Source organism: Triticum urartu, chromosome 3 (genome assembly GCF_003073215.2).
Source record: "Triticum urartu cultivar G1812 chromosome 3, Tu2.1, whole genome shotgun sequence".
Classification (NCBI taxonomy): domain Eukaryota; kingdom Viridiplantae; phylum Streptophyta; class Magnoliopsida; order Poales; family Poaceae; genus Triticum; species Triticum urartu.
Genome location: NC_053024.1, coordinates 543,890,144 through 544,034,322, shown reverse-complemented (window position 1 = coordinate 544,034,322; position 144,179 = coordinate 543,890,144).

Sequence of the window (144,179 nt, the reverse complement as noted above, 5' to 3'; positions counted from 1 at the left end):
CAAAAAAACAGAATCACATCAGTTAATTGAAGAACAATAAAAGATGCTATCAATCATAAAATGGACGCTGTCCCTGTTGGTTAGCGCGGTTGACGTATTGTACGGAACCTGTTTGGTGGAGGGTTCGAATCTCCTCTTTGCACTATGTTTGAAACATTTTACAAAAAAGGGAAGAAAAGAGTAAGGCGGGCCGGCCCAGGTGCGAAACGTGGGTGTGCGCCCGATTGCACATACAAAAGTAACGGGCGCAGAGGGCGCCGTTTAGGAAATGCCCTCCTCGCGCACAAAGACGAGCGGGAGGAGCAGAAGCAGGGCACGACGGAGGCAGGGGACTGCAGGACGGGCTGCTCCGTCGGAAGAGGCGCAGGGACTTGCCGGTCCGGCGGCGGCTGGAACGGACGGATCGTGCCTTGGGGCACCGGATCCTGTGGGTGGTGGAGCTCCATGGGCAGCGACGCTGCGGCTTGGTGCCGGGAGGAGATGGCGCTACCTGTGAACGCCATGAGAGAGAGAGATCATGAGAGAGAGAAGGAAGGAGAGGAAGCTGCGGGGGAGACGGGAAGGAGCAAGGACGGTCTAAGGGAGGGCTGCTCCGGTGGAAGACATGCGCCATGGAATCGATCCACGACGAAGGGTTCGAACAGGGAGGCGGCTTGGAGTTTCCAGCGACGATGATGAGCGAGGCAAGGCGGGCACGGCGAGACTGTTAACCGACTCCACAGCCACGGTTCAAGGGAGGCACGGCTTTGGCGTAGAAAGAGAGAAAAGAGAGAGATTTGAGAAGGGAGGGAGCAACGAGATGAACAGGGAGAAAGGAGGGATGGAGCGGGGGCGCGGGGTCCTGCTGGAGCGGCGGCTGGATGGAGCCGATGGTGGTAGGGCGAGCGCTGGTTGGACCGGTGCTGAGAACGAGGTGGAGGTGCGGTTGCTGCGGGAGGAGATCCCGATGTGGATTTGGAAAGCGGCGGCGGGCGACGGGACACATCTCCTAGATTTTAGGGTTTGTCCAAAAAGACTAGGAGTGGAGTATAAATACATCACAGATTAGGTTAGGGGCTACCTCGTCCCTCCGATCGTAATCGGACGATCGCGAATAAAATAGCTAGGAAGCCCAAATAAGAAAACGGTGACGTTTTGTAGACGTTTGGGGATGATCCGGATCCAACGGTGACGACTGCCCGGGTCGGGTCCGGGACAATTTCGGGCGCGCACGTGAGGGGTTCGATGCACTGTGCAGAGAGGGTTTCGGACCGTGTGGTCGCATCGGGCAACTCCGGAAGCGAAGAGAGGAAGGAGGATGGACTAGGTGGGCTGTGGCGAGACTGCGAGGGGGAGAAGAGAGAGAGGGCCCGGCATCTGTTTCCTGAGACCGAAAATGTGTGACGTTAGACCGGCTATATTGCTGCTATAGTTTAACGGTTGGGCTATCAAACGAGCTCCGAATGCGATGAAACTTGGCAGGCGACCTACTAACAACATAACAACACCGCACGCCATCTTTCAACCCATTCCGAGAACATTTTCCGGCCACTTATAAAATAATAAACCGGACATGCCGCGGGCACGTGCAAGTGTGTCTGGGCTCAGAACAGACAACAGACGAAACGAGGAGACCGAGACGAATGCAAGTTTTGAAAACATGATGATGCAATGCACATGATGACATGATAAGATGCAACACGCAAGCAAATGACATGGCAATGACGGCGAATAACTGGACGACAACTGGCACATCGGTCTCGGGGCGTTACAGTAGCCCTCGAACCAGGCTTCAATGACGATCAGTCCGGCGCGCAGTATTGTCTTCGGCATTGCAGGGCGGGTTCCTCTCCAAATTCCGTGTACCTGTCGAAATAGTGTCCGACCTCTTGTGAATGTTGCACCCCTTGGCTTCCACAGCCAATAATGTCCACTTTCCACGTGCCGAGCGAATGTGAAGAGCCAGGGTGTTTTTACATTTACCCCCCTAGCTGTTTGAATGAGCTGCCTATTAAAAAGACGAGGATTCAGATCGAAATCACACCATCCTCCCTTGACGAGCCTTCATCAGAGCGCATTCGACAGAGATCCATTCCATCATGGCCGGTCGATGCAGCTCCTCCTCTCGCTCCCCTAGCCCCAAGCCTGGAGATTGGGAGAGATGTTCCATCCCGCACAACAAATTAGTGATGCTTCAGACCAAGGGATCTCTTCCCCCAGTGTACATGGTCCCGGTTCGAGCCGGGCTTGCCACCTATAATGGCAGAGAGCAAGCGGAGAGCCTTCCCAATCCCTCCAAGGGAGAGCGGGTATGCCTTGTCCCTTATTTGGTTAGAGGGCTCGGATTTCCAATTCATCCGTTTCTTCGGGGGCTCCTGGAGTTCTACGGCCTCCAGTTGCATAACCTTACGCCTGCCTCCATGCTGCATATCGCGGGATTCGTAGCCCTTTGCGAGTTGTTTTTGGGCTGTGAGGCTCATTTCACTCTATGGAAGAAACTGTTCTGCCTTGTGCCCCATTCTCAGAAGGGGTCAATATATCAAGTGGGCGGAGCCGAAGTGTGGCGTATTGCCGGGACCGGATACCTGTCCGGAACCCTAAAGAAGACGTCCAAAGATTGGCCTTCAGAATGGTTTTATATAGAAGACGTCCCCCTCCCGGATCCTATTAGAATCGGCCTTCCTGAGTTTGACAACGCCCCTTTGAAGAAGCGCCGGAGCTGGCGTCCATGGAGCTCCCTGGAGGAAGATGACAGGGACGTTCTTTACCTGATGAGCCGGATAAGTTTTTTAGCTCGATCCGGATTGACCATGATCGAGGTCATGGCCATATGTATTATGCGGGGGGGTGCAACCGCTTCAATATAGAGGCCACCCCATGTGGGATTTCAACGGGGAGGATGACGCCACCCGCCACGGCCGCAAAGGGCCGGGATCGGTTGCTGATCTAATAAAGATCTTATCCACTTTGTACAAGGGAGAAGAGGAGGAATTCCTTCGTGTCAACCCGCAGGGCGGATTTTCTATGTACAATCCTCTAAGCTGGGTAAGTGGAGACATTTTCTCGCCCATCCGTTTCATATTCCCGTAGTTAAGTATTCAGCCTAGCGATTTCATCGCAGGAGCTGCGCCAGGCTACAAAGGAGATAAACAACCCCCTCCACAACCCGAGGACCCTGGACGGTCCCTTGACCCGGCCTCCCAGGAGGATCCGGACATATCTATGGAGCTGATTGATGGGGTAATTTACCAATTGAGTAATGACAACGCTTTGGTGGCCATTACGGCCGATTATCCTGGGCTACTTCCAGCCTCACAGGTGACTGAGACCGAAGTCCCAGCACTTCGAAAGGGGATCCGTCCTTGCGTGTTTTTGATTGCCGTATAACAGCCGTGTTTTGCAGGGGAGGTCCTCGAGGCGGAAGGCAGAGCCTGCGGCAACTAGCCAACAAGGGGCCGCGAGGCCAGGCAGGCTGAAAAGACCCGCAATCCGGATTGAGACACCGGCGCAGCGGTACGGCGCGCCATCTTTATTGCAAGACATTATTCTCAGAGGCATATTAACGCCCATGCCTTCTTTTCAAGAAAAAGAGCGCTCACCGGACTATACCCATAGAGGCTACTAATCGCGCCTCTACCAGCCAGGCTCCAAGGCTGGATTCGGAGGCGGGAACGAATACGAGGCGTGCGCCGGGCGCTCCTCCGACAGAGGACGCGGATAAACTGTCCGCCACCAATTCCGAGGTGGAAAGTGCCATGAACCATAGGCGTCGCCGGACTGTTCTTCGTGACACTTGTTTCTCGTAAGAGGCATTGGATGCCTTCAACTCGGGAGATGCGTACCACCGTGCCGCTCAAAATGGTCTAGCCAGAGCCACGGAGTAGTATGTAAAAGACATACGGGTGAGAAAATTTGGTGATTATATATATCAGTAGCCCCTGAGACTTGAAGCAGTTAGAATAACTGATTTAAGGATCATTTGTTATGCAGGTTCTTACCGAAAAGAATACTCAACTATCCCAGGAGCTGGAAGAGTGCAGAGCCCAACTTCAGGCCGCACTGGCCACGGCGGGGGAGCCCAAAGAGACCCCCTCTGGTAATATATCCTTCGAATGATAGGTGTCATATAGGATGCGGCGTATATGTAGATCTAACGATAAAATTGCAGATGACGCTGGAGTAAATCCGGATAAGCAACAGCTCCTACGCCAGCTGAAGGCTGGTGAGAGCGTGCTTACGAGGGTGAGGCGGGAGAAGAATGATCTCCTAGATGCCAACACCAAGCTGGGCGTGGAACTAAAAGATGTTCGTGCCCAACTGTCGGACTCTGTTAAGGAGAATCGGCGGCTTCGACGTGGCATATTTAGTAAGTGCTTGAACGAACTTTGAAAAAGAGTTCGGCGAGGAAGCTGGCTGACAGAGTTATGTCTGTAGGTATGCTAACAGGTCGTCCTGCCGAGGAAATGCCCGGTTCAACGGGTGACCTTCTTCCCGAGCTCTCACAGCTGCACGAACGAGTTCGGCAGGTGATGCAAGGTGTCGCCCAGGCCTTGTGGCCATCCGTCTCCATACCCGAAGGCCTTGGAGAGCTTGTAGAAAAGCTGAAGGGAGCGCGGCGGCGCTTCCGATTATGGAAGATATTGGCTTGCCGTCAGGGCGCCAGGGAAGCCTGGGCAATGGTGAAGACACGGTACATGAAGGCTGACCCGAACCACATGGCCGAAGTCGGACCTGTGGGGCCCGATGGGAAGGAGATCCCTGTGAGCTTAGTGTACGGCCAAGTAGAATTGGCCGCAAAGTATTCCCAACAGGACTGTAGACTAGACAGCCTATTGGATGGTATTGAAGAGGAATTCAACCAGTCAAATTGACTATGTAATTTAAAGTGACATGTATAATGCCTTCTAGTCGGATTGTAGATCGTTTGTCATGGCGGACCTTTTCGCTTGAACCTCGGGACCCGACGGTCCCAAGTGTATCCGAATTCCCTCTCGGTTATGTAAGAACCAGGGCATGCGTGGAGACCAGGCGTAGGGGTCATTAGTGCTTTATCAGACAAGTGCCCAACTAGTTATGTTATATTACACGGGTAGTAAGAAACATCTTCCAGGGAGAATAGTTCCGTTAAGGGTTCCTTTCCCTGGGTAAGCATGCCCTAAAGTGCATGTCCGGACTGCGATAAGAAGCATAGAAAAAGAATCTGGGGGGCAGATATGGAAAATAAATAAAACTCATCTTTTGTTCACCGACTGAATATTCCCTTAAGAACGCTAGCTTTCGGCTTCACCCAGTCTGAGGTACACATCCGGCTGACCCGGCGGTAACAATCACAGAGGTGCTCCCCTTATGCCCTAGCCGAATTAACGGGAACGTAGGGCATAAATACAAGAGCCAGGCAACCCAGCTTGGCCAAAACTTAAGTCATATCAATGCATATAATGGTGAAAAAAGGTACATGCGGAAGTATAACACATGTGTTGGGCGTGAGGCCCAGGTAAATAATTTAAGCTTCTGTGAAAGAAGCCCCGAGGTATGAAGAGTGCGGCTAGCGCATCTGTAATGTACGAGTGAGGCACAAGGAGACCCTTGAAGGCCTAGAGAAATAAAAGAAAGAAAGGGAAACAAGACAGATGATGCATATGCAGAAAATGGACAAAGGGAGGGGACTAACATAGAGTCCGGTACTAGGCGTAGAATCTTCGAAGCCTGGTTGCGTTCCATGGGTTCGGCTCGAGTCGACTAGTCGATGCATCCCGCAGTTGGTACGCTCCACCAGTCAGAACTTGGTCGATAACGAAGGGACCTTCCCATTTGGGCTCGAGCTTGTTCTTTTTCTTATCCGGCAGTCGTAGAACTAGTTCGCCAACGTTATAAGTTTTGGCCCGTACTTCTCTGCTTTGGTATCTGCGAGCATGTTGCTGGTAAAATGCGGAACGAGCTTTGGCTACGTCGCGCTCTTCCTCCAAGGTGTCCAGACTGTCCTGCCGATCGAGCTTGGCTTATCTTTCTTCGTACATGCGTACTCGAGGTGAGTCATGAATTATGTCACAGGGCAAGACTGCCTCTGCGCAATACACCATAAAAAACGGTGTATATCCGGTACTACGATTCGGCGTGGTCCGCAACCCCCAGAGTACGGAGTCGAGCTCCTCTACCCAGTGTGTGTCAGACTCCGTTAAGGAACGCACTAATCTGGGTTTAATGCCGCTCATTATAAGACCGTTTGCTCGTTCGACTTGACCGTTGGTTTGTGGGTGATCGACTGAAGCATAATCAACCATGATGCCCATTCGCCTGCACCAAAGTTTTACCTCGTCGACCGTGAAGTTCGTGCCGTTATCAGTGATGATGTTGTGGGGGACGCCGTAACGGTGTACAACCCCGGATATGAAATCTATCACCGGTCCGGATTCGGCTGTTTTAACCGGTTTAGCCTCTATCCATTTGGTGAATTTATCCACCATGACCAATAAGTATTTTTTCTTGTGGGTTCCCCCTTTAAGGGGTCCAACCATGTCAAGCCCCCAGACCACGAAGGGCCATGTAATGGGGATTGTTTGGAGGGCAGTGGGTGGCATGTGGCTTTGATTTGCAAAGAGCTGGCAACCGGCGCAATGTTGGACCAAGTCTCGTGCATCTGCCCGGGTCGTTGGCCAATAGAATCCTGTATGGAAGGCCTTGCTTACAAGAGCCCGGGCTGCGGCGTGATGACCGCCGAGTCCGGCGTGAATTTCTGCCAAAAGGTTCCGCCCTTCCTCTTCGGAGATGCACCTTTGAAGGACTCCGGTAGTGCTTTTCTTGTACAATTCTCCCTCATGGACCCTGTAGGCCTTGGATCGCCGCACTATGCAGCATGCCTCATTTTGGTCTTCCGGAAGTTCCTGTCTAGTTAGGTAGGCCAGGAATGGTTCTGTCCATGGGGCAATAGTGGCCATTATTTCGTGGGCTGAATGTGTTATTTCGGTGGCGGAGCCTCCGATTGTGTCAGAGAGTTTGGAATCGGGTATTTTGGCCGGATCCGGACTATTGTTACGGGTGTCCCCTTCCCATGCTACGGATGGCTTGAAGAGCCTTTCCAGAAATATGTTGGGAGGGACCGCGTCGCGTTTTGCACCGATGCGGGCGAGGATATCCGTCGCCTGATTGTTTTCCCGAGTCACATGGTGAAATTCGAGCCCCTCGAACCGAGCTGACATTTTTAGGATGGCATTGCGATAAGCTGCCATTTTCGGATCCTTGGCATCAAAGTCTCCATTTATTTGGGATATCGCGAGGTTCGAATCCCCGCGCACCTCTAGGCGTTGAATGCGCATGGATACTGCCATCCGGAGACCATGCAGAAGGGCCTCATATTCGGCTGCGTTGTTGGAGTCCATATACATTATCTGTAGTACGTATTGAATGGTATCTCTTGTTGGGGACGTCAAAACGATGCCAGCCCCCAGACCAGCCAACATTTTGGAGCCGTCGAAGTGCATGATCCAGTTTGAATATGTGCCGTACTCCTTAGGGAGTTCGGCTTCCGTCCACTCGGCGACGAAGTCAGCCAAAACTTACGACTTAATAGCTCGCCGTGGCTTGTAAGTTATGTCGAACGGGAGGAGCTCGATGGCCCATTTGGCAATCTGACCCGTCGCGTCGCGGTTGTTTATAATATCGTTAAGTGGTACTTCCGAGGCTACCGTTATCGAGCACTCTTGAAAGTAGTGTCGCAGCTTCCGGGATGCCATAAATACCGCGTACACTATCTTTTGATAATGCGGGTACCGTGATTTGCATGGAGTAAGGACAGTGGACACATAGTAAACCGGCTTTTGAAGGGGGAATTTGTGTCCGTCCACTTCTCACTCGACGACGAGCACTGCGCTTACTACTTGATGAGTTGCCGCAATGTATAATAGCATTGGTTCGCCAATGTTTGGCGCGGCCAAGACTGGGTTTGTTGCCAATATGGATTTTATTTCGTTGAGTCCGGCCATGGCGGCGTCCGTCCACTCGAAGTGTTCGGTGCACTGGAGGAGGCGATAAAGGAGTAATGCCTTTTCTCCCAAGCGGGAGATAAAGAGGCTTAGAGCCGCCACGCATCCGGTCAATTTTTGTATATGTTTGAGGTCTGTTGGGGTAGCCAACTGTGACAACGCTCGGATTTTGGCCGGATTAGCTTCAATACCTCTACTGGAGACAATGAATCCCAGGAGCTTTCCGGCTGGTACGCTGAAAACGCATTTTTCCGGATTGAGCTTGATGTCATATGTTCGGAGGTTATCGAATGTAAGCCTCAAGTCGTCTACTAGAGATTTGACATGCTTGGTTTTGACGACCACGTCATCTACATATGCCTCCACTGTTTTGCCGATTTGGTTTGCCAGGCATGTCTGAATCATGCGCTGATATGTTGCGCCGGCGTTTTTGAGCCCGAAGGGCATTGTGTTGAAGCAGAATGGGCCGTATGGTGTGATGAATGCCGTTTTGGCTTGGTCTGGCTCTGCCATTTTAATTTGATGGTAGCCGGAGTATGCATCGAGGAAACATAATGAATCGTGTCCTGCGGTAGCGTCGATGATTTGATCGATGCGGGGGAGGGGAAGGGGTCCTTTGGGCAGGCCTTGTTAAGGTCCTTAAAATCGACGCACAAGCGCCAGGATTTGTCCTTCTTTGGTACCATCACCAGGTTTGCTAGCCAGTCCAGATGTTTTATGTTTCTGATGAATCCGGCCTCCAATAGCTTGGCTAGTTCCTCTCCCATGGCTTGTCTCTTAGGTTCAGAGAAACGTCGAAGGGCCTGCTTGACTGGCTTGAATCCTTTTAGGATATTTAGGCTGTGCTCGGCCAGCCTGCGTGGGATTCCTGGCATGTCTGAAGGGTGCCAGGCAAAAATGTCCCAGTTCTCGCGTAGGAACTCTCGCAGTGCGGCGTCGACATCAGGGCTTAATTGTGCCCCGATGGAAGCTGTTTTTGTAGGGTCCGTTGGATGAACTTGGAATTTGACTATTTCGTCCGCCGGTTTAAAGGAGGTGGACTTGGATCTTTTATCGAGTATCACGTCGTCCCTGTTCACCGTGGAGCGCAGCGCAGTTAGTTCCTCGGCCGCTAGGGCTTCGGATAGTGCCTCGAGGGCCAGTGCGGCTGTCTTATTTTCGGCGCGGAGTGCTATGTCCGGATCACTAGCAAGAGTGATGATTCCGTTGGGCCCGGGCATTTTGAGCTTCATGTACCCGTAATGGGGTATGGCTTGGAAGATTGTAAACGCCTCCCGCCCTAATAAAGCATGGTATCCGCTGCTGAACGGGGCCACTTGGAATGTAATTTCTTCGGACTTGTAATTATCCGGCGTGCCGAATACCACATCTAGTATGATTTTCCCAGCACAGCGTGCTTCCCGACTGGGGATGATTCCTCTAAAGGTTGTGCTACTTTGCTCAATGCGGCTCCAGTCTATTTCCATCTTTTGAAGAGTTTCCTCATAGATGTGGTTTAATCCGCTGTCGCCGTCCATGAGTACCTTGGTGAGTCGAAAGTCGTCCATGATTGGACTGAGGACCAGTGCGGCTGGTGCTCGGGCTGTTCGGAATTTAGGTTCGTCACTGGCATTGAAGGTAATAGCCGTGTCACTCCAAGTATTTATTTCTGCTACGTGGCAGATTTCGGCCATGCTGTGGAGTGTTCGCTTGCGTCTATTATTTGATGCAAAGGTCTCAAAGACCGTTAACACCGTATTGTTGTCCACGGGATGGTGCTCTGCGGTATTTGGGAGGAGTAGATCTTCACCACTTTTGGCCACCTGCCGGAGTATCCAACATGCTCTAAGGATGTGCGTTGGTATTGCATCCGCTATACTATGAATTTTGCAGGGTCTGTTCAGCCATCCCTCCAGTACGGTTCCTTGCCCTGTAGAGGGCTTTTGCTTTTTGGTAGTTAACCTAGGTGTATTGTGATAATGCACCCTTTTATTTCGAACTGGTTTTGTATTCACGGCCGGATTATCCCAAAATTTTATTTCGGTTTTCCCGGCGCTTTCCATCGCACAGTACTTTTGTACTATGGACACCAAGTCAGCAAAGCGTGTAATTTCACGGCGACTTATGGCGTTGAGGATTCCCTTGTCTGTGCAATTATTGCAAAAGAATGAAATTGCGTCTTCCTCGCGGCAGTCCTTTATCTTGTTCATGACCAGGAGGAATCTGGCCCAGTAATGGTGTACTATTTCTTCGGGCTCTTGCCTAATTTGGGATAGATCGCTTATGTTTGGGTGGGTGGGTGGAATTGAACCCGAATCCTCACCCAATCTGAGACTCAGGGGCCAAGGAGTTTCCGAACTTGGAGGTTTGGATTCTTGGAGGTTTTCCAATAAATCTAGCCCGCTACCTGACTCTAGGTTCAGGTCTTGAGTGACGTCCTCCCCTCCGCGGGTATCCGGCTTGGAGGGATCGGGAATCCGGACATATCTAGTCCTTAAGATAGATAAAGGGTTGCCGCATTGTTCCTCCACCACTGCAATGTGAAGGGTGACCTGGGGGGAGTTGATCTCTCTCAGATCGGGTTTAGGCCCAATCTGATCATAGTCTATAGTGACTCCCAGGGCGGCGATGCGATCCAAGAGCTCGTTCAGGGAAGAGAGCTCCATTGGATCTAACTACATTTATATGCTATTTTATATGATTTTTGGGACTAACCTATTAACCCAGAGCCTAGTGCCAGTTTCTGTTTTTTCCTTGTTTTAGAGTATCGCAGAAAAGGAAAATCAAACAGAGTCCAATTGACCTGAAACTTCACGGAACTTATTTTTGGAAGGAAAGCAACCTGATAGACTTGGAGTGCACGCCAGGAAAGAAACGAGGGAGCCACGAGGTAGGGGGCGCGCCCACCCCCCTAGGGCGCGCCCTCCACCCTCGTGGGCCCCTCGTGGCTCCCCTGACGTACCTCTTCCTCCTATATATACCCATATACCCTAAAACGATCAGAGAGCACAATAGATCGGGAGTTCCGTCGCCAAAAGCCTCCGTAGCCACCAAAAACCAATCTAGACCCGTTCCGGCACCCTGCCGGAGGGGGCAATCCCTCTCCGGTGGCCATCTTCATCATCCCGGTGCTCTCCATGACGAGGAGGGAGTAGTTCTCCCTCGGGGCTGAGGGTATGTACCAGTAGCTATGTGTTTGATCTCTCTCTCTCTCTCTCTCTCTCGTGTTCTTGAGGTGATACGATCTTGATGTATCGCGAGTTTTGCTATTGTAGTTGGATCTTATGATGTTTGTCCCCCTCTACTCTCTTGTAATGGATTGAGTTTCCCCTTTGAAGTTATATTATCGGATTGAGTCTTTAAAGATTTGAGAACACTTGATGTATGTCTTGCCATGCGTATCTGTGGTGACAATGGGATATCACGTGATTCACTTGATGTATGTTTTGGTGATCAACTAGCGGGTTCCGCCCATGAACCTATGCATAGGGGTTGGCACAGGTTTTCGTCTTGACTCTCCGGTAGAAACTTTGGGGGCACTCTTTGAAGTTCTTTGTGTTGGTTAAATAGATGAATTTGAGATTGTGTGATGCCTATCGTATAATCATACCCACGGATACTTGAGGTGACATTGGAGTATCTAGGTGACATTAGGGTTTTGGTTGATTTGTGTCTTAATGTGTTATTCTAGTACGAACTCTAGGGCTGTTTGTGACACTTATAGGAATAGCCCAACGGATTGATTGGAAAGAATAACTTTGAGGTGGTTTCGTACCCTACCATAATCTCTTCGTTCGTTCTTCGCTATTAGTGACTTTGGAGTGACTCTTTGTTGCATGTTGAGGGATAGTTATATGATCCAATTATGTTATTATTGTTGAGGGAACTTGCACTAGCGAAAGTATGAACCCTAGCCCTGTTTCAACGCATTGCAATACCATTTACGCTCACTTTTATCATTAGTTACCTTGCTATTTTTATATTTTCAGATTACAAAAATACTATCTACCATCCATATACCACTTGTATCACCATTTCTTCGCCGAACTAGTGCACCTATACAATTTACCATTGTATTGGGTGTGTTGGGGACACAAGAGACTCTTTGTTATTTGGTTGCAGGGTTGCTTGAGAGAGACCATCTTCATCCTACGCCTCCTACAGATTGATAAACCTTAGGTCATCCACTTGAGGGAAATTTGCTACTGTCCTACAAACCTCTGCACTTGGAGGCCCAACAACGTCTACAAGAAGAAGGTTGTGTAGTAGACATCATCGTGGCGGGATCTACGTGTGAAGCAGAGTACATAGCTGCTTCGGAAGCAGCAAATGAAGGAGTCTGGATGAAGGAGTTCATATTCTATCTAGGTGTAATACCTATTGCATCGGGTCCAATGAAAATCTTTTGTGACAATACTGGTGTGATTACCTTGGCAAAGGAATCCAGATTTCACAAGAGAACCAAGCACATCAAGAGACGCTTCAATTCCATCCGTGATCAAGTCAAGCAGGGAGACATAGAGATTTGCAAGATACGTACATATGTGAATGTTGTAGACCCGTTGACTAAGCCTCTCTCACGAGCAAAACATGATCAGCACCAAGACTCCATGGGTGATAGGATCAGTACTATGTAATCTAGATTATTGACTCTAGGGCAAGTGTGAGACTAAAGGAAATATGCCCTAGAGGCAATAATAAAGTTGTTATTTATATTTCCTTATATCATGATAAATGTTTATTATTCATGCTAGAATTGTATTAACCGGAAACTTAGTACATGTGTGAATACATAGACAAACAGAGTGTCCCTAGTATGCCCCTACTTGACTAGCTCATTAATCGAAGATGGTTATGTTTCCTAGCCATAGACATGTGTTGTCATTTGATGAAAGGGATCACATCATTAGAGAATGATGTGATGGACAAGACCCATCTGTTAGCTTAGCATAATGATCGTTTAGTTTTTCTACTATTGCTTTCTTCATGACTTATACATGTTCCTCAGAATATGATATTATGCAACTCCCGAATACCAGAGGAACACCTTGTGTGCTATCAAACGTCACAACGTAACTGGGTGATTATAAAGATACTCTACAGGTGTCTCCCATGGTGTTTGTTGAGTTGGCATAGATCGAGATTAGAATTTTCCACTCCGTGTATCAGAGAGGTATCTCTAGGCCCTCTCGATAATGCACATCACTATGAGCCTTGCAAGCAATGTGATTAATGAGTTAGTCACGGGATGATGCATTACGGAACGAGTAAAGAGACTTGCCGGTGATGAGATTGAACTAGGTATGACAATACCGACAATCGAATTTCGGGCAAGTAACATACCGATGACAAAGGGAACACCGTATATTGTTATGCGGTTTGACCGATAAAGATCTTCGTATAATATGTAGGAGCCAATATGAGCATCAAGGTTCCTCTATTGGTAATTGACCAGAGATGTGTCTCGGTCATGTCTACATAGTTTTCCAACCCGTAGGGTCCGCACGCTTAACGTTCGATGATGATTTGTATTATGAGTTTCGTGTTTTTGATGAACCGAAGTTTGTTTGGAGTCCCGGATGAGATCACGGACATGACGAGGAGTCTCGAAATTGTCGAGACATAATGTAACATCCCAAATTTTCCATTTGGAATGTTATATATAGGTCATCATGTGCATATCATATTTTATTTGCATTTTGGTTTTGATCCTAGAAATTCTAAGCAACATAAGGACCCACGAAGAGAGTTGGGGATTTCGTTTATTTTCATATTTGAGTTTTTCTCAAATATTGAAAGGAGGATCATTGTCGGTGTCAAAACCGGCGGATCTCGGGTAGGGGGTCCCGAACTGTGCGTCTAGGCCGGATGGTAACAGGAGGCAGGGGACACAATGTTTTACCCAGGTACGGGCCCTCTTGATGGAGGTAAAACCCAACGTCCTGCTTGATTAATATCGATGATATGGGTAGTACAAGAGTAGATCTACCATGAGATCAGAGAGGCTAAACCCTAGAAGCTAGCCTATGGTATGATTGTATGTTGTGATTGTTGTCCTACAGACTAAAACCCTTCGGTTTATATAGACACCGGAGAGGGTTAGGGTGACACAAGGTCGGTTACAAAGGAGGAGATATCCATATCCGTATTGCCTAGCTTGCCTTCCACGCCAAGTAGAGTCCCATCCGGACACGAGACGAAGTCTTCAATCTTGTATCTTCATAGTCCAACAGTCCGGCCAAAGGATATAGTCCGGCTGTCCGGAGACTCCCTAATCCAGGACTCCCTCAATCATCTTGGTTTTAATTATTTTTCCCTCCAATTAATATTTCCAATATTAAAAATAAAAGAAAGGAGATAATATGACTTCTCCAAAATAACGGAAATATTGGAGGAAAAATATTAAAATCAAATAAACAATTTTATTTGGATTTTATTGATATTTTATTCGAATTAGAAAAATATGCATTTTACAAAATTGCATTTTAGGCCAAGAGAATGTTCACTTCGTTCTAAATATTTTATTTAGACGATGAAAATTGTCTTTGGCATTTTTAGATTTTTTTATATTTAATTAGATTTTTCCTTTTCGGTGGAATTTATTTTATTTTAAAAAAAACCGCGTCGCCCGAGCGGGCCACAGCCCAGCGCACCACGCCGCCGCCGCCATGGACGCCGTGTCCGCGCCCCCCCCCCCCCGAGCCTTTATAACTCCCGCCGCGCCGCCACCGCCCCTCCCCACCCACCCCGCCTGCCGCTGCCGCAAGCAGCTGCTGCAGCGCCCACTCCATCGCCGCCCTTGCGTCGCCCGCCTGCCGCTGCGTCTCGCCCCACCCCCGCAGCCCTACGCCCGCGCCGCCTCATGCCACCCGCGCGGCTGAGCCACCGCCGCCCGCTGGTTTTTTTGGTTTTAGGTATAAAACCGCCCGGTTTTTGTTGACCCTAGATTGTTTTTTATTTTATTTAGATCAGTTCGGTTTTTCTCGATTAGTTTATTTTACGAACGTTCATTCGTTAGTTCGTTTTAACGAACGAATTCATTCGTTTGCCTCTGTTAGCGGGCGTTCGTCTGATAGATTTTTCTTTTTTCTGTTTTAATTTCGCCAGGGACCTATCCGTGATTATTTTTATCGCACATTAGCCCCTGATCTTCAAACCCTCGCAACTTTTCGACCGTTCGTCCAAATCCAGTGAAACCAACACCAAAATCTTCATCTCGAAGCCCTCTTTACGGTTAAACAGCTTAAACATGATTTTTACAATTTAAAATTTGGTTTCAAGCAGATTTGAATTTGAAGTTCTTTTGATCGTAGTTTCAGTTCCGTAGCTCCGATTCGATCGATTCTTTTTGCAAATTGAAGCTCTTCAGTTGAACTTTCAGATTGGATCTTCTTAGTTGAGTTTTACCCTTGCATCTATTCTTGAGTGCTTATGTATGCTATTGTTTGTTTGCGATAGAATTTCCGGAGTGCGAAGCGTGCTACTATGAGTCTCTAGGGTTTGCGGATTGTCAACAAGGGAAGTAACACATTGATCATACTCTTTTCATACCTAGTTTTATGCATTAGTTTCAACCCTCAAACACTACATGATTAGGATGTGATTAACTTGTGGGTATTGGGAAGTAGATGATGAGGTAGAACCTATTGCCCTTTTATAATCAAACCTTTGGGAGTTACTTCTACGTTATGCTTAGGTTGCCATGCTATGCTCGTAGACGTGGTTTGGTTTGAGTGATCCATGACATATGTGAGATTGTTAATTAACGGTTAACTTAAGGTGACTACTTAAATACACATCTCGGTGGATTGGTTGCGGGCACCTGGGGATATATACCAGTGTTGTCCTTTGGTTTGCCACCCAGGCTCGAAGGGATCATAAGATTACTCATGCTAGAAACTTCCGTGTGCAGCCACAAGCTATTATGGGCTCTAGCATAGTTAAGTATGTTGCATGACCTCTTTCAGTGGTAGACTAGCAGATGTAGGGGATGTAGGTTGGTACTGTCTACCTAGAGTAAAGAGTTAATGTTTCTGAAAGACCGTGTCTCGGTCATCTGTTTCTCAAACACCATGTAGTGCGAGAAATCCAATGGAGGAGATCGAGTCTTGTGGGGAAATGTGTGCAAACCTCTGTAGAGTGTACAAACTAATCATGGTTAGCCATGTCCCCAGTTATGGACATCTTGAGTATGTGGTTCTTGGATTATCATGTTGATCTCACCACTCTAAATTAATTTGTTGGGTTACTAATTACTTTTTAATTGGGATTGAGATGGGGGTACCATTCTCAATGTTTGTCAACTACCATGATAGTTAAATAAAAATATATTCCTTTGTTGTACGGAAAAAATTGCTTTTCGCAAAAACATTATAACCTTAGAGCCTCCACCAGCCATATATGCATGTAGTGATAACATTTACTTGTTCATTGCTCTACTATGTTATTTTGCCAGCATATTCCATGTGCTGACCCATTTCAGGCTGCAACATATCATGTTGCAGACTTTTTAGATGGAGAGTAAGGTGCGCTAGGTCGTTGTCTTGCACTCAGCTATGCCGTTGGAGTTGATGGACTCACTTTATCTTCCAAGCCTTCCGTTGTTATCTTAATTAGATGGCCTTAAGACATATTATTGTATTAAGTTCTCTCTTGAGACTATCGATGTAATAAGTGTGTGATTGCTACTCTGTTATAAATCCTTCGAAGTACTGTGTGTGTCAGCATTAGCGATCCAGGGATGACACTTATGCACATAGATTTGACCATTTGAGGTCAGATCGCTACATGATGGTATCAGAGCACACACTGAATGTTGGACACGACCACTAAGATAAGCCATAGGTCACTCTTATCTACTCATTTCTAACTCCTCTCCATTTTCCACACTATAGGATGGCAGGATCAAGGAACAAGTTTGCACAACCGGATGAAGACACACCTTTTGGGAGACACTTGAAGGAAGTCACTAGGTACCTGAACATCGGAATACCAAGCTTCACTGGTACCTACACCGCCACTTTACCAGAAGAGGAGCGTTGGATGATTCGAGTTCAAGTTCCAGGAAGGACATTCACATCAGTTACTGAGCCCCTAGAATTTTCCTTTGATGCACCAACCTAGAGTCTAGGAAAGAGCACGACAGCCCACATCGCCATGGGACGAATTGGCGAAGTTTATCACAAGGATCTTAAGGACACCATCTATCAGATATGTGGGCGCCGAGATGAGCAATGAGAGATGATCAGCAAGGGACAAGTCCATTGCAGCCTACATCCAGGAGTTAAACTAGCACATTCGCCGCCGGGAGAACCAGATGTGCGCGAGCATGATAGATCTAAAGAAGTTGATGACTAGGAACATGGAGCTTGAAGAGGAACTCAAGTCTACACGCGACGGATATGAGGAAGAAATCACAATACTAGTGGAGAAGAATGACGACCTGACAAGGAAGCTCAGAGTATTCATGGGAGACCCCGCGCCAGGAGGAGATGATGACCATCCCAAGGACTACATCATCATCGACGACACCGACTCCGACCCCGACAGTAGTGACGATGACTATGAAGACGAAGCTGGAACGGATATCATGGAGTCTTCCACCGATCAAAATTTCTAGTCGACTACCATATTATTAGTAGCACTCCCCCATGTATATAGTAATAGTCCGAGCACTGTAACGGTAGTTAGATCGATTGTATGCCCTTGTTTGAATTGATTGGTGTGATATGAATGTGTTTGTCTCATGTGCATATGGGTAGTGTTTTCTCATCAGACCTCATTCTATTCTAATCTCTCCCCTATAAACCCATCAGATGCCTCCGAGACGTGACCCCGGGTTTGCCTTCCCACCGGAGCTCACACAGTTGATCCAACAGCAGAATACCCTGATGCAGTTACTAGTCCAGAACCAAGGCAACAAGAACAACAATAACAACAACCCACCGCCACCACCTCTAGTTGACAAACTTAGCCCGTTTTCTGAGGTTGCAGCCGCCTGTGTTTTCTAGTAGCACCGAGCCAATATTTGCTGATGACTGGCTCCGTAGGATTGGAAGGGAGTTGACCACCGCAGGTTGCACCGATGCTGAGAAGATGCGTTTTTGAAAGCACAAGTGCTCCCCGGGTGATTTTGGTAATTAATGTCAACATATCTCTTGTTGGACTAATACTTTCATCTAGCATATTTCAGATAAGTCCAAAAGTGGAGTGGCATGGACTAGAGGATGTGGGATCCCTTCAAGATGATGAAGACAAATGATTGGCTCAAGCTCAAAGCTCAGGACTCTACATTTTTCATTTTAGTGATCCAAGATCACATTGAGTCCAGAGGAAAGCCAATACTATTAAGAGGGGATGAGGTGTTGCTGAATGAGGTTCTTGCTCAAAGTGCTTGGTGAGATGCTCCACAACCCTCAACCACTTTCTCATACCCAAATATATCCCAAACCAAAAGTCAAACTCGGCCCCACCGATTTGATCTATCCGGCGTCACCGAGTTCTCTTGACACAGTCACTGCCGGAAACCCTAATCAATTCGGTCTCACCGATGGGATCTCGGTCTCACCGAGATGGGCTTGCAAACTCTCTGTTGCCTATTGCATTAATTTCGGTCTCACCGAAACATGACATCGGTCCCACCGAGTTTGCTTGGCCAACTCTCTGTTTAGCTTATTACCAAAATGTCCCACTGAATTTGTGTAATGGGTCCAACCGATATGAGGCTTTACCCTAACCCTAGCACATCGGTCCCACCGAGTTGATCAAGTCGGTCCCACCGAAAAACCCTAACGGTCACATTATGAACTAAATTGGTCTGACCAAGTTGTATGATTCGGTCCCACCGAGTTTGGTGATTTGTGTGTAACGGTTAGGTTTAGTGTGGAGGCTATATAAACCCCTCCACCCACTCTTCATTCATGGAGAGAGCCACCAGAACATGCCTACACTTCCAACATACATTTTTTTGAGAGAGAACCACCTACACTTGTGTTGAGGTCAAGATACTTCATTCCAACCACATAAATCTTGATCTCTAGCCTTCCCCAAGTTGCTTTCCACTCAAATCATCTTTCCACCAAATCCTATCCTATGAGAGAGAGTTGAGTGTTGGGGAGACTATCATTTGAAGCACAAGAGCAAGGAGTTCATCATCAACACACCATTTGTTACCTCTTGGAGAGTGGTGTCTCCTAGATTGGTTAGGTGTCACTTGGGAGCCTCCGTCAATATTGTGGAGTTGAACCAAGGAGTTTGTACAGGCAACGAGATTGCCTACTTTGTGAAGATCTACCCTAGTGAGGCAAGTCCTTCGTGGGGGATGGCCATGGTGGGATAGACAAGGTTGCTTCTTCGTGGACCCTTCGTGGGTGGAGCCCTTCATGGACTCGCGCAACCATTACCCTTAGTGGGTTGAAGTCTCCATCAACATGGATGTACAATAGCACCACCTATCGGAACCACGCCAAAAATCTTCGTGTCTCCAATTGCGTTTGCACACTCCAATACCATCCCTTTACATTCTTGCAACTTGCATGACTTACTTTCCGCTGCTCATATACTCTTGTCATGCTTGCTTGAGATGTATTGTGAATGTTCAAAATTGTGCCAAAACTCCGCTTCAACTTAAAGAAATTAAAAATTACAGCTTTTCTTGCTAAGAGTCTATTCACCCCCCTCTAGACACCTCTTCTCGATCCTACAATTAGTATCAGAGCATTGGTCTCCATTGCTTTGGTTTAAACACCTTTGGAGGAAGAGTGATGAGTCTACATTGGGGAGTCTTAGATGTAGAGTGCCTATTCTTGATGGAGAGTATTTTCATGAGTGGAAAAATGAGATGTTGAGATCTTCAATGAATATCATTTGGCGAAGTACATTACTACTCCTTGTTCTCGCATTGTTGATCCTTTGCATCCTACCCTTGATGAGTCTATTGACATGATCCGTAATCTTAGAACGTCAATTTAATCATTAGAGGTTTGCCTAGAAACTTGCTTGCTAGCTCGCCTACTTTTGATTGTGCCTACACCTTATGGAGATTTCTTGAGGAATGATTCCCAAATTATTCCTTGAAAATCCTAGATGAGATTCTTCATAAGTCTATTGCCTTGAGTAAGATGAGTTCTAATGATCCCAAGTTTGGTGATTGCTTATTTGAGCTTACTAATCTTACGAGTGCAAAAAGAGATGTTGGAATTATTAGCAATATCATTTCCGAAGTCATTAGAATCCATAGAGATGAACATTGTTACGGTCATACTTCTAATGAATTACCCTCTCTAGGAGTTGATCCATCACATGACGATGTTGAACATGGATACTATAATGAGGATGATGATAGTGACTATGATCTTGATGATGCGATGAGACACTTTGGTCTTATGGCTAATCTTCGCGGTTACATGGCTGGAGGAAAGGAATGGGTCCTTGATAGTGGATGTACTGATGACCGGAGACAAAGATATGTTTCGTGAGCTTGCTGAAAACAACGGCCCTCGAACGTATGTCACTTTCGGTGATAACTCAAAGGGTAAGGTGGTTGGCCTTGGTAAGGTGGCCATCTCACAGGATAGCTCCATACAAAATGGTATGCTCATTGAATCTCTTGGCTACAATTTACTTTCCGTATCTAGACTTGCTTACTTTGGTTTCAATGTCCTATTTACTGAAGTAGATTGCCAAGTGTTTCATAGAGATAACCATAAAATGGCCTTTACCGGTATATGTAGAGATGATCTTTACATTGTTGATTTCACTAAAAAGGCTCAACCTAGAACTTGCTTAATTGCTAAATCTTCTAAAGGCTGGTTGTGGCATAGAAGGCTAGGTCATGTGGGCATGCGAAATCTTGATAAGCTTATTAAAGGTGATCATATCCTTGGAGTAAAAGATGTTATATTTGACAAGGATAGACTTTGTAGTGCTTGTCAAGCAGGAAAACCAGTTGGAGGAAGTCACCCCGCAGGAAAACCAGTTTGACGAGAATACCGCTCGAGCTACTTCATATTGATCTTTTTGGTCCCAAAGCCTATAAAAGTCTCGGTGGTAACTCATTCGGTCTTGTTATAGTTGATGATTTTTCAAGATTTACATGGGTGTTCTTTCTTGATGATAAATCGCAGGTCCAAAATATCTTCAAGAACTTTGCTAGGAGGGCCCAAAATCAATTTGAAGTGATGATCAAGAAGGTTCGCAACAACAACGGAACTGTAAGTGCATCTAGTGCCCCTTAGTGATTTTGGTGTATTGAAGACTTATAGGTTAAGGGACTAATGTGTTTTTGAGTTTACACAGGTCTATAAGTCTATGAGTAGTTTGATATTTACAGAGAAAGTCGACCCCTAAAAATGAAGTTCTTTGACTGAAGACTTTGGATTTCTAAAAAGTTTTTGAAGACTTTGAAAGTGAAGAAATCGGTGTAATCCTGAAGACTTGTTATTCATTCGAGGAACATGAAGCGTGAAGACTTTTGTTTTTGTAGTTTCATTTTCTCTTTCTTGAGTCTTAGGAAACACCGTACTGTTAAAGGGGGTCGAGGAAATACTAAGGAAAAATTTCCATGTGATGCTCAACTCAAAATCCTACACCTACCAATCCCTTCGAGTGAAGCCATTGGAAATCTCATACAGTTCAGTCATATTCTTCAGTGACACAGATGAAGTTCTTCTGGTCTCTGAGGAATTTGTTCTGACTGAGGAGTTAGGAATTCGCTAGTGCGGATTGGCTACACAGTGAGGAACATGATAGCCCTGAGGATTTTACTACTAAAAATTTCCGACCGTTGCTGTGCTATGCGCCAGCTGTCCCAAAATATCTATCCACCTAACGGTCATATCATTGAAGGGCATTTATGTCTTATCATGTCGGGCTGCTCCCTAGGCTATAAATAGCCGCCCCCTACAACCACTAGCTGGTTGGCTGCTCCGAGAGAAACTGACACTTGTCATTTGAGAGCATCCCATCCTCCGAGGACTCTGAGCAAAAATCATCAAGTGAGGAAAACCCAAACCCAAAGACCTACAAACCCCAAGTGATTGAGCATCACTGAAGAGATTGATCCTGCGTGGATCCGACGCTTGTTACCTTTGAAGACTGTGCTTCTTCCAGACGGTTAGGCGTCAAGGTCTAGAGCATCCAAGAGGAATTGTGCATAGCCGAGTGACCAAGTTTGTGAAGGTTCAGAAGTCACCTGAAGACTTACTGTAACATCCCAAAATTCTAAATTTTGGAATGTTATATTAAATAGATAGATTTGATTGGTTACTTGATTGTTGTGTGATTGATTGAGTGAAATTCGAAACTTTTGAAAGTTAAATGAGAGGGAATAGAAGGACTTTCCCAAACTTTCATTGTTGCATTTTGATCTCCATGAATTCAAATTCTTTTCAACACAAAACCCTAGAGAGAAGATGACATGACTTCTTCCATTTAAATCAAATGAAAATGGTTGTTGAAAATATTTGAATTTCATTTGAAAATATTTCCAGTTCTGAAACTTCAAGCAACTCAGTGATTTTCATGAGAGAAGATAAAATGACTTCTTCAAAATATATGAGATATGAGTTGGAAGTTTTAAAAGAATTAAATTCAAAGTTCTTTTGAATTTATTTTCAATTTGGATTTATTGGAGTTTTATTCAAATTATTTTTCTCCAAAAATAAAATACATGGAAATTAGGGTAACATGATTCCCTACATTAGAAAATTGGAGATAAATAAGTTTGAAATCATTTTTGTATTTTAAATTAATTTTTATTGGATTTTATTACACCTGTAGCACTCTTTGAATTATTAGAATTTGTGTGTATTTTATTTAACACTAGAAAAATGTTCATGTCGTAGACATTCTTTTTCTGAAAATTTTGATATATTATATGCCTATATAAAATTTTCATTTAATTTGTTTTTATTATTATTTTAATTATCTGGAAAATGTTGAAAAAAACTTCTTCCCTGACTGGACCGGCCCAGCCAACCGGGCCAGGCCACGGCCCAGCCCAACCGCGCCGTCCCCGACCTCCGGTCGGAGACCGGCTGCCGCACGCCAGCGCCGCCGTGCTCCGCACGGGCTCCCGCCACCGCCTCTGCCTGCCCCCTCGCCCACGCCTCCCCTCCCCCTATAAATCCCGCAGCCCCGTCGCCTCTCCTCTCCTCCTCTCGCATCGCGCCGCCGCCGCTGCTCCGCATCGCGCCGCCCGCGACGCCGTTGACCCCACCGCCACCTCCGACCGGCGCTGGCGCCCCCAGCGCACCCGTCGCCCGCGCCGCCTCTCCCCGTGCGCCTCGCCGTCTCCTCCGACGACCGGAGCCGCCCGTCGGAGCACCGGGCCGCCTCGCCGGAGCTCGCCGGTTCGATCCGCTCCACGAACCGTCGGTTTTCTTCGAACCACCGCGAACCGGTATAAACCGACCCCGGTCCTTTTTCTTTAGGTTCGTTTTAAAAAAACCTAGACTAGATCTATTTTTTAGGGTTTTATTAAACAGCGAACATCCACTATTTAGATCTTATAAACGAGCGTTCGTTATTTAGTCTTTTCATCTTCTGGTTATTTACGCCAGGGACCTAGTTGTAGTTGTTTTATTTTATAGTTTAGCCCCTATTCTTCAAACGCTCATAACTTTTTGCTCGTTAGTCGGAATTCGATGAAACCAACACCCACGTCTTCGTTATGATCCCCTCTATCCAGTAAAACAACTTAAACTTGTTTTTGAAAGTTTAAATTTTGAATTAGATCATATTTGAATTCAAACTTCGTTTGATCATAACTTGAGTTACATAACTCCGATTTAGTTGATTCTTTTTGCAAATTGAAGCTCTTGACCTAAATTTTCTGCTAAGTCCAAATTCACTTATTTTGGTACTGTTAGAAATTGTTTTATGTTGCAAGAGTTATTGCTTGGTTTTGACGTTTTCCGAATTGCTTTCTTTGTTCTCTCCGATTTTTGAGTGATTGCTTATGTGTGGTTACTATTGCTTGCTTACGATAGATTGACCAGAGTGTGACGAGTAGAACTATCAAGAGTTTGAGTGCGAATCATCTTCATCAACATTGCAGGCAAGTTCACACTTTGATCATATTCCTTTCATACCCAGTTTTTATGCATTAGTTTCAACCTCAAACATTGCATGAGAAGGATTGATAACATGTGGGTATTGGGAAAGTAGTTGATGAGTGAGGGAGTCCTGGATTCGGGGGTGTCCGGATGGCCGGACTATACCTTCAGCCGGACTCCTGGACTATGAAGATACAAGATTGAAGACTTCGTCTCGTGTCCGGAAGGGACTTTCCTTGGCGTGGAAGGCAAGCTTGGCGATACGGATATGTAGATCTCCTATCATTGTAACCGACTTTGTGTAACCCTAATCCTCTCCAGTGTCTATATAAGCCGGAGGGTTTTAGTCCGTAGGACAACATACAGAACAACAATCATACCATAGGCTAGCTTCTAGGGTTTAGCTTCTCCGATCTCGTGGTAGATCTACTCTTGTACTACCCATATCATCAATATTAATCAAGCAGGACATAGGGTTTTACCTCCATCGAGAGGGCCCGAACCTGGGTAAAACTTCATGTCCCTTGCCTCCTGTTACCATCCGGCCTAGACGCACAGTTCGGGACCCCCTACCTGAGATCCACCAGTTTTGACACCGACAATGGTGCTTTCATTGAGAGTTCCTCTGTGTCGTCGCCGTCAGGCTTGATGGCTCCTACTATCATCGATAGTGATGCGGTCCAGGGTGAAACTTATCTCCCCAGACAGATCTCTTTCTTCGGCGGCTTTACACTGCGGGCCAATTCACTTGGCCATCTGGAGCAGATCGAAAGCTATGCCCCTGGCCGTCAGGTCAGATTTGGAAGTTTAAACTACACGGCTGACATCCGCGGGGACTTGATCTTCGACAGATTCGAGCCACTGCCGAGCGCGCCGCACTGCCACGACGAGCATGATCTAGCTCTGCCACCGAACAGTGCCCTGGAGGCTGCACCCGCATCGGCTTCGACCCTTAATTCGGAATCGACTGCGCCGATCAAGGATTGGTGGTTGGACACCGCCTTGGGGGCTGCGATCCCAACGGCGATCGAGCCAAACACCAGCCCCAGACTCCGCGAGACTTGTGACTCCAAGGAGCCGGACTCCTCCCCGAACTCCGAACCCTCCGCGTCCCTGCCGATCGAATCCGATTGGGCGCCGATCATGGAGTTTACCGCCGCGGACGTCTTTCAGCACTCGCCTTTTGGCGATATTCTGAAGACACTAAAGTCTCTCTCTTTATCAGGAGAGCCCTGGCCGGACTACGGTCAACAAGGTTGGGATACGGATGATGAAGAAATTCAAAGCCCACCCACCACCCACTTTGTAGCCACTGTCGACGATTTAACCGACATGCTCGACTTCGACTCTGAAAACATCGACGGTATGAACAACGATGCGGGAGACGAAGAAGAACCACCGCCCAGCTCACCATATGACGTATACATGGTGGACGCACCAAAAGATGATGACGAGGAGCGGAAGGACGCACCGAAGGCTTGTTCCCTCGAGAAGCAGTCAAGGCGGCGACGCAAGCGCCGCCCCAAATCCCGCCTCGACAGAAATAACAATCACACAGACCCAGTGCTGGAGCAGGGCGAACCGCTGCTGGACAACGGCAATCCGGATAATCAAACCAAACAAACAAATTCTATCAAGGATAATAGTCCAGACGACATAACGCCGGACAGGCACCCGGAGCAGCAGAATGCCCATAAAAGGCTTGTTGCCACTGCGAGAAGTCTTAAAAAGCATAAGCAAAGGCTCAAGGCTGCGCAAGACACACTCCAAATCAGATGGAGTAAAATACTCAACACAGCAGCGAGGTACGGCGACAATCGCCCCTCCAAGAGCTACCCAAAGCGGAAGCTGCTACCTGAATTCGATGAGGAGGCCTCAGAACCTCTACAACCAAATATCAAAGCAGCCACCTGGCCGGATAGACGACCCCTCTACCAACACAGAGCGGCATACAACGCCACTCACAATACAACACGTGACCCATGCGAGGGCTCGCACCCAAAGGACGGCGCAACAAGATCCATCTATGGACCATGCAAGCGCGCCCCAGCATACAATGCAACACAACAAACATCCGAACAACACGGTACACCCAGCTACAGGGGTGCCGCACACCCCCTATGTTTCACCGATGAGGTGCTAGACCATGAATTTCCAGAGGGATTCAAACCCGTAAACATAGAGGCATACGATGGAACAACAGACCCTGGGGTCTGGATTGAGGACTACATCCTTCATATCCATATGGCTTGAGGAGATGATCTCCACACCATCAAGTACTTACCCCTCAAGCCCAAAGGGCCAGCTCGTCACTGGCTTAAAGGCCTCCCCGAAAGCTCCATTGGAAGTTGGGAAGAGCTCAAAGACGCCTTTCGGGCAAATTTTCAAGGGACTTATGTCCGACCTTCGGATGCGGACGATTTGAGTCATATAACTCAACAGCCCGGAGAGTCAGCTCGAAAGCTTTGGAACAGGTTTCTTACTAAAAAGAACCAGATTGTCGACTGTCCGGACGCCGAAGCCTTGGCAGCTTTTAAGCATAGCGTCCGTGACGAATGGCTCGCCAGACACCTCGGCCAAAATAAGCCGAGAACGATGGCTGCATTAACAAGCCTCATGACCCGCTTTTGTGTGGGAGAGGACAGCTGGCTAGCCAGATGCAACACCAGCGACCCCAGTACATCTGAAGTTAGAGATGGAAACGGGAAATCACGGCGCAACAGCAATAACAAACGCCAGAATAAAGAAGACAACACGAAGGGCATGGCAGTAAACGCCGGATTCAAAAGCTCTCGGCCAGGTCAGCAAAAGCCACCCTCTAAAGGCACCAGGGATGAATTGTCCAGCCTCAACAAAATTCTGGACCAAGTATGTCAGATCCATAGTACCCCTGGTAAACCGGCTAATCATACCGCCCAGGAGGCATCATATTACTTTCAGGCAAAAGTATAAAAATAGCCTTATAAAAATTTATAAAAGCATTTCTCTTACAATGAGATTACATATCACTCAAACATAATATTTTTTGAGCACTGGGTCTCTATCAAACGAGCACCCTCAAGAACTTCTTCAAAGTAGTGCTCAGCAGCCATTCGACCTATGGCCGAATCCCGCGCTGCAACAGTGGTAGCATCCATCTCTGCCCAGTATGCTTTAACACGGGCAAAGGCCATCCGTGAGCCCTCTATGCACGCCGACCTCTTCACCGCATTAATGCGCGGCACCACGTCAAGGAGGTGCTGCACCAAGCTGAAATAGCTGTTCGGTTTTGGCCTTTCCGGCCATAGCTGATCCACAACAGACCTCATGGCGAGTCCGGACAACCTATTCAGTTCGGCCCATTCGGCTAATTGGTCAGTCAATGAAAGCGGACGCTCGGGAGAATTGAATTGTGTCCAAAACAGCTGGTCCACTTCACGGTCCGTCTGACCCCGGAAGTACTTTGCCGCACCGGCAGCGCTTGCCGCCAAATCCATATACACATCCTCCGAACTCCACAGCCGATCCAGAGAGGCATACCATGGATCTCCGAACTTCCTCCGCAACATAAAGGATTTCCCAGCTACAATATCCCCGGCTTCCCGCAGCTCCTCCTTCTTCGCCCTCATAGCAGAGCGGATGTCTTTTCTCGTCGCAGCAGCCTTCTCAAGGTCCGATGCCTTCGCTAGGTTTTCCTTTTCAAGAACCCGGCAACGGTTGGCGGCAGCTTGTAATTCTATGGCCATCTTGGCCATCTTATCTTGGCTCTCGCCATGTGCGGCCTTCTCGGTTTTCAACTCTTCGGCCGCCTTCAAAGCAGCCGCATTACTAAACCTCGCTTGTTCCTTGGCTCGGGCAAGTTCTGCCCACAAGGCTTCAACAGTGGCAGCTCCATCTGCAGTCACAACATATTAAAGATACTGGCATCATGCAGCTCTTACTATGTGGCGTTTACCAGATAATGACACTTACCCTGTGCCTCGTCAAGCCTTTGGTTAACAAGCTCGATGTCGGCGTCTGCCACATCCAACTGCCATTTTAAATGGGCAAACTCGCTAGTCCGGCTAGCCACCGGAGCTTCCATCACCTGCACATAGAGGCAGTATGGCTATTACCTGGGAATATGATCCTCTGTTCGTCGTCGTTTCCGACAACAACCAGAGTCTCAGGGGCTACTATCTACACAGGGCACACCTAGCATGTGCAGGACTATCATACATTATTTTACGTACCTCAAAGCCTGTCAGTAGACTCATAAAAGCTTCATGCAATCCGCTTTCGGTGGACGAGATTCTCTCCATCACCGTATTCATCAGCACACGGTGTTCATCTGAGATGGCCGCTCGCTCCACCAACTCCCTCAGAACATCCGTTCGCACACCAGACGGTGTCAGACTCTTTTTTCCGCTCTCTTCGGGAGTCGGACACTGGGAGCTTTGAGGGTCAATGGGATTATCTTCTGGCCTCACCGGACCCGGAGAGGCCCTCCACGACGACACTTCGGGGTCGCCCGCTTCCGGAGCGGAGGAGTCCGGAGGGGGCGCTTCGCTCTCCATCATCTCTGGAAGAAGATCCCCCGAAGACGAGCTCATTTGAGAGGGGCTAAGACCCGAACTGCAAAGATATATGCGGTGGTTATTTTCTCAGAAGAAAAAGATGGCATACATGTACTATTAAAGTATTTCGGGTCACTTATGACTCGCTGGAGAATTGATCCCCCCGCGGACTTTGTGCGACAAAAGCACCCCCTGAGGTAGGACCCTCTGTGGGAGACTTCTTCTCCCGTTTGGAAGCTTCGGCTTCCGAATCCCCGGGCGCAATCCTTTTCCTCCTCCGGTCGTCTTCCTTCATGGAGACGCTCACTCCCTCGGTTAGAATGGGCAGCGTTGGGGGCCCGCATCCGCCCATATTATCCTCCCCAGTATCTTCCTTCAAGGGCTCTGGGCAAGGTGCGACCTAGAGCATCTTTTCCAATACCGGATTCTCCAAACCCTCAGGGAGGGGGACCGAACACCGAATCAACTTCGCCTTTGTCAGCCAGTCCTAGTTAAAAAGCAAACTATCAGAAATAACTTTGTAACAAGTGAGAGATAGTATGTTCGGCCGGAAGATTCCTTACCTGTTCGGCTGCGCGGTTACTGCTCAGGCCCACGTCCTCGGTAATTTCCGGACACTCTACTTGAGGTCCGAAGAATGACTTGTACATCTCCTCGTGCGTCAGGCCGAGGAAATTTTGAATGACACGCGGACCCTCAGGATTGAACTCCCACAAGCGAAGGGGCCGGCATTTGCAAGGCTGGATTTGACGAACCAGCATAACTTGTATTACCGCAACCAAACTAAAATCTCCATTGAAGACATCTCGAATTCTGCTTTGCAGTATAGGCACGTCCTTGGCTGGACCCCAGCTCAGACCTCTGCTGATCCATGACATTAGTTGTGGTGGAGGGCCCGAGCGGAAAACTGGGGCGGCCGCCCACTTGGCACTTCTAGGAGCCGTGATGTAGAACCACTCCTGTTGCCACAATTCAGACACCTCTGGAATGGAACCTTTGGGCCATGGAGCTCCCGTCATCTTGCATATTGAGGCACCTCCAGACGCTGCGTGTTGCCCCTTGATCATCTTCGGCTTTACTTCAAAGGTCTTGAGCCACAGGCCAAAGTGAGGGGTAACCCGGAGGAAGGCCTCACACACGACAATAAATGTCGTGATATGAAGAAAGGAGTCCGGAGCTAGATCATGGAAATCTAGCCCGTAATAAAACATCAAACCCCTGACAAAAGGATCCAGAGCAAGGCCTAGACCTCGGAGGAAGTGGGAGATGAACACAATGTTCTCGTTGGGTTCGGGAGTAGGGACGACCTGCCCTCGGGCAGGCAGCCGATGCGAAACCTCGGCGGTCAGGTATCTGGCCTCCCTCAACTTCTTGATATCCTCTTCCGTAACGGAGGAGGGCATCCACCGGCCTTGAAGGCTAGATCCGGACATGATTGAAGGTTCGGAGCACCTGACCTGAACCTTGGGTGTTTGAGCTTGAGGTGGGGGAAGGATTCGATTGAGCACGGGAGGGAAAAAAGTAAGAGCCTTGTCCCTTTATAAAGTGGGTGAATATCAAGCGTCCTCTCTGTGGCCGTTTGGACTTGCCTATAGTCTAGGAGTCCTAGAAGTGGTTGGGTTACCCACGCCCGTATTGATGAAGAATCCCGGAATAAGGGGACACGATCTCTGCTTTAACAAGATGTGCCAAGGAAACTGCCTCGCATGACGTGCTGAGGTGGGATAATAAAACGATTCGGATAAAGGCTTGGCCGTGGTGCGATGTCGCACTACGGAATACATCAGCAGATTAGATATGTGTAAATATTATTATCTCTATGGCCATATGTGGAAACTTATTTTGCATAGCCGGACACTATCTTTGTGTTCAGAATCTTCTATGAAGTACTTGGAGGAGGAACCCGCCTTGCAATGCCGAAGACAATCTGCGCGCCGGACTCGTCGTCATTGAAGCCTGGTTCAGGGGCTACTGAGGGAGTCCTGGATTAGGGGGTGTCCGGAGCCGGACTATACCTTCCGGACTCCTGGACTATGAAGATACAAGATTGAAGACTTCGTCCCGTGTCCGGAAGGGACTTTCCTTGGCATGGAAGGCAAGCTTGGCGATATGGATATGTAGATCTCCTACCATTGTAACCGATTTTGTGTAACCCTAACCCTCTCCGGTGTCTATATAAGCCGGAGGGTTTTAGTCCGTAGGATAACATACAGAACAACAATCATACCATAGGCTAGCTTCTAGGGTTTAGCCTCTCCGATCTCATGGTAGATCTACTCTTGTACTACCCATATCATCAATATTAATCAAGCAGGACGTAGGGTTTTACCTCCATCGAGAGGGCCCGAACCTGGGTAAAACTTCGTGTCCCTTGCCTCCTGTTACCATCTGGCCTAGACGCACAGTTCGGGACCCCATACCCGAGATCTGCCGGTTTTGACACCGACAATGAGGTAGGAACCTATTGTCTTGCATTCAAACCTTGGGAGTTACTATTACGTTATGCTTATACTGCTATGCTATGCTCGTAGACGTTGATTGGGTTTGAGAGTATTCATGGCAGATGTGAGATTGTTAATTAATGGTTTACTTAAGGTGGCAACTTTAACACACATTTGGGTGGATTGAGGCACCTGGGTATTCCAGCGATTGCCTGTCTAGGCACCTGGGTATTCCAGGATTTGCCTGTTTTTTTATGGACCGCCACCCAGGCTCAAAGGGATCATGAGATTATTCATACTAGAAACTTCCGTGTGCAGCCACAAGCTACTATGGGCTTTAGCAAAGTTGATTAAGTCGTGCGAACTCTTATAGTGGTAGACTAGCAGATGTAGGGGAAAGTAGGTGTAACGGTCTACCCGATCGTAAGGTGCTAGCGCTTCTGAAAGACTATGTCTCGGTCATCCGCTTCTCAAACACCATGTAGTGCGAGAATCCCAACGGAGGAGATCGAGTCTTGTGGGGAAAAGTGCGCAAACCTCTGTAGAGTGTATAAACTAATCATGATTAGCCGTGTCCCCGGTTATGGACGTCTTCAGTATCTAGTACTTGGATTATCATGTCAATCTCATCATGTTACTTTAAATTAAGTTTGTTGGGTTTAATGATGTTATTTAATTGGGATTGAGAATGCTGTCAACCATTCTCAATGTTCAACAACCACCATGATAGTTAAGTAAAAATTTATTCCTTTGCATTAGGGAAAAATTGGCTTTTCGCAAAAAACCTTATAACTATAGAGCTTTTCCACCAGCCATATATGCATGTAGTGATAGCCATTGTTCATCATTTCTCTCTATGGTGTGAATTTGCCAGTACATTCAATGTACTGACCCTTTGTGGCTGCAACGTTTCATGTTGCAGGAATATCTTACGACGAGTAAGTGATACGTTAGGGTTACAATTTCTACACTCAACTTTGCCGTTGGTGTTGATGGGAATCCACAACCTTGTTACTTCTGCTATTTGGATTGAGGTAATAGTATTTACGTTACTTTATACATGTGATTTACCTCTGTTATAAATCCTCGAGTACTGTGTGTGTCAGCATACCGATCCAGGGATGACACTTACGCACAGAGACTTGATCGTCTGAGGTCGGGTCGCTACACTTACCACGAGTGATTGGGCGAGGTCTGTGTGACCTTAGATCAAGGAGAATACGGTGAGGACTGTGTGTCCGGGATTGTGTGTCCTCAGGTTTAAATACCTAGCTGCTCCAACCAGACGTACAACTGAGACATCAGTTGGAACTGGTCTACCAAATCATTGTCTTCACCAAGCTCACTGGTTCTATTTCCTCAACTCTTTCATTTCCTCATGACTGTGTTGAGTGCTTGTTCATATCTGTGTTTGAAGACTTTGACTAAAGACTTTCTCAAATTCCTCAGTTCAATTTCTTCAGTCTGTTTGTCTTCATCCTGTGTTTACGCTTCCCGTAATCTGTGCTTGTTTTCATTTCATCATGATGACTAGGCTTGTGTTATGTTATGTTTACTTTTGAGTACTTATTCCGCTACTAGTAGTTCTTCGCTAAGGAATTTCGTCACCTGCAAATTCCTCAGTGAAGAATTCATAAAAATTGCCTATTCACCCCCCTCTAGTCGATATAACGCACTTTCAATTGGTATCAGAGCAAGGTACTCCCTTGTTCTATGTGATTTTGGTTTAACCTCCTGGAGTTTTAGTTATGTCGACCGCAGGTATGATCAAGGTCTCTGCTGGGTGTCCTACCTTCGATGGGACTGACTACCCCTACTGGAAGAATAAGATGCGAATGCATCTTGAGGCAATTGATAACGATCTCTGGTATGTTGTGGAAAATGGTGTTCCCTCAGTCACACCTTCTCTGAATGCTACTGATGTGAAGAGATTCAAGCAACTCGATTCTCAAGCGAAGAATATCATATGTGGCCATCTGAGCAAAGGACAATATGGAAGAGTGAGTGCTTTGGAAACTGCTAAGCTTATCTGGGATAGGCTGTCCAAGGTGAATGAAGGAGTCTCAACACAGCGTGACTCTCGAGTTGATGTTCTTCGCAATCTCTTCAACCGCTTCAAAAGAATCGACAATGAAAATGTTCAACAAACCTTCGATCGCCCCACTGACATCTCAAATGAGCTTCAAGCACTTGGTGCCACTGACATCACCGACCATGAGGTGGTGAAGAAATTGCTGAGATCGCTTGATTCCTCATTTGATACTCTGGCATTGATGATACAAGAACGTGCTGATTACAAGTCACTTGATCCTGCTGATATCCTCGAGAGGCTAAATACTCATGAGTTCCAGCTTGCTGAAAAGAGAGATCTCTATGGTTCGAGCTATGGCAGATCACGTGCATTGAAGGCCAAGGCAGTATCTGAGTCCGATGATGAAGACTCTGGTAGCAGCTTTAGTGATCCTGAAGAACTAAGCCATGAGCTAGCACTGCTCGTGAAGAAATTCCAGAAGTTCTCAAGATGTGGTCGCTTTGGAAGACCCTCAAGGAGCAATGATTCCTCGTCCAGTGACTACAAGAAGAGGCTTTGTCACAAATGCAAGAAACCTGGACATTACATTCAAGATTGTCCTCAGTGGGAAAAGGAATCAAAGAAGAAGAAATACAAGGATTACAGTTCTGATGATGCGAAGAAAAAGAAGAAATCCTCAAAATCTTCATCATCAAAATTCTCAAAGTCTTCATCTCACAAGAAGAGCAGATCCAAGAAGGCTCAGGCATTCATTGGCAAGGGAATGGACTTTGAGGCTGAATCTGAAGAAAATGAGGAAGAGGAGGCATCTGAGGAGTCCGAATCCGGTGTGGCGAGCCTAGCCCTCGCTACTGCATTCGTCAGTAAGTCTATCTTCAACATTGAAGAAAATGACCTCACCAACAAGGCTGATGAAGGCAATGATGACTACGCTCCCACCTATTGCTTCATGGCAAAGGGTGCCAAGGTACTCAAATATACCTCCTCTGAATCTAGTGAGAATGAATCTGATGAAAACCTCAAGCCCAACTATTCTAAACTTGCTAAGATTGCTGTAAAACAACAAAGGGCTTTTGAAAAGGTTCAAAACATGCTAGACAAAAGTGATGATACGTTGGGTGAAGAAATGGATCGCACTAAAGCCTTGACTGAAAATCTTCAGAGACTTCAGACTAGGTGTGACAACCTTCAAGGTCATCATAACACTCTCTTATCTGATCATGTGAAGCTTTCTTATGAATTTCTTCAAAGAAAGCTAGACCTTGAGAAGCTAAGAGTGAGTTATGAAGATCTTCAGAAGGAGCGTGATTCATTACTTGCTCAACAAATCAGCGCTTCTCAGGAAGAATTTGTTCCTCCATGCTTGAAGTGCATTAAACGTGAATCTGCTAATTCTTCACCTGAATGTTCAAATGCTGCTAATGTTTCAAATTCTTCATCTGCCTCTACTATCACTAATTCCTCATCTGAGGACACTGCTAGTATCACTCACGATGCAGGGCTGAAGGAATTGTACATGACAGACATGTACAAAAGCCTCAAAGGGCATCAGACTCTTTGTGATGTGCTTAAAAAGCAGATCCTCAACAGGAACCCTAGGAAAGACGGTATTGCCTTTGAGAGGAAACTCAATGCTGATGGTACATATTGGAAGCCTGAGCAGTACCCCAAAACCTCATGGGTTGCTGCAAAGGGACCTCCAGTTGATCCATCTAACTTATCTGGCTTTGCATGTGAATCTCCTCGTTCTGATGATGAGTCATTTGACTCCAACTATAAACTGTTCAAAAATCAGAATGGTGAAGTATTTGCTAGATATGTTGGCACTAACTGCACGGACGGTCCTCCTATGAAGAAAATCTGGGTGCCCAAAATGTGCCTTGAAAGTCTTCAGGTGAATGTCCTCAGGACACCACCTATGAAGAATAGGAAACCCATATCAAATTCTTCATATGGACCAAATTCCTCAAAAGGATCAAAGTCCTCACATGAATATCATTGTGCTAACAACTCTGTTTCGCAGGGAAGAGCCAAGGGCTATGAATATGAGCATTATTCTTCTAATCATTATGTTCATAAGTCCTCGAAGAATTTCTCTGCTTATTCATATGCTTATCCTAACCCCTCTTATGTAAACGAAATGGACTGGCTTCTATGGCACCTTTCTCGTATGGAGCTTGCAGAGTGATGAACTCTTTTCCACCCCTTCAGATGTGGGTGGTGAAGAAAAAGAACTAATATCTTCTGCAGGGTCAGGTCTCCAGACGTACGTAATCGTCTGGAAAATTTGCTGGAGACCTGAGTGTGCCTGAAAGGACGCACGCTAATCATGAAGAAATGAACTTTCATTTCTCACGTCCTCATACTGATTTATCTATTCTATTGCTAGATGAAATTGATCTGATGATCTGATGTCATATTCTTCACTGATGAAGTATATGAATTCGTAAGCTGCACTAATTCATCTGCAGGATGATCAACCCAAAGCCACTGAGTGGGTCCTCGATAGTGGATGTACAAATCACATGACTGGTGACAAGAATCTATTGATGGATGGCCCTTTATCTCCGTCGCATCTGAAGCATATCATCTTTGCTGACAAAGGCAAAAGTTAGGTATTGGGTCTAGGTAAGGTTGCGATCACAAAGGATCGAGACATGAACAAAGTCATGCTTGTCGAGTCCTTAGGATACAACCTCATGTCTGTCTCAATGCTTTGCGGTCTTGATATGGTTGTTGTCTTTGGCAAGTACCGTTGTGTTGTTCTTATGGAAGCTGACAATTCCAAAGTCTTCGAAGGCTTTAGGAGAGGAGACTTGTATATTGTTGATTTATCTACAGGACCACAACCAGCCGTGTGTTTACTTGCAAAAGCTTCAGAAGGCTGGCTCTGGCATCGACGACTTGGTCATGCAGGCATGAGGAATTTGCACACGCTTGCAAAGAAGAAGCATGTCATTGGCATTGAGAATGTCAAATTCCTCAAGGATCACTTATGCGGAGCCTATGAAGCTAGAAAGATGACCAAGGCCAAGCATCCAGCGAAGACAATCATGACTACCACTCGACCATTTGAATTGCTTCATATGGATCTTTTTGGCCCTAATCATTATTCTGCTGTTACAAATGATGCATCTCTATATGGGTTTGTTATTGTTGATGATTACTCTCGATACACATGGGTACACATTGTTACTTACAAACATGAAGTGCAGGAAGTCTTTAAACGATTTTCCTCGAGGGCTTCAACCAACTTTGGTGTGAAGATCAAGCACATCGGAAGTGACAATGGAACTGAGTTCAAGAATTCTGGTCTTGATGACTATGTTGATGAACTTGGTATCACTCATGAGTTATCTGCTCCTTATACTCCTTAGCAGAATGGCGTCATGGAGCGCAAGAACAGAACTCTTGTTGAGATGGCTCGCACTATGCTTGATGAATACAAAACACCTCATCGTTTCTAGATTGATGCAATTGATACTGCGTGCCACATCATCAATAGAGTATATCTTCACAAATTCTTCAAGAAGACTGCCTATCAAGTCCTCACTGATAAGAAACCCAATGCAAGTTATTTCAAAGTCTTCGGTGCTAAATGTTGGATTAGATCATCACAACTCAAAATTTGCACCGAAAGCACATGAAGGTTTTATGCTTAGTTACGGAAAGGACTCGCACACCTACAGAGTCTTCAACAACGTTCTTCACAAGGTTGTTGAAACTGTAGATGTGCGGTTTGATAAAACTAATGGCTCGCAAAGAGAGCACCTACCTACTGTGATAGATGAACCAACACCTGAGGAAACTATCAAGTTCAAGGCTACTGAGGATGTCATTCCTACTGAAGAATCTGCTGAATAATTCATTCCAGAACATGAAGAACGTCGGGCTAATGCACCTGAAGAAAATGGTGCTGAAGAAAACACTGATCAAATTCTTCAACGACAACCGGCTCATGCTCGCATTGCAAAAGAAGTGCAAGTTGAAAAGATCATCAATGACATCAAAGCACCAGGTCCTCTCACACACTCAAAAGCTTCACATTTATCTAACTTTTGTGGGCACTATGCTTTTGTCTCTATCACAGAGCCCACTAAGGTAGATGAAGCATTTCTGGAGCCTGAGCGGATTCAGGCCATGCAAGAAGAATTACATCAATTTGAGCTCAACAATGTCTGGGAACTGGTCAAATGTCCAAATCCTCGTAAGCACAATATCATTGGCACAAAATGGATCTATCGCAACAAGCAAGACGAAAACGGCCTTGTGGTAAGGAATAAGGCACGACTTGTAGCTCAAGGCTACACACAGGTTGAAGGAATTGATTTCGGTGAAACTTTTGCACCTGTTGCTAGACTTGAGGCTATTCGCATATTACTTGCTTATGCTAACCATCATGATATCACTCTATATCAAATGGATGTGAAAAGTGCATTCCTCAATGGTAAGCTTGAGGAAGAAGTATATGTTGCTCAGCCCCCAGGTTTTGAAGATCCAAAGAATCCTAACAAAGTCTTCAGACTCAATAAGGCCCTCTAATGGCCTCAAGTAGGCCCCACGGGCGTGGTATGATACTTTGAAGGAATTGCTTATGAAGAAAGGCTTCAAACCCGGTTCACTCGACCCTACTCTTTTCACTAAATCTTATGATGGTGAATTGTTTGTGTGCCAAATATATGTTGATGATATTATCTTTGGCTGTACTGACCAACGTTATAGTGATGAATTTGCCTATATGATGAGTAAAGAATATCAAATGTCTATGATGGGAGAATTGAAATTCTTCTTAGGTCTTCAAATTCGTCAACAACGCAATGGCATATTCATATCTCAGGAGAAATACCTCAAGGATGTACTGAGGAAATTCGGCATGCAAGATTGCAAAGGCGTCAAAATTCCTATGCCCACAAATGGCCATCTATGCACTGATGAAAATGGTATTGACTTCTATCATAAGGTATACCGCTCCATGATTGGTTCTTTATTGTACTTATGTGCAGCTAGGCCAGATATAATGCTTAGTGTTTGCATGTGTGCCCGATTTCAAGCTACACCGAAGGAATCACACCATAAGGCCGTGAAGCATATTCTTTGATATCTAGCTCACACACCAACACTTGGATTATGGTACCACAAGGGCTCGGTCTTTGATCTCATCAGATATTCTGACTCTGACTATGCTGGTGATCGTGTGGACCGCAAGTCAACATCTGGTACATGTCATTTCCTCGGACGATCCTTGGTGTGTTGGTCCTCGAAGAAACAAAACTGCGTATCACTATCTACTGCTGAAGCTCAATACATTGCTGTTGGTTCTTATTGTGCTCAACTACTATGGATGAAGCAAACTCTCAAGGACTACAGCGTCAACATGAAGAATGTGCCTCTCTTGTGTGACAATGAGAGTGCCATCAAGATTGCTCACAACCCAGTTCAGCACTTGAAGACAAAGCACATTCAGATTCGTCATCATTTTCTTCGTGATCATGTGTTGAAGGGCGACATTTATATTGAGCATGTGAAGACTGAAGAACAGCTAGCTGATATCTTCACAAAGCCCTTGGATGAGAAGAGATTTAACAAGTTGTGGTGTGAGCTAAATATCTTAGAATCTTCAAATGTTCTTTGAAAAGGACACTCATCCTAACACTTATGCAAAATTGATGACTTAGATGTGCAACACGTGAAGAAACGTTTTTCTTCAATCAATGAAGAATAACACTCTAAGTGTGAAGAAATTAACGAAGAATTTGATTCTCAGAACCCTACGACAATTGTACGCGGTGTCTGAAATCATCATTCTTATACGGTGGGTCACGCCACCACCAAAAGTTGAAATTCCTCAGTTGTTCAAATTCTTCAACTTTGCATTGTCTTCACTGTTTCCGTCATTTTTCTTCATTGGCTATATTTATATGAGTTTATGTCCTCTACAGCATTCACTTATGGCTATTTCTTCAAGTTGGTTTTTCTGCTAAGTGAATGTGAACGGACCCTTCCCCCTCTATGCTGAACTCAACCCAATCTATTCACAAATTCTTCATGTGCGTTCTATTTGAAACTCGTTCAAAATCTTCATTGTGTCCTTGTCTGCTGAAGAATTTGCGAACGGAAAGTTAAAACCTATCTTATCCAAATTTTCGGCTTTGCCGCTCAAACCGTTCCGCATCCCACAATATACTTATCTATTCACCCACGATCTAACACGATCTCCACTTCTCAGTACGTGGGTGACACATGTCATGCGAATGAGAAGGGTCAGGGGCACATTCGTCCAACTTCTTCGGGCGAACAATTTTTCATCGTGGCTATAAATACCCCCTCTCCCCTTCCTCACTTCCTTTACTCCGCTCGACCTCCTTCTCCAGCTCGAGCTTCTCAAACCCTAGCGCTGCCGCTACTTCATCATCGCCGGTGAGGAAGAGCTTCACTGCCTCGACCTCGTCGTTGCCGTACTCGCGCCGGCCGCGGAAATCTTCACTCCGCCGCCGCCGTAGCTGTCTTCCTCCGCCGAGTTAGGGCGTGGAAGATCTGCACTGACGAACTTCACTTCTCCACCTCACAGTTCGTCATGTTCTTTGTTCAGGGTAATTAAAAGATACTTTTACTGCCCTCTGTGATTCAAATGATTATCTACAAAATCTTCAAAGGTGTTTTTCTTCAAATCTTCGCACACTAAAACACCTCACATGTCATTTATTCTTGATTCATTTCTCTAAGCTGCAAATTTCTCTTCAAGATTCCTCAATTGTACTGATTTCTGATCTGTACAACTCTGGAACCTAAGACTAAGAACGCTCAGTGAAATTCTTCAAGACCCGTCTAGTCAAATTCCTCAAACTTGTTCTTTTTACAAAACCTTCTGAGAACGCATATGACCTCTCCAAATTCCTCGCAACTATACTCTGTTCATAGGTACTCATGCCCGGTGCTGAATCACTAGGTTCTCATCAACTTAACTCATTTACAGCGTTCCTCGAAGAAAAGTTGCATACGTCTTCAGAGAATTCCATTGTTCAAATTCCTCAACTGAAGAAAATGGCTGACGGTAAGAAGCCACAGAAAGGAGGAAAGAGGCCTGAGGTCAATACTGCTTTTGAGATCCCTGATGACATATACAAGGACTATTGCACTCCTAATGAGGCCACTCATGGCAAGGAAACCAAGAATGATCGCAAAGTGCGCATCCGAAGAATAGAGAGGAGATGGGCAAGAGAGTGGAGGGAGTACAGATATGTTACTCCAAAATACATGAAGAAATTTTCTCTAAATCCTCCATACCCAAGACCTCCGTTGACACCTGGCCAAGAAGCAGATCCCACCAGCCTCAAGCGCGGTGAGGATTATCCTGATGAATGGGCCAAGCGCCAGGCCAAGTTGGCTAGACAAGCCAGAGAAGCTGTGAGGAAATTCAACAAAGACTCTGCTGCTACTGCCATTGAGGCCTCTGTCAAGCCTAAGAAGGCCATGTCAAAGAAGCCTGCGCACAAGCTAAGTGCTTCACCTTCAGTGCCCTCAAGGCCAAGTTCCTCAACAATGCCCTCATGGCCAGAATCTTCAAAGCCCTCAAGGCAAATTCCTCATGCTACTCCTGATCCTCCAAAGTCCTTAGCAGCTCCTCCAAAGTCCTCAGCTGCCCCGACAAAGTCCTCTGCACTTGTGCATCTTGCCACGTGCCAAAGGACTACTGGCATCTCTATTTCCTCAGGAGCTTCAGCTAGTTCCTCAGCTGCACCAAATTCTTCAACGGGACCCTCTCTGCTAAAGACAAAGGCCACTGCTGGACGAGGTCCTCGCCCTAATCCTCAAAAGAAGCAGGTCGCCTTCTAAGTGCCGTCTGAAGAAGACGAAGCTGATGATGAAGAACTTGTTGAGATCATTAGAGATAGACATGTCAGGGCCGCTAGAGACAAATGCACAAATATGCCACTGCTTTTCGATCCAAGGTTGATCCTCGACTATATTGATCTCTGGCACAAGGACCCAAACACTCCTATGCCTGATTTCAAGTTGACTCCTGGCCAGAGTCACATGCTGACCCATTTCATCCAAGAAGAAAAATGGAAATATGAGAAGGCCAGGCAGATCAAGAAAGCGCAATATAAGAAGGAGAAATTTCTGAAGAACAATGTTGTCACTAGGACAACTGATGAACTTGTAAAAATCCTGTCTGAAATCAAAACCCTCAGCGATGACTTCAAAGCCTACTATGCTGATTGGCAAGGAGCCAAGGTCAGGTTTGTTAAACTGACTGAGAAGTTCACCTCCAATGTTGTAGCTCCATCGCAACAGGAAATTCCTCAGGCTGATGCATCTACTCAGCCAACTGAAGAACATGCCAGCACCGCTGATGACTTTCAGGCTGCTGAAGAAAATGTGAGTTCCAGGGCTGATGACTACATTCCAGCCGCTGAAGAAACTGCCAGGGCATCCACTAGTGGTGCGCCTGAAGAAAATGAAGAAGTCAAGGCAACTACATCAGTTGTGCCTGAAGAAATACAACCAGATTCCTCTGCTCCTCCTGCGCCTACACCAACTCCGATCCTTCCATCTACATCATATGTGAAGAAGACCAAGGCTGCAGAGCATGCAGCTGTGAAGAAAAGGAAAGCATCAGCCACTTCAGATTCTTCAGCTCCGAAGAAAATGAATTCTATGACAAGTTTTTTCGCAAATCCCATTGATGCTATTCCGATCTCAATCATGCCATCAAAGGACCTTGTTCCTTTTGATGAAGAATATGTGATCCCTAGCGGATCTGATGAAGAAAATCCTTCTGCTGCTTCGTCAGAGCAGATGGATGAAGAAATTGAAGTGGATACAATCCCTTCAACACCAGTTATTTCCTCGCCTATGCCTCAGTTTACTGCTGAAGAGGCTGGCGTTGAAGAAATGGAAGATGAAGATGTGGACATTGGCTGCACCACACCTGTGCTAAGTGATGAATTTTGGGAAAGTCAGCACCCAACTCTCCACTGTTCACACCTTTACAGAAAATACCTCAGTCCCCTGCACCAACCGTTCAAATGGGTCTCAAGGAAGATTTTGACTGGTCTGCACCTCCATCGAAGAAATAAAAGAAGGTCAAGGTTCCTCCTTTGGTGTCCAGCTCCTATTCTTCATCGCGCGACACCGACGAGCATGAAGACTTGGACGACACTGCAGCAGGCCCTTCCACAACAATCGACCCCAACAACGCTGACGCTCCTTCTTCAATTTGATATTCTTTAGGGGCGTTAGTCCTCATTTTCGATCCTTTTGGTCATTAGATGACAAAGGGGGAGAATTTTGAGTTAGTCTTCAAGCGGGTCTGTCTATATGGGCGTCTTTTTTGCTAAGTTACAACTCTCGTTCTTCTGAAACTTTATTGGATCGAGTTGTAAACTTAAACCCGATGGTGCTCTGATACTTTTGATGTGTTTTTTGCATGCTTATTCCTCATATATGTTAATGCACGCATGCTGAATAACATCAGTCACCATATTTCATCATGCATTCCAAATTCTTAATTACGATAGGTCAAATGTGTGTATGAATTACAAGATATAGGGGGAGATCTCCATGATTCTATTATTCAAAGTGTGCAATGCTTCAAAAGCAAATTCCTCACTATGCACATCTTCAGGGGGAGTTCTTATATATCTTGCAATCAAATTCCTCAATATCAGTATTTACACATCATATGTTTATCCCCGTTGAAAACTTAACCTATATTGTCATCAATCACCAAAAAGGGGGAGATTGTAAGTGCATCTAGTGCCCCTTAGTGATTTTGGTGTGTTGAAGACTTATAGGTTAAGGGACTAATGTGTTTTTGAGTGTACACAGGTCTATAAGTCTATGAGGAGTTTGATATTTACAGAGAAAGTCGACCCCTAAAAATGAAGTTCTTCGACTGAAGACTTTGGATTTCTGAAGACTTTCTGAAGACTTTGAAAGTGAAGAAATTGGTGTAATCCTGAAGACTTGGTATTCATTCGAGGAACATGAAGCGTGAAGACTTTTGTTTTTGTAGTTTCATTTTCTCTTTCTTGAATCTTAGGAAACACCGTACTATTAAAGGGGGTCGAGGAAATACTAAGGAAAAATTTCCATGTGATGCTCAACTCAAAATCCTACACCTACCAATCCCTTCGAGAGAAGCCATTGGAAATCTCATACAGTTCAGTCATATTCTTCAGTGATAGAGACGAAGTTCTTCTGGTCTCTGAGGAATTTGTTCTGACTGAGGAGTTAGGAATTCGCTAGTGCGGGTTGGCTACACAGTGAGGAACATGATAGCCCAGAGGATTTTGCTACTCAAAATTTCCGACCGTTGATGTGCTATGCGCCAGCTGTCCCAAAATATCTATCCACCTAACGGTCATATCAACGAAGGGCATTTACGTCTTATCATGTCGGGCTGCTCCCTAGGCTATAAATAGCCGCCCCCTACAACCACTAGCTGGTTGGCTGCTCCGAGAGAAACTGACACTTGTCATTTGAGAGCATCCCATCCTCCGAGGACTTCGAGCGAAAATCATCAAGTGAGGAAAACCTCTCACACTTACCGGGTCTACAACAATTTCACCCGAAAGGTTGAAGAGACGGTAGATGTGAAGTTTGATGAATCTAACGGCTCGCAAGTAGAGAAATTGCCAATTGATGTAGGAGAAAAAGACGCTTCGGAAGCAATTCAAGACTTGTCTATCGGCAAGATTCGTCCAACGGAGGTGAAGGAGAGTACCTCGTCCGTCCAAGTGGAAGCTTCCACCTCATGACAAGGTGAACCAAGAGTTGACTTGGAAGCATCCACGAGTGGGACACACCAAGACGAAGAAAACAAGGACGTACACCAAGACGAACCTCATCAACCTCCTTATCCACCAAGACAAGAGAACGACAACGTCAACAATGAAGAAGGCCAAGAAGAAGAAGGACAAGATGAAGAAGATGTTCCACCCTGACCCAAGCAAAAGCTTCCACGAGTTCGAGCAAGAGTCGCCAAAGACCACCCCGTCGAGAAAATCCACAATGATATCCAAACCGGGAGAATCACTCACTATAAAACTCGTTTGGATAACTTTTGTGAACATTATTCATTCATCTCTAGCATTGAACCTATGAAGGTTGAAGAAGCATTGGAAGATCCGGATTGGATAAATGCCATGCATGAAGAGCTACACAACTTTGAGAGAAATCAAGTGTGGACATTGGTCGAGAAGCCCGACAACAACCACAACATCATCGGTACCAAATGGGTGTTTTGCAACAAGCTAGACGAAGATGGTCAAGTCGTCCACAACAAAGCTCGTCTAGTCTCCCAAGGCTACACTCAAGTCGAAGGTATGGACTATGGTGAGACATATGCCCCCATTGCTGACTTGAATCCATCCGCATCTTACTTGCCTATGCTAATCACCATGATATCACTTTATACCAAATGGACACTAAAAGTGCTTTTCTAAACGGTGAAATTGAGGAGGAAGTTTATGTTAAACAACCTCCCGGCTTTGTCAATCCTAAGAAACCCGATCATGTTTACAAACTTCACAAAGCCCTTTATGGTCTTAAACAAGCTCCTAGAGCATGGTATAAATGCTTGACCAAGTTCCTTATTGAAAAAAGCTTTGAAATTGGAAAAAAATAGATTTTACTCTTTTTACTAAAATGGTTAATGGTGAGTTATTTGTATGCCAAATTTATGTTGATGATATCATATTTGGCTCAACTAACCCTCATTTTAGCGAGAAGTTTGGAAAGCTAATGTCGGAGAAGTTTGAGATATCTATGATGAGTGAACTCAAGTTCTTTCTTGGTTTGCAAATCAAGCAAACTAAGGAAGGCACCTTTGTCTCTCAAACAAAGTACACCAAGGACTTATTCAAGAAGTTCAACATGCAAGAAATCAAAGGTATGAAAATTCCCATGCCTATTAGTGGACATCTTGACTTGACTAAGGACGGTGAACCAGTTGAGCAAAAAGTTTACCGCTCTATGATCGGTTCATTGTTATATCTATGTGCCTCTCATCCCGATATTATGCTAAGTGTGTGCATGTGTGCACGATATCAAGCGGCCCCCAAAGAATGTCATCTTAAGGCTATGAAAAGGATAGTGAGATACTTAATACATACATACACCAAATTTTGGCATTTGGTATCCTAAGAGGTCGTCTTTTGATCTTGTTGGCTACTCTGACTCGGTCTATGCCGGAGACAAGGTTGATAGAAAGTCCACTTCAGGTACTTGTCAATTTCTTGGTAGATCTCTTGTGTCTTGGTCTTCCAAGAAACAAAACTCGGTATCCTTATCCCACCGCCGAAGCGGAATACATTGCCGCTGGTTCATGTTGTGCTCAATTACTTTGGATGACCCAAACTCTTAAAGATTATGGGATCAATGTGAAACATGTTCCATTGCTTTGTGACAATGAGAGTGCTATTAAGATTGCTCACAATCCCGTGCACCATTCTCGAACTAAGCATATTGAAGTTCGTCATCATTTCATTCGAGATCATGTTGCTAAAGGGGACATTGATCTTAAGCATATTCGTACCGATAAGCAATTGGCGGATATATTCACCAAACCGCTTGATGAGAAAGTCTTTTGCCGTTTGAGAGGTGAATTGAACATCATTGATGCTTCAAACTTGGAGTAGGAACTCCATTTGGATACATGCAAGGCATGAATCTATGACAAATCCTTGATATTTCTCTTACGATGATATTCATATGTCTTGGATATATTTGCACCTGTCGGTGTCAAATCCGGCGGATCTCGGGTAGGGGGTCCCGAACTGTGCGTCTAAGGCGGATGGTAACAGGAGGCAGGGAACACGATGTTTTACCCAGGTTCGGGCCCTCTTGATGGAGGTAAAACCCTACGTCCTGCTTGATTTATTCTTGATTATATGAGTACTACAAGAGTTGATCTACCACGAGATCGGAGAGGCTAAACCCTAGAAGCTAGCCTATGGTATGATTGTCTGTTGTCCTACGGACTAAAACCCTCCGGTTTATATAGACACCGGAGGGGGCTAGGGTTACACAAGGTCGGTTACAAAGGAGGAGATATACATATCCGTATTGCCTAGCTTGCCTTCCATGCCAAGTAGAGTCCCATCCGGACACGGGACGAAGTCTTCAATCTTGTATCTTCATAGTCCAACAGTCCGGCCAAAGGATAAAGTCCGGCTGTCCGGAGAACCCCAAATCTAGGACTCCCTCAGTAGCCCCTGAACCAGGCTTCAATGACGATGAGTCCGGCGCGCAGTGTTGTCTTCGGCATTGCAAGGCGGGTTCCTCCTCCGAACACATCACAAAAGAGTTTGAATACCAGGATAGTGTCCGACCCTGCAAAATAAATTCCACATACCACCGTAGAGAGAATAATATTTCCACAAATCTTAATCTGCTGACATGCTTTGGCAACATGACATCAGGCCATGGCTCGGTGATTATTCGAACCATTTTTCTTCAACCAGCTCCACACATAACGCGAGGCGGTTTCTTGACACGTCTTTTCAAAGCAGAGATCGTGTTCCCCTAATTACGGGATTCTCATCAATACGGTCGTGGGTAACCCAACCGTTCCTAGGACTCCTAGATTTTAGGCAAGTCCCAAACGGCCACTAGGAGGACGATTGATATTCACCCTCTTTATAAAGGGACAAGGCTTTTACTTTTTACCCTCCCGTGCTCAATTGAATCCTTCCCCCGCCTCGAGTTCTAACACCCAAAGCCCAGGTCAGGTGCTTCTAACCTTCAATCATGTCCGGATCTAGCCTTCAAGGCCGGTGGATGCCCTCCTCCGTTACGGAAGAGGATATCAAGAAGTTGAGGGAGGCCAGATACCTGACCGCCGAGGTTTCGCATCGGCTGCCTGCCCGAGGGCAGGTCGTCCCTACTCCCGAACCCAACGAGAACATTGTGTTCATCTCCCACTTCCTCCGAGGTCTAGGCCTCACTCTGGATCCCTTTGTTAGGGGTTTGATGTTCTATTACGGTCTAGATTTCCACGATCTAGCCCCGGACTCCTTTCTCCACATCTCGGCATTTATTGTCGTATGTGAGGCCTTCCTGCGCATTACCCCTCACTTCGGCCTGTGGCTCAAGACCTTTGACGTGAAGCCGAAGATGGTCGAGGGGCAGCATGTAGCGTGCGGAGGCGCATTAATAAGCAAAATCGCTGGAGCTCCATGGCCAAAGGGTTCCTTTACAGAGGTGTCCGGATTATGGCAACGGGGGTGGTTTTACATCACAGCTCCCGTAAGTGCCAAGTGGGTGGCTGCCCCTGCTTTCCGCTCGGGCCCTCCACCACAACTGATGTCATGGATTAGCAGAGGGCTGAGCTAGGGTCCAGGCAAGGACGTGCCTATACTGTAGAGCCGCATTCAAGATCTCTTCGAAGGAGATTTCAGTTTGGTCATGGTGGTGCAAGTCATGCTGGTTCGTCGAGTCCAGCCTTGCAAACGCCGGCCCCTCCGCATGTGGGAGTTCAACCCAGAAGGATCATGCACTATTCAGAATTTCCTCGGCCTAACGCACGAGGAGATGTATAAATCATTCTTCGGACCCCAAATAGAGTGTCCGGATACTACCGAGGACGTGGGCCTGAGCAGCAACCGCACCACCGACCAAGTAAGTAATCCTCTAGCAGAACACACCATCTTTCATTTATCATGACGTCATTCTGAGAAATCGCTCTTTGACTAGGACTGGCTAACAAAGGTGAAGATGATTCGGTGTTCGGCCCCCCTTCCTGAGGGTTTGGACAATCCGGTACTGGAAAAGATGCTCGATCTAGCACCTTGCCCGGAGCCCTCAAAGGAAGATAAAGGGGGGAATGATGAGGGCGAAAGCGGGCCCCCATTGCTACCAATTCCAACCGAGGGAATGAGCGCCTCCGCGAAGGAGGATAACCAAGGGGAAGAATCTGACCTTCTCTCGCTTTGGGGAAGGAAGAGGACTGCCTCTGAAGATCCGGAAACCAAGGTTTCCAAACGGGAGAAGAAATCTCCACCAGAGGGTCCTGCCTTGGAGGGTGCTCTTGCCGCACAAAGTCCACGCGGGGATCAGCCCTCTAACAAACTGTAAGTAATCAAAAAGTACTTTAATAGTGAAAATATACTACCTTACCTCTGAGGAAAATAACTGAAGCATTTATCTTGCAGTTCGGATCTTAGCCCTTCTCAGCAGAGCTCGTCTTCGGGGGATCTTCTTCCGGAGATGATGGAGAGCAAAACGCCTCCCCCGGACTCCCCTGCTCAAGAAGTGGGCGACCTTGAAGTGTCGTCATGGAGGGCCTCGCCGGATCAAGTGAGGCCAGAAGATAATCCTAAGGTCGCCCGAAGTCCCCAGTATCCGGCTCTTGAAGAGAGCAGCCAAAAGAATCCGGCACCGTCTGGTATGCAGTCGGACGCACTGAGGGATCTGCTAGAGTGAGCAACTATCTCAGAAGAACACCGTACATTGATGGGTACAATGATTGAAAGGATTTCGTCCGCCGAAAACGGGTTGCATGAAGCCTTTATGAGTCTACTGACGGGTTTTGAGGTACGTGAAATGATATACATTTGTGATAGTACCGCATATTTTTAGGTGTGCCCTATGTAGATAGTAGCCCCTGAGACTCTAGTTGTCACCGAGAACGGTGGAAAACAGAGGATTGTAGTCCCAGGTAATAACCATACCGCTTTTATGTGCAGGTGGTGGAAGCTCCGGTGGCTAGCCGGACTAATGAGTTTGCCGAACTAAAGCGGCAACTGGATGCGGCGGATGCCGACATCGAGCTTGTTAACAAGCGGCTTGATGAGGCACAGGGTAAGTGATGTTTTCTGGTGAATGTCACATAGTAAGAGCAGCGTGATGCCAGTATCTTTAATATGTGTTGACTGCAGATGGAGCTGCCACCGTGGAGACCCTTCGGGCGAAACTTGCCCGAGCCAAAGAACAAGCAAGGAGTAGTAATGCAGCAGCTTTGAAGGCGGGCAAAGAGTTAAGAGCCGAGAAGGCCGCGCATTGCGAGAGAAAAGAAAAAATGGCCAAGATGGCTGTAAAGTTAAAAGACACTGCCGACCGTTGCCAGTTCCTTGAAGAAGAAAACCGAGCGAAGGCGATGGACCTTGAAAAGGCCGCAATGACGACCAAAGACACCCGCTCTACTATGAGGGAAAAGAAGGAAGAGCTGCGTGAAGCTGGTGATATTGTGGCTGGGAAGCCCTTTTTGCTACAGAGGAAGTTCCAAGATCCGCAATATGCCCCTATGGATCGGTTGTGGAGTTTGGCAGACGCATATCTGGATTTGACGGCGAGTGCTGTCGATGCGGCCGAATACTTCCAAGATCAAACAGATCGTGAAGTGGACAAGCTATTCTGGTCATAGTTTAACGTTCCAGAGCATCCGCTTCCACTAACTGATCATCTTGCCGAATGGGCCAAACTCAATAGATTGTCCGGACTCGCCATGAGGTCCATCGTCGATCATCTGTGGACGGAAAAGTCGAAGCCGAACAACTATTTCGGCTTAGTGCAGCAGTTCCTTGGTGCGGTGCCGTGCGTTAATGCGATGAAGAGGTCGGCATGCATAGAAGGCTCACGGATGGCCGTTGCCCATGTCAAGACATGCTGGGCGGAGATGGATGCCACCACTGTTGCGGCGCAGGGTTTGGCCATAGGCCGAGTGGCTGCCGAGCACTATTTTGAAGAAGTTCTTGAGGGTGCTTGTTTGATAGAGGCCCAGTGCTCGAAGAATATTATGTTTGAGTGACATGTATTCCCATTGTAAAAACAATGTTTATGAAATTTATTAAGGCTGTATTTATACTTTTGCCTGAAAGTAATATAATGCCTCCTGTGCGGCCGTTTATGTATATATGTATATAACCTGAAAGATTGCAGTCGTCGGCTTCAATCCCCACGCATATAATGTGGAGGTGTTCGCAGAAGACGCGTGTTCACACTTAATCCAACGTCTTGGTCCTATTAAGGAGGTGATAGCGTAGCGAACGAGGCAACCAGACTATAATGCTTTAACACTTTCACTTAGCCATAGGAGTTTGATGGTGGGGCTACTATATAGCCCCTGGTGGCTCCGCACTCTCCCGAATTCGGTGTGCGTACATGCCTGGCCGGGAAACGGCCCTTCGTTAAGGCGGAGGAATTCTAACATTCCAATAGGTCATCGAGTGGTTGACCAGTGTCACGCTATATCATGACAGTCAGTTTTTGGCTTTCTCCACTGAGGTGCTCGTCCGGATGAACCGGGGCACAATCGCAGTAGTTCTCCTGGTGCCGCCTTAGCCGATAGAGCGGAACATAAGGCAGCAAAACACAGGAGCCGGGCAAACCCAACATTTGACCAAAGACATGATTCGGAGCTGATGCATATAATGCCAAACTCGCGATGCCGAACACTCCCTAAGGTATTCGGTCTTTATGGTAGAAACCGGGCCTAAACAATGCCCTTTGTAATAAGCCCCTGGTGTCCAGGTATGTGCATTATTCTGACGTGGCCACATGCCAAGACGTCAGCATCCTTCTCAATTGTACTGAGAATCCGAGGGATGTGTATCAACAAGAGACAGTAAAAAAGGTTTACGCAGGGTCTTAATCTAAAAAGAATCCTTGGAACGGGTCCCTACTGCACGTCTGCGCCTGTGTCTCCGTTGTGCCGTATCCTGGACGGGTGTAGCACGATGGTCATCTATAAAAGAGAGGAACTTAGGTGAAAAGTTGTCGTGCAAAAAGGTAGGTTTAAAGAAACCATGTACAATTCAAGATGAGTAAAAATTGCCACTTGTCTACGCGCGTTGAGCCCCTTGTATTTGTAATAGGGGTGTGGCCATCAAACCTGTATGAAGTACATATAGCTGCGCCGGACTCGTCTAACCGTGTCCGTAGTCTTGACGACCTATCGAGTGCTTTAGTTGGTGAGGTCGTTATAGTGTGCGGCTGCCAAGGCAGCCGCACTCTCTTCGGTGCGCAGGGATCGCTCAATATTTCCATTTACTGTAATGATGCCACATGGACCGGGTATCTTAAGAGTGAGGGAAGCATAATGCGGTATTGCATTAAAGTGAGCGAAAGCTTCGCGTCCAAGTAGTGCTTGATAGCCACTTTGGAACGGAGCAATGTGGAAGGTTAAATTTTTGCTACGGAAGTTATCAGGGAAGCCGAATATAACATCTAGTAGCAGGGAGCCCGTGCAATGAGCCCCTGGGCCTGGCATTACTCCTTTAAAGGTAGTATTGCTGTGGCAAATTTTCGTTGGGTCTATCCCCATTTTGCGGATTGTGTCCTGATATATCAGGTTTGGACTGCTGCCACCAACCATCAGGACTTGTGTGAAGTGGTATCCGTAAATTATTGGATCTAATACCAAGGCAGCCCATCCTGCACGCCGGATACTTGCCGAATAATCCTGATGATCGAAGGTGATCGGTTGAGACGACCAGTGGCAGGACTCCATGGTGATAGGCCCTTGGGCATATTTCTCTGGGAGTGCCGCTTTGTTTCTCCCCTTGATCACGTGTAACACGTTTACTGTTTTGACTTCTGGTGGAAATTTCTTTTGTTCCCAAGTGTCTTGCTTGAGAGGCTCATCCTCGTCTTCGCTTGGTGTATCCTCCCCCTTGTGTATGGCGTTGACCTTGCCGGACTGCTTGAAGACCCAACATTCTATGTGGGCATGATTAGCGGGTTTACCAGGGGTGCTATGGATCTGACATATTTGGTCCAGAATTTTGTTTAGGCTGGACAGTTCATCTCTGCTACCTTTAGAGGGTGGCTTTTGCTGACCTGGACGTGAGCTTCTGAATCCGGCGTTTACCGCCGTGCTCTTCGGGATGTCTTCTTTATTCCGGCGCTTATTATTTTTGCTGCGTCGTAATTTCCCGTTTCCATCTCTAACTTCGGATGTACTTGGGTCGCTGGTGCTGCATTGGGCTAGCCAGCTGTCCTCGCCTGCGCAAAAGCGGGTCATGAGGCTTGTTAATGCTGCCATTGTTCTCGGCTTTTCTTGGCCGAGGTGTCTGGCAAGCCATTCGTCTCGGACGCTGTGTTTAAAAGCTGCCAAGGCTTCAGCATCCGGACAGTCGACTATTTGGTTCTTTTTAGTAAGAAACCTCTTCCAAAGCTTTCGGGCTAACTCTCCGAGGTGTTGAGTTATATGACTTAAATCGTTCGCATCCGGAGGTTGGACATAAGTCCCTTGGAAATTTTCCCGAAAAGCGTCTTCGAGCTCTTCCCAGCTTCCAATGGAGCTTTCGGGGAGGCTTTTAAGCCAGTGCCGAGCTGACCCTTTGAGTTTGAGGGGTAAATACTTAATGGCGTGGAGGTCATCTCCTCAAGCCATATGGATATGGAGGATATAGTCCTTAATCCAGACCCCAGGGTTTGTTGTTCCGTCGTATGCCTCTATGTTTACGGGTTTGAATCCCTCTGGAAATTCATGGTCCAGCACCTCGTCGGTGAAACATAGGGGGTGTGTGGCACCCCTGTATCTGGGTGTACCGCATTGTTCGGATGTTTGTTGTGTTGCATCGTATGCTGGAGCGTGCTTGCGTGGTCCATAGATGGATTTGGTTGCATCGTCCTTTTGATGCGAGCCCTCGCGTGGATCGTGTATTGGCTTATGTGCGGCGTTGTTTGCCGCTCTATGTTGGCCGTGAGGTCGTCTATCCGGCCAGATGGCCGTTTTAATTTTTGGTTGCGGGGGATCTAAGGCCTCCTCATTGAATTCAGGTAGCAACTTCCGCTTCGGGTAGCTCTTGGTGGGGCGATTACCGCCGTACTTCGCTGCTGTGTTGAGTGCTTTACTCCATCTGATTCTGAGTGTGTCTTGCGCAGCCTTGAGCCTTTGCTTCTGCTTTTTTGGACTCCTCGCGGTGGCAACAAGCCTTCGACGGGCATTCTGTTGCTCCGGGTGTCTGTCCGGTGTGATGTCGTCGGTACTATTATCTTTGACAGAGTCGGGTTGTTCGGTTTGATTCTCCGTGTTGCCGTGGTCCGGCGATGGTTCACCCTGCTCTAATGCTGGGTCTATATGATCGTTGTTTCTGCCGAGGCAGGATTTGGAGCGGCGCTTACGCCGCTGCTTTGACTGCTTCTAGAGGGGACAACCCTTCATTGCGTCCTTCCGTTCCTCGTCGTCGTTTTCTTTTGGTGTGTCCACCATGTATACGTCATGTGATGAAGTGGGCGTCCAGTGCCCTGTGGGCAGTGGTTCCTGTTTGTCTCCTGCATCGTCGTCCATACCGTCGATGTCTTCGGAGTCGAAGTCGAGCATGTCGGTTAAGTCATCGACAGTGGCTACTAAGTGGGTGGTGGGTGGGCGGAGAATTTCTTTGTCATCCGCATCCCAATCCTGCTGGACATAGTTCGGCCAGGACTCTCCTGACAAGGAGAGAGACTTTAATGAATTTAGTATGTCGCCGAAGGGCGAGTGCTGAAAGATATCCGCGGAGGTGAACTCCATGATTGGCGCCCAGTCGAATTTGATAGGCATGGGCGCAGGCGGTTCGAAGTCCGTGGCCGGGGAAGGATCCGGCAGTTTGGCAACACGGCTCTCGTGAAGGGTAAGGTCGATATTCGGCTCGATCGCCGCTAAGGATACGGCCTCCGTGACGGGGTTTATCCACCCGTCCATGGAAGGTGCAACTGGCTCCGAATTGAGGCTCAGAGCGGCTGCCGATGCGATCTCCTGAATACGGTCTGATGAATAAGGCTCGATGATAGAAGAAGCCATCAATCCTAACGGCGACGACACACAGGAACTCTCAATGTAAGCACCAATGTTGGTGTCAAAACCGGCGGATCTCGTGTAGGGGGTCCCGAACTGTGCGTCTAAGGCGGATGGTAACAGGAGGCAGGGAACACAATGTTTTACCCAGGTTCGGGCCCTCTTGATGGAGGTAAAACCCTATGTCCTGCTTGATTTATTATTGAGGATATGAGTACTACAAGAGTTGATCTACCATGAGATCGGAGAGGCTAAACCCTAGAAGCTAGCCTATGGTATGATTGTCTGTTGTCCTACGGACTAAAACCCTCCGGTTTATATAGACACAGGAGGGGGCTTTGGTTACACAAGGTCGGTTACAAAGGAGGAGATATACATATCCGTATTGCCTAGCTTGCCTTCCATGCCAAGTAGAGTCCCATCCGGACACGAGACGAAGTCTTCAATCTTGTATCTTCATAGTCCAACAGTCCGGCCAAAGGATATAGTCCGGCTGTCCGGAGACCCCCTAATACAGGACTCCCTCAGCACCCTTGCATGTTATCTAACCCTTGTAGGTACTTGGATGAATCTAAATCTATGAGATAGCAACCCACTCACATCTTGAGCAATCTCTACATCACTCTTGATAACCCACAAGTATAGGGGATCGCAACAGTTTTCGATAAGTAAGAGTGTCGAACCCAACGAGGTGCTAAAGGCAGAACAAATATTCCCTCAAGTTCTATCGACCACCGATACAACTCTACGCACGCTTGACATTTGCTTTACCTAGAACAAGTATGAAACTAGAAGTACTTTGTAGGTGTTTTTGGATAGGTTTGCAAGATAATAAAGAACAAGTAAATAAAAAGTAGGGGTTGTTTAGGTAAAGACACAACTAAGTTAGTATTAGTAAAGAGCTTTTTGTTATGATAAAGTTATTTGTCCCTAGGCAATCGATAACTAGACCGGTAATCATTATTGCAATTTTATTTAAGGGAGAGGCATAAGCTAACATACTTTCTCTACTTGGATCATATGCACTTATGATTGGAACTCTAGCAAGCATCCGCAACTACTAAAGATCATTAAGGTAAAACCCAACCATAGCATTAAAGCATCAAGTCCTCTTTATCCCATACGCAAACAACCTACTTACTCGGGTCTGTGCTTCTGTCACTCACGCCAACCACCATAAGCAAATCATGAACATATTGCAACACCCTACAGCGGGGAACCCTCATGCTTGCATGACACGGAGAGCACCATAGGACAGCACCAATAATAAAACATGCAACTCAAACCAATCTTGATCATCAAATAGCCCATAGGACAAAACGGATCTACTCAAACATCATAGGATAGCCATACATCATCGGGAAATAATATATAGCGTTGAGCACCATGTTTAAGTAGATATTATAGCGGATAAGAGAGAGGTTACACCGCTGCATAGAGGGGGGGAAGAGTTGGTGATGATGGCAGTGAAGTTGTTGGTGAAGATTGCGGTGATGATGATGACCACGGTAGCGTTCCGGCGCTACCGGAAGAGAAGGGGAGAGGGGGACCGTTCGTCTTCTTCTTCCTTGACCTCCTGCCTAGATGGGAGAAGGGTTTCCCCTCTAGTCCTTGGCCTCCATGGCATGGGAGGGGCGAGAGACCCTCCGATATTGGATCTGTCTCTCTCTGTTTATGCGTTCTCAGATTCTGCCCTTTCACCGTTTCTTATATTCCCGGAGATCCGTAACTCCGATTGGGCTGAAATTTTAACACGATCTCTATCCGGATATTAGCTTTCTTGCGGCGAAAGAAAGGCACCAACCGCCTTACGGGGTGTCCACGAGGGCCCAGGGCGTGCCTGACCCCCTGGGGCACACCCCCTGCCTCGTGGCCCCCTCGGGCATCGTCTCGCGTTGATTTTTCTTCCCAAAAATCACATATATTCCAAAAAAATCTCCAACGGTTTTTATCCCGTTTGGACTCCGTTTGATATGGGTTTACTGCGAAACAAAAAACATGCAACAAACAGAAACTGGCACTAGGCACTGGATCAATATGTTAGTCCCAAAAAATAGTATAAAAAGTTGCCAAAAGTATATGAAAGTTGTATAATATTGGCATGGAACAATAAAAAATTATAGATACGACGGAGACGTATCAATCACCAAGTCTCTACAATACGGTGGTTGATGACAAGGAAGCACGAAACCCTTCAACATATCCTTTGACAAATTATATGTATCAAATTTCATGATTGTCATTTTGGATACACAAGTGCTCTTTCTTGCAAAACTAACCCATGTAGGTAGATGAACTCAACTCCAAGTGGTGCTCCCAACCATTCTTATGCTACATCAAACTTGAGCACCCCACGCAAGTTCAACTACATGATCAAGATCAACACCACCACCCAAGGTATGTCATTCCATCTTAGAGAAGCTTTACCTCAAGACATAGGTCAAAGCAACTCACCAAGATGTGAATACATCAAATACTTAAACGGAACTTGGTAACCCCATTTTGAGCTTAAACGATGAGTATGACTTACGATCAAGTGTTCTTACTTGACTCCTCAGTCAATATTCTCTAACATAGGTGACTTTGTCACCGCCCAATTCTAGATGAAGTTCTCTAGTGTTTCCTTGAGTTTTTGCAAACTTCATCTAGATTTTCTTTTCTTTGTTTTGTTCTGCATTCCTTGCATCCAATTCCTTGCAAATCCTTATGAGATCCTTCTTGTCTAGTGAGCTAAGGTGACAAGTGTTCTCTCTGTGATAAACTCGGTCACACTAGTTTGTTGTATTCGGTCCAACCGAACTCTTTCGGTGCAACCGGAACACACCACTCGGTGCAACCGATTTCACTACAGGAAAGACAATGTGTCACTTGTTCCTGCATTCTTTTTACTCCAGCTCCACTCAATGGTTCTTGTCCTCTACCAGCATCACATTCGACTTGCTACTTTGCTTTGTGACTCAAGGACCGAACCCATTTGTAAGAAACATCCAGAAGAGCCCTTCTTGGAAATTGACATCAAAGGGGGAGAGAGAGATCACATGAAAGCTCAATCATTTCTATAGGGGGAGAGAGTTCTTCAATGAGAAAGAAGTATCACATCAAAGACCCCAGATGCTTGGTGTTCAAGAGGAGAGAAGTTGCATGTCTTTAAGAGGGGAAAGACATGTTCATATTTGATTGTTTGCATTTGCTCTTTTTTCTTTCGTTGCTCTGATTTTCTATTCCCTATCTTCTCCCAGTATCCCAAGCAAGACTCAGGGGGAGCAAGACATCTAAGGGAAGGAAATCCTTGAATTCATTGCATATCTTTACCTTCGGGGACATGTCTATATCCAATATGTTGGATTTCGTAGTAATTTCAAAAAAATTCCTACGCACACGCAAGATCATGGTGATGCATAGCAACGAGAGGGGGAGAGTGTGATCTACGTACCCTTGTAGATCGACAACGGAAGCGTTAACTTGGTTGATGTAGTCGTACCTCTTCACGGCCCGACCGATCAAGCACCGAAACTACGACACCTCTGAGTTCTAGCACACGTTCAGCTCGATGACGATCCCCGGACTCCGATCCAGCAAAGTGTCGGGGAAGAGTTCCGTCAGCACGACGGCATGGTGATGATCTTGATGTACTACTGTCGCAGGGCTTCGCCTAAGCACCGCTACAATATTATCGAGGACTATGGTGGAAGGGGGCACCGCACACGGCTAAGAATATGATCACGTGGATCAACTTGTCTCTAGGGGGTGCCCCTGCCTCCGTATATAAAGGCTCAAGGGGGGGGCAGCCAAGAGGAGGCGCGCCAGGAGGAGTCCTACTCCCTCTGGGAGTAGGACTCCCCCCTTTCCTAGTTGGAATAGGATTCGCGGAGGGGGGGAAAGAGGAGAGAGAGGAGGAAGGGGGGCCGGCCCCCTCTCCTTGTCCTATTCGGACCAAGGGGGGGAGGGGCGCGCGGCGCATCTCTGGCCACCTCTCCTCTCTTCCACTAAGGCCCACTAAGCCCATATACCTCCCGGCGGGTTCCGGTAACCTCCCAGTAATCCGGTAAAATCCCGATTTCACCCGGAACACTTCCGATATCCAAACATAGGCTTCCAATATATCAATATTTATGTCTCGACCATTTTGAGACTCCTCGTCATGTCCGTGATCACATCCGGGACTCCAAACAACCTTCGGTATATCAAAACATATAAAATCATAATATAACAGTCATCGAAACCTTAAGCGTGCGGACCCTACGGGTTCGAGAACAATGTGGACATGACCGAGACACGTCTCCAGTCAATAACCAATAGCAGGACCTGGATGCCCATATTGGTTCCTACATATTCTACGAAGATCTTTTATCGGTCAGACCGCATAACAACATACGTTGTTCCCTTTGTCATCAGTATGTTACTTGCCCGAGATTCGATCGTCGGTATCCTATACCTAGTTCAATCTCGTTACCGACAAGTCTCTTTACTTTTTCTGTAATACATCATCCCGCAACTAACTCATTAGTTGCAATTCTTGCAAGGCTTAAGTGATGTGCATTACCGGGAGGGCCCAGAGATACCTCTCCGACAATCGGAGTGACAAATCCTAATCTCGAAATACGCCAACCCAACATGTACCTTTGGAGACACCTATAGAGCTCCTTTAAATCACCCAGTTATGTTGTGACGTTTGGTAGCACACAAAGTGTTCCTCTGGCAAACGGGAGTTGCATAATCTCATAGTCACAGGAACATGTATAAGTCATGAAGAAAGCAATAGCAACATACTAAACGATCGGGTGCTAAGCTAGTGGAATGGGTCATGTCAATCAGATCATTCAACTAATGATGTGATCCCGTTAATCAAATAACAACTCTTTGTCCATGGTTAGGAAACATAACCATCTTTGATTAACGAGCTAGTCAAGTAGAGGCATACTAGTGACACTCTGTTTGTCTATGTATTCACACATGTATTATGTTTCCGGTTAATACAATTCTAGCATGAATAATAAACTTTTATCATGATATAAGGAAATAAATAATAACTTTATTATTGCCTCTAGGGCATATTTCCTTCAGTCTCCCACTTGCACTAGAGTCAATAATCTAGATTACACAGTAATGATTCTAACACCCATGGGGCCTTGGTGCTGATAATGTTTTGCTCGTGGAAGAGGCTTAGTCAACGGGTCTGCAACATTCAGATCCGTATGTATCTTGCAAATCTCTATGTCTCCCACCTGGACTAGATCCCGGATGGAATTGAAGCGTCTCTTGATGTGCTTGGTTCTCTTGTGAAATCTGGATTCCTTCGCCAAGGCAATTGCACCAGTATTGTCACAAAAGATTTTCATTGGACCCGATGCACTAGGTATGACACCTAGATCAGATATGAACTCCTTCATCCAGACTCCTTCATTCGCTGCTTCCGAAGCAGCTATGTATTCCGCTTCACACGTAGATCCCGCCACGACGCTCTGTTTAGAACTGCACCAACTGACAGCTCCACCGTTTAATGTAAACACGTATCTGGTTTGCGATTTAGAATCGTCCGGATTAGTGTCAAAGCTTGCATCGACGTAACCGTTTACGATGAGCTCTTTGTCACCTCCATATATGAGAAACATATCCTTAGTCCTTTTCAGGTACTTCAGGATGTTTTTGACCGCTGTCCAGTGATCCACTCCTGGATTACTTTGGTACCTCCCTGCTAGACTTATAGCAAGGCACACATCAGGTCTGGTACACAACATTGCATACATGATAGAGCCTATGGCTGAAGCATAGGGAACATCTTTCATTTTCTCTCTATCTTCTGCAGTGGTCGGGCATTGAGTCTGACTCAACTTCACACCTTGTAACACAGGCAAGAACCCTTTCTTTGCTTGATCCATTTTGAACTTCTTCAAAATCTTGTCAAGGTATGTGCTTTGTGAAAGTCCAATTAAACGTCTTGATCTATCTCTATAGATCTTTATGCCTAATATGTAAGCAGCTTCACCGAGGTCTTTCATTGAAAAACTCTTATTCAAGTATCCCTTTATGCTATCCAGAAATTCTATATCATTTCCAATCAGTAATATGTCATCCACATATAATATCAGAAATGCTACAGAGCTCCCACTCACTTTCTTGTAAATACAGGCTTCTCCAAAGTCTGTATAAAACCAAATGCTTTGATCACACTATCAAAGTGTTTATTCCAACTCTGAGAGGCTTGCACCAGTCCATAAATGGATCGCTGGAGCTTGCACACTTTGTTAGCTCCCTTTGGATCGACAAAACCTTCCGGTTGCATCATATACAACTCTTCTTCCAGAAATCCATTCAGGAATGCAGTTTTGACATCCATCTGCCAAATTTCATAATCATAAAATGCGGCAATTGCTAACATGATTCGGACAGACTTAAGCATCGCTACGGGTGAGAAGGTCTCATCGTAGTCAACCCCTTGAACTTGCCGAAACCCTTTTGCGACAAGTCGAGCTTTGTAGACAGTAATATTACCGTCGGCGTCAGTCTTCTTCTTGAAGATCCATTTATTCTCAATTGCTTGCCGATCATTGGGCAAGTCAACCAAAGTCCACACTTTGTTCTCATACATGGATCCCATCTCAGATTTCCTGGCTTCAAGCCATTTTGCGGAATCTGGGCTCACCATCGCTTCTTCATAGTTCGTAGGTTCATCATGATCTAGTAGCATGACTTCCAGAACTGGATTACCATACCACTCTGGCACGGATCTCACTCTGGTTGATCTACGAGGTTCAGTAGTATCTTGTTCTGAAGTTCCATGATCATTATCATTAGCTTCCTCACTAATTGGTGTAGGTGTCACAGAAACAGTTTTCTGTGATGCACTACTTTCCAATAAGGGAGCAGGTACAGTTACCTCGTCAAGTTCTACTTTCCTCCCACTCACTTCTTTCAAGAGAAACTCCTTCTCTAGAAAGTTTCCGAACTTAGCAACAAAAGTCTTTCCTTCGGATCTGTGATAGAAGGTGTATCCAATAGTCTCCTTTGGATATCCTATGAAGACACATTTCTCCGCTTTGGGTTCGAGCTTATCAGGTTGAAGTTTTTTCACATAAGCATCACAACCCCAAACTTTCAGAAACGACAACTTTGGTTTCTTGCCAGACCATAGTTCATAAGGCGTCATCTCAACGGATTTTGATGGTGCCCTATTTAACGTGAATGCGGCCGTCTCTAAAGCATAACCCCAAAACGATAGCGGTAAATCAGTAAGAGACATCATAGATCGCACCATATCTAGTAAAGTACGATTACGACGTTCGGACACACCACTACGTTGTGGTGTTCCGGGTGGCGTGAGTTGTGAAACTATTCCGCATTGTTTCAAATGTACACCAAACTCGTAACTCAAATATTCTCCTCCACGATCAGATCGTAGAAACTTTATTTTCTTGTTACGATGATTTTCAACTTCACTCTGAAATTCTTTGAACTTTTCAAACGTTTCAGACTTATGTTTCATTAAGTAGATATACCCATATCTGCTTAAGTCATCTGTGAAGGTGAGAAAATAACGATATCCGCCACGAGCCTCAATATTCATCGGACCACATACATCTGTATGTATGATTTCCAATAAATCTGTTGCTCTCTCCATAGTACCGGAGAACGGTGTTTTGGTCATCTTGCCCATGAGGCACGGTTCGCAAGTACCAAGTGATTCATAATCAAGTGGTTCCAAAAGTCCATCAGTATGGAGTTTCTTCATGCGCTTTACACCGATATGACCTAAACGGCAGTGCCAAAAATATGTTGCACTATCATTATCAACTCTGCATCTTTTGGTTTCAACATTATGAATATGTGTGTTACTACTATCGAGATTCAACAAGAATAGACCACTCTTCAAGGGTGCATGACCATAAAAGTTATTACTCATATAAATAGAACAACCATTATTCTCTGATTTAAATGAATAACCGTCTCGCATCAAAAAAGATCCAGATATAATGTTCATGCTTAACGCTGGCACCAAATAACAATTATTTAGGTCTAATATTAATCCCGAAGGTAGATGTAGAGGTAGCGCGCCGACTGCGATCACATCGACTTTGGAACCGTTTCCCACGCGCATCATCACCTCGTCCTTAGCCAATCTTCGCTTAATCCGTAGTCCCTGTTTCGAGTTGCAAATATTAGCAACAGAACCAGTATCAAATACCCAGGTGCTACTGCGAGCATTAGTAAGGTACACATAAATAACATGTATATCACATATACCTTTGTTCACCTTGCCATCCTTCTTATCCGCCAAATACTTGGGGCAGTTCCGCTTCTAGTGACCATTCTGCTTGCAGTAGAAGCACACAGTTTCAGGCTTAGGTCCAGACTTGGGTTTCTTCTCTTGAGCAGCAACTTGCTTGCTGTTCTTCTTGAAGTTCCCCTTCTTCTTCCCTTTGCCCTTTTTCTTGAAACTAGTGGTCTTGTTGACCATCAACACTTGATGCACCTTTTTGATTTCTACCTCCGCAGCTTTCAGCATTGCGAAGAGCTCGGGAATAGTCTTATTCATCCCTTGCATAGTATAGTTCATCACGAAGCTCTTGTAGCTTGGTGGCAGTGATTGGAGAATTCTGTCAATGACGCAATCATCTAGAAGATTAACTCCCATTTGAATCAAGTGATTATTATACCCAGACATTTTGAGTATAAGCTCACTGACAGAACTGTTCTCCTCCATCTTGCAGCTATAGAACTTATTGGCGACTTCATATCTCTCAATCCGGGCATTTGCTTGAAATATTAACTTCAACTCCTGGAACATCTCATATGCTCCATGACGTTCAAAACATCTTAAAGTCCCGGTTCTAAGCCGTAAAGCATGGCACACTGAACTATCGAGTAGTCATCAGCTTTGCTCTGCCATACATTCACAACACCTGGTGTTGCTCCAGCAGCAGGCCTGGCACCCAGCGGTGCTTCCAGGACATAATTCTTCTCTGCAGCAATGAGGATAATCCTCAAGTTACGGACCCAGTCCGTGTAATTTCTACCATCATCTTTCAACTTTGCTTTCTCAAGGAATGCATTACAATTCAACGGAACAACAGCACGGGCCATTTATCTACAATCATACATAAACAAGCAAGATACTATCAGGTACTAAGTTCATGATAAATTTAGGTTCAATTAATCATATTACTTAAAGAACTCCCACTTAGATAGACATCCCTCTAATTCTCTAAGTGATTACGTGATCCAAATCAACTAAACCATGTCCGATCATCACGTGAGATGGAGTAGTTTCATTGGTGAACATCACTATGTTGATCATATCTACTATATGATTCACGCTCGACCTTTCGGTCTCCGTGTTCCGAGGCCATATCTGTATATGCTTGGCTCGTCAAGTATAACCTGAGTATTCCGCGTGTGCAACTATTTTGCACCCGTTGTATTTGAACGTAGAGCCTATCACACCCGATCATCACGTGGTGTCTCAGCACGAAGAACTTTCGCAACGGTGCATACTCAGGGAGAACACTTCTTGATAATTAGTGAGAGATCATCTTATAATGCTACCGTCAATCAAAGCAAGATAAGATGCATAAAAGATAAACATCACATGCAATCAATATAAGTGATATGATATGGCCATCATTATCTTGTGCTTGTGATCTCCATCTCCGAAGCACCGTCATGATCACCATCGTCACCGGCGCGACACCTTGATCTCCATCATAGCATCGTTGTTGTCTCGTCAATCTTATGCTTCCACGACTATCGCTACCGCTTAGTGATAAAGTAAAGCATTACAGCACGATTGCATTGCATACAATAAAGCGACAACCATATGGCTCCTGCCAGTTGCCGATAACTCGGTTACAAAACATGATCATCTCATACAATAAAATTTAGCATCATGTCTTGACCATATCACATCACAACATGCCCTGCAAAAACAAGTTAGACGTCCTCTACTTTGTTGTTGCATGTTTTACGTGGCTGCTACGGGCTTAAGCAAGAACCAATCTTACCTACGCATCAAAACCACAACGATAGTTTGTCAAGTTGGTGTTGTTTTAACCTTCACAAGGACCGGGCGTAGCCACACTCGGTTTAACTAAAGTTGGAGAAACTGTCACCCGCAAGCCACCTATGTGCAAAGCACGTCGGGAGAACCGGTCTCGCGTAAGCGTACGCGTAATGTCAGTCCGGGCCGCTTCGTCCAACAATACCGCCGAACCAAAGTATGACATGCTGGTAAGCAGTATGACTTATATTGCCCACAACTCACTTGTGTTCTACTCGTGCATATAACATCAACATATAAAACCTAGGCTCGGATGCCACTGTTTGGTTTCGTAGTATTTCGTAGTAATTTCAAAAAATTTCCTACGCTCAACACGCAAGATCATGGTGATGCATAGCAACGAGAGGGGAGAGTGTGATCTACGTACCCTTGTAGATCGACAACAGAAGCGTTAACTTGGTTGATGTAGTCGTACGTCTTCACGGCCCGACCGATCAAGCACCGAAACTACGGCACCTCCGAGTTCTAGCACACGTTCAGCTCGATGACGATCCCCGGACTCCGATCCAGCAAAGTGTCGGGGAAGAGTTCCGTCAGCACGACGGCGTGGTGACGATCTTGATGTACTACTGTCGCAGGGCTTCGCCTAAGCACCGCTACAATATTATCGAGGACTATGGTGGAAGGGGGCACCGCACACGGCTAAGAATATGATCACGTGGATCAACTTGTCTCTAGGGGTGCCCCTGCCTCCGTATATAAAGGCTCAAAGGGGGCCGGCCAAGAGGAGGCGCGCCAGGAGGAGTCCTACTCCCTCCGGGAGTAGGACTCCCCCCTTTCCTAGTTGGAATAGGATTCGCGGAGGGGGGAAAGAGGAGAGAGAGGAGGAAGGGGGGCCGGCCCCCTCTCCTTGTCCTATTCGGACCAAGGGGGGAGGGGCGCGCGGCCCATCTCTGGCCACCTCTCCTCTCTTCCACTAAGGCCCACTAAGGCCCATATACCTCCCGGGGGGTTCCGGTAACCTCCCGGTAATTCCGGTAAAATCCCGATTTCACCCGAAACACTTCCCGATATCCAAACATAGGCTTCCAATATATCAATCTTTATGTCTCGACCATTTCGAGACTCCTCGTCATGTCCGTGATCATCCGGGACTCCGAACAACCTTCGGTACATCAAAACATATAAACTCATAATATAACTGTAATCGAAACTTAAGCGTGCGGACCCCTACGGGTTCGAGAACAATGTAGACATGACCGGAGACACGTCTCCGGGTCAATAACAAATAGCGGACCTGGATGCCATATTGGTTCCTACATATTCTACGAAGATCTTTTATCGGTCAGACCGCATAACAAACATACATTGTTCCTTTGTCATCGGTATGTTATTTGCCCGAGATTCGATCGTCGGTATCCATACCTAGTTCAATCTCGTTACCGGCAAGTCTCTTTACTCGTTCTGTAATACATCATCCCGCAACTAACTCATTAGTTGCAATGCTTGCAAGGCTTAAGTGATGTGCATTACCGAGGGGGCCCAGAGATACCTCTCGACATCGGAGTGACAAATCCTAATCTCGAAATACGCCAACCCAACATGTACCTTTGGAGACACCTGTAGAGCACCTTTATAATCACCCAGTTACGTTGTGACGTTTGGTAGCACACAAAGTGTTCCTCTGGCAAACGGGAGTTGCATAATCTCATAGTCATAGGAACATGTATAAGTCATGAAGAAAGCAATAGCAACATACTAAACGATCGGGTGCTAAGCTAATGGAATGGGTCATGTCAATTAGATCATTCACTAATGATGTGACCTCGTTAATCAAATAACAACTCTTTGTTCATGGTTAGGAAACATAACCATCTTTGATTAACCAGCTAGTCAAGTAGGAGGCATACTAGTGACACTCTGTTGTCTATGTATTCACACACACATGTATTATGTTTCCGGTTAATACAATTCTAGCATGAATAATAAAATTTTATCATGATATAAGGAAATAAATAATAACTTTATTATAGCCTCTAGGGCATATTTCCTTCACAATAGAGTACTCAGTACTCACTCTCTACATGTCATCCCAGTCTTGCTACTCTTGTGGTTTCTTTGTTTACTCTAGCTAGTATATGTATCTGTGTTATCTAACCTTGTTTATTGAGGTTCATTTCTCCTAAGCCAACTCAAGACCACAAGGTAAGTATATGCATCACACTCATGTGCATGAGGACTTCTTGCTGATGTACATATTGTTTGCAAGATAGACTCGTGAGCGTGTAGGTACATTTCCTATATTTACATATTTTGCTCTGATGCATATAGCCAAGATACATGTAACACATTGCTTACTCTGTCATGCTATGCATTCACATGTTCTTATATTCCATATTTACATGATTGCATACATATAGGGGGAGCCTATGCATGTTACATGCCTTTCCAAAGCTTTACCTGTTATTCTCTATATCTTTATCTAAAGCTTTGATGTATGTTGTCATCAATTACCAAAAAGGGGTAGATTGAAAGCACAAGTGCTCCCCAGGTGATTTTGGTAATTAATGTCAACATATGTCTTGTTGGATTAATACTTTCATCTAGCATATTTCAGATAAGTCCAACAGTGGAGTGGCATGGACTAGAGGATGTGGAACCCCCTTCAAGATGATGAAGACGAATGATTGGCTCAAGCTCAAAGCTCAGGACTCTACATTTTTCATTTTAGTGATCCAAGATCACATTGAGTCCATAGGAAATCCAATACTATTAAGAGGGGATGAGGTGTTGCTTAATGAGGTTCTTGATCAAAGTGCTTGGTGATATGCTCCACAACCCTCAACCACTTTTTCTTACCCAAATATATCCCAAACCAAAAGTCAAACTCGGCCCCACCGATTTGATCTATCCGGCGCCACCGAGTTCTCTTGACATAGTCACTGCCAAAAATCCTAATCAATTCGGTCTCACTGATGGGATCTCGGTCTCACCGAGATGGGCTTGCAAACTCTCTGTTGCCTATTGCATTAATTTCGTTCTCACCGAAACATGACATCGGTCCCACCGAGTTTGCTTGGCCAACTCACTGTTTAGCTTATTACCAAAATCGGTCCCACTGAATTTGTGTAATTGGTCCAACCGAGATGAGGCTTTACCCTAACCCTAGAACATCGGTCCCACCGAGTTGATCAAGTCGGTCCCACCGAAAAACCCTAACGGTCATATTATGAACTAAATCGGTCTAACCGAGTTGTATGATTCGGTCCCACCGAGTTTGGTGATTTGTGTGTAACGGTTAGATTTTGTGTGGAGGCTATATATACCCCTCCACCCACTCTTCTTTCATGGAGAGAGCCATCAGAACATGCCTACACTTCCAACATACATTTTCTGAGAGAGAACCACCTACACTTGTGTTGAGGGCAAGATACTTCATTCCAACCACATAATTCTTGATCTCTAGCCTTCCCCAAGTTGCTTTCCACTCAAATAATCTTTCCACCAAATCCTATCCTATGAGAGAGAGTTGAGTGTTGGGGAGACTATCATTTGAAGCACAAGAGCAAGGAGTTCATCATCAACACACCATTTGTTACCTCTTGGAGAGTGGTGTCTCCTAGATTGGTTAGGTGTCACTTGGGAGCCTCCATCAAGATTGTGGAATTGAACCAAGGAGTTTGTACGGGCAAGGAGATCGCCTACTTCATGAAGATCTACCCTAGTGAGGCAAGTCCTTCGTGGGCGATGGCCATGGTGGGATAGACAAGGTTGCTTCTTCGTGGACCCTTCGTGGGTGGAGCCCTCCGTGGACTCGCGCAACTGTTACCCTTCGTGGGTTGAAGTCTCCATCAACGTGGATGTACGATAGCACCACCTATCAGAACCACGCCAAAAATCTTGGTGTCCCCAATTGCGTTTGCACACTCCAATCCCATCCCTTTACATTCTTGCAACTTGCATGACTTACTTTCCGCTGCTCATATACTCATATCATGCTTGCTTGAGATGTATTGTGAATGTTCAAAATTGTGCCAAAACTCCACTTCAACTTAAAGAAATTAAAAACTGCAACTTTTCTTGCTAAGAGTCTATTCACCCCCCTCTAGACACATCTTCTCGATCCTACAATTTTGCCGCACATCAATTGGATAGACCCGCAGCCTCATGTGGCAGAATTACACAACCACTTTGCTTATAGCCAATGTCACTTGGGAGCAATTTCACCAAGCATTCCGCACCGCACATGTCTCAACTGGAGCTATGATCATGAAGAAGCGGGAGTTCCGCAACTTACGCCAGGGAAACCGTACTATGGGGCAGTACGTGGATGAGTTTAGCAAGTTTGCCTGTTATGCCCCAGATGCCACTAAGCAGGAGAAGTTTATGGAAGGGCTGAATGATGAGATGAGTATGCAGTTAATGGTGGCAACATTTAACAACTACCAGGAGTTGGTAGACAAGGCTCTTATGATTGAAGGGAAGCAGCAGCAGATTGAGAGCCGCAAAAGGAAGTATGGACAAGGGAAGTACAATTCAGGAGCTCAGCAGAAGCCTCGTTTTACCCCGAACTCGGGAGGATATACTCATAACCATGGAGGGCACACCCACAATGGAGGAAGTTCGCATAACCACAGTGGCTCCAAGAATGGAAATGGGAATGGAGTAGGTAGCAATCAGAACCGCTCTAACCCAGCCACACCCGCCAAGAAGGACCAAAGTCACATTACCCGTTTCAAGTGCGGGAAGACTAGACACTATGCCAATGAGTGCCCGGAAGCAAAGAATGGTAATGGCAATGGAAGCTCTGGAGAGAAGCCCAACCGTTTCAACAGGGGACAAGTGAACCACGTTAACGTGGAGGAGCTTGAAGAGCAGCCAGACGCCGTTATCGGTAAGTTTTTGGTTAAGTCATTTACCGCTCTCATTCTTTTTTATATTGGTGCATCGCATTCATACATATCAAGGGGATTTTTGGACAAGTTTAAGTTACCCACCTTAGCCCTTAGGTCACCCATGCTAGTAAGCTCACCTGGAGCAGAGTATATGGCCAGCCGATGGTGCGATCGGTTACCCTTAACCTTTGGTAGCCATGTTTTCCCCTCAGACCTAATAATTCTGGAGTCACAAGGATTGGATGTGATACTAGGCATGGATTGGCTATTGAAGTATGGAGGATACATTGACTATGCTAGTAGGTCAACTATAGTCACCACCCCGGAGGGAAAAAGGATTAAGTATGTATCTAGGCATGCGCCAAGGAGAACCCAAGTAAATTCCTTCTCAGGAGTTGTTCAAGAGGAAGTGCCTGTAGTGAAGGATTACCCGGATGTATTTCCAGAGGAGCTACCAGGCATGCCGCCGGATCGAGACATTGAGTTTCTGATAGAGCTGTTGCCAGGCACCGGACCGATATCGAAGAGACCATACCAGTTGCCTGCAAATGATCTGGAGGAGATAAAGAAGCAGATTAAGGAGTTATTGGAGAAAGGTTACATTCGATGAAGTTCATCACCATGGGGATCACCACTGCTTTTGGTTGAGAAGAAGGATGTGATGTCTACTACACAACCTTCTTCTTGTAGACATTTGTTGGGCCTCCAAGTGCATAGGTTTGTAGGACAGTAGCAAATTTCCCTCAAGTGGATGACCTAAGGTTTATCAATCCATGGGAGGTGTAGGATGAAGATGGTCTCTCTCAAACAACCCTACAACCAAATAACAAAGAGTCTATTGTGTCCCCAACACACCCAATACAATGGTAAATTGTATAGGTGCACTAGTCCGCGAAGAGATGGTGATACAAGTGCAATATGGATGGTAGATATAGGTTTTTGTGATCTGAAAATATAAAAACAGCAAGGTAGACAAGTGATAAAAGTGAGCACAAACAGTATTGCAATGCTAGGAAACAAGGCCTAGGGTTCATACTTTCACTAGTGCAAGTCCTCTCAACAACAATAACATAATTGTATCATATAACTATCCCTCAACATGCAAGAAAGAGTCACTCCAAAGTCACTAATAGCGGAGAACAAACAAAGAGATTATTGTAGGGTACGAAACCACCTCAAAGTTATTCTTTCCGATCTCCGTCGGGCTATTCCTGTAAGTGTCACAAACAACCTAGCGTTCGTAGTAAAATAACACCTTAAGACGCAAAATCAACCAAAACCCTAATGTCACCTAGATACTCCAATGTCACCTCAAGTATCCGTGGGTATGATTATACGATATGCATCACACAATCTCAGATTCATCTATTCAACCAACACAAAGAACTTCAAAAAGTGCCCCAAAGTTTCTACCGGAGAGTCAAGACGAAAACGTGTGCCAACCCCTATGCATAAGTTCACGAGGTCACGAACTCGCAAAGTTGATCACCAAAACATATATCAAGTGGATCACATGATATCCCGATTGTCACCACAGGTAAGCACGTGCAAGACATACATCAAGTGTTCTCAAATCCTTAAAGACTCAATCCGATAAGATAACTTCAAAGAGAAAACTCAATTCATCACAAGGATATGGAGGGGGAGAAACATCATAAGATCCAACTATAATAGCAAAGCTCGCGATACATCAAGATCAAACCACCTCAAGAACATGAGAGAGAGATCAAACACATAGCTACTGGTACATACCCTCAGCCCCGAGGGTGAACTACTCCCTCCTCGTCACGGAGAGCGCCGGGATGATGAAGATGGCCACCGGAGAGGGATCCCCCCCTCCGGCAGGGTGCCGGAACGGGTCTAGATTGGTTTTCGGTGGCTACGGAGGCTTCTGGCGGCAGAACTCCTGATCTATTGTGCTCTCGGATGTTTTTAGTGTATATGGATATATATAGGCAAAAGAAGTCGAACAGGGGAGCCACGAGGAGCTCACGAGGCAGGGGGTGCGCCTAGGGGGGTAGGGCGTGCCCCCACCCTCGTGGTGGCCTTGGGGATCTTCTGGCCCACCTCCGGTACTCCGTGGGCTTCTTCTGGTCCAAAAATGATCTCCGTGAAGTTTCAGGTCAATTGGACTCCATTTGATTTCCCTTTTCCGCGATACTTAAAAACAAGAAAAAACAGAAACTGACACTGGGCTCTAGGTTAATAGGTTAGTCCCAAAAATCATATAAAATAGCATAGTACTGCATATAAAACATCCAAGGTTGATAATATAATAGCATGGAACAATCAAAAATTATAGATACGTTGGAGAAGTATCAAGCATCCCCAAGCTTAAGTCCTGCTCGTCCTCGAGTAGGTAAATGATAAAAACAGAATTTTTGATGTGGAATGCTTCCTAACATATTTCTCAATGTAATTTCTTTATTGTGGCATGAATGTTCAGATCCGAAAGATTCAAGATAAAAGTTTAATATTGACATAAAAATAATAATACTTCAAGCATACTAACTAAGTAATCATGTCTTCTCAAAATAACATGGCGAAAGAAAGTTCATCCCTACAAAATCATATAGTTTGGTCATGCTCCATTTTCATCACACAAGAATGCTCTCATCATGCACAACCCCGATGACAAGCCAAGCAATTGTTTCATACTTTAGTAATCTCAAACTTTTTCAACTTTCACACAATACATGAGCGCGAGCCATGGATATAGCACTATAGGTGGAATAGAATATAATGAAGGGGGTTATGTGGAGAAGACAAAAAAATTAAAAAGTCTCAAATCGATGTGGCTAATCAATGGGCTAGGGAGATGCCCATTAATTGATGTCAATGCAAGGAGTAGGGATTGCCATGCAACATATGCACTAGAGCTATAAATGTATGAAAGCTCAACAAAAGAAACTAAGTGGGTGTGCATCCAACTTGCTTGCTCATGAAGACCTAGGGCATTTGAGGGAGCCCATTGTTGCTATATACAAGCCAAGTTCTGTAATGAAAAATTCCTACTAGTATATGAAAATGACAAAACAAGAGACTCTCTATCATAAAGATCATGGTGCTACTTTCAAGCACAAGTGTGGAAAAAGGATAGTAGCATTGCCCTTTTTTTGGACTTTCTTTTTTCTTTTTTTCAGGACAATGCTCTATTACTGATGATGCTCACACTTCTATTTATTTACAAGTCAATGATTACAACTCGATACTAAAACAAGATATGACTCTATATGAATGCCTCCGGCAGTGTACCGGGATGTGCAATGACTCATGAGTGACATGTATGAAAGAATTATGAATGGTGGCTTTGACACAAATACGATGTCGACTACATGATCATGCAAGGCAATATGATAATGATGACTCGTGTCATAATAAACGGAACGGTGCAAAGTTGCATGGAAATATATCTCAGAATGGCTATGAAAATGCCATAATAGGTAGGTATGTGGATGTTTTGAGGAAGATATAAGGAGGTTTATGTGTGATAGAGCGTATAGTATCACGGGGTTTGGATATACCGGCAAAGTTTGCACCAACTCTCAAGGTGAGAAAGGGCAATGCACGGTACCGAAGAGGCTAGCAATGACGGAAGGGTGAGAGTGCGTATAATCCATGGACTCAATATTAGTCATAAAGAACTCACATACTTATTGCAAAAATCTACAAGTCATCAAAAACCAAGTATTACGCGCATGCTCCTAGGGGGATAGATTGGTAGGAAAAGACCATCACTCGTCCCCGACCGCCACTCATAAGGAATACAATCAAATAACACCTCATGTTTCAAATTTGTTACACAACGTTTACCATACGTGCATGCTACGGGGCTTGCAAACTTCAACACAAGTATTTCTCAAATTCACAATTACTCAACTAGCACGACTCTAATATTACCATCATCATATTGCAAAACAATCATCAAGTATCAAACTTCTCATAGTATTTAATGCACTCTATATGAAAGTTTTTATTATACCCATCTTGGATGCCCATCATATTACGACAAGTTTCATAACCAAAGCAAATTACCATCCTGTTTAGGATTATCAAAATAATATAAGTTAATCATGAGAGTTCATCTATTTCTTCAAAATAAAACCACCGCCGTGCTCTAAAAAGATATAAGCGAAGCACTAGAGCAAATGACAAGCTACTCCGAAAGATATAAGTGAAGATCAATGAATAGTCGAATAATTATGCAACTATGTGAAGACTCTCTAACATTTAATAATTTCATATCTTGGTATTTTATTCAAATAGCAAGCAAAAGAAAATAAAGTAAAATGACACTCCAAGCAAAACACATATCATGTGGTGAATAAAAATATAGCTCCAAGTAAAGTTACCGATGACGAAGACGAAAGAGGGGATGCCTTTCGGGGCATCCCCAAGCTTAGGATTTTGGTTGTCCTTGGATTTTACCTTGGGGTGCCTTGGGCATCCCCAAGCTTAGGCTCTTGCCACTCCTTGTTCCATAATCCATCAAATCTTTACCCAAAACTTGAAAACTCCACAACACAAAACTTAAAAGAAAATCTTCGTGAGCTCCGTTAGTAAAAGAAAACAAACCACTACTTCAAGGTACTGTAATGAACTCATTATTTATTTATATTGGTTTTAAACCTACTGTATTTAAACTTTTCTATGGTTCATAAACTCTATTACTAGCCATAGATTCATCAAAATAAGCAAAAAACACACGAAAAATAGAATCTGTAGTAATCTGTAGGTTTCGAATACTTCTGGAACCCCAAAAATTCTAAAATAAATTTTTGGACGTGAGAAATTTATCTATTAATCATCTGAAAAAATAATTAACTTAATAGCACTATCCGGTAAAAAATGGTAGCTAATCTCGTGAGTGCTAAAGTTTCTGTTATTTACAGCAAGATCGCAAAGACTTCCCCCAAGTCTTACCAAAGGTTCTACTTGGCACAAACACTAATTAAAACATAAAACCACATATAAACAGAGGCTATATGAATTATTTATTACTAAACAAGAACAAAAATAAAAATTGGGTTGCCTCCCAACAAGCGCTAACATTTAACGCCCCTAGCTAGGCATGATGATTTCAATGATGCTCACATAAAAGATAAGAATTGGAACTTAAAGAGAGATCATGAAGAATATAACAAGCACATTTAAGCCTAACCCACTTCCTATGAATAGGGATTTTTTGAGCAAACAATTTATGGGAACAAGAACCAACTTGCATAGGAAGGTAAAGCAAGCAAAACTTCAAAACTTTAAGCACATAGAGAGGAAACTTGATATTATTGAAACTCGTACAAGCATATATTCCTCCCTCATAATAAATTTCAGTAGAATCATGAATAAATTCAACAATATAACCATCACATAAGACATTCTTTTCATGATCTCCAAGCATAGAAAATTTACTACTCTCCACATAGGCAAAATTCTTCTCATTTGGAATAGTGCGAGTATCATAAGAGACTCGAATACTATAAATTGTTTCCACATTAAAAGGGTAATGTTCAGGAAAATGGTAATCATAATCATGACAAGTTTTAATATAATCATCACTACTTCCTATAGCATAAGTGTCATCACAATAATCATCATAAGTAGCAACTTTGTTCTCATCATAACCGATTGAAACCTCTTCCAAGATAGTGGAATCATTACTAAATAAAGTCATGACCTCTCCAAATCCACATTCATAATTATCACAATAAGATTCAACATCCTCCAAAATAGTGGGATGATTACTTCCTAAAGTTGACACTCTTCCAAACCCACTTTCATCAATATAATCCTCATAAGTAGGAGGCATGCTATCATCATAATAAGTTTGCATATCAAAACTTGCGGGACTACAAATATCATCTTCATCAAACGTAGCATCCCCAAGCTTTTGACAAACATTAATTTCAGCAAATACATTCTCAAACATGTCATTCTCATCAAACATAGCATCCCCAAGCTTGGGCCTTTTCATATCATAAGCATAATCACTCTCATCATTAATAGTATGGATAGCACCAATAGTATAACAATTATCATCAACATAATGAGTAATAGGAGCAACATCATTTGGGAGGGATACATTTTTACCTTTGCTTATCCATCTTTTCTTTTTCTTCTTCACATTATGTGTGGGTTCAATCCTCTTTTTGGAGCTCCTTATTGATGAGATTGGTTGAATAGAAGGCTCATCCTCGTTACCTGATTCATCATAAGAAATAATAGGAGAATATTGGGAAGTCTCTTCCCTTTCATTAGTATTCTCTTAATCCTCTATTTGTTTTCTTTTCTTTATGTAATTGGCAATATAAGGATTTTCAATGCAATTCACCGCACAATGCATAAAAATTTCTTCTAGATCAGTATCGAGGAATTTCTCAAGGTTATATTCTGCAATATGCTTAGTTATACGTTTCATTTCTTCATAACCCAAAAGCAAACTAAGTTGATTATGATGTGCAAGGGAAATCAAATCATCACAATTTTTGGACACGATACGATCATGAAACAATTTGCATTGGAGATTTAAATGACCATGTTCATTGCAAAGTTCACAAGTATGGTGAAGAAATTTTAAATTTTTAGCACAAACATCTAGCCTCTCTTGCAACCATTTAGTTTCTAAATACTTATGCCTCTTGCAAAATCGATCTTCCCTATTTGGTGTGTACGTGCAAACTCTATGCACTCCACAAAAATTGACATGCTTATAAGAGACATTTTCATTATGACTAGTGCAATCATCATTAGTACTATGGATATTAAAGGAGTTCATACTAACAACATTGTAATAATGCTCATCATTCAAAGATTTAGTGCCAAACATTTTATAGACTTCTTCTTCTAGCACTTGAGCACAATTTTCCTTTCCATCATTCTCATGAAAGATATTAAAAAGATGAAGTGTATGAGGCAAACACAATTCCATTTTTAGCTTTCTTTTATAAACTAAACTAGTGATAAAACAAGAAACTAAAAGATTCAATTACAAGATCTAAAGATATACCATCAAGCGCTAACCTCCCCGGCAACGGCGCCAAAAAAGAGCTTGATGTCTACTACACAACCTTCTTCTTGTAGACGTTGTTGGGCTTCCAAGTGCAGAGGTTTGTGGGACAGTAGCAAATTTCCCTCAAGTGGACGACCTAAGGTTTATCAATCCGTGGGAGGCATAGGATGAAGATGGTCTCTCTCAAACAACCCTGCAACCAAATATCAAAGAGTCTCTTGTGTCCCCAACACACCCAATACAATGGTAAATTGTATAGGTGCACTAGTTTGGCGAAGAGATGGTGATACAAGTGCAATATGGATGGTAGATATAGATTTTTGTAATCTGAAAATATAAAAACAGGAAGGTAGCAAGTGATAAAAGTGAGCACAAACGGTATTGCAATGCTAGGAAACAAGGCCTAGGGTTCATACTTTCACTAGTGCAAGTCCTCTCAACAACAATAACATAATTGGATCATATAACTATCCCTCAACATGCAAGAAAGAGTCACTCCAAAGTCACTAATAGCGGAGAACAAACAAAGAGATTATTGTAGGGTACGAAACCACCTCAAAGTTATTCTTTCCGATCAATCCGTCGGGCTATTCCTGTAAGTGTCACAAACAACCCTAGCGTTCGTAGTAAAATAACACCTTAAGACGCAAATCAACCAAAACCCTAATGTCACCTAGATACTCCAATGTCACCTCAAGTATCCATGGGTATGATTATACGACAAATCCATCTATTCAACCAACACAAAGAACTTCAAAGAGTGCCCCAAAGTTTCTACCGGAGAGTCAAGACGAAAACGTGTGCCAACCCCTATGCATAAGTTCACGAGGTCACGAAACTCGCAAGTTGATCACCAAAACATACATCAAGTGGATCACATGATATCCCATAGTCACCACAGATAAGCACGTGCAAGATATACATCAAGTGTTCTCAAATCCTTAAAGACTCAATCTGATAAGATAACTTCAAAGGGAAAACTCAATTCATCACAAGAGAGTAGAGGGGGAGAAACATCATAAGATCCAACTATAATAGCAAAGCTCGCGATACATCAAGATCGAACCACCTCAAGAACACGAGAGAGAGAGAGAGATCAAACACATAGCTACTGGTACATACCCTCAGCCTCGAGGGTGAACTACTCCCTCCTCGTCATGGAGAGCGCCAGGATGATGAAGATGGCCACCGGAGAGGGATTCCCCCCCCTCCGGCAGGGGGCCAGAACGGGTCTAGATTGGTCTTCGTGGCTACGGAGGCTTCTGGCGGCGGAACTCCCGATCTATTGTGCTCTCGGATGTTTTTAGGGTATATGGATATATATAGGCGAAAGAAGTCGGTCAGGGGAGCCACGAGGAGCCCACGAGGCAGGGGGCACGCCCAGGGGGTAGGGCGCGCCCCCCACCCTCGTGGTGGCCTCGGGGCTCTTCTGGCCCACCTCCGGTACTCCGTGGGCTTCTTCTGGTCCAAAAATGATCTCCGTGAAGTTTCAGGTCAATTGGACTCCATTTAATTTTCCTTTTCTGCGATACCCAAAAACAAGGAAAAAACAGAAACTGACACTGGGCTCTAGGTTAATAGGTTAGTCCCAAAAATCATATAAAATAGCATAGTAATGCATATAAAACATCCAAGGTTGATAATATAATAGCATGGAACAATCAAAAATTATAGATACGTTGGAGATGTATCAGATGGATCCTTGAGAATGGTTGTTGATTATCGTGCATTGAATGAAGTGACGATCAAGAACAAGTACCCATTGTCGATGATCAATGATTTGTTTGACCAGCTGCAAGGAGCCAAAGTATTCTCCAAGATCGATCTACGATCAGGATATCACCATTTCAAGATCCGAGAACAGGATATACCCAAGACGGCCTTCACCACAAGGTACGGGCTATATGAGTACACGATTATGTTATTTGGATTGACCCATGCCCCTGCCTATTTCATGAGTATGATGAATAAGGTGTTCATGGAGTTCTTGGATAAGTTTGTTGTGGTGTTCATTGACGATATCTTGGTATACTCGAAGAATGAATAGGAGCACAAGGAGCATTTGCGTTTAGTTCTCGAGAAGCTCAGGGAACATCAGTTGTATGCCAAGTTCAGCAAGTGTGAGTTTTGGTTAAAGGAAGTTGGATTTCTTGGCCATGTTATATTAGGAGAAGGTATAGGAGTGGATCCTACCAAGGTCCAGTCTGTCACTGAGTGGTTGGCACCCACCTCAGTTGGAGAGATCCGCAGATTTCTTGGACTCGCGGGATATTATCAGAGATTCATTGAGAATTTTTCTAAAATTGCGAAGCCCATGACTGAGTTGTTGAAGAAAGACACCAAGTTCAAATGGACAGATGAATGTGAGGCAAGTTTTCAGGAGTTCAAGAAATGTTTGGTTACAACCCCAGTGCTGATTCTGCCGGATATACTTAAGGATTTCGAAGTGTATTGCGACGCTTCTCGCTTAGGACTTGGAGGTGTACTTATGCAAGATGGAAGAGTGGTTTCATATGCCTCACGTCAGCTTTGACCGCATGAGGTGAATTATGCCACGCATGATTTGGAGTTAGCAGCTGTATTGCATGCACTCAAGACCTAGAGACATTTTCTTATTGGAAATCGTTGTGATGTGTACATGAATCACAAGAGTTTGAAGTACATTTTCACACAGAAGGAGCTGAATCTCAGGCAAAGGAGATGGTTAGAGCTTATAAAGGATTATGACATGAAGTTGCATTATCATCCAAGCAAGGCAAATGTCGTAGTAGACGCCTTAAGCCGGAAGAGTTATGCGAATACCCTCCAAAGCGGGGGATTACAAAAGGAGTTAGTCAAATATCTCAGGGAGCTACGTTTGGAGATAGTCCCCAAAGGTTTTGTCGCAGCAATGGAAGTCCAGCCAACATTATTGGGGAAGATTCGATAAGCTCAGAAGGATGATAAAGAGATTGCTGAGATAAAGGAGAAGATGAGCAAAGGAAAAGCCAAAGGTTTTCGTGAGGATGAGCACGACACCTTATGGTTAGAGGATAATACAGAGATCAAGAAGTTAATACTTCAAGAAGCTCATGACTCGCCATACTCGATACACCCCGGAAACACCAAGATGTATTTGGATTTGAAGGACCGTTTTTGGTGGACATGAATGAAGAAGGATATTGCCGAGTATGTAGCCGTATGTGATGTGTGTCAGAGAGTGAAGGAAGAACATCAGAAGCCAGCCGGGTTACTGCAGCCTATGCCGATACCCGAATGGAAGTGGGATAAGCTTGGCATGGATTTCATCACCGGATTGCCCAGGACCCGATCGGGATATGATTCTATTTGGGTAGTAGTGGATCGTTTGACCAAAGTGGCTCACTTTATCCCAGTGAAAACCACTTATACAAGTGCAAAGTTGGCCAAGATATATATGACCGGGATCGTATGTCTGCATGGAGTTCTGAGGACCAACGTATCAGATAGAGGGACCCAGTTTACTTCAAAGTTTTGGAATCAGCTGCACCAGACTTTGGGTACCAAACTAGAGTTTAGTACAGCCTTTCATCCACAGATAGATGGACAGACCGAGAGAGTCAATCAGATTCTGGAGGACATGTTGAGAGCTTGTGCGCTAGATTATGGATCTAGTTGGGAGAATAATTTGCCCTACGCGGAGTTCTCATACAACAACAGCTACCAGGCCAGTTTGAAGATGGCACCTTTCGAAGCCTTGTATGGAAGGAGGTGCAGGACACCGTTAATATGGGATGAAGTTGGAGACCGTCAGTTGTTTGGACCGGATTTGATCAAAGAGTCCGAAGAGAAGGTTAAGTTGATTCAAGATAGACTGAAGGTAGCTCAGTCTAGGCAAAAGAGTTATGCAGATTCAAAACACAAGGAAGTAGTCTATGAAATCGGGGACAAAGCATATCTTCGTGTGTCACCTCTACGAGGAGTTAAAATCTTTGGAGCTAAGGGAAAGTTAGCCCCGAGATTTGTAGGACCATACCGAGTTTTGGAACGAATGGGAGAAGTGGCCTACAAGTTGGAGTTACCCGAAGGATTGTCAGGAGTTCATGATGTGTTTCATGTTTCCCATTTGAAGAAGTGCCATGCATATGGCCGATATTCCTCTAAGAGATACAGTGCCCCTGGAAGCAATTCAGTTGGATAGTGATATGACTTATGAGGAGAAACCTGTCAAGATTCTTGAATTTGCCAGCCGAGTTACCTGCAGCAAGCTTATCAAGTTTTGCAAAGTTCAGTGGAGCCACCATACCGAGGATGAAGCCACCTGGGAGCGAGAGGAAGACCTACGGAAAGACCACCCACATCTATTTTCTAGCCAACCCGAATCTCGAGGGCGAGATTCATCCTAAGGGGGGTAGGTTTGTAACATCCCAAATTTTCAATTTGGAATGTTATTCATAGGTCATCATATGCATATCATATTTTATTTGCATTTTGGTTATAATCCTAGAAATTCTAAACAACTCAAGGACCCACGGAGAGAGTTGGGGATTTCGTTTATTTTCATATTTGAGTTTTTCTCAAATATTGAAAAGAGGATCATCTTGGTTTTAATTATTTTTCCCTCCAATTAATATTTCCAATATTAAAATAAAAGAGAGGAGATAATATGACTTCTCCAAAATAAAGAAAATATTGGAGGAAAAATATTAAAATCAAATAAACAATTTTATTTGGATTTTATTGATATTTTATTCGAATTAGAAAAATATGCATTTTCCAAAATTGCATTTTTAGGCCAAGAATATGTTCACTTCATTCTAAATATTTTATTTAGACGGTGAAAATTGTTTTTGGCATTTTTAGAATTTTTTATATTTAATTAGGATTTTTTTCTTTTTCGGAGGAATTTATTTTATTTAAAAAACCGCGCCGCCTGACTAGGCCAACGGCCCAGCCGAGCGGGCCACAGCCCAGCGCGCCGCGCCGCCGCCCCTTCCCCCAAGTCGGACCACCCCCCCCCCCCCCCCCCCCCCGAGGCCTTTATGACCCCCTGCCGCCACCGCCCCTCCCCATCCACCTCGCCAGCCGCCGCCGCAAGCAGCAGCAGCAGCGCCCGCTCCACCGCCGCGCCGCCCGCTTCGCCGTCGTGCCGCCGCTGCCCCCGCATCGCCCGCCTGTTGCCGCGCCGCGCCCCACCCCAGCAGCCCCGCGCCGGAGCCGCCTCACGCCACCCGCGCGCCGGAGCCGCCGCCGTTTTTTTGGTTTTATGTATAAAACCGCCCGGTTTTCATTAACCCTAGATTGGTTTTTTTATTTAGATCGGTTCGGTTTTTCTCGATTAGTTTATTTTACGAACGTTCATTCGTTAGTTTGTTTTAACGAACGAATTCTTTCGTTTGCCTCTGTTAGCGGAAGTTCGTCCTATAGATTTTTCTTTTTCTGTTTCAATTTCGCCAGGGACCTATCCGCGGTTATTTTTATCGTAGATTAGCCCCTGATCTTCAAACCCTCGCAACTTTTCAACCGTTCGTCCAAATCCAGTAAACCAACGCCAAAATCTTCGTCTTGAAGCCCTCTTTCCGGTTAAACAACTTAAACATGATTTTGACAATTTGAAATTTGGTTTCAAGCAGATTTGAATTCGAAGTTCTTTTGATCGTGGTTTCCGTTCCGTAGCTCCGATTCGATCAATTATTTTTGCAAATTGAAGCTCTTCAGTTGAACTTTCAGATTGGATCTTCTTAGTTGAGTTTTACCCTTTCATCTATGCTTGAGTGCTTATGTATGCTATTGTTTGTTTGTGATAGAATTTTCGGAGTGCGAAGCGTGCTACTACGAGTCTCTAGGGTTTGCGGATCATCAGCAAGGCAAGTAACGCATTGATCATACTCTTTTCATACCCAGTTTTATGCATTAGTTTCAATCCTCAAACACTACATTATTAGGATGTGATTAACTTGTGGGTATTAGGAAGTAGATAATGAGGTAGAACCTATTGCCCTTTTATTATCAAACCTTTGGGAGTTACTTCTACGTTATGCTTAGGTTGCCATGCTATGCTCATAGACATGGTTTGGTTTGAGTGATCCATGACAGACGTGAGATTGTTAATTAATGGTTAACTTAAGGTGGCTACTTAAATACACATCTGGGTGGATTGGTTGCGGGCACCTGGGGATATACCAGTGTTGTCCTTTGGTTCGCCACCTAGGCTGAAAGGGATCATAATATTATTCATGCTAGAAACTTCCGTGTGCAGCCAAAAGCTAGTATGGGCTCTAGCATAGTTGAGTATGTTGCATGACCTCTTTCAGTGGTAGACTAGCAGATGTAGGTGATGTAGGTTGGTACTGTCTACCCAGAGTAAAGAGTTAATGTTTCTGAAAGACTGTGTCTCGGTCATCCGTTTCTCAAACACCATGTAGTGCGAGAAATCCAATGGAGGAGATCGAGTCTTGTGGGGAAAAGTGCGCAAACCTCTATAGAGTGTACAAACTAATCATGGTTAGCCGTGTCCCGGGTTATGGACATCTTGAGTATCTGGTTCTTGGATTATCATGTTGATCTCATCACTCTAAATTAATTTGTTCGATTACTAATTACTTTTTAATTGGGATTGAGATGGGGGTACCATTCTCAATGTTTGTCAACTACCATGATAGTCAAATAAAAATATAGTCCTTTGTTGTAGGAAAAAATTGGCTTTTCGCAAAAACACTATAACCTTAGAGCCTCCACCAGCCATATATGCATGTAGTGATAGCATTTACTTGCTCATTGCTCTACTGTGTTATTTTGCCAGCATATTCCATGTGCTGACCCGTTTTGGGCTGCAACATATCATGTTGCAGACTTTTCAGACGAAGAGTAAGGTGCGCTAGGTCGTTGTCGTGTACTCAGCTATGCCATTGGAGTTGATGGGATCACTTTATCTTCCAAGCCTTCCGCTGTTATCTTAATTAGATGGCCTTAAGCCATATTATTGTATTAAGTTCTCTCTTGAGACTATCGATGTAATAAGTGTGTGATTGCTACTCTATTATAAATCCTTTGAAGTATTGTGTGTGTCAGCATTACCAATCCAGGGATGGCACTAATGCACAGAGATTTGACCGTTTGAGGTCGGATCACTACACATAAAGATTCATATATTGGAAGGCTACATTCGGACATCGGAATGGGTCGTTTCGGATAAGTTTTGAAGTACCGGGGGTTACCAGACCCCCCCCCCCCCCGAGAAGTTAATCGGCCATCATGGGCCTTAGTGGAGAAGAGAGAGGGCCGGCCAGAGGTGGCACTGATACGTCTCCGTCGTATCTACTTTTCCAAACACTTTTGCCCTTGTTTTGGACTCTAACTTGTACGATTTGAATGGAACTAACCCGGACTGACGCTGTTTTCAGCAGAATTGCCATGATGTTGTTATATGTGCAGAAAACAAAAGTTCTCGGAATGACCTGAAACTCCACGGAATATCTTACAATAAATAATAATAAATCCTCGCCAAAGATGAATACCAGGGGGCCCACACCCTTTCCACGAGGGTGGGCCCCCCCTAGGGTGCGCCCCCTACCTCTTGGGCCCCCTGGATACCTCCCGACTCCAACTCCAACTCTATATAACTGCTTTCAGGGAGAAAAAAATAGGAGAGAAGAAATCATCATGTTTTACGATACGAAGCCGCCGCCAAGCCCTAAAACCTCTCGGGAGGGCTGATCTGGAGTCCGTTCGGGGCTCCGGAGAGGGGGATTCGTCGCCGTCGTCATCATCAACCATCCTCCATCACCAATTTCATGATGCTCACCGCCGTGCGTGAGTAATTCCATTGTAGGCTTGCTGGACGGTGATGGGTTGGATGAGATTTATCATGTAATCGAGTTAGTTTTGTTAGGGTTTGATCCCTAGTATCCACTATGTTCTGAGATTGATGTTGCTCTGACTTTGCTATGCTTAATGCTTGTCACTAGGGCCCGAGTTCCATGATTTCAGATCTGAACCTATTATGTTTTCATCAATATATGAGAGTTCTTGATCCAATCTTGCAAGTCTATAGTCACCTATTATGTGTTATGATCCGTTAACCCCGAAGTGACAATAATCGGGATACTTACCGGTGATGACCGTAGTTTGAGGAGTTCATGTATTCACTATGTGCTAATGCTTTGTTCTGGTTCTCTATTAAAAGGAGGCCTTAATATCCCTTAGTTTCCATTAGGACCCCGCTGCCACGGCAGGGTAGGACAAAAGATGTCATGCAAGTTCTTTTCCATAAGCATGTATGACTATATTCGGAATACATGCCTACATTACATTGACGAATTGGAGCTAGTTCTGTATCACCCTATGTTATGAATGTTACATGATGAACCGCATCCGACATAATTATCCATCATTGATCCGATGCCTACGAGCTATCCATATACTGGTTTACGCTTATTTACTTTCCCGTTGCTATTGTTACAATCACTACATAATACCAAAAACATTACTTTGCTTTCGTTACTCTTTTGTTACCGTTACCATCACTATCATATTACTTTGGTACTAAACACTTTACTGTAGATACTAAGTTTCCAGGTGTGGTTGAATTGACAACTCAGCTGCTAATACTTGAGAATATTCTTTGGCTCCCCTTGTGTCGAATCAATAAATTTGGGTCGAATACTCTACCCTCGAAAGCTGTCGCGATCCCCTATACTTGTGGGTTATCAGGCACCCCCCTGCCCAGTCTGAATTGGAAAAGGGGAGGGGGCGGCGCCCCCCTCCTTCCTTCTCTTCTTTTCCTCCTTCTCTTCTTCTCCTACTTGGACTAGGAAAGGGGGGACGAATCCTACTTGGACCGAGAGTCCAAGTAGGACACCCCCCATGGCGCGCCCCCCTCTAGGGCCGGCCACCTCTCCTCCCCCCTTTATATACGTGGGAGGGGGGCACCCCAAAGACACACCAAAGTTTCTCTTAGCCGTGTGTTGTGCCCCCCTCCACAGTTACACACCTTCGTTATATCGTTGTAGTGCTTAGGCGAAGCCCTGCGCCGATAAACTTCATCATCACCATCACCATGCCGTCGTGCTACCGAAACTCTCCCTCGGCCTCAACTGGATCAAGAGTTTGAGGAATGTCATCAAGCTGAACGTTGGCTGAACACGGAGGTGCCGTACGTTTGGTGCATGGATTGGTTGGATCGCGAAGATGTTCGACTACATCAACCGCATTACTAAAACACTTCCTCTTTCAGTCAACGAGGGTACGTAGACACACTCTCCCCTCTCGTTGCTATGCATCTCCTAGATAGATCTTTCATGATCGTAGGAATTTTTTTGAAATATTGCATTCCCTAACAAAACATTAGGTCATCCACTTGAGGGAAAATTGCTACTGTCCTACATAACTCTGCGCTTGGAGGCCCAACACGTGTCTACAAGAATAAAGTTGCGTAGTAGACATCAAGCTTTCTGTTGAGTTTTGTGTGGATGAAGTGATCAAAGATCGAGGAGGTCTCGATATGAGGAGATGGAGGAGAGGCAAGAGCTCAAGCTTGGGGATGCCCAAGGCACCCCAAGTAAATATTCAAGGAGACTCAAGCATCTAAGCATGGGGATGCCCCAGAAGGCATCCCATCTTTCTTCAACAAGTATCGGTATGTTTTCATTCTCGTTTCGTTCATGTGATATGTGTAAATCTTGGAGCGTATTTTCTGTTTATTTTTCATTTCTCTTTTAAGCACCATGCTGGTATGATATAGTCCATGGTTGATTTACAGAATGCTCATTGCACTTCACTTATATATTTTGAGTGTGGCTTTATAGAATGCTTCATGTTCTTCACTTATATCATTTGAAGTTTCGATTGCCTGTTTCTCTTCACACAGAAAACCGTTGTTTGTAGAATGCTCTTTTGCTTCACTTATATTTGTTAGAGCATGATCTTTTGTAGAAAGAATTAAACTCTCTTGCTTCACTGATATCTATTACAGAGTCGACGGGAATTGGTCATTTGCATGGTTAGTCATAAAATCCTACATAATGCTTATGGATCACTGAGTATGATATGTTTGATTCCTTGCAATAGTTTTGCGATATATAGATGGAATATGTGGGAAGTACTAGTAAACGGTTGTGGTTAGTAAGAATATTGGTGTTAAGGTTTGTGATTCCCAAAGCATGCACGTATGGTATCTCGTTATGCTATGAAGTTGGAGCATGATTTATTATTGATTGTCTTCCTTATGAGTGGCGGTCAGGGACGAGCGATGGTCTTTTCCTACCAATCTATCCCCCTAGGGGCATGCATAGTAGTACTTTGATTCGAGGGCTAATAAACTTTTGCAATAAGTATATGAGTTCTTTATGACTAATGCGAGTCCATGGATTATACACACTCTTACCTTTCCGTAATTTGCTAGCCTCTACGGTACCGTGCATTGCCCTTTCTCACCTCGAGAGTCGGTGCAAACTTCGTAGGTACATCCAAACCCCGTGATATGATACACTCTATCACACATAAGCCTTATTATATCTTCCTCAAAACAGCCATCATACCTACCTATTATGGCCCTTCCATAGCCATTCCGAGATATATTGTCATGCAACTTCCACCGCTTACGTTTTGATGACTTGAGCACTCATTGTCATATTGCTTTGCATGATCATATAGCTGACATAGCAGTTGTGGCTCAACCACCATTCATCATTTTTCATACATGTTATGCTAGATCATTGCACATTCTGGTACACTGCGAGAGGCATTCATATAGAGTCATACTTTGTCATAGGTATCAAGTTGTAATTTTTATTTCTTTTGAGTTATAAGTAAATAGTAGTGTGATGATCATCAATTTTCAATTTTAGAGCAGTGCCCCAGTGAGGAAAGGATGATGGAGACTATGATTCCCCCACAAGTCGGGATGAGACTCTAGAGAATGATAAAAAAAGAGAAAAAGAAAAAAAGAAAGAAAAAAGGAAGAAAAAAAAGAAAAATAAACAAATAAACAAAGAGGGAAGGGGCATTGCTAGTATCCTTTACCACACTTGTGCTTCAAAGTAGAACCATGTTTTTCATATGGAGAGTCTCCTATGTTGTCACTTTCATATACTAGTGGGAATTTTTCATTATAGGATTAGATGTACACTAATGTCGCTTGAAGCTATGTCGGTATTTCCCCAAAGAGGAAGAGATGATGCAGCACAGCGGCAGTAGGTATTTCCCTCATATGTGAAACCAAGGTTATCGAACCAGTAGGAGAACCAAGCAACGCAACGTAAACATCACCTGCACACAAATAACAAATAATCGCAACCCCGCGTGTTAAAGGGGTTGTCAATCCCTTCCGGGTAACGGTGCCAGAAATTGGCAAACAGACATGAGAGAGTTGTAAATATTGATAGATTGAACGCCAAATAAAATAAAATGTAGCAAGGTATTTTTTGTATTTTTTGTTTAGTATATCTGAAAATAAAAGGCAAATAAAATAGATCGCAAAGGCAAATAATATGAGAAAGAGACCCGGGGGGCGTAGGTTTCACTAGTGGCTGCCTGCATCTACTACTATTACTCCACACATCGATCGCTATCCACCATGCATCTAGTGTATTAAGTTCATGGAGAAACGAAGTAATGCAATAAGAACGATGACATGATGTAGACAAGATCTATCTATGTAGAGATAGACCCCATCGTTTTATCCTTAGTAGCAATGATACATACATGTCAGTTCCCCTTCTGTCACTGGGATCAAGCACAGTAAGATCGAACCCACTACAAAGCACCTCTTCCCATTGCAAGATAAATAGATCAAGTTGGCCAAACAAAACCCAAATATCGGAGAAGAAATACGAGGCTATAAGAAATCATGCATAAAAGAGATCAAAGCAACTCAAATACTTTCATGGATATAAAAAGATAGATCTAATCATAAACACAAAGTTCATCCGACCCCAACAAACACACCGCAAAAAGAGTTACATCATATGGATCTCCAAGAGACCATTGTATTGAGAATCAAACTAGAGAGAGGAAGCCATCTAGCTACTAACTACGGACCCAAAGGTCTACAAAGAACTACTGACGCATCATCGGAGAGGCACCAATGGAGGTGGTGAACCCCATCCGTGATGGTGTCTAGATTGGATCTGGTGATTCTGGACTCTGGGCGGCTGGAATTGATTTTCGTCGACTCCCCTAGGGTTTCTGGAATATTGGGGGTATTTATAGAGCAAAGAGGCGGTCCGCGGGGCACCCGGGGTGGGCACAACCCACTAGGGCATGCCCTGGTGGGTTGTGCTCTCCTCGGAGCACCCCCCCCAGGCGCATCCTTGGCCCATTAGGTGTCTTTTGGTCCAAAAAAATCTCCGTAAAGTTCTGTTGCATTTCGACTCCGTTTGGTATTGATTTCCTGCGATGTAAAAAACATGCAGAAAACAACAACTGGCACTTGGCACTATGTCAATAGGTTATTACCAAGAAATTATATAAAATGAGTATAGAACATCCAAGATTGATAATATAACAGCATGGAACAATCCAAAATTATAGATATGTTGGAGACGTATCATACACCCACTTAGTTTTCATATTGAGCTTTCATACACTTATAGCTCTTAGTGCATTTGTTGCATGGCAATCCCTACTCATCGCATTGATATCAATTGATGGGCATCTCCATAGCCCGTTGGTTAGCCGCGTCGATGTGAGACTTACTTACTTTTTGTCTTCTCTATATTTACCCCTATCATCATACTCTATTCCACCCGTATCCATGGCTTGCGCTCATGTATTGTGTGAGGGTTGAAGAAGCTGAAGCGCGTTAAAAAGTATGAACCAATTGCTCGACTTGTCATCGGAGTTGTGCATGATAAATACTTTGTGTTAAGAAGACAGAGCATGACAAAACTATATGATTTTGTAGGGATAGCTTTCTTTAGCGTTGATATTTTGAAAGACATGATTGTTTGTTGGGATGCCTGAGTATTGATGTCTTTATGTCAAATTATAGACTATTGCTTTGAATCACTTATGTCTTAATACTCATGCCATGATTAGATATATGATCAAGTTTATGCTAGGTAGCATTCCACATCAAAAATTATTCTTTTTTATCATTTGCTTACTCGAGGATGAGCAGGAATTAAGCTTGGGGATGCTAATACGTCTCCATCGTATCTATAATTTTTTATTGTTTCATGCCAATATTATACAACTTTCACATATTTTTGGCAACTTTTTATATGATTTATTGACTAACCTATTGATCCAGTGCCCAGTGACAGTTCCTATTTTTTGCATGTTTTTTGTCTCACGGAAAATCCATATCAAACGAAGTCCAAATGCAATAAATTTTTACAAAGAATTATTTTGGAATATACGTGATTTTTGGGAGTTGGAATCACCGCAAATGGAGGCCCACACAGCCCACAAGACACCAGGGCGTGACCCAGGAGCCAGGCTCGTGGTGGTGGGTTGTGCTCACCTCGTACGTCGGTTGGAGCTCTACTTCGGGCGCAAGGAAGCTTATCTCCAGAAAAAATCGTGTTAAAATCTCAGCGCAATCGGACTTACGAATCTCTCGAAATATAAGAAATAGTTTTCGACCAGATCTAGGCAGCGCGAAACAGAAGAGAACAGAGAGGGTGATCCAATCTCGGAGGGGCTCCCACCCCTCCGCCGCCATGGAGGCCATGGAGCAGAGGGGGAACTCTCCTCCCATCTAGGGGGAGGCCTAGGAAGAAGAAGGAGGGGGGCTCTCTCCCCCTCTCTCCCGGTGGCGCCGAATGCTACCTCTTGAGCATTCCATTGGTTTTCCCTTGAACAGGAAAGGGTGATGCAGCAAAGTAGCGTAAGTATTTCCCTTCGTTTTTGAGAACCAAGGTATCAATCCAGTAGGAGACTACACGCAAGTCCCTCGTACTTACACAAACAAATAAGAACCTCGCAACCAACACGACAAAGGGGTTGTTAATCCCTTCATGTTCACTTACGAGAGTGAAATCTGATAGAGATAATAAGATAAATATTTTTGGTATTTTTATGATACAGATTGAAAGTAAAGATTGCAAAGTAAAATAGATTGGAAACTTATATGATAAAAGATAGACCCGGGGGCCATAGGTTTCACTAGTGGCTTCTCTCAAGATAGCATAAGTATTACGGTGGGTGAACAAATTACAGTCGAGCAATTGATAGAAAAGTGCATAATTATGAGAATATCTAGGCATGATCATGTATATAGCCATCACGTCCGCGACAAGTAGATCAAAACGTTTCTGCATCTACTACTATTACTCCACACATCGACCGCTATCCAGCATCCATCTAGAGTATTAAGTTCATAAGAACAGAGTAACGCATTAGGCAATATGACAGGATGTAGAGGGATAAACTCAAGCAATATGATATAAACCCCATCTTTTTATCCTCGATGGCAACAATACAATACGTGCCTTGCTGCCCCTGCTATCACTGGGAAAGGACACCGCAAGATTGAACCCAAAGCTAAGCACTTCTCCCATTGCAAGAAAGATCAATCTAGTAGGCCAAACCAAACTGATAATTCGAGGAGACTTGCAAAGATAACCAATCATACATAAAAGATTTCAGAGAAGAATCAAATATTGTTCATAGATAAACTTGATCATAAACCCACAATTCATCGGATCTCGACAAACACACCGCAAAAAGAATTACATCGAATAGATCTCCAAGAAGATCGAGGAGAACTTTGTATTGAGATCCAAAGAGAGAGAAGAAGCCATCTAGCTAATAACTATGGACCCGGTCTGTGGTAAACTACTCACACATCATCGCAGAGGCTATGGTGTTGATGTAGAAGCCCTCCGTGATCGATTCCCCCTTCGGCGGAGCTCCGGAAAAGGCCACAAGATGGGATCTCTTGGGTACAGAAGGTTGCGGCGGTGGAAATAGGGTTTCGTGGTGCTCCTGGACGTTTTCGGGGTATATGGATATATATATACATATAGGAGGAAGAAGTAGGTCGGTGGAGCTAAGAGGGGCCCACGAGGGTGGGGGCGCGCCCAGGGGGGCAGGCGCGCCTCCCTGCCTCGTGGCCGCCTCGCTTTTTTCTTGACGTCTACTCCAAGTCCCCGGGATCACGTTTGTTCCAAAAATAACTCTCCCGAAGGTTTCATTCCATTTGGATTCCGTTTGATATTCCTTTTCTGCGAAACACTGAAATAGGCAAAAAAACAGCAATTTGCACTGGGCCTTGGGTTAGTAGGTTAGTCCCAAAAATAATATGGAAGTGTATAAATAAGCCCATTAAACATCCAAAACAGATAATATAATAGCATGGAACAATAAAAAATTATAGATACGTTGGAGACGTATCAAGCATCCCCAAGCTTAATTCCTGCTCGTCCTCGAGTAGGTAAATGATAAAAACAGGATTTTTGATGTGGAATGCTACCTAGCATAGTTCTCAATGTAATTTTCTTTATTGTGGCATGAATGTTCAGATCTGAAAGATTCAAGACAAAAGTTTAATATTGACATAAAAATAATAATACTTCAAACATACTAACTAAGCAATCATGTCTTCTCAAAATAACATGGCAAAAGAAAGTTCATCCCTACAAAATCATATAGTTTGGTCATGCTCCATTTTCGTCACACAAGAATGCTCTCATCATGCACAACCCTAATGACAAGCCAAGCAATTGTTTCATACTTTAGTAATCTCAAACCTTTTTCGATTTTCACGCAATACATGAGCGTGAGCCATGGATATAACACTATGGGTGGAATAGAATATGATGATGGGGGTTATGTGGAGAAGACAAAAAAGGAGAAAGTCTCACATTGACGCGGCTAATCAACGGGCTAGGGAGATGCCCATCAATTGATGTCAATGCAAGGTGTAGGGATTCATGCAACGGATGCACTAGAGCTATAAATGTATGAAAGCTCAACAAAAGAAACTAAGTGGGTGTGCATCCAACTTGCTTGCTCACGAAGACCTAGGGCATTTGAGGAAGCCCATTGTTGGAATATACAAGCCAAGTTCTATAATAAAAAAATCCCACTAGTATATGAAAGTGACTAAACAAGAGACTCTCTATTATAAAGATCATGGTGCTACTTTGAAGCACAAGTGTGGAAAAAGGATAGTAGCATTGTCCCTTTTTATTTCTTTTCTTTTTTCTCTCTTTTATTTTTATTTTTTTGGGCCTTTATTTTTTATTTGGCCTTTCTCTTTTTTTATTTGCGACAATGCTCTATTAATGATGATCATCACACTTCTATTTATTTACAACTCAATGATTACAACTCGATACTGGAACAAAATATGACTCTATATGAATGCCTCCGGCGGTGTACCAGGAAGGGCAATGAATCAAGAGTGACATGTATGATAAATTATGCATGATGGCTTTGCCACAAATACGATGTCAACTACATGATCATGCAAGGCAATATGAAAATGATGAAACATGTCGTAAATGAAACGGTGGAAAGTTGCATGGCAATATATCTCGGAATGGCTATGGAAATGCCATAATAGGTAGGTATGGTGGCTATTTTGAGGAAGATATAAGGAGGTTTATGTGTGATAGAGTGTATCATATCACGGGGTTTGGATGCACCGGCGAAGTTTGCACCAACTCTCAAGGTGAGAACGGGCAATGCACGGTACCGAAGAGGCTAGCAATGATGGAAAGGTGAGAGTGCGTATAATCCATGGACTCAACATTAGTCATAAAGAACTCACATACTTATTGCAAAAATCTGCAAGTCGTCAAAAACCAAGCATTACGCGCATGCTCCTAGGGGGTAGATTGGTAGGAAAATACCATCGCTCGTCCCCGACCGCCACTCATAAGGAAGACAATCAAAGAACACCTCATGTTTCAAATTTGTTACACAACGGTTACCATACGTGCATGCTACGGGACTTGCAATCTTCAACACAAGTATTTCTCAAATTCACAACTACTCAACTAGCACAACTCTAATATCACCACCTTTATATCTCAAAACAATTATCAAGTATCAAACTTCTCATAGTATTCAATGCACTTTTATGATAGTTTTTATTATACCCATCTTGGATGCCTATCATATTAGGACCAATTTTATAGCCAAAGTAAACTACCATGTTGTTCTAAAGGAATCCCAAAATAATATAAGTGAAGCATGAGAGATCAATAGTTTCTATAAAATAAAACCACCACCGTGCTCTAAAAGATATACGTGAAGCACTAGAGCAAAATTATCTAGCTCAAAAGATATAAGTGAAGCACATAGAGTATTATAATAAATTACAATTCATGTGTGTCTCTCCCAAAAGGTGTTTACAGCAAGGATGATTGTGGTAAACTAAAAATCAAAGACTCAAATCATACAAGACGCTCCAAGCAAAACACATATCATGTGGTGAATAAAAATATAGCCTCAAGTAAAGTTACTGATGAACGAAGACAAAAGAGGGGATGGCTTTCGGGGCATCCCCAAGCTTAGGATTTTGGTTGTCCTTGAATTTTACCTTGGGGTGCCTTGGGCATCCCCAATCTTAGGCTCTTGCCACCCCTTATTCCATAATACATCAAATCTTTACCCAAAACATGAAAACTTCACAACACATAACTCAATAGAAAATCTCATGAGCTCCGTTAGTATAAGAAAACAAACAGCACTTAAGGTACTGTAGTGAACTCATTATTTATTTATATTGGTGTTAAACCTACTGTATTCCAACTTCTATATGGTTCATAACCTCCGATACTAGCCATAGATTCATCAAAATAAGCAAACAACACACGAAAAACAGAATTTATCAAAAACGGAACAGTCCGTAGTAATCTGTAGGTTTCAAATACTTCTGTAACCCCAAAAATTCTGAAATAGATCGGTGGACGTGAGGAATTTGTCTATTAATCGTCTTCAAAAAGAATCATCCTAATCGCACTCTCCAGTAAAAAATGGCAGCAAATCTCATGAGCTCTAAAGTTTCAGTTTTTTACAGCAAGATCGCAAAAACTTCCCCCAAGTCTCCCCAAAGGTTCTACTTGGCACAAATACTAATTAAAAGCATAAAAACACATCTAAACAGAGGCTAGATGAATTATTTATTACTAATCAGAACCAAAAGGCAAGAAACAAAAATAAAATTGGGTTGCCTCCCAACAAGCGCTATCGTTTAACGCCCCTAGCTAGGCATAAAAGCAAGAATAGATCTAGGTATTATCATCTTTGGTATGCAATCCATAAGTGGCTCTCATAATAGATTCATAAGTTAATTTAATTTTCTTTCTAGGAAAGTGTTCCATGCCTTTCCTTAACAGAAATTGGAATCTAATATTCCCTTCTTTCATATCAATAATTGCACCAATCGTTCTATGGAAAGATCAACCAAGAATAATGGGACATGTAGGATTGCAATCAATGTCTAGAACAATGAAATCTACGGGCACATAATTCCTATTTGCAACAATAAGAACATCATTAATCCTTACCATAGGTTTCTTAATAGTGGAATCTGCGAGGTGCAAATTTAGAGAACCATCATAAAATTCACGGAAACCTAACACATCACACAAAGTTTTTGGAATCGTGGAAATGCTAGCACCCAAGTCACATAAAGCAAAGCATTCATGATCTTTAATTTTAATTTTAATAGTAAGTTCCCACTCATCATGAAGTTTTCTAGGGATAGAATCTTCTAATTCAAGCTTTTCTTCATAAGATTGCATTAAAGCATCAACGATATGTTTGGCAAAAGCTTTATTTTGACTATAAGCATGCGGAGAATTTAACACGGATTGCAACAAGGAAATACAATCTATCGAAGAGCAATTATCATAATTAAATTCCTAGAGATCCAAAATAGTGGGTTCATTTCTATGTAAAGTTTTGACCTCTCCAATCCCACTTTTACGTTCATTGCTATGTAAAGTTTTGACCTCTCCAGTCCCACTTTTACCAATTTTTGCATCAAGATCTAAAAACTCCGAATCATTGGAACACCTTCTAACTGAAGTTGACTCATCTCTAGTCACATCATTATCAAGATTCATATTGCAAAACAAAGATTTAATAGGAGACACATCAATCACTTTTAGATCTTCATCCATATTATCCTCAAGTTCTTCCGGTTTGGCAGCCATCTTATTAACTAAGGTGGCCTGCTTATCCGAAATTTGGGCTATTAAGTTTTCAAGATGAGCGAACTGAGATTTTAGACCATAAAATTCTTTAAACATATCATCGAGCTCCTTATTCATGCACCCCATAAAACTTTTTTGTTCTTTAAGCTCGTTCCTGAAGAAATTATTATGCTCAAACTGCAAGGACATAAAACTTCTAACGTTGTTTTCAATTTCTTCCAACCTTCTAAGGTGAGGATCAACACTTTTTGGTAAAGCCATCGCGGCAAACAATCCAACACCCAAGCAAGCAAAAGGCAAACAAAAAGAGGCGAACGAAAAAGAGGCGAGTGAAAAAGAGGCGAGCAGAAAAGAGGGCGAATAAAACGGCAAGGGTGAAGTGGGGGAGAGGAAAATGAGAGGCAAATGGAAAATAATGTAATGCGAGGGATAAGAGTTTGTGATATGTACTTGGTATGTCTTGACTTGTGCGTAGATCTCCCCGGCAACGGTGCCAAAATCCTTCTTTCTACCTCTTGAGCATTGCGTTGGTTTTCCCTTGAAGAGGAAAGGGTGATGCAGCAAAGTAGCGTAAGTATTTCCCTCAGTTTTTGAGAACCAAGGTATCAATCCAGTAGGAGACTACACGCAAGTCCCTCGTACCTAAACAAACAAATAAGAACCTCGCAACCAATGCAATAAAGGGGTTGTTAATCTCTTCACGGTCACTTACGAAAGTGAGATCTGATAGAGATAATAAGATAAATATTTTTGGTATTTTTATGATATAGATTGAAAGTAAAGATTGCAAAGTAAAATAGATTGGAAACTTATATGATAAAAGATAGACCCGGGGGCCATAGGTTTCACTAGTGGCCTCTCTCAAGATAGCATAAGTATTACGGTGGGTGAACAAATTACTGTCGAGCAATTGTTAGAAAAGTGCATAATTATGAGAATATCTAGGCATGATCATGTATATAGGCATCACATCCGCGACAAGTAGACCGAAACAATTCTACATCTACTACAATTACTCCACACATCAATCGCTATCCAGCATGCATCTAGAGTATTAAGTTCATAAGAACAGAGTAATGCATTAGGCAAGATGACATGATGTAGAGGGATAAACTCAAGCAATATGATATAAACCTCATATTTTTATCCTCGATGGAAACAATACAATACGTGTCGTGCTTCCCCTGCTGTCACTGGGAAAGGACACCGCAAGATTGAACTCGAAGTTAAGCATTTCTCCCATTGCAAGAAAGATCAATCTAGTAGGCCAAACCAAACTGATAATTCGAAGAGACTTGCAAAGATAACCAATCATACATAAAAGAATTCAGAGAAGAAACAAATATTGTTCATAGATAAACTTGATCATAAACCCACAATTCATCGGATCTCGACAAACACACCGCAAAAAGAATTACATCAAATAGATCTCCAAGAAGATCGAGGAGAACTTTGTAATGAGATCCAAAGAAAGAGAAGAAGCCATCTAGCTAATAACTATGGACCCGAAGGTCTGTGGTAAACTACTCACACATTATCGAAGAGGCTATGGTGTTGATGTAGAAGCCCTCCGTGATCGATACCCCCTCCGACGGAGATCCGGAAAAGGCCCCAAGATGGGATCTCTTGGGTACAGAAGGTTGCGGCGGTGGAAATAGGGTTTCGTGGTGCTCCTGGATGTTTTCAGGGTATATGGATATATATAGGAGGAAGAAGTAGGTCGGTGGAGCTGCGAGGGGCCCACGAGGGTGGGGGCGCACCCAGGGGGACAGGCGCGCCTCCCTGCCTCATGGCTGCCTCACTTCTTTCTTGACGTCTACTCCAAGTTCCCTGGATCATGTTTGTTCAAAAGATAACTCTCCCGAAGGTTTCATTCCGTTTGGATTCCGTTTGATATTCCTTTTCTGTGAAACACTGAAATAGGCAAAAAAAATAGCAATTTGCACTAGGACTTGGGTTAGTAGGTTAGTCCCAAAAATAATATAAAAGTGCATAAATAAGCCCATTAAACATCCAAAACAGATAATATAATAGCATGGAACAATCAAAAATTATAGATACGTTCGAGACGTATCACCAAACTGCCGCCGGGGCTAGGATCGTGACGACGATCTACATCAAAAATCTTACTACCGTCAACACCAACTTTCTCCCCCTCTATGCAGCGGTGTAACACCCCTTCTCCCCGCTATAATTTCTACTTAAACATGGTGCTCAACTCCATATATTATTTCCCAATGATCTATAGTTATCCTATGATGTTTGAGTAGATTAGTTTTGTCCTGTGGGTTAATCATGATCTTGGTTGGTTGATACGTCTGCAACGTATCTATAATTTTTTATTGTTCCATGCTATTATATTATCAATCTTGGATGTTTTATAATCATTTTACAGTCATTTTATATCATTTTTTGGTACTAACTATTGACATAGTGCCAAGTGTGAGTTGTTGTTTTTTCCATGTTTTTTACATCGCAGAAAATCAATACCAAACGGAGTCCAAATGCCACGAAACTTTACAGAGATTTTTTACGGACCAGAAGACATGTAATGGGCCCTGGCTACGCCTGGGGGGTGCTCCGAGGAGAGCACAACCCACCAGGGCGCGCCAGGAGGCCCAGACGTGCCCTAGTGGGTTGTGCCCACCTCGGGTGCCCCCAGACCGCCTCTTTGCTCTATAAATACCCCAATTTCCAAAACCCTAGGGGAGTCGACGAAATATTCATCCAGCCATCGCAGAGTCCAGAACCACCAGATCCAATCTAGACACCATCTCAGATGGGGTTCACCATCTCCATTGGTGCCTCTCTGATGATGCGTGAGTAGTTCTTTGTAGACCTTCGGGTCCGTAGTTGGTAGCTAGATGGCTTCCTCTCTCTCTCTGAATTCTCAATACAATGGTCTCTTGGAGATCCATATGATGTAACCCTTTTGTGGTGTGTTTGTTGGGAACGATGAACTTTGAGTTTATGATCAGATCTATCCTTTTATATCCATGAAAGTATTTGAGTTTCTTTGATCTCTTTTATGCATGATCTCTTATAGCCTCGTATTTCTTCTCCGATATTTGGGTTTTGTTTGGCCAACTTGATCTATTTATCTTGCAACGGGAAGAGGTGCTTTGTAGTGGGTTCGATCTTACAGTGCTTGATCCCGGTGACAGAAAGGGAACCGGCACGTATGTATCGTTGCTACTAAGGATAAAACGATGGGGTGTATCTCTACATAGATAGATCTTGTCTACATCATGTCAGCGTTCTTATTGCATTACTCCGTTTCTCCATGAACTTAATACACTAGATGCATGCTGGATAGCGGTCGATGTGTGGAGTAATAGTAGTAGATGCAGGCAGGAGTCGGTCTACTAATCTTGGACGTGATGCCTATGTAATGATCATTTCCCTGATATCATCATGATTATTTGAAGTTCTATCAATTGCCCAACAGTAATTTGTTCACCCACCATTTGCTATTTTTCTCGAGAGAAGCCACTAGTGAAACCTACGGCCCCCGGATCTCTTTCCCATATTATTTGCCTTTGTGATCTATTTTCCTTTGCTTTTATTTTTAGATCTATTAAACTAAGAACACAAAAATACCGTGCTGCAATTTATTCTTATTTATTTTATTTGGCGTTCGATCTATCAATATACTACAATTTCTCTCACGTCCGTTTTCCTATCTTGAGGCACCATACCCGAAAGGGATTGACAACCCCTTTTACACGTTGGGTTGCGAGGATTTGTTATCTTTGTGTAGGTGTTGTTTACGTTGTGTTTCCTGGTCCTCCTACTGGTTCGATAACCTGGTGTAACGCCCACGATGCGGCTATATCTCCCACGTGTCGAAGCACGACTTAGAGGCATAACCGCATTGTAAGCAATGTCGCAAGTGAGGTAATCTTCACACAACCCATGTAATGAATAAGGGAAATAGAGACATAATTGTCTTACACTCGCCACATCACACAATGCATAAATATCATTACATTCATCCAGATACAATCAAGGTCCGACTACGGAACCAAAATAAAGATCAACCCCAAAAGCGACACAAGTCCCCGATCGCCCCAACTGGGCACCACTACTGATCGTCTGGAAAAGAAACGTAGTATCGTCCTAAGTCCTCATTGAACTCCCACTTGAGCTCGGTCGAATCTCCTGGAGCGGTATCATCGGTCCCTGCATCTGGTTTTGAAGTAATCTGTGAGTCACGGGGACTCAGCAATCTCACACCCTTGTGATCAAGACTATTTAAGCTTATAGGAAGGGTAAAAGGTATGAGGTGGAGCTGCAGCAAGCACTAGCATATATGGTGGCTAACATACGCAAATGAGAGCGAGAAGAGAAGGCAAAGGCACGATCGATAAACTATGATCAAGAAGTGATCCTAGAACAACCTACGTTCAAGCATAACTCGAGACCGTGTTCTCTTCCCGGATTCCACCGAAAAGAGACCATCACGGCCACACACTCTATTGATACATTTTAATTAAGTTAAGTTTCAGGTTATCTACAACCGGACATTAACAAATTCCCATCAGCCCATAACCGCGGGCACGGCTTTTGAAAGTTCAAATCCCTACAGGGGTGTCCCAACTTAGTCCATCACAAGCTCTCACGGTCAACGAAGGATATTCCTTCACCCAAGACAATCCGATCAGACTCGGAATCCCGGTTACAAGACATCTCGACAATGGTAAAACTAAACCAGCAAAGCCACCCGAATGTGCCGACAAATCCCGATAGGATCTGCACATATCTCGTACTCAGGGCACACCGGATTGTCCAAGGTTCCGGTAGGCCAGCCCAGAGTTGCCCCTGGTGGCCACCGGCAGCTGACAGGTTGGACCAACACTCAGAGGAGCACTGGCCCGGGGGTTTAAAATAAAGATGACCCTTGAGCCCACAAAACCCAAGGGAAAAAGGACTAGGTGGCGAATTGTAAAACCAAGGTTGGGCCTTGCTGGAGAAGTTTTATTCAAGGCGAACTGTCAGGGGGTTCCCATTATAACCCAACCGTGTAAGGAACGCAAAATCAAGGAACATAACACCGGTATGACGGAAACTAGGGCGGCAAGAGTGGAACAAAACACCAGGCATAAGGCCGAGCCTTCCACCCTTTACCAAGTATATAGGTGCATTAATATAGACAAGAAATAATAACGATATCCCAACAATAAATATGTTCCAACAAGGAACAAACTCCAATCTTCACCTACAACTAACAACGCTATAAGAGGGGCTGAGCAAAGCGGTAACATAGCCAAACAACGGTTTGCTAGGACATGGTGGGTTAGAGGTTTGACATGGCAACATGGGAGGCATGATAAGCAAGTGGTAGGTATCGTAGCATAGGCATAGCAAAAGAGCAAGCATCTAGCAAGCAAAGATAGAAGTGATTTCGAGGGTATGGTCATCTTGCCTGCAAAGTTCTCCGAGTCGACATTAGCTTGATCCTCGTAAGAGTACTCAACGGGCTCCTCGATCACGTACTCGTCTCCCGCCTCTACCCAAAGCAAGAACACGAGCAAAGGGAGACACAATCAACCACGTGCAATGCACAAGCAACATGATGCAAAACATGGCATGATATGTGGGATGCGATATGCGATGCATATGCATGCTTCGGAAAGGAAAGATTGAACCTGGCCTCAACTTGGAAAACCAAGAGTGCCACTGGAAATATGGGTTGATTTCGGTCGAAATCAATATAAAGATCACCGGAATCGGATGCACGGTTTGCAAATGGCAAGCAAAACAAATATGGCACCGATCTGCGATAAACAACACAAGGCCACCTAAATGCATCAAGAACAACAAGCTACAGCACTCTAACACAGCAACAAAATACATGGCAGGGATCCACTCAAGATTCTTGACAAAAGATGAACACTGAGCAAAGGCTAATTCACTCAATAGCAGGTTCAAACAAGCATGACAAAAGTGCAAAAGATTACAGGTTACAGACTTAGTGAAATTAACAAGTCAGGAATTTAACATCAGGTAGCAATGTTTAGAGCACGATAACAACATGCTACAGGAACATATCATGGCAAAGCAAATCACGGCACGAAGCTAATCAAAGCATACAACAAAAGTCCCTTACTGACCTTAAGCCAAAAGGGATCAGAAAATACAATGGCAACCATGTGAACATAGTAATTATCATTAACAGATTCAGACTTAGAAGAAAACTAGAACATAGCAAAACAGAAATCAAGTAGGCATGTTTACGAGCTCGATGCACTCACTACAAAGCATTGCATGACAAACTAAGCATACACCCAGCAATTAGACATGGCATAGAAGCTAAACATGGCAAGAACAACAACATAGCATGCATGGATCAACTACAACAAGCTCGGCAAAAATGCTTAACATGTAAACATTCTGCCAGGAACATTTTATAGCAAAAGTAGAGCTCGATTGAGTCAAGCTAGGGTGCCACATAATTGCAAACAAAGACATGGATGGATAGAGACAACAATATCTACAAAACATCCTTACTGATCATGCTCAAAAGAGGCATGGATCACTCTGTAGCAGCAAGAATACATGGCATAAAAATATTGACAGGGCAAGGACTTAGAATATTTCTAAGTCCCTGAAATCAGCAACATTACGAGAGCTACTTTGCATGCTTGTGCTAGTCACCACAGATATCACAAAAATACATGGCATACACCCCTGTAAAGATGGCATGGCATACTTCAAAACTCATGTAGGGCTCAAGTTCATAGGAGGCACACATCAATCATGGCAAAAATGACAAATGTCCAATTACTGATATGAATCTGAAACTAACATAAACTAGCACTCTTCCAACAGCATTTAGGGCATCAAGATGAGCTCAAATGAACATGATGCAATGCGATGAAGTGAAGTACTCGTCGAGGCGAACAATTTGATATGCTACACACCCAAAATGGAGCCATGGATGCAGAGTTATGACGCGATGGAAAATGCATAAATTACTGAGAGAGGGAAAAAGTCAACCGATCCGGATCTAGGGTTTGCACGCAGATCGAGGTGGCAGCGGATCTCGCCGGAGAGTCGCCGGAATCGTCAGGGAAGAAGAAGCAGCAGCCGGCGGGAGGACGGGTTGGCTGGATCCGGAGCGGGGCTCGCCGGTGGAGGACTTGGCGCGGCGAGGGCGTGGTCTCCGGCGGCGCTTGCCGGCGATGAGCGAGGCGGCGGGGCGGCGGATGTCGGGGCCGAACGGCGAGGTCGGCGCTAGCGTGCGGCGGCCGGCGCGAACTCCGGGCGGCGGCGCGAACTTGCAGGCGGCGGGGTGCCCAGGCGACGGGCGGCGGGGCGTGCGTGGGCCGGGAGGGCCGCGCGCGGGCTTGGCGGGCCTCGGGCGGAGGGAGGTGGCCGGTGCCACGTGGCAGGCGGCGATTGGCGGTGCGAGGTATGTCCGGCGCCGGCGGACGTTGTCCGGCGCGCGGAGAGGAAGGGGGCTAGGTTAGGGTGTGAAATGATCCAGAATTTGGAGGGGAAGGACCTTTTTATAGGTGGGAGGAGCTAGGAGGCTCCAATTGAGCACGGTTTGCGGCCACGCGATCGTGATCGAACGGCCTAGACGATGGAGGAGGTTTAGGTGGGTTTTGGGCCACTTTGGAGAGGTGTTGGGCTGCAACACACACGAGGCCTTCTCGGTCCCTCGGTTAACCGTTGGAGCATCAAATGAAGTCCAGATGGCACGAAACTTGACAGGCGGTCTACCGGTAGTTAGCCAAGGTCGCATCGCAAGTCTCGGTCCAATCCGAAAACGTTTAACACTCGCACACGAAAAGAGGTAGAAAGGGACACCGAAGGACATATGAGCGCCGGAATGCAAAACGGACAATGGGGAAAATGCTCAGATGCATGAGACGAACATGTATGCAAATGCGATGCACATGATGACATGATATGAGATGCATAACAAAGACAAAACAACACGAGACAAAAACCCGAAAACGAGGAAATATCATAACTTAGTGCCGGAAATGGCAAGAGTTGGAATACAATTATGGCAGGTTACATACGGGGTGTTACAACACTCCACCACTACGAAAGGATCTCGTCCCGAGATCTAGGACTGGAAAAACTCCAGGTACTCAGAACGGAGGTGGTCCTCGCGTTCCCAGGTGGCTTCATGGTCGGAATGATGTGACCACTTGACTTTCAGGATTTTGATAGACTTGTTGCGAGTCTTGCGCTCAGTTTCTTCAAGAATAGCAACGGGGTGCTCATGATAAGAAAGGTCTTCTTGGAGATCAATCTCTTCGAAGTTGACGGTGCGGTCAGGAGTCTTGAAACACTTGCGGAGTTGAGACAAGTGAAACACGTCGTGCACGTTTGCAAAGTCGGAGGGAAGCTCAAGTTGATAGGCGAGATCGCCTCTTTTGCCGATGATCTTGAAAGGACCCATGTATCTAGGGGCAAGCTTCCCTTTGATACCAAAGCAACGAGTACCTTTCATTAGAGAGACGCGGAGGTAGACATGGTCTCCGATCTCGAAAGCCAAGTCACGATGCTTGCTATCATAGTAACTCTTCTGGCGTGATTGCGCGGCTTTGAGATTTTCACGAATGACTTTGCACATTTCTTCAGCCTCTGTGATCAAGTCATTGCCAAGAAGTTGGCATTCACCAGTTTCTGACCAGTTAAGAGGAGTGCGGCACTTCCTACCATAGAGAATCTCGAATGGGGCCTTGCCCGAACTCGCTTGGAAGCTGTTGTTGTAGGAGAACTCGGCATATGGAAGACAATCCTCCCTCTTCATACCGAAAGAGATGACACAAGCCCTGAGCATATCTTCAAGAATTTGATTGACCCTCTCGACTTGGCCACTGGTTTGAGGATGAAAAGCTGGGTTGAAGCGAATGTTGGTGCACATGGCCTTCTGGAAAGAATCCCAGAACTTGGAGGTGAAGATGCTGCCACGATCTGAAGATATCAACTGCGGAATGCCGTGCAAAGAGACAATCCTGGAGGTATATAGCTCTGCCAACTGAGCTGCTATGATAGATTCTTTGATAGGAAGAAAGTGAGCCACTTTAGTGAGCTTGTCGATGACAACAAAGATAGCATCATTGCCATGCTTGGACTTTGGAAATCCAGTCACGAAGTCCATCTCAATATGGGCAAACTTCCATTCTGGAATGGCAAGAGGTTGGAGGTAATCAGCTGGTCGTTGGTGTTCTGCTTTCACTCTTCTGCAGACATCACATTCATTCACGAACTGAGCAATCTCGTGCTTCATTCGAGTCCACCAATACGACTACTTGAGGTCCTGGTACATCTTTGTACTTCCAGGGTGAATAGAGAGGAGTGAATTGTGAGCCTCGTTCATAATGACTTTACGAAGGCCACCTTTAGGCACAACAATGCGATCCTCGAAGAATAGAGTATCCTTGTCATCAAGACGATAGCACTTGTACTTGGGTTGACTCTTGGCAATCCCAATTTTCACCTTCTTCACCATAGCATCAAGAAGTTGAGCCTCACGAATCTGATCTTCCAAAGTAGGAGAGACTTGGAGGTTGGCAAGAAATCCTTGAGGAACAACTTGAAGATTGAGTTTGCGGAAAGCTTCACAAAGCTCTGGTTGGTAAGGCTTGAGAATCAAACTGTTGCAGTAAGCCTTCCTGCTTAATGCGTCAGCAATTACATTGGCCTTTCCTGGAGTATATTCGATACTCGGATTATACTCTTGAATCATTTCGACCCAACGAGTCTGCCTGAGGTTGAGGTTGGGCTGAGTGAAGATGTACTTGAGACTCTTATGATCAGTGAAGATGTCCACTTTCCTTCCCAACAAGAGATGTCTCCAAGTTAAAAGAGCATGGACAACTGCCACCAACTTGAGGTCATGAGTGGGGTAGTTCTTTTCGTTGGGCTTCAACTGGCGAGAGGTATAGTCCACAACTTTTTCTCTTGCATCGACATTGCACCAAGAACTTGAAGGGAAGCATCACAGAAGACCTCGAACGGTTTGTATTCATCAGGAGGAGTCAGAACTGGAGCAGTGACTAACTTCTCTTTCAGGGTGTTGAAAGCGATGTCACATTCAGGCAACCAGACATACTTCACATGCTTCTACAGGAGGTTGGAAAGAGGCTTCGCGATCTTAGAGAAGTTCTCAACGAACCTTCGACAATAGCTTGCGAGCCCAAGGAAGCTGCGGAGTTGTTTCACGTTCTGAGGTGGTTCCCAATTCACAATTGCAGACACCTTCTCAGGATTAACAGTTATGCCCTTGGCGGAGATGATATGCCCAAGGTAGAGAACCTCATCGAGCCAAAACTCGCACTTTGAAAACTTTGCATAGAACTGATGTTCTCTGAGTTTGTCCAGCACCAATCTCAAATGCTTGGCATGATCCTCCTTGTTCTTGGAAAAGACCAAAATGTCATCAAGGTAGACCAAGACGAAGTCATTTGTGGAGGCGTTGAAGATGAAGTTCATCATGCGAGAGAATGTTGGAGGAGCGTTGACAAGGCCAAAAGACATGACAGTGTATTCATATGAACCATAGCTTGTTCTGAATGCTGTCTTGGGGATATCTTCTTCACGAATGCGAATCTGATGATAGCCCATACGAAGGTCAAGCTTGGAGAATACTTGAGCACCTTTGAGTTGTTTGAAAAGCTCATTGATGTTGGGAAGTGGGTACTTGTTCTTTATGGTCTTCTTGTTCAATGGACGGTAGTCGACACAAAGTCGGTCCGTTCCATCCTTCTTCTTGACAAAAAGAACACCACAACCCCATGGAGAAGAACTTGGTCGAATGAGACCCATACGCTCTTAAATATCGAGTTGCTTCTTCAGCTCCTTCAACTCTTCAGGTCCAAGCTTGTAAGGACGTTTGCAAACAGGTTCCGTGCTAGGCTCAAGATCGATGACGAATTCAACTGGCCGGTGCGGAGGCATTCCTGGAAGCTCTTCTGGAAAGATGTCTTGATATTCGCAAACGACTGGAATCTGAGAGATGGCATCCAGCTCTCCCTTCTCATTGAGAGAAAACAGATGAATGGTATCAACACGAGCAGCAAAGACAATAACATCCTCAGACGAATGTGTCAATTGAATCTGTCTGGCAGCACAATCAAGCTGAGCCTTGTGCTTAGAAAGCCAGTCCATTCCGAGAATAAGATCAATATCCAAGTCACCAAGAACAGTAGGAGAAGACAGAAACTTGTAGTCACCCATCCTGATGGTAACGTCTGGAACAATGGAGTTAGCGTTCATGTGTTTACCCGGAGAGACAACTGCTAACGGTCTAGGCAAAACTTGGAGATTCAACTCATGCTTAGATGCAAATGGTCTCGAGCTGAAACAATGTGATGCTCTACTGTCAAAACGAACTTTTGGAGGAATAGAGTTAACTGGAAAGTTACCCACAATCACATCTGACAAGTCCGCTGCCTGAGCTGCGTTCAACAAGTTGACCTTGGCATGCTTGGGATTATGCTTGACCACTGCGGTGCTGGCAGACCTCACAGGAGGAGGAGGAGGAGGAAGACGCCTCTGATTGAAGCATTTGTTGGCATAGTGACCCTTCTGCTGACACTTGTTGCACGTGACCTCTGAAAGCGGATGGTGATACGGAGCACTTGATCTTGGAGCATGAGACGAAGTCTTGTTCTGAAAGCCTGGGTTGGGTGGGTGGGAAGATCCATTGCCACCTTTGCTCTTCTGCTGATAAGGCTGACGGAACGGAGGAGGAGGAGGAGGCAACCAATACTTTTGCTGCTTAGTTACCACTTGAGTTGAGGAAGAAGGAGTTGCATCTCTGACTCGTTTCTTGGAAGCATCGCAATTGAGTTGAGCAGCCTCTTGTTTCAGTGCCATGTTGTAAAACTCATCGTACTTCTGCGGCTCAAAAAGCACGAGAGCTAGTTGGAGATCTTCTCTGAGGCCACCTCTGAACTGATAAATCATGCTCTTCTCGTCAGGGACGTCTTGCTTAGCAAAACGAGTGAGCTTCTGGAACATGATGTTATACTGGTAAACAGATAAGCTGCCTTGCTTCAGGTTGCGGAATTCCTCACGCTTGCTCTCAACAACACTCTGAGGAATGTGGTGAGCTTTGAAGTCTTGACGGAATTCATCCCAGGTAATCACACGACCTCCTCTGGAATCTTTGTATTGCTGATACCACTCTGCAGCTTGGTCTTTGAGTTGGAACGAGGCAAACTTGACAAAGTCCTCAGGCCTAATGTTGCTGCACTCGAAATGCTTGCAGATATCCATGAGCCAATCATCAGCGTCTGTTGCCTCGACACAGTTACTGAAGGTCTTTGGCTGGTTTGCGAGGAACTGGTTGAGTGTAGCTAACTGATTCTGACTGTTGCCATGGCCTTGATTCCCTTGGTTGCGCTCTTGCAAGAGTTGCATGATCAGCTGCGTGTTTGCATTGGTAGCGGCCATCACATCTTGACATGCCTCCGGAGGTGGAGGTGGTGGTGGCGGTTCAGGATTCTGACGCATTGGAGGAGCCATCCTGAAGAGGGTGACATCCGTTAGCATCTTGACAGACATATATTCAAGCTGAATCAAATGGATCGAAAATGCAACATATAGTCTTAACATCCGAACAAAATGAACGAATGCATTCCAAATGAAATGGTCACACTTCCATAAATTGAGAAGCCACTTAGATAGAGGTAGAAGAATAAAACAACAAGGTACGAACAAGAACAAATACTTGGTAAGGATTACCCAATCACAAACCAAATATCTGCGGAAGAAATACTAGAGCTACAAGAATTCCCACCTATGAAACTCCCGAAATTCTCCTGGTTAGGAAATCAGGTGTTGGGGATACAGGGGAAGCATAATATCTCACCCAAAGCTAGCAAATCCTACATCCAGTTGTATCCATCCTTCAACACATAACCAAGAAACCATCGGAAATCATTTACCTCAACCTTTGAAAAGCATCCGTTATACGAGTTATGGCGATACTCCCGAACTCCCGCCCCAGTACTGGGTGGTGTCGAGGTTATCTCACCAACAACTGCATAAAAGAGATTTTCGATGTCGGCGAAACTCAGGTATTCCAGAATTGCAACGATAAAATTGTGACGACAACACCTCGGAGCTCAACTCCCTGGGACACTGCCATAACCCCTAAATGTCAGGAGGCACCAAGAACAATGTTCTCGTCACAAAGCCATCAGAACGATTCCAAGATACACGCGTGATCCTAAAAAAATAGTGAAATTTGGGAAGAGAAGAGTCAAAACTCTACGTCAGGATGCCTCACCAGAGCAGAGGGCTCCTAAGTCAGGGAAGGCTCTGATACCAACTTCTAACGCCCACAATGCGGCTATATCTCCCACGTGTCGAAGCACGACTTAGAGGCATAATCGCATTGTAAGCAATGTCGCAAGTGAGGTAATCTTCACACAACCCATGTAATGAATAAGGGAAAGAGATACATAGTTGGCTTACACTCGCCACGTCACACAATGCATAAATATCATTACATTCATCCAGGTACAATCAAGGTCCGACTACGGAACCAAAATAAAGATCAACCCCAAAAGCGACAAAGTCCCCGATCGCCCCAACTAGGCACCACTACTGATCGTCTGGAAAAGAAATGTAGTATCGTCCTGAGTCCTCATCGAACTCCCACTTGAGCTTGGTCGAATCTCCTGGAGCGGTATCATCGGTCCCTGCATCTGGTTTTGAAGTAATTTGTGAGTCACGGGGACTCAGCAATCTCACACCCTCGCGATCAAGACTATTTAAGCTTATAGGAAGGGTAAAAGGTATGAGGTGGAGCTGCAGCAAGCACTAGCATATATGGTGGCTAACATACGCAAATGAGAGCGAGAAGAGAAGGCAAAGGCACGGTCGATAAACTATGATCAAGAAGTGATCCTAGAACAACCTACGTTCAAGCATAACTCGAGACCATGTTCTCTTCCCGGATTCCGCCGAAAAGAGACCATCACGGCCACACACTCTGTTGATACATTTTAATTAAGTTAAGTTTCAGGTTATCTACAACCTTACATTAACAAATTCCCATCTGCCCATAACCGCGGGCATGACTTTCGAAAGTTCAAATCCCTACAGGGGTGTCCCAACTTAGTCCATCACAAGCTCTCAAGGTCAATGAAGGATATTCCTTCTCCCAAGACAATCTGTTACAAGACATCTCGACAATGGTAAAACTAAACCAGCAAAGCCACCCGAATGTGCCGACAAATCCCGATAGGAGCTACACATATCTCGTTCTCAGGGCACACCGGATTGTCCAAGGTTCCTGTAGGCCAGCCCAGAGTTGCCCCTGGTGGCCACCGGCAACTGACAGGTTGGACCAACACTCAGAGGAGCACTGGCCCGGTGCTTTAAAATAAAGATGACCCTTGAGTCCACGAAACCCAAGGGAAAAAGGGCTAGGTGGCGAATGGTAAAACCAAGGTTGGGCCTTGCTGGAGGAGTTTTATTCAAGGCGAACTGTCAAGGGGTTCCCATTATAACCCAACCGTGTAAGGAACGCAAAATCAAGGAACATAACACCAGTATGACGGAAACTAGGGCGGCAAGAGTGGAACAAAACACCAGGCATAAGGCCGAGACATCCACCCTTTACCAAGTATATAGGTGCATTAAGATAGACAAGATATAATAATGATATCCCAACAATAAACATGTGTAGAAGACAACATGGCTCCCACCCCTCCCACCCCCTCCCCGGCGATCTCCACCCTCCTCAGGCGATCTCCACCACTAGCCACCAAATCCTAGTTCCTCTCCACTCAATCTCTCCAGAGTCTCAAGATCTACACGCTCATACCCATCTCCTATGGGTTCCAATGATGGATCCACCCTTGGCTTGGACTTCTCCAAGTGTTTGGTTTTTGCAGATAAGGTTTTTCAATCTACTGGTTTTTCTGTTCACCCTCTTGAGGATTCGGAGATCTTCACCATGGTTGTCTCCTTTGGGCGTCATGTTTTTCGTCTGACTGAGGATTCTGTGGTGGCAGCACTTGAAGAAGCCCTTGGTGGATCGGCTATTGAGTGCATGGTTTTTTCGATCAAGGATAAGGTATTTGGTTTTCAAGTCTCTTGTAAAGCTGTAGCCATGATTATTCTAAGTCTTAGATCGTTTGCATGTGATCATTTCAAATGCTACTTTCATCTTTGGAATAACGGTGGCCCAAATTGGGGTCGTGAGTTCAAGATCTGGAAATTAGAATGTCATGCTGAATGGGTTCTTGTTAGCCCTTCCAAGAGACGTGTTGCTCTGGGTTTGTTGGCCATGCGCAAGAGACCTTCTAAGTCATCGTTCAAATCTGCTAACGCGGTTGGCAAGAAAGCTTCATTTGCAGTTTTTCAGAACTACGCAGCTTGTCAGGGTTATCATTTTCCTGCCTCTGAAAATTGCATTCAAACTACTCAAGATGCCGGATATTCTATTCCACCACATGAGAGGGTAGTCATTCGTCCCACTTTGCCGGCGAATCTCCGGTGGACGTCGACGAGTCCTTCGATTTCTTTTGGCACGGTGCAAGATCTACTGTCTTCGGTTGATCAGGCGCCGCCATCCTCGGGCGAGAATCATGATCCTTTGAATGTGGACGTACCTGGCCATATTGGGTCATCTTCGGTGAGTGCCACGGGCCCAGAGGAGTGCACGCATCTTGGGCCACTAGATAGGGCTGAGCAGGAGCACTCTCCTGGGCCTGTTAATATTCCTTCGTCGCGACAAGCACGAGATGATTTTGATAATTTGATCTCTGGTATGGTTGAGGAAGTTCACACGTGTCAGATTGTTTGGAAAAGGGACATTTTTCTTCTGCTTGCACATCAAAACTCAGGTGCCTCTCTTGCTACCGTGTCGGGCATGCTAAAAAGGATTGCAACAAATTCGCTCGGATCTTGGGTTGGGTTTGGCAACCAAAACCCGCTAACGTTGCAACTTCCGAGGTATCCAACGAGAATATCTCTCTGATGTCGCATTTACCAATCTTGGACCTCCCTTGCACTTCCTCATTTACTCCCTCGTCCAGTCTCATCAGCCCTGGACCCAAGACTCCTTCATCTCCGCCGTCTACTACACCTCCTCCGGCACTTCACTCACCGTCGGCGTCGCCGGAGCGTGAGTGCCCCGCTCCCATGGCCAACTTCCATCTGGATCCTCGGCTTTATGTCCCGGCTGGCCAACACATTGTTGACGGTGGCACAGACCAGGTGCCACACACCTTTGTGACGCCACATACCCCAATTGTGCGCCGCCATGAAGAGTTTATGGTTGCTGAGGTAATGCCGATCCCTCCGCCTGATCAGATAGGTGCTGCTAGGGAAGAGGTTGTTCAGTGGCTTCAAGCGCATGGTGTTCTAGTCAGGTCGGCGCAGCCCTGGATTCGTTCTGTAGGTCTTTTTGAGCTTCGTGATGCTGCCGTCCGCTTCCATTTGCTACAACTACCCCCGCAGCTGCTGGGCAATGATCGTTTTGTTCGTTTCATGAAGCATGATGAGGGGGAATCTTTCAGGGGCGCCCAAGGTCTCCGTCAAGGCTTACTCATGTTCTTGGGCATCCCTTTGGATCTTTGCAATACTGATTGTATCAGAGCTGCTGTGAACACGTTTGGCAAGTTTCATCATTGGATTAGTGATGACCCATACCTGGTTCGGTCTCTGATAACCCACAAGTATAGGGGATCACAATAGTTTTCGATAAGTAAGAGTGTCGAACCCAATGAGGAGCTAAAGGTAGAACAAATATTCCCTCAAGTTCTATCGACCACCAATACAACTCTATGCATGCTCGACGTTCGCTTTACCTAGAACAAGTATGAAACTAGAAGTACTTTGTAGGTGTTGTTGGATAGGTTTGCAAGAAAGTAAAGAGCATGAAAATAAAACTAGGGGCTGTTAAGGTAAAGAAGCAACTAAAGTAAATATAGCGTGTGTGGAAAAGTGGTGGTAGGAGTTGTGAAATCGTCCCTTAAGCAATTGACTACTTTACTAGACCGATAGCAAGTATTATCTGGGAGAGGCCACTGCTAGCATTTCATCCCTTACTTGGAATTCTATGCACTTATGATTGGAACTATTAGCAAGCATCCGCAACTACTAATGTTCATTAAGGTAAAACCCAACCATAGAATTAAGGTATATTGGTCCCCCTTCAATCCCGTATGCATCAATTTCTATGCTAGGTTGAAGCTTCTGTCACTCTTGCCCTCCAATACATAGTCCTATCAACATACAACTAACCCTACAGTGTGATCCACGCGCGCAATCATATGATGGGCACCAAAGGACAGCAACATAACCACAAGCAAATTAAATCAATCATAGCAATTCATCAACCACCGATAGGACAACGAAAATCTACTCAGACATCATAGGATGGCAACACATCATTGGATAATAATATGAAGCATAAAGCACCATGTTCAAGTAGAGGGTACAGCGGGTTGCGGGAGAGAGGACCGCTGTAGATAGAGGGGGGAAGGTGATGGAGATGTTGGTGAAGATGGCGGAGGTGTTGGTGTAGATCGCGGTGATGATGATGATGGCCACGGCAGCGTTCCGGCGCCACCGGAAGAGAAGGGGAGAGGGGGCCCCTTCGTCTTCTTCTTCCTTGACCTCCTCCCTAGATGGGAGAAGGGTTTCCTCTCTGGTCCTTGGCCTCCATGGCATGGGAGGGGCGAGAGCCCCTCCGAGATTGGATCTGTCTGTCTCTCTCTGTTTCTGCGTTCTCCGATTCTTCTCTTTCACTGTTTCTTATATTCCCGGAGATCCGTAACTCCGATTGGCGCGCCCCCCTACCTCGTGCCCCCCTCGGGCACCGTCTCGCGATGATTCCACTTCCCAAAATTCATAAATATTCCAAAATAAATCTCCATCAGTTTTTATTCCGTTTGGACTCCATTTGGTATGGGTTTTCTGCGAAACAAAAACATGCAACAAACAGGAACTGGCACTGGGCACTGGATCAATATGTTAGTCCCAAAAATAGTATAAAAAGTTGCCAAAAGTATATGAAAGTTGTAGAATATTGGCATGGAACAATCAAAAATTATAGATACGACGGAGACATATCAGCATCCCCAAGCTTAATTCCTGCTCGTCCTCGAGTAGGTAAATGATAAAAAAAGATAATTTTTGATGTGGAATGCTACCTAGCATAATCTTGATCATATGTCTAATCATGGCATGAATATTAAGACACGAGTGATTCAAAGCAATAGTCTATCCTTTGACATTAAGACAATAATACTTCAAGCATACTAATAAAGCAATCATGTATTTTCAAAATAACATGGCCAAAGAAAGTTATCCCTACAAAATCATATAGTCTGGCTATGCTCCATCTTCACCACACAAAATATTCAAATCATGCACAACCCCGATGACAAGCCAAGCAATTGTTTCATACTTTTGACGTTCTCAAACCTTTTCAACTTTCACGCAATACATGAGCGTGAGCCATGGACATAGCACTATAGGTGGAATAGAATATGATGGTGGAGGAGACAAAAAGGAGAAGATAGTCTCACATCAACTAGGCGTATCAACAGGCTATGGAGATGCCCATCAATAGATATCAATGTGAGTGAGTAGGGATTGCCATGCAACGGATGCACTAGAGCTATAAGTGTATGAAAGCTCTAACTGAAACTAAGTGGGTGTGCATCCAACTTGCTTGCTCACGAAGACCTCGGGCATTTGAGGAAGCCCATCATTGGAATATACAAGCCAAGTTCTATAATGAAAATTCCCACTAGTATATGAAAGTGATAACTCAAGAGACTCTCTATATGAAGAACATGGTGCTACTTTGAAGCAAAAGTGTGGAAAAAGGATAGTAGCACTGCCCCTTCTCTCTTTTTCTCTCATTTTTTTATTTTCTCTTTTTTTGGGCCTTCTCTTTTTTTGGCCTTTCTTTTTTTTATTTTTTTATTTTTTTTTGTCCGGAGTCTCATCCCGACTTGTGGGGGAATCATAGTCTCCATCATCCTTTCCTCACTGGGGCAATGCTCTAACAATGATGATCATCACACTTTTATTTACTTACAACTCGATATTACAACTCGATATCTAGAACAAAGATATGACTCTATATGAATGCCTCCGGCGGTGTACCGGGATGTGCAATGATCTAGCGTAGCAATGACATCAAAAAACGGACAAGCCATGAAAACATCATGCTAGCTATCTTACGATCATGCAAAGCAATATGACAATGAATGCTCAAGTCATGTATATGATGATGATGAAAGTTGCATGGCAATATATCTCGGAATGGCTATGGAAATGCCATGATAGGTAGGTATGGTGGCTGTTTTGAGGAAGATATATGGTGGGTTTAAGGTACCGGCGAAATTTGCGCGATACTAGAGAGGCTAGCAATGGTGGAAGGGTGAGAGTGCGTATAATCCATGGACTCAACATTAATCATAAAGAACTCACATACTTATTGCAAAAATCTATTAGTCATGGAAACAAAGTACTACGCGCATGCTCCTAGGGGGATAGATTGGTAGGAAAAGACCATCGCTCGTCCCCGACCGCCACTCATAAGGAAGACAATAAATAAATACCTCATGCTCCGACTTCATTACATAACGGTTCACCATACGTGCATGCCACGGGAATCACAAACCTCAACACAAGTATTTCTACTAATCCACGACTACCCACTAGCATGACTCTAATATCACCATCTTTATATCGCAAAACTATTGCAAGGAATCAAACATATCATATTCAGTGATCTACAAGTTTTATGTAGAATTTTATGACTAACCATGTGAATGACCAGTTCCTGTCATCTCTCCAAATAGATATAAGTGAAGCAAGAGAGTTTAATTCTTTCTACAAAAGATATGCCCGTGCTCTAACAGTTATAAGTGAAGCAAAAGAGCATTCTACAAATGGCGGTTTTCTATGTAAAGAGAAACAGGTAATCCAAACTTCAAATGATATAAGTGAAGCACATGAAGCATTCTATAAAGCCATACTCGAAAGATATAAGTGAAGTGCAAAGAGCATTCTATAAATCAACCAAGGACTATCTCATACCAGCATGGTGCATAAAAATAAAAAGTAAAAACCTAAATGCAAAAGACGCTCCAAGACTTGCACATATCGCATGAACGAAACGAATCCGAAAACATATCGATATTTGTTGAAGAAAGAGGGGATGCCTCCCCAGTATCCCCAAGATTAGACGCTTGAGTCTCCTTGAATATATACTTGGGGTGCCTCGGGCATCCCCAAGCTTGAGCTCTTGCCTCTCTTCCTTCTTCTCACATCGAGACCTTCTCAATCATCGAACACTTCATCCACACAAAACTTCAACAGAAAACTCGGTAAGACCCGTTAGTATAATAAAGCAAATCACTACTCTAGGTACTGTTGCAAACCAATTCATATTTTGTTTTTGTATTGTGTCTACTGTAATATAACTTTTTAATGGCTTAATCCACTGATATAAATTGATAGTTTCATCAAAACAAGCAAACTATGCATCAAAAACAGAATCTGTCTAAAACAGAACAGTCTGTAGCAATCTGAACATTCACCATACTTATGATACTTGAGAAATTCTACCAAAATTATGAAGAATAAAAAATTTGTATAGGAAGACAGTGCAAAAAGAATCAGAACCATTTGACGTTCCAGATAAAAATGTAAAATCGCGCACTACAGCCAAAGTTTCTGTCCTGCACCATACAAACCATCAAGCAAATGTAAACATCCTAAAGGCAAACCTTGGCACATTATTTTTATAATACAATGTAATTGTACAAGGGGATAATTATTTTTGTTGAAAAGTTTCTATAATCAAGATTCACAAAGTTTCAGTGAGCATGAACAAGGTTTAAGGAGCTCTCCCACTTCAACAGTGCTTGTCTTTCTCACTTTCACTTTCCTTTTTGAAAAGTTTTGGGTTCCCCTCTTTATTTTTGTTGTTTTTAAACTATATGAAAGCACTCAACAGAAATAAATGACTCTCTAAAACTTCCGGGTTGTCTCCCTGGCAGCGCTTTCTTTAAAGCCATTAAGCTAGGTATATAGTGCTCAAATAGTGAATCCACCCAGATCCCAAGGTATATCAAAGCCAATTTTAATTAACAATGATTTAGCATTTAGTAGTGAGCACAAAGTAACATATATCATGTAACAACGAAGTCTAACTCTCTTCCTATGCATCAGCATGTCATAAAAGAACAATTCATGCACACATAGTAAAGGCCAATGCATAGTATAAACAGTTTCTTGCAATTTTATCATATTGGAAACATAGAGAGGTGGAGATATAGTTCCTCTCTCATAATAATTGCAAGTAGGAGCAGCAAGCACATGCATATTATATTCATCAAAATCATCATGTGCAATGGTAAAAGGCAACCCATCAATATAATCCTTAATAAGTGCAAACTTCTCCGATAAAGTATAATCGGGAGAATTCAAAAAGATAATGCGTGGGTGCAATAGCAAAAATTTCATGTTTAACATAAGGAACTATAGCAAGTTCATCTCCATAAGCATAATTCATATTGGCATCTTGGCCACAAGCATAATTCATATTGGCATCTTGGCCACAAGTATAGAAAGCATCATCAAAAAGGGATATTTCAAAAGAATCATAGGGATCATAACAGTCATCATAGCAATCATCCTTCGGTAAGCACGAAGGGGAATTAAACAATGTATGAGTTGAAGAGTTACTCTCATTAGAAGGTGGGCACGGGTGATCAATCCGCTCTTCCTCCTTTTGTTCTTAGCTCTCCTCCTCATCTTTTTCATCCAATGAGCTCACAGTGTCATCAACTTCTTCTTCCATAGACTCCTGCAAAATATTAGTCTCTTCTTGGACAACGGAGTATTCCTCAATATATTGTTTAACATAGGTATTAGAAGCATAATTATCATAGCAATGTTTAAGTATAGCAAAATTTTCAGATTTGTGAAAAGTAGCATCATACTTTTCAATCAAAGAAGCAATTTCATAAGCACCCTCAAAAGCAACAAATTCTTCAATTTGTTGAACATCATAGTAACTATAAACACATTTAACATAACAAGATAAGATTCCATTATCAATAAACTCACATTGGTAGGGAAGGTGTTTCTTAGGGTTTTCAGAACAACAAGTAAAATCATATAATTCACATAAATTCCAAGCATAGTATTGCAAACGTTGAATTTGACTCCATAACAATTTCCCTTTTTCAGATATACGGTGTCGCACATAACAAGCATGCTCATCTAAAGATTTGCCTTCGACTAAGCTAGTTGGGGTTTCAGCACGAGCACATAGGGATCGAAGATGATCCAAGTAATAAGCTTCAGCAGTGTGATAGATTTTGATTGGTTCTTCAACCATTGGTTCAGTAGGTACAACTAATTTTTTTTGGTATTTTGCGTTTCCTACCCATAACTAAAGATAGGAAACAACTAATAACAGCAAATAAAAATTACTTAGTGATAAAGCAAACAAGCACACACGAGAATATTCACCCCACGCTATTGCTCCCCGGCAACGGTGCCAGAAAAAGGTCTTGATAACCCACAAGTATAGGGGATCGCAACAGTTTTCAATAAGTAAGAGTGTCGAACCCAACGAGGAGATAAAGGTAGAACAAATATTCCCTCAAGTTCTATCGACCACCGATACAACTCTACGCACGCTTGACGTTCGCTTTACCTAGAACAAGTATGAAACTAGAAGTACTTTGTAGGTGTTGTTGGATAGGTTTGCAAGAAAGTAAAGAGCACGGAAATAAAACTAGGGGCTGTTAAGGTAAAGAAGCAACTAAAGTAAATATAGCGTGTGTGGACAAGTGGTGGTAGGAGTTGCGAAATTGTCCCTTAAGCAATTGACTACTTTACTAGACCGATAGCAAGTATTATCTGGGAGAGGCCACTGCTAGCATGCCATCCCTTACTTGGAATTCTATGCACTTATGATTGGAACTATTAGCAAGCATCCGCAACTACTAATGTTTATTAAGGTAAAACCCAACCATAGCATTAAGGTATATTGGTCCCCCTTCAATCCCGTATGCATCAATTTCTATGCGAGGTTGAAGCTTCTGTCACTCTTACCCTCCAATACATAGTCCTATCAACATACAACTAACCCTACGGTGTGATCCACGCGCGCAATCATATGATGGGCACCAAAGGACAGCAACATAACCACAAGCAAATTAAATCAATCATAGCAATTCATCAACCACCGATAGGACAACGGAAATCTACTCAGACATCATAGGATGGCTACACATCATTGGATAATAATATGAAGCATAAAGCACCATGTTCAAGTAGAGGGTACAGCGGGTTGCGGGAGAGTGGACCGCTGTAGATAGAGGGGGGAAGGTGATGGAGATGTTGGTGAAGATGGCGGAGGTGTTGGTGTAGATCGCGGTGATGATGATGATGGCCACGGCAGCGTTCCGGCGCCACCGGAAGAGAAGGGGAGAGGGGGCCCCTTCGTCTTCTTCTTCCTTGACCTCCTCCCTAGATGGGAGAAGGGTTTCCCCTCTGGTCCTTGGCGTCCATCGCATGGGAGGGGCGAGAGCCCCTCCGAGATTGGATCTGTCTCTCTGTCTCTCTCTATTTCTGCGTTCTCCGATTCTTCCCTTTCACCATTTCTTATATTCCCGGAGATCCGTAACTCTGATTGGGCTGAAATTTTAACACGATCTCTATCCGGATATTAGCTTCCTTGCAGCGAAAGAAGGGCTCCAACCGCCTTACGGGGTGGCCACAAGGGTCAGGGGCGCGCCTGACACCCTGGGGGGCGCCCCCTACCTCGTGCCCCCCTCGGGCACCGTCTCGCGATGATTCCACTTCCCAAAATTCATAAATATTCCAAAATAAATCTCCGTCAGTTTTTATTCCGTTTGGACTCCGTTTGGTATGGGTTTTCTGCGAAACAAAAAACATGCAACAAACAGGAACTGGCACTGGGCACTGGATCAATATGTTAGTCCCAAAAATAGTATAAAAAGTTGCCAAAAGTATATGAAAGTTGTAGAATATTGGCATGGAACAATCAAAAATTATAGATACGACGGAGACGTATCAGTCTCTAGTGTTCGCTTCTTTCCCTGAAGATGTTCTTGTGCCCCGTGATGTTGTCTTCATGGATTATGCGGCCTGGGGTGGTGCGAGGGTATCTTGGACGGCTCCTTTGTACATCTTGGGGGCGAATTTTGCTGAGCAGATGCCGCAGGATGAAGATTGGATGCCCATCAATGGCAATCCACATCCGGTTCCCGGGGTTCCATTCCCGGAGCTGCCGCCCTTCAATTTGCCTCCGTATCCAGCCTTGGGATGGAATGATGTCCCTCCTCCTCCAGAGCCTTCCGTGCATGATGTGCAAGACGACAACTGGGGTAATTGGAATGAGACCGTGGACCAGCCTGTGCTGCAAGATCAGGAATCTATGGTGATCGATGTCTCTGCTCAGCCCAGTTCTGATACTGCCCAACAGAACCATGCTATCCCCGTTAGTTCTTCTAATGAGGAGCTGCCTGAAGCTGATGATATTAATGATGTCAGTAACTGGGCTATTATGATCTACCAGCCTCCTCTATTTGTGCCTGAAGTGGAACTGCCTGCTGCTGTTCCTTTTGGGCCTCTTTGCCTCCAGAGATGTTATGGAGAAGATCATTTGAAAATCTGCCGCAGGCACCTGTTGTCTACAATGTTCCTAAACCGGTTGTTATGAAGCCTTTTGAGCCTGTGGTTCTATCTAAGAGGAGCTGGGACTTGGCCTTCGGTAGCAGTGATTTACCTCTGCTAACCTGGAGGGAGCAGGCGCCAGTTAGGCCTGTGGCTAGGGCTTTGTTCTCTGAAGATGTTGCTGACTTTCAGCCAACACCATCTGCTGCACCCCCTAAAGCTAGGAGGCCTCGCAAGACGTTGGCGCCAACTCCCATTGTTGACACTTCTGTTTGAAGATGCAACAGAAGCTCGGCCCAACGTGATGGTTTCAAGCCCACCTTCCAGGAGCTTTCTCTGCAGCCCAAGAGGAGGAAGCCCAGAGCAAAGCCTTTCACTGCTGAGATGCCAGATGATTCAGCCCATGAGGGGATCCCACCAGCTACACCTATTGCTCGTCTGCAAGAAATTGGCAGGGAGCTGGAGATTGATGCTCAACTCCTATCTGTGGATGCTCTTATGGTGAATCCACCTCAAGCTGCTGCCACTAATGCAAATAATTAGTGTTCTCCTCTTTTACTGGGTTTGGTAAGCCTCTAAATTTTCTCTGCTGTTGTCCTTTTATTGGTCAATTTATTATGCAACCTTTATTGTAATAATGCTGGGTTAGACTGTTATGTGGCCTTTTGTTCATATGGCATTAAGTGTTGTATGCTTTCTGGACATTATCACTTTATGTTTTAATGAGTAATCTCTGTAGAAACTGGAATGTTTTGTGCTAGAATGTCAGAGGTTTAAATTCAGAAGCTAGGCAGAGAGCAGTTAGGCAAAAAATCAATGAAAGTCAGTGTGCTGTGGCCTGTTTGCAGGAAACCAAATGCTCATCTTTTGACTCTAGGTCAATTAAGAGTTTCTGCCCCAAGAGATTTGACAGTTTTGTTTGCTCTCCTGCAATGGGAGCCTCTGGGGAATCCTTGTGGTCTGGAACTCCTCTGTTTTTCTTGGAACTTTAATCGAAATTCAGCAATTTGCTGTAGTTGTTGAGTTTGTGTCTAGACAGAACAATGAAAATGGACTCTGGTTGCTGTTTATTGACCTTGTCAAGGTGAAGCTAGAGACAATTTTTCTCTTGGCTTTATAATTTAAATATTCCCGTTGATGAGAATTGGCTGCTCTTAGGAGATTTTAATTTCATAAGATCCATAGATAATAGGAATTTGCCTGGAGGGGACCTGAATGATATGTTCATCTTTAATGAGATTATTGGGTATTTAGGCCTCCTGGAGTTGCCCATCAAGGGAAGAACTTTTACTTGGTCTAATATGCAGGATAGCCCACTTCTGGAACAATTAGACTGGTTTTTTTTTACTTCTGTAGACTAGATATCTGTCTATCCTATGACTGAAGTGCTCCCTCTTGCTAGGACTGCTTCTGACCATGTTCCCTATGTTGTCATAATCAAAACATCTATCCCTAAGTTAAATCTTTTTAGGTTTGAGAACTATTGGTTGGAATTGGAAGGGTTTATGGATTGTGTTGCTAAGTCTTGGAATATCCCTTCTAGGAAGGACCACATAACTGCTAAAATTGCTGATAAATTCAAGTATCTTAGAATGTGCCTTAAAAGATGGCAAATGAATGTATCAAAGTTGAAGCTCCTCATTGCCAAATGTAACCATGTTATTTTGCTCCTGGATGACTTGGAAGAGTGGAGGCCTCTGTTTATTCAGGAGCATAATTTCAGGAAAATTGTCAAAGTGCACCTGGAGAATTTGCTACATTTGCAGTTCCTTTATTGGAAGAAAAGGTGTACTGTCAGATACATTAAGGTGGGAGGGGAAAATACAAAGTTTTTCCATGCCATGGCCACTGAAAGGCACAGGAGGAATTCTATTGCAAGCCTCAAATTACCTGATGGTACTATTGTCAATGATCATGCTCAAATGGAAGGAATCATCTGGAATTGTTTCAAAAACAGAATGGGCACATCTAGGGGCATTGTCGTGGGCTTTGACCTCCCTGCTCTCCTCACCCCTGTGGCTGCCTTGACATTCTCACCAAGACTTTTGAAAAAGATGAAATGGACAAGGTGGTTCAGCATATGCCTATTGATAAAGCCCCGGGTCTTGATGGTTTCAATGGCCTTTTCTTCAAAAAATGCTGGCATCTAATTTCTAAGGACTTTTATGAGATGGCTCAGGAATTCTATGAGGGTGCTGCTATCCTAGATAACATTAATGATTCCTACATTACTCTTGTACCCAAAAAGCTTTCACCTGAAGAGGTTGGAGATTATAGGCCTATCTCCCTCACTAGTATGGGCCTGAAATTTCTCTCTAAAATGGCAGCAAATAGGTTCCAAGAGTTGATTCTACAGTGCATCCACAAGAACCAATATGGCTTTATTAAGAGCGGAACAATTCAAGATTGTATTGGCTGGACTTTTGAGTATTTGCATCAGTGCCATCAATCTAAAAGGCCAATTGTAATTCTTAAGTTAGACTTTGAAAAGGCTTTTGACTCTTTGGAACATGAAGCTCTTTTTCAGATTCTTAGACACAAAGGTTTTAATGAGAAATGGATTCTCTGGATGAAGCAGCTGCTGGCCACTGGCACTTCTTCTGTTCTTCTTAATGGAGTTCCTGGGAGAAAATTTGTGTGTAAAAAGGGAGTCAGGCAGGGTGACCCTGTTTCTCCTCTACTCTTTGTTATTGCTGCTGACCTTTTGCAATCTGTCATCAATGACATGTTCAGAAGAGGAATTCTTCATCTGCCTATCCCTTGTCATGACCAGGATTACCCTGTGATCCAATATGTTGATGATACTCTAATTATATTGCCTGCTGACAGGATTCAGCTTCTGGCCTTGAAAGATATGCTCCAAGTGTTTGCTCAGTCCACTGGCCTTGATGTTAACTATCACAAATCTTTCCTCATCCCTATAAATGTTGATCCTATTGTCATGAATGATCTTGCTGTTGCTTTTGGTTGTCAGATAGGAAAGATGCCTTTCACCTATCTTGGGCTGCCAGTGGGAACCACAAGGCCCAAATTGGTGGACTTTATGCCCCTAGTGGACTGTATGGAAAGAAGAATGACTGCTAGTTCTTCTTTCCTTAACCAAGGGGAGAGACTCCAATTCCTGAACTCTGCTCTGTCCTCAATGCCCATCTTCTTCATGGGTAGCTTGGCTGTTCCAGCTGGTATTATCAAGCAGTTAGAGAGAATTCAGAGGCAGTGTTTGTGGAGAAAGAATAGAGATGAACCTGCTCCTCCCTTGCAGCTTGGGAGCTTATTTGTAGGCCAAAAAACAAGGGTGGTCTTGGTATTCTCAATCTGGGGGTACAAAATGTTGCCTTGCTTCTCAAACATGTCAGTAATTTCCTCAATAAAAAAGATATTCCCTGGGTTTCTCTCATTTGGAATTCTTACTACCATGAAAGGGTGCCTCAAGGAACATCCGCATGTGGCTCATTCTGGTGGAAGGATATTTGCAAGGTTATGATCAATTTTAGAGAGTGCACTTGGGTTGAGGTTAATGATGGTGACACTGCTCTGTTCTGGTCAGATAACTGGAATATTGGTGTTGAGGTATCTCCTCTGCAATCCAGATTTCCAAGGCTATTTTCTTATGTTAAGGACCCATGGATTACAGTCAAGGAATTTTTCAGTTCTCAGGATATTGTTCAGCATTTTCATCTCCCCCTGTCTGCTCAGGCATTTGGAGAGTTGGACATGATTCAGTCTATGATGGGTTCACATAGCAGAGTATCTGGCTCTAAGGATGTGTGGTCTTGGCAGAACTCATCCAAGCAGTTTAGACCCAAGATGTTCTACTCCCACACATTTCTTTCTGAAACCTTCAACCCTTTGCTCTATTGGATATGGAAATCTTCCTGTACTTTCAAGATTAAGGTTTTTGCTTGGATGCTAATCATGGACAGGCTGAATACTAAAGATATGGTAGAACGCAGGCATTGGCACATGGAGGATGGAGTGCATTGCAGGCTCTGCCCCCTACAGGTTCGAGAAACCAGGGATCATCTATTCTTCAACTGCAATTTCAGTGTCCGTGTCTGGAATTACCTTCAGATTGATTGCCTGCAGGGCACTCTATGTCTGATGTGGTTATTCATGCTAGGAATGATTTTGACAAACCATTTTTTTCAGAAGTGGTATTCAGTGCATGTTGGAACATCTGGATCATTCGAAATGCCAAGGTTTTCAGAAATGAGAGCGCTAGTTTTTATAAATGGCGTGTAGCTTTTAGGCATGATATCTCTTTGTTGCAATATAGGATTAAATCTGCCTACAAGGATGACCTTCTCAAGTGGATCTCCTTCCTTCCCCCTTAAGGCTTAGTGTAGTTAGGCTTTCCTGCCTCCTACTTTTAGTTTAGTTTCTCTCTGTAGATTACCCCTTGAATCAGCTTTTGTATCCTATTTATTTGCTTTAATAAAAGTTTTGCTTTGCTGTGGGGGTTTGCCCCACAGTTCCCAGTCAAAAAAACAATAAACATGTTCCAACAAGGAACAAACTCCAATCTTCACCTGCAACTAACAATGCTATAAGAGGGGCTGAGCAAAGCGGTAACATAGCCAAACAACGGTTTGCTAGGACAAGGTGGGTTAGAGGTTTGACATGCCAACATGGGAGGCATGATAAGAAAGTGGTAGGTATCGTAGCATAGGCATAGCAAAAGAGCGAGCATCTAGCAAGCAAAGATAGAAGTGATTCCGAGGGTATGCTCATCTTGCCTGCAAAGTTCTCCGAGTCGACGTTAGCTTGATCCTCGTAAGCGTACTCAATGGGCTCCTCGATCACGTACTCGTCTCCCGGCACTACCCAAAGCAATAACACAAGCAAATGGAGACACAATCAACCATGTGCAATGCACAAGCAACATGATGCAAAACATGGCATGATCTGCGGGATGCGATATGCGATGCATATGCATGCTTCGGAAAGGAAAAATTGAACCTGGCCTCAAATTGGAAAACCAAGAGTGCCACTGGAAATATGGGTTGATTTCGGTTGAAATTGATATAAATATCACCGGAATCGGATGCACGGTTTGCAAATGGCAAGCAAAACAAATATGGCACCGATCTGCGATAAACAGCACGAGGCCACCTAAATGCATCAAGAACAACAAGCTACAACACTCTAACACAGCATCAAAATACATGGCAGGGATCCACTCAAGATGCTTGACAAAATATGAACACTGAGCTACGGCTAATTCACTCAATAGCAGGTTCAAACAAGCATGACAAAAGTGCAAAAGATTACATGTTACAGACTTAGTGAAATTAACAACAAGTCAGGAATTTAACATCAGGAAGCAATGTTTAGAGCTCGATAACAACATGCTACAGGAACATATCATGGCAAAGCAAAGCACGGCATGAAGCTACTCAAAGCATACAACAAAAGTCCCTTACTGACTTTAAGCCAAAAGGGATCAAAAAACACAATGGAAACCATGTGAACATAGCAATTATCGTTAACAGATTCAGACTTAGAAGAAAACTGGAACATGGCAAAACTGATATCAAGTAGGCATGTTTACGAGCTCGATGCACTCACTACAAAGCATTGCATGACAAACTAAGCATACACCCATCAAGTAGACATGGCATAGAAGCTAAACATGGCAAGAACAACAACATAGCATGCATGGATCAACTACAACAAGCTCGGCAAAAATGCTTAACATGTAAACATTCTGTCAGGAACATTTTATAGCAAAAGTAGAGCTTGATTGAGTCAAGCTAGGGTGCTCCATAATTGCAAACAAAGACATGGATGGATAGAGGACAACAATATCTACAAAACATCCTTACTGATCATGCTCAAAAGAGGCATGGATCACTCTATAGCAGCAAGAATACATGGCATAAAAATATTGACAGGGCAAGGACTTAGAATATTTCTAAGTCCCTGAAATCAGTAACATTACGAGAGCTACTTTGCATGCTTGTGCTAGTCACCACGGAGATCACAAAAATACATGGCATACACCCCTGTAAAGATGGCATGGCAAACTTCAAAACTCATGTAGGGCTCAAGTTCATAGGAGGCACACATCAATCATGGCAAAAATGACAAATGTCCAATTACTGATATGAATCTTAAACTAACAAAAACTAGCACTCTTCCAACAGCATTTAGGGCATCAAGATGAGCTCAAATGAACATGATGCAATGAGATGAAATGAAGTACTTGTCGAGACGAACAATTTGATATGCTACACGCCCCAAACGGAGCCATGGATGCAGAGTTATGATGCGATGGAAAATGCATAAATTACTGAGAGAGAGGGAAAAAGTCAACCGATCCGGATCTAGGGTTTGCACGCGGATCGAGGTGGCGGCGGATCTCGCCGGAGAGTCGCCAGAATCGTTGGGGAAGAAGAAGCAGCGGCCAGCGGGAGAACGGGGTGGCCGGATCCAGAGCGGGGCTCGCCGGTGGAGGACTTGGCGCGGCGAGGGCGCGGTCTCCGGCGGCGCTTGCCGGCGATGAGCGAGACGGCGGGGCGGCGGACGTTGGCGCCGGACGGCGAGGTCGGTGATGGCGCGCGGCGGCCGGCACGAACTCCGAGCGGCGGCGCGAACTTGCGGGCGACGGGGCGCGCGTGGGCCGGGAGGGCCGCGCGCGGGCTCGGCGGGCCTCAGGCGGAGGAAGGCGGTCGGTGCCACGTGGTAGGTGGCGATTGGCGGCGTGAGGTGTGTTCGGCGTCGGCGGACGTTGTCCGGCACGCGGAGAGGAAGGGGGCTAGGTTAGGGTGCGAAATGAACCAGAATTTGGAGGGGAAGGACCTTTTTATAGGTGGGAGGAGCTAGGAGGCTCCAAATTGAGTACAGTTTGCTGCCACGTGTCGGCGTACAAAAAGAGGGGTACACTTTTTGTACCCCTATAACTGTGCACGGGCAGTCTGAGCCGCGGATACCACCACACCAAGCAAGGCAAGGAAGGTGAGCCAGGGTAAGACCGAAGCTCAAGAGAACTAGAACGACGCCAAGGCCAAGACCACGAAGAGCAAAGGGGACGAAGCGGACTCCACTGGCAAGATCCTTGCCGGGAGACAGTTCTAGCAGCCCCGGCAAGACCCTTGCCGCGGCGACTCGTCCCGCGCCTACGGAGCAAATCACCCTTGAGTCCACTGCCTCCAAAGGGCAAGGATTCGGGAGACATCCCCGTGGCGGCATGCAGATCTTTGTGAAGACATTCAAGATCAGATACGCACTAAGGAGACGACAACCCTTGGCGGGATCCCAGCCGAGGAAGACCACAAGGCCGCCGGCAAGCACCTTACCGGGGATGACAGCAGGCGCCTCGGCAAGACCCTTGCCAGGGCCCCGGCAAGGCCCTTGCCGAGGACACCCGCAGGGCCACCATCAGGCCCACGCCGACTAAACCTCCACCACCGCATGCATGCAGCTGCCGACCCAACCAGCCGGGTAGGCACCTGCGTGGCGGCATGCAGATCTTCGTGAAGACCCACCACTGCGCCACCTCAGCTGCCTGCCTACCTACATGGCATCGCAGGCGTCGCTGGCCAGGGCGCGTGTCGACGCAAGAAGGAGCGGCGACGAACGAGACATGTTTCTCCCCCGTCCCCGATAAAGCAAGGACACCTAAGCAAGACGCATTAAATGCGCCTTGTCATGTGATGCGAAGGATAACCTCGCAACACTGTACCCTTTCCACCTCATGTGTGCCACTGTGGCAACCCCTTTTTCTATAAAAGGAGGCCCGAGGCGACCAGAGGAAGGATTCGGCTCTTTGGAGCTCCTCACGCCCCATAACTAGCTCCAGAACACAGATATACAATCCACCAAAGCAGGAGTAGGGTTTTACGCATCCTCGCGGCCCGAACCTGGATAAACGAACCGTGTGTTATCTGTTTGGGGACATTTGTTTGATCTGCTCTTCTCACAACCCCGCGCCCCGCTAACCACAGTAGGGATTCTTGTGATCCCATAGGTGTCGTTCCCACCGACACCACGCGATCGTGATTGAATGGCCTAGATGATGGAGGAGGTTTAGGTGGGTTTTGGGCCACTTTGGAGAGGTGTTGGGCTGCAACACACACGAGGCCTTCTCGGTCACTCGGTTAACCGTTGGAGTATCAAACGAAGTCCAGATGGCACGAAACTTGACAGGCGGTCTACCGGTAGTAAACCAAGGCCGCATGGCAAGTCTCGGTCCAATCCAAAAACTTTTAACACCCGCACACGAAAAGAGGTAGAAAGGGATACCGGAGGACATAGGAGCGCCGGAATGCAAAACGGACAACGGGGAAAATGCTCGAATGCATGAGACAAACACGTATGCAAATGCGATGCACATGATGACATGATATGAGATGCATGACAAAGACAAAACAACATGAGACAAAAACCCGACAACGAGGAAATATCATAACTTCGTGCCGGAAATGGCAAGAGTTGGAATACAATTATGGCAGGTTACATACGGGGTGTTACAACACTCCACCACTTGAAGATTGAGTTTGCGGAAAGCTTCACAAAGCTCTGGTTGGTAAGGCTTGAGAATCAAACTGTTGCAGTAAGCCTTCTTGCTTAATGCGTCAACAATTACATTGGCCTTTCCTGGAGTATATTTGATACTCGGATTATACTCTTGAATCATTTTGACCCAACGAGTCTGCCTGAGGTTGAGGTTGGGCTGAGTGAAGGTGTACTTGAGACTTTTATGATCAATGAAGATGTCCACTTTCCTTCCCTACAAGAGATGTCTCCAAGTTAAAAGAGCATGGACAACTGCCGCCAACTCGAGGTCATGAGTGGGGTAGTTCTTTTCGTTGGGCTTCAACTGGCGAGAGGTATAGGCCACAACTTTCTTCTCTTGCATCAACACTGCACCAAGACCTTGAAGGGAAGCATCACAGAAGGCCTCGAACGGTTTGGATTCATCAGGAGGAGTCAGAACTGGAGCAGTGACTAACTTCTCTTTCAGGGTGTTGAAAGCGATGTCACATTCAGGCGACCAGACATACTTCACATGCTTCTACAGGAGGTTGGAAAGAGGCTTCGCGATCTTAGAGAAGTTCTCAATGAACCTTCGACAATAGCTTGCGAGCCCAAGGAAGCTGCGGAGTTGCTTCACGTTCTGAGGTGGTTCCCAATTCACAATTGCAGACACCTTCTCAGGATTAACAGCTATGCCCTTGGCGGAGATGATATGCCCAAGGTAGAGAATCTCATCGAGCCAAAACTCGCACTTTGAAAACTTTGCATAGAACTGATGTTCTCTGAGTTTGTCCAACACCAATCTCAAATGCTTGGCATGATCCTCCTTGTTCTTGGAAAAGACCAGAATGTCATCAAGGTAGACCAAGACGAAGTCATTTGTGTAGGCGTTGAAGATGAAGTTCATCATGCGAGAGAATGTTGGAGGAGCATTGACAAGGCCGAAAGACATGACAGTGTATTCATACGAACCATAGCTTGTTCTGAATGCTGTCTTGGGGATATCTTCTTCATGAATGCGAATCTGATGATAGCCCATACGGAGGTCAAGCTTGGAGAATACTTGAGCACCTTTGAGTTGTTCAAAAAGTTCATTGATGTTGGGAAGTGGGTACTTGTTCTTTATGGTCTTCTTGTTCAATGGACGGTAGTTGACACAGAGTCGGTCCGTTCCATCCTTGTTCTTTACGAAAAGAACACCACAACCCCATGGAGAAGAACTTGGTCGGATGAGACCCATACACTCTTGAATATCGAGTTGCTTCTTTAGCTCCTTCAACTCTTCAGGTCCAAGCTTGTAAGGACGTTTGCAAACAGGTTCCATGACAGGCTCAAGATCGATGACGAATTCAACTAGCCAGTGATGAGGCATTCCTGGAAGCTCTTCTGGAAAGACGTCTTGATATTCGCAAACGACTGGAATCTGAGAGATGGCATCCAGATCTCCCTTCTCATTGAGAGAAAACAGACGAACTGTTGGGGAACGTAGCAGAAATTCAAAATTTTCTACGCATCACCAAGATCAATCTATGGAGTAATCTAGCAACGAGGGAAGGAGAGAGCATCTACATACCCTTGTAGATCGCTAAGCGGAAGCGTTCAAGTGAACGGGGTTGATGGAGTCGTACTCGTCGTGATCCAAATCACCGATGATCCTAGTGCTGAACGGACGGCACCTCCGCGTTCAACACACGTACAGCCCGGTGACGTCTCCTACGCCTTGATCCAGCAAGGGGAGAAGGAGAGGTTGGGGAAGACTCCATCCAGCAGCAGCACGACGGCGTGGTGGTGGTGGAGGAGCGTGGTACTCCAGCAGGGCTTCGCCAAGCACTACGAGAGACGAGGAGGAAGAGAGGTAGGGCTGCGCCAAGAGGGAGAGGATCTCGTGTGTCTTGCAGCCTCCAATACCTCAAGTATATATAGGGGAAGGGGAGGGGCTGCGCCCCCACCTAGGGTTCCCTCCCTAGGGGTGGCGGCAGCCCCCAGATCCCATCTGGGTGGCGGCCACAAGGGGGAGAAGGGGAGGCGCACCTGGGGTGGGCCTTAGGGCCCATCTGCCCTAGGGTTTGCCCCCCTCCCCTCTTGGAGGCGCCTTGGGCCTTGGTGGGAGGCGCCCCAGCCCACCTAGGGGCTGGTCCCTTCCCACTATTGGCCCATCTAGGCCTCCGGGGCTGGTGGCCCCACCTGGTGGACCCCCGGACCCCTCCGGTGGTCCCGGTACACTACCGGTGATGCCCGGAACACTTCCGGTGGCCAAAACCATACTTCCTATATATCAATCTTTACCTCCGGACCATTCCGAAACTCCTCGTGATGTCTGGGATCTCATCCGGGACTCCGAAGAACATTCGGTAACCGCGTACATACTTTCCCTATAACCCTAGCGTCATCGAACCTTAAGTGTGTAGACCCTACGGGTTCGGGAAACATGTAGACATGACCGAGACACCTCTCCGGTCAATAACCAACAGCGGGATCTGGATACCCATGTTGGCTCCCACATGCTCCACGATGATCTCATCGGATGAACCACGTTGTCAAGGACTTAATCAATCCCGTATACAATTCCCTTTGTCTAGCGGTACGATACTTGCCCGAGATTCGATCGTCGGTATCCCGATACCTTGTTCAATCTCGTTACCAGCAAGTCTCTTTACTCGTTCCGTAACACATCATCCCGTGATCAACTCCTTGATCACATTGTGCACATTATGATGATGTCCTACCGAGTGGGCCCAGAGATACCTCTCCGTTTACACGGAGTGACAAATCCCAGTCTCGATTCGTGCCAACCCAACAGACACTTTCGGAGATACATGTAGTGTACCTTTATAGCCACCCAGTTACGTTGTGACGTTTGGCACACCTAAAGCACTCCTACGGTATCCGGGAGTTGCACAATCTCATGGTCTAAGGAAATGATACTTGACATTAGAAAATCTTTAGCATACGAACTACATGATCTTGTGCTAGGCTTAGGATTGGGTCTTGTCCATCACATCATTCTCCTAATGATGTTATCCCGTTATCAACGACATCCAATGTCCATGGTCAGGAAACCGTAACCATCTATTGATCAACGAGCTGGTCAACTAGAGGCTTACTAGGGACATGGTGTTGTCTATGTATCCACACATGTATCTGAGTTTCCTATCAATACAATTCTAGCATGGATAATAAACGATTATCATGAACAAGGAAATCTAATAATAACTAATTTATTATTGCCTCTAGGGCATATTTCCAACAGTCTCCCACTTGGACTAGAGTCAATAATCGAGTTCACATCGATATGTGATTAACACTCAAGGTCACATCCCCATGTGACTAACACCCAAAGAGTTCTGGGTTTGATCATGTTATGCTTGTGAGAGAGGTTTCATTCAACGGGTCTGCAGCATTCAGATCCGTATGTACTTCGCAAATTTCTATGTCATCTTGTAGATGCAACTACTACGCTACATTTGGAGCCATTTCAAATAACTGTTCTACTTGGAGCTATTCTAAATTGTTGCTCCATTATACGTATCCGGTATCTCTACTCAGAGCTATCCGAATAGGTGTTAAGCTGGCATCGACGTAACTCTTTACGTCGAACTCTTTATCACCTCCATAACCGAGAAACATATCCTTATTCCTCTAAGGATAATTTAGACCGCTATCTGGTGATCTACTCCTAGATCACCTTTGTACCCTCTTGCCAAATATGTGGCAAGGCACACATGAGGTGTGGTACTCAGCATGGCATACCGTATGGAGCCTATGACAAAAGCATAGGGGACGACCTTCGTCCTTCCTCTTTCTTCTGCCGTGGTCGAGCTTTAAGTCTTAACTTCATACCTTACAACTCAGGCAAGAACTCCTTCTTTGACTGATCCATCTTGAACACCTTCAAGATCATGTCAAGGTATGTGCTCATTTGAAAGTACCATTAAGCGTTTTGATCTATCCTTATAGATCTTGATGCTCAATTTTCAAGTAGCTTAATCCAGGCTTTCCATTGAAAAACACTTTCCAAATAACCCTATATGCTTTCCAAAAATTCTACATCATTTCTGATCAACAATATGTCAACAACATATACTCATCAGAAATTCTATAGTGCTCCCACTCACTTCTTTGGAAATACAAGTTTCTCATAAACTTTGTATACACCCAAAATCTTTGATCATCTCATCAAAGCATACATTCCAACTCCGAGATGCTTACTCCAGTCCTTAGAAGGATTGCTGGAGCTTTGCATACTTGTTAGCATCTTTCAGGATTGACAAAACCTTCCAGTTGTATCACATACAACCTTTCCTCAAGAAAATCGTCGAGGAAACAATGTTTTTGACATCCTATCTGCAAGATTTCATAAATAATGCAGTAATCGCTAATATAATTCCAACAAACTCTTAGCATTGCTACGAGTGAGAAAGTCTCATCGTAGTCAACTCCTTGAACTTGTCGGAAAACATCTTAACGACAAGTCGAGCTTTCTTAATGGTGATACTTACCATCATTGTCCATCTTCCTTTTAAAATCCATGTGTACCTAACAGCCTTACGACCATCAAGTAGTTCTTACAAAGTCTACACTTTGTTTTCATATATGGATCCTCTCTCGGATTATATGGCCTTGAGCCATTTTGGAATCCAGGCCCACCATCGCACCTCCATAGCTCGTAGGTTCATTGTTGTCTAGCAACATGACTTCCAAGACAGGATTACGTACCATTCTGAAGTAGTACGCATCCTTGTCATCCCACGAGGTTTGGTAGTGACTTGATCTGAAGTTTCATGATCACTATCATAAGCTTCCACTTCAATTGGTGTAGGTGCCGCAGGAACAACTCCCTGTGCCCTGCCACACACTAGTTGAAGAGACGGTTCAATAACCTCATCAAGTCTCCACCATCCTCCCACTCAATTCTTTCGAGAGAAACTTTTCCTCGGGAAAGGACCTGATTCTAGAAACAATCCCTTATTGCTTTCGGATCTGAGACAGGAGGTACACCCAACTGTTTTGGGTGTCCTATGAAGATGCATTTATCCACTTTGGGTTCGAGCTTGTCAGCCTGAAACTTTTCACATAAGCGTCGCAGCCCCAAACCTTTTAACAAATGACAGCTTAGGTTTCTCTAAACCATAGTTCATACGGTGTCATCTCATCGGAATTACGTGGTGCCCTATTTAAAGTGAATGTGGTTGTCTCTAATGCCTAACCCATAAACTATCGTGGTAATTCGATAAGAGACATCATGGTATGCATCATATCCAATAGGGTGCAGTTATGATGTTCGGACACACCATCATACTATGGTGTTCCAGGCTGTATTAGTTGTGAAACAATTTCCAAAATGTCTTAATTCTGTGCCAAACTCGTAATTCAGATATTCATCTCTATGATCATATCATAGATATTTTATCCTCTTGTCACAACGATCTCTCACCTTCACCCTGAAATTACTTGAACCTTTCAATAATTCAGACTCGTGATTCATCAAGTAAATATACTCAACATCTACTCAAATCATCTGTGAAGTAAGAACATAATGATATCCACTACATGCCTCAGCACTCATTGGACTGCACACAACAAAATGTATTACTTCCAACAAGTTGCTTTCTAGTTCCATTTTACTGAAAACGAGGCTTTCAGTCATCTTGCCCATGTGGTATGATTTGCATGTCTCAAGTGATTCAAAATCAAGTGAGTCCAAACGGTCCATTTGCATGGAGTTTCTTCATGCATATACACCAATAGACATGGTTCGCATGTCTCAAACTTTTCAAAACGAGTGAGCCCAAAGATCCATCAACATGGAGCTTCTTCATGCGTTTTATACCGATATGACTTACGTGGCCGTGCCACAAGTAGGTGGTACTATCATTACTAACTTATATATTTTGGCATGAACATGTGTATTACTACGATCGAGATTCAATAAACCATTCATTTTAGGTGCAAGACCATTGAAGGTATTATTCAAATAAATAGAGTAACCATTATTCTCCTTAATTGAATAACCGTATTGCGATAAACATAATCCAATCATGTCTATGATCAATGCAAACACCAATATCGATGGTAGAGGGAGCGTGCGATGCTTGATCACATCAAGCTTGGGAAAAACTTCCAACACATATCGCCTGCTCACCTTTAGCTAGTCTCCGTTTACTCCGCAGCCTTTTATTTCGAGTTTACTAACACTTAGCAACCGAACCGGTATCCAATACCATGGTGCTACTAGGAGTACTAGTAAAGTACACATTAACACAATGTATATCCAATATACTTCTATCGACCTTGCCAGCCTTCTCATCTACCAAGTATCTAGGGTAATTCTGATCCAGTGGCTGTTCCCCTTATTACAGAAGCACTTAGTCTCGGGTTTGGGTTCAACCTTGGGTTTCTTCACTAAAGCAGCAGCTGATTTGCCGTTTCATGAAGTATCCCTTCTTGACCTTGCCCTTCTTGAAACTAGTGGTTCAACCATCAACAATTGATGCTCCTTCTTGATTTCTACTTTTGTGGTGTCAAACATCGCGAATATCTCAAGGATCATCATATATGTCCCTGATATATTATAGTTCATCATGAAGCTCTAGCAGCTTGGTGGTAATGACTTCGGAGAAACATCACTATCTCATCTGGAAGATCAACTCCCACTCGATTCAAATGATTGTTGTACTCAGACAATCTGAGCACAAGCTCAACAATTGAGCTTTTCTCCCTTAGTTTGCAGGCTAAGAAAATCGCTGGAGGTCTTATACCTCTTGACGTGGGCACGAGCCTGAAATCCAAATTTCGGCCCTCGAAACATCTCATATGTTTCGCGACGTTTCAAAACGTCTTCGGTGCCTCAACTCTAAACCGTTTAACTGAACTATCACGTAGTTATCAAAATGTGTATGTCAGATGTTCGCAACATCCACAGACGACGTTCGAGGTTCAGCACACTGAGCGGTGCATTAAGGACACAAGCCTTCTATGAAGCAATGAGGACAATCCTCAGTTTACGGACCTAGTCCGCATAATTGCTACTATCAACTTTCAACTAAATTTTCTCCAGGAACATATCTAAACAGTAGAACTGAAACGCGAGCCACGACATAATTTGCGAAGACCTTTTGACTATGACCAGGATAATTAAGTTCATCTTATGAACTCCCACTCAGATAGACATCCCTCTAGTCATCTAAGTGATTACATGATCCGAGTCAACTAGGCCGTGTCCGATCATCACGTGAGACGGACTAGTCAACATCGGTGAACATCTTCATGTTGATCGTATCTTCTATACGACTCATGTTCGACCTTTCGGTCTTCTGTGTTCCGAGGCCATGTCTGTACATGCTAGGCTCGTCAAGTCAACCTAAGTGTTTGCATGTGTAAATCTGTCTTACACCCGTTGTATGTGAACGTTGGAATCTATCACACCCGATCATCACGTGGTGCTTCGAAACAACGAACTGTCGCAATGGTGCACAGTTAGGGGGAACGCTTTCTTGAAATTATTATGAGGGATCATCTTATTTACTACAATCGTTCTAAGTAAACAAGATGCAAAAACATGATAAACATCACATGCAATCAAATAATAGTGACATGATATGGCCAATATCATATAGCTCCTTTGATCTCCATCTTGGGGCTCCATGATCATCTTGTCACCGGCATGACACCATGATCTCCATCATCGTGTCTCCATGAAGTTGCTCGCCAACTATTACTTCTACTACTATGGCTAACACGTTTAGCAATAAAGTAAAGTAATTTACATGGCTTTTCTCAATGACACGCAGGTCATACAAAAAATAAAGACAACTCCTATGGCTCCTGCCGGTTGTCATACTCATCGACATGCAAGTCGTGATTCCTTGCTCGCCAACTATTACTTCTACTACTATGGCTAACACGTTTAGCAATAAAGTAAAGTAATTTACATGGCGTTTCTCAATGACACGCAGGTTATACAAAAAATAAAGACAACTCCTATGGCTCCTGCCGGTTGTCATACTCATCGACATGCAAGTCGTGATTCCTATTACAAGAACATGATCTCATACATCACATATATATCATTCATCACATCCTTTGGCCATACCACATCACAAAACACTTGCTGCAAAAACAAGTTAGACATCCTCTAATTGTTGTTGCAAGTTTTTACGTGGCTGCTATAGGTTTCTCGCAAGAACGTTTCTTACCTACGCCAAAACCACAACGTGAATTACCAATTTCTATTTACCCTTCATAAGGACCCTGTTCATCAAATCCAATCCGACTAAAGTGGGAGAGACAGACACCAGACAGCCACCTTATGCAACTAGTGCATGTCAGTCGGTGGAACCGGTCTCACGTAAGCGTACGTGTAAGGTTGGTCCGGGACGCTTCATCCCACGATGCCGCCGAATCAAGATAAGACTAGTAACGGCAAGATAATTGACAATATCGACGCCCACAACTACTTTGTGTTCTACTCGTGCATAGTAACTACGCATAGACCTAGCTCATGATGCCACTATTGGGGAACGTAGCAGAAATTCAAAATTTTCTACGCATCACCAAGATCAATCTATGGAGTAATCTAGCAACGAGGGAAGGAGAGTGCATCTACATACCCTTGTAGATCACTAAGCGGAAGCGTTCAAGTGAACGGGGTTGATGGAGTCGTACTCGTCGTGATCCAAATCACCGATGATCCTAGTGCCGAACGGACGGCACCTCCGCGTTCAACACACGTCCAGCCCGGTGACGTCTCCTATGCCTTGATCCAGCAAGGGGAGAAGGAGAGGTTGGGGAAGACTCCATCCAGCAGCAGCACGACGGCATGGTGGTGGTGGAGGAGCGTGGTACTCCAGCAGGGCTTCGCCAAGCACTACGAGATACGAGGAGGAAGAGAGGTAGGGCTGCGCCAAGAGGGAGAGGATCTCGTGTGTCTTGCAGCCTCCAATACCTCAAGTATATATAGGGGAAGGGGAGGGGCTGCGCCCCCACCTACGGTTCCCTCCCTAGGGGTGGCGGCAGCCCCCAGATTCCATCTAGGTGGCGGCCACAAGGGGGAGAGGGGGAGGCGCACCTGGGGTGGGCCTTAGGGCCCATCTGCCCTAGGGTTTGCCCCCCTCCCCTCTTGGAGGCGCCTTGGGCCTTGGTGGGAGGTGCCCCAGCCCACCTAGGGGCTGGTCCCTTCCCACTATTGGCCCATGTAGGCCTCCGGGGCTGGTGGCCCCACCTGGTGGACCCCCGGACCCCTCCGGTGGTCCCGGTACACTACCGGTGATGCCCGGAACACTTCCGGTGGCCAAAACCATACTTCCTATATATCAATCTTTACCTCCGGACCATTCCGGAACTCCTCATGACGTCCGGGATCTCATCCAGGACTCCGAACAACATTCGGTAACCGCGTACATACTTTCCCTATAACCCTAGCGTCATCGATCCTTAAGTGTGTAGACCCTATGGGTTCGGGAAACATGTAGACATGACCGAGACACCTCTCCGGTCAATAACCAACAACAGGATCTGGATACCCATGTTGGCTCCCACATGCTCCACGATGATCTCATCGGATGAACCACGATGTCAAGGACTTAATCAGTCCCGTATACAATTCCCTTTGTCTAGCGGTACGATACTTGCCCGAGATTTGATCGTCGGTATCCCGATACCTTGTTCAATCTCGTTACCGGCAAGTCTCTTTAATCGTTCCGTAACACATCATCCCGTGATCAACTCCTTGATTACATTGTGCACATTATGATGATGTCCTACCGAGTGGGCCCAGAGATACCTCTCCGTTTACACGGAGTGACAAATCCCAGTCTCGATTCGTGCCAACCCAACAGACACTTTCGGAGATACCTGTAGTGTACCTTTATAGCCACCCAGTTACGTTGTGACGTGTGGCACACCCAAAGCACTCCTACGGTATCCGGGAGTTGCACAATCTCATGGTCTACGGAAATGATACTTGACATTAGAAAAGCTTTAGCATACGAACTACATGATCTTGTGCTAGGCTTAGGATTGGGTCTGGTCCATCACATCATTCTCCTAATGATGTGATCCCGTTATCAATGACATCCAATGTCCATGGTCAGGAAACCGTAACCATCTATTAATCAACGAGCTAGTCAACTAGAGGCTTACTAGGGACATGGTGTTGTCTATGTATCCACACATGTATCTGAGTTTCCTATCAATACAATTCTAGCATGGATAATTAACGATTATCATGAACAAGGAAATATAATAATAACTAATTTATTATTGCCTCTAGGGCATATTTCCAACACGAATGGTATCATCACGAGCAGCAAAGACGATAACATCCTCAAACGAATGTGGCAATTGAATCTGTCTGGCAGCACAATCAAGCTGAGCTTGTGCTTAGAAAGCCAGTCCATTCCGAGAATAAGATCAATATCCGAGTCACTAAGAACAGTAAGAGAAGACAGAAACTTGTAGTCACCCATCGTGATGGTAACGTCCAGAACCATGGAGTTAGCGTTCATGCGTTTACCCGGATAGACAATTGCTAACGGTCTAGGCAAAACTTGGAGATTCAACTCATGCTTAGATGCAAATGATCTCGATATGAAACAATGTGATGCACTAGTGACAAAAGGAACTTTTGCAGGAATAGAGTTAACTGGAAAGTTACCCACAATCACATCTGACGAGTCCTCTGCCTGAGCTGCGTTCAACAAGTTGACCTTGGCATGCTTGGGATTATGCTTGACCACTACGGTGCTGGCAGACCTCATAGGAGGAGGAGGAGGAAGACGCGTCTGATTGAAGCATTTGTTGGCATAGTGACCCTTCTGCTGACACTTGTTGCACGTGACCTCTGAAAGTGGACAGTGATACGGAGCACTTGATCTTGGAGCATGAGGCGAAGTCTTGTTCTGAAAGCCTGGGTTGGGTGGGTGGGAAGATCCATTGCCACCTTTGCTCTTCTGCTGATAAGGCTGACGGAACGGAGGAGGAGGAGGCAACCAATACTTTTGCTACTTAGTAACCACTTGAGTTGAGGAAGAAGGAGTTGCATCTCTGACTCGTTTCTTGGAAGCATCGCACTTGAGTTGAGCAGCCTCTTGTTTCAGTGCCATGTTGTAAAACTCATCGTACTTCTGCGGCTCAAAAAGCACGAGAGCTAGTTGGAGATCTTCTCTGAGGCCACCTCTGAACTGATAAATCATGCTCTTCTCGTCAGGGACTGTTGGAAATATGCCCTAGAGGCAATAATAAATTGGTTATTATTATATTTCCTTGTTCATGATAATCGTTTATTATCCATGCTAGAATTGTATTGATAGGAAACTCAGATACATGTGTGGATACATAGACAACACCATGTCCCTAGTAAGCCTCTAGTTGACTAGCTCGTTGATCAATAGATGGTTACGGTTTCCTGACCATGGACATTGGATGTCGTTGATAACGGGATCACATCATTAGGAGAATGATGTGATGGACAAGACCCAATCCTAAGCATAGCACAAGATCGTGTAGTTCGTATGCTAAAGCTTTTCTAATGTCAAGTATCATTTCCTTAGACCATGAGATTGTGCAACTCCTAGATACCATAGGAATGCTTTGGGTGTGCCAAACGTCACAACGTAACTGGGTGGCTATAAAGGTACACTACAGGTATCTCCGAAAGTGTCTGTTGGGTTGGCATGAATCGAGACTGGGATTTTTCACTCCGTGTAAACGGAGAGGTATCTCTGGGCCCACTCGGTAGGACATCATCATAGTGTGCACAATGTGATTAAGGAGTTGATCACGGGATGATGTGTTACGGAACGAGTAAAGAGACTTGCCGGTACCGAGATTGAACAAGGTATCGGGATACCGACGATCGAATCTCGGGCAAGTATCGTACCGCTAGACAAAGGGAATTGCATACGGGATTGATTAAGTCCTTGACATCGTGGTTCATCCGATGAGATAATCGTGGAACATGTGTGAGCCAACATGGGTATCCAGATCCCGCTGTTGGTTATTGACCGGAGAGTCATCTCGGTCATGTCTGCATGTCTCCCGAACCCGTAGGGTCTACACACTTAAGGTTCGGTGACGTTAGGGTTATAGAGATATTAGTATGCGGTAAACCCGAAAGTTGTTCGGAGTCCCGGATGAGATCCCGGACGTCACGAGGAGTTCTGGTATGGTCCGGAGGTAAAGAATTATATATAGGAAGTGCTATTTCGGCAATCGGGACAAGTTTTGGGGTCACCGGTATTGTACCGGGACCACCGGAAGGGTCCCGGGGGTCCACCGGGTGGGGCCACCTGCCCCGGGGGCCACATGGGCTGTAGGGGGTGCGCCTTGGCCTATATGGGCCAAGGGCACCAGCCCCAAGAGGCCCATGCGCCAAGAGAAGAGGGAAAGGAAGAGTCCTAAAGGGGGAAGGCACCTCCGAGGTGCCTTGGGGAGGAGGGACTCCTCCCTTGGCCGCACCCTTCCTCGGAGGAAGGGCCAAGGCTGCGCCCCCCCTCTCCCTTGGCCCTATATATAGTGGGGGAAAAGGGAGGGCAATCTAATCTAAGCCCTGGCGCCTCCCTCTCCCTCCCATGACACACCTTCCTCCTCCCGCAGCGCTTGGCGAAGCCCTGTTGGAATCCCGCTGCTTCCACCACCACGCCGTCGTGCTGCTGGATCTCCATCAACCTCTCCTTCCCCCTTGCTGGATCAAGAAGGAGGAGACGTCACTGCTCCGTACGTGTGTTGAACGTGGAGGTGCCGTCCGTTCGGCGCTAGGATCATCGGTGATTTGGATCACGACGAGTACGACTCCATCAACCCCGTTCTCTTGAACGCTTCCGCGCGCGATCTACAAGGGTATGTAGATCCACTCCTCCCTCGTTGCTAGATGACTCCATAGATTGATCTTGCTGACACGTAGGAAAATTTTGAATTATTGCTACGTTCCCCAACAGGGACGTCTTTCTTAGCGAAACGAGAGAGCTTCTAGAACATGATGTTATACTGGTAAACGGATAAGATGCCTTGCTTCAAGTTGTGGAATTCCTCACGCTTGCTCTCAACAAGACTCTGAGGAATGTGGTGAGCTTTGAAGTCTTGACGGAATTCATCCTAGGTAATCACACGACCTCCTCTGGAATCTTTGTATTGCTGATACCACTCTGCAGCTTGGTCTTTGAGTTGGAACGAGGCAAACTTGACAAAGTCCTCAGGCCTAACGTTGCTGCACTCGAAATGCTTGCAGATATCCACGAGCCAATCATCAACGTCTGTTGCCTCGACACAGTTACTGAAGGTCTTTGGCTGGTTTGCGAGGAACTGGTTGAGTGTAGCAAACTGATTCTGATTGTTGCCATGGCCTTGATTCCCTTGGTTGCGCTCTTGCAAGAGTTGCATGATCAGCTGCGTGTTTGCATTGGTAGCGGCCATCACAGCTTGCCATGCCTCCAGAGGTGGAGGTGGGGGTGGCAGTTCAGGATTCTGACGCGTTGGAGGAGCCATCCTGAAGAGGGTGACATCCGTTAGCATCTTGACAGACATATATTCAAGCTGAATCAAATGGATCGAAAATGCAACATATAGTCTTAACACCCGAACAAAATGAACGAATGCATTCCAATTGAAATGGTCACACTTCCGTAAATTGAGAAGCTACTTAGATAGAGGTAGAATAATAAAACAACAAAGTACGGACAAGAACAAATACTTGGTAAGGATTACCCAATCACAAACCAAATATCCGCGGAAGAAATACTAGAGCTACAAGAATTCCCACCTATGAAACTCCCGAAATTCTCCCGGTTATGCAATCAGGTGTTGGGAATACAGGGGAAGCATAATATCTCACCCAAAGCTAGCAAATCCTACATCCAGCTGTATCCATCCTTCAACACATAACCAAGAAACCATCGGAAATCATTTACCTCAACCTTCGAAAAGAATCCGTTATACGAGTTATGGCGATACTCCCGAACTCCCGCCCAAGTACTGGGTGGCATCGAGGTTATCTCACCAACAACTGCATAAAAAAGATTTTCGATGTCGGCGAAACTCAGGTATTCCAGAATTGCAACGATAAAATTGTGATGACAACACCTCGGAGCTCAACTCCCCTAGACACTGCCACACCCCCTAAATGTCAGGAGGCACCAAGAACAATGTTCTCGTCACAAAGCCATCGGAACGATTCCAAGATACCCGCGTGATCCTAAAAAATTAGTGAAATTTGGGAAGAGAAGAGTCAAAACTCTACATCAGGATGCCTCACCAGAGCAGAGGGCTCCTAAGTCGGGGAAGGCTCTGATACCAACTTGTAACGCCCACGATGCGGCTATATCTCCCACGTGTCGAAGCACGACTTAGAGGCATAACCGCATTGTAAGCAATGTCGCAAGTGAGGTAATCTTCACACAACCCATGTAATGAATAAGGGAAAGAGATACATAGTTGGCTTACACTCGCCACGTCACACAATGCATAAATATCATTACATTCATCCAGATACAATCAAGGTCCGACTACGGAACCAAAATAAAGATCAACCCCAAAAGCGACAAAGTCCCCGATCGCCCCAACTGGGCACCACTACTGATCGTCTGGAAAAGAAATGTAGTATCGTCCTGAGTCCTCATCGAACTCCCACTTGAGCTTGGTCGAATCTCCTGGAGCGGTATCATCGGTCCCTGCATCTGGTTTTGAAGTAATCTGTGAGTCATGGGGACTCAGCAATCTCACACCCTCGCGATCAAGACTATTTAAGCTTATAGGAAGGGTAAAAGGTATGAGGTGGAGCTGCAGCAAGCACTAGCATATATGGTGGCTAACATACGCAAATGAGAGCGAGAAGAGAAGGCAAAGGCACGGTCGATAAACTATGATCAAGAAGTGATCCTAGAACAACCTACGTTCAAGCATAACTTGAGACCGTGTTCTCTTCCCGGATTCCGCCGAAAAGAGACCATCACGGCCACACACTCTGTTGATACATTTTAATTAAGTTAAGTTTCAGGTTATCTACAACCGGACATTAACAAATTCCCATCTGCCCATAACTGCGGTCACGGCTTTCGAAAGTTCAAATCACTGCAGGGGTGTCCCAACTTAGGCCATCACAAGCTCTCACGGTCAACGAAGGATATTCCTTCTCCCAAGACAATCCGGTCAGACTCGGAATCCTGGTTACAAGACATCTCGACAATGGTAAAACTAAACCAGCAAAGCCACCCGAATGTGCCGAAAAATCCCGATAGGAGCTGCACATATCTCGTTCTCAGGGCACACCGGATTGTCCAAGGTTCTGGTAGGACAGCCCAGAGTTGCCCCTGGTGGCCACCGGCAGCTGACAGGTTGGACCAACACTCAGAGGAGCACTGGCCCGGGGGTTTAAAATAAAGATGACCCTTGAGTCCGCGAAATCCAAGGGAAAAGGGCTAGGTGGTGAATGGTAAAACCAAGGTTGGGCCTTGCTGGAGGAGTTTTATTCAAGGCGAACTGTCAAGGGGTTCCCATTATAACCCAACCGTGTAAGGAACGCAAAATCAAGGAACATAACACCGGTATGACGGAAACTAGGGCGGCAAGAGTGGAACAAAACACCAGGCATAAGGCCGAGCCTTCCACCCTTTACCAAGTATATAGGTGCATTAAGATAGACAAGATATAATAATGATATCCCAACAATAAACATTTGTAGAACACAACATGGCTCCCCCCCCCCCCCCCCCCCCCCCCGCGCCCCCCCCCCCCCCCCGGGGATCTCCACCACTAGCCGCCAAATCCTAGTTCCTCTCCACTCAATCTCTCCGGAGTCTCAAGATCTACACGCTCATACCCATCTCCTATGGGTTCCAATGATGGATCCACCCTTGGCTTGGACTTCTCCAAGGGTTTGGTTTTTGTAGATAAGGTTTTTCAATCTACTGGTTTTTCTGTTCACCCTCTTGAGGATTCGGAGAACTTCACCATGGTTGTCTCCTTTGGGCATCATGTTTTTCGTCTGACTGAGGATTATGTGGCGGTGGCACTTGAAGAAGCCCTTGGTCGATCGGCTATTGAGTGCATTAATATAGACAAGATATAATAATGATATGCCAACAATAAACATGTTCCAACAAGGAACAAACTCCAATCTTCACCTGCAACTAACAACGCTATAAGAGGGGCTGAGCAAAGCGGTAACATAGCCAAACAATGGTTTGCTAGGACAAGGTGGGTTAGAGGTTTGACATGGCAACATCGGAGGCATGATAAGCAAGTGGTAGGTATCGTAGCATAGGCATAGCAAAAGAGCGAGCATCTAACAAGCAAAGATAGAAGTGATTTCGAGGGTATGGTCATCTTGCCTGCAAAGTTCTCTGAGTCG